This window comes from Lithobates pipiens, unplaced genomic scaffold, assembly GCF_037356315.1.
Source record: "Lithobates pipiens isolate NorthernLeopardFrog02 unplaced genomic scaffold, aLitPip1_a1.2 Scaffold_22, whole genome shotgun sequence".
Taxonomy (NCBI): domain Eukaryota; kingdom Metazoa; phylum Chordata; class Amphibia; order Anura; family Ranidae; genus Lithobates; species Lithobates pipiens.
In genome coordinates this window covers 26193047-26337225 of record NW_027507784.1, presented here as the reverse complement: position 1 = coordinate 26337225, position 144179 = coordinate 26193047, and the positions used below count along the sequence as shown (strand labels likewise).

Genomic DNA, 144179 nt, shown 5'->3' with positions numbered 1-144179 from the left:
AAAGTACAGAATGTATATCCAAAGATCTTAGTTTTGATCGGATTTGTTGTTGTGTTCCTCTGAGGAAATGATCGATTTCTGCTGAGAACTGCAAAACGTTCCCCAGGTTGTGAAATGTGATAACTTGCATCTCTTTCTGTGAAATCACCAATTCTGTTTTTAACAATTCGCAGAACTGTTTCAAAAAACTTGACACAGAGTTTTCCTTCAGGCATCTTTCATTTTTAAGAGCGTTTTTTATTTTCTTCTCAATGGAGGACAGAATATGCCCCTGCAAGGTTTCTAAGGTTGGCCCCCTGCCATATTTGTTGGTGATGTAAGTTAAAATCCATCGCTTTGTAAAGTCCTCATAGGAACTGATGTATTCAACATACCTTTGGAATGACATGTCTTCTAAAAGCTCCGCTAAAATCGTACACTGGAAAAAACTTCGGCTGCTAAATGTGATATTTTCATAATCGCTTAATATCGCGTCCACGATTTTTTGTCCAAGTTGTTTAAAAACATAATCCGTTATTGCTGGTTTCAAGCACAGCTCACAAAACTGTCTAGCTCTGCTTCGGCATTCATCTTTCTTGTGGAAAATACTGAGAAATGTAGACCAGTATTGAGGCTTTAGCTTTTCGAGACAAAGCTTAGGATCGTTTTCATGGAGAAACTTGTCATGTAAATTTTGAAAGGCCTGAGAGGCTTTTCCAAAAATGAAAAGTTTGATATCCAGCTCAAACTGTGCCGTGAAGTTAAGTTTCTTCACATCTTTGCGATTTAGTATTTTATTGATCTTGTGTAGAAGTTCCTTAGCAAAGATTTCATTGTAATCATCAATGGAAGACATCTTCTCTTTTATATACTCATCACCTGTCTGAATTATCGAAGCAGCAAGATCTCTAAGCTTTTTATTGTGTTCTTGCCTAAATATTAAGTTGCTTAAAAAAGATTTAAAGGTGTGTTCAAAATATCTTTCATCCTCTGTACAAAACCTGAAACCTGGTCTTGCATATTGATGTAAAACATTAATCTTAATTAATGCTTCATTTATATGAGGTCCTTTACTGCTCATGTCATTTTTAAGAAGGTGGAGAAGAGAATGATCCACATCACATCTCCTAAGTTCTTCCAACTGCAAATCTGACAACGTCTTCATCCACATCAACTCAAATTCTTGTTGAATCTCTTGTTCACTTGCTTCACGATTATTCGGTCTGTATCTTTGAAGAAGATTTGTTATTCTATCTTCAATCAATGCCTGGGATTTCCTCTGAATGTTCTGGATTTGTATTTTCCCTTTCTGGATAGAAACAGCCTCATGGCACTTGCTAATAGCGTTTCTTTCAAGTTCTTTTCTCAGGCTCTTTATACCCAATTTGAATTCCTCTCTGTGTCGCTCTATGAGATTAGCATTTTCTGAGTTTTCAAAATATTTCTCTAGTGATGCAGTCATTTTATTTTCTTCCTCCAAAAGAATATTCTGCAGCTCATGCGAGATGCCTTCAGATATTTTTCCAGATTGATTTCGAATGTCATTTTCAGTGCTGATCACCCAATTGAAAATTGATTTACAGAAATCCCATTCCCACAAGGAATACTGTACAGACAATTTATTGTAGGCTTTGGCCACCAGGCTGTTTCTAAAATTGAAGATGAATTTCTCATGTTTCACAGACCGCCATAAGCTTTCTATCCAAGTAATAAAGTCAGAGATGCTGGATGGTCTGTTAATAGATTTCTCACATTCCATAAATTCAAATACCGTATATACTCGAGTATAGGCCGACCCGAATATAAGCCGAGGCCCCCAATTTACCCCCCAAAAAACTGGCAAACTTATTGACTCGTGTATAAGCCGAGGGTGAGACCCCTGTGTGTGTGTCCGTCCATCCCTGTGTGTCCGTCCATCCCTGTGTGTCCGTCCATCCCTGTGTGTCCGTCCATCCATCCCTGTGTGTGTGTGTGTCCATCCATCCATCCATCCCTGTGTGTGTGTGTCTCCATCCATCCATCCATCCATCCCTGTGTGTGTGTGTCTCAATCCATCCATCCATCCATCCCTGTGTGTGTGTGTCTCCATCCATCCATCCATCCCTGTGTGTGTGTGTATCCATCCATCCATCCATCCCTGTGTGTGTGTGTGTGTCTCCATCCATCCATCCATCCGTGTGTGTGTGTCTCCATCCGTGTGTGTGTGTGTGTGTGTGTGTGTGTGTGTGTGTGTGTGTGTGTCCAGCCTACCTGTGTCCCGAGCCTTTGTCCCGAGCCTCCGTCCCGTGTCGTGCCTTGCCTTCGTCCCGTCCCGTCCCGTCCTGTCCTGTCCCGTGCCGTGCGTTGCCTTGCCTCCGTCCCGTGCCCTCTTCGTCGGCGGCCATTGTAAAATTCAAAAGCCGCGCCTCCTCCTTCGCCTGTGATAGGCGGAACACTGAATTTCCCAGCAGCCTGTGTTCCGCCTATCACGGACGTCGTATCATCCTCGTCCGTAGTACGAGGATGAGCGGATGCCCGTGATAGGCGGAACACAGGCTGCTGGGAAATTCAGTGTTCCGCCTATCACAGGCGAAGGCGGAGCCGGAGGCGCGGCTTTTGAATCAGAATGGCCGCTGTCTGTCTGCTCGACACGCTGATCGAGCGGGCAGACAGCGATGACTCGAGTATAAGCCGAGGGGGGCACTTTCAGCCTCAAAAAAGAGGCTGAAAATCTCGGCTTATACTCGAGTATATACGGTAAATACATTTTCAACTCAAGTACATTCGAGCTGTAACCAAGATTTACTGGAGCCATTGGTGGGTCTCCTTGCCAAAGGCCAGGAATGTACCAGTTGTCTTTATTTAGATCGTACTTCATCACATCGGTGAAAGCTGAAATCTCATTTTTTTTCTCCATTTTGGCTGCTACCTTTGTCATTTCATCCAGCTGTTCCAGAAGTTTCCTCCTGTCTCTCATGTTCTTATCAGGAGCCGATACATCACTGACATTCTGGTGTACGAACTGGCAGTTGGGCTTCTTCCCAATTTCTTTCATTCTAAGGAAAGCATGGACCACAATCTGTAAAATATCCTTCATTTCTGTTGCATTTTCCATGGCCAAATTGATTATGGTGATATCACTCAGCCCAACTACTAGAGTGGCCAGCTCATTGTCATGTTCATAGCTGTCCTCCAGGGAGGCCAACTCTGGAGCTTTCAGACCCTCAGTGTCAATCACCAGGATGAAGTGACAGCCCAGCTTTTCCTGAAAGTCTTCTTTCACCTTTAGAAGAGTCATGAAGGCTCCTCGTGTGCATCGTCCACTGGCCACCGGGAACTGCAGACCAAACATGGTGTTGAGAAGGGTGGATTTCCCCGTACTCTGAACTCCCAGCACAGTTATCACTCTAATTTTGCATTTTCTTTCTGTTTTGATGTCCAGTTCAGTTAGAACATCTGTTATCCATTGCAGGGGAATGTTGGAAGCATCTCCATCAATAAGCTCCAATGGAAATCCATCCAACAGAAGTTCGGCTGCTATTCTTGGAAGTTTAGAGAACTTTTTTTGATGTCTCTCAATTTGTTTTAGTTTTGTCATAGAACTTTCAGCTTCATAGAACTGTCCCAGTTCACGTAGAAAGTGTTCTATCCCTAAAGAGCTATCTGACAGTTTCTGATCTAAGTCCTGAAGTTCTTTTCTATGTGCGGTGTTGGTACATTTCTCCTTATATGTACTTTGAAGTTCAGTCAGGTTGGCTCTTGCAATGGCATCAAGCTTAAATTTCATCCATTTTAGAAAATGCTGTCTTTCTTTTCGAGACAAATCAGTAAGAGCCTCTGTGAACATCTGTATACCTTTTGGAGTTTGATGTTTATATTGCTCTGAGTGCAGGTTATTGCATTTCTTTAGGAGAGCAGACTGGTATTTTTCTGCATTCTCCTCGCCTTGATTTTTCATTCTGCAAAGTTCTTTTTCTATTTTAGACAACTGTTTCCAGAGATCTCCTTGCAACTTCAAGGTTTGCCTTTTATACTGTGCTACATCTTGGATTTTTATTTTATTGGCAAGATCTCTTGCTTTCTGGCATTCGTTTGTGTATTCATCCACCACAAAATTATGTTTTCCAAAGTATTTTGGAACATCTCCTAGTATTACATTTTTGCAGCATTTTTGAAAAACATTTTGAAGTTTTGGTTGGATTTTTTTAATGAAAGTGGCATCATTCTCCGATTTGCTTTTCAAGATAACATGTTCCTTATCACTTCTTAATACTGTTAATAGATGCAAAAGAATACTTTTTGTTTTTTCCTCTATAGCTTTGCCTGGTGTAACAACAAAGTGAAACATGGCGTCACTCTGACTGCATTTTGATAACAGTTGGAATTCTCGCTCATTGATTGTCTCCATAAATATAAACACAGCCAATGAAATTTCACTCAAAAATTTGAACTGGTCCCAGTTGGTCTCCAGGTCTCCACGTAGGTTGGTCACTGCAAAGGGTACTGGGAAAACATCAGATTTACTGGAGGGGAAATACCAGGACATTTCCACAAGTCCATCAGATATTTTCCTCTCAAAGTTTCCTCCTTCCATATCATCATGGATAAAGAAGTTGTGATGCTGCTGGATAGGATTGAGAACTTGATTCAGGGTTTTAGATTTGGACAGCTTGGTTTTCCCCAATCTTACAAAGGAAACGAGTGGCATAGAAATATTTACCACATTTTCCTCTATAAACCCTTTACTGTCAGCTAGTGACTGAGGTCTCCACTTCTTCACAATGTCCCTCATTGACCACAGCATGAAGGTACATTGCGACCCATAACCAGCAGGGAGCAGCAGAGGGACAGAAAACTGGCACATGGCCATTTTGCTCACAATCTCCTGTTGCAGAATACTGTCTGAACAATGGAGGAGAACACAGAGGACATCAAGTGGGGGGAATGAACTTGCATTTTGTGGATCATCAAATATAAATTCAAATGGATCTTTTCCCACTGCAGTATACAGGTCAGGCTCATCTGTGTCAAATAGAGTGTTCCTTGCAGTACCATCCAGAGCCATGATCTTCCTCAGAGTACACCAGGGTACATCTTCTATCTTCTGGGGTTTATTATCTTTACGGTTCTTGGCAGAGATTTCTAGTATATCCCCCAAAGTCAGCTTATTGGAAATATACTTCTCCATCTTCAACTGCACAAGGAGATTAGTAAAATCCTCCATCTCTGTAAACAGAAATAAGCAACAAAAACCATCAAGAAGTCATATTTTAAGAGAATTTGAGTTACCTTAACTGTTTATGGTTAGGACTAGGGATAAGGTTCAGATTCTCCCCACCATAGATTCACATAATTGAAAAACAGATTGAAGAGATTAGGAGTAAATTAGAATCACATAAGGAATCGCCAGAATTTAATAAAATGGCTACACAACTTAACAAAGACCTTATTGCTAAAGATTTAGAGGTTCAACAACGAAAAATGAAAAAATATCACCGTGATATTTCAGACTATAAAGCCAATAAAATATTTAAATGGCAAAGCAAACTAGAACCAACTATTCCGGAGTCGACACAATCTACTCCAGAAAGAGAAGTAAGAATACAAGATCCCACATCTTCTCATGTTGCCAATGATCTTATATGGGAAAAACATAATAGTAGATTTGAAACAGAGAAACCTCCTACACATTATAACAGGGGTTATCCTGAGACGCCGAGAGGACATGATTCATCGTATAATAACCAATATGCCACCCCAGTCCCATATGATAACCATGCATATGGGGGAAATTATACACAACAGACCTCTAAAAAAGGGTGGAAAAAACCTTTTAAAAAATTTAAGAAACCATATTATAATATCTGGCACCAAAGAAATAACAGAAGGCCTTCATATCAAAATGATTATCAGGGAAGAAGGGATAGAAGCCCCATACCAATGTCCAATCGATATGAACCCATTAGAAATTACCCGGAACAAAACTACTATGAGCACTCTTATCAACAATATCCTCGAGATACACAGGATCATTTTTTAGATCGGGACAGGAGAGACTACTCCCCAAGGAGACCCCAGGAGACACATTGGAGGAGGGATTCGCCTGGAAGAAGACCACCACAGGAACCGTATCACTCCCCCATAAGACGAACGGAAAACGAAAGAATACGAAACAGCCCAGAACGAAGAGAGGCTGCAGAGCGGGAAAGAGAATCCAAACGAAAAAGAGAGTGATTGGAGAAGGAGTTATCAATTTGAGCGATACTCCCATTTCCCCAGAAGAACTAGCCGTTCTGGATAAAGGTCTTAAATTTGCCCCCACAAAAAATTTGAATAAATTTGACACGTATATTGGCATCCAAAAATACATCAGAAAAATTAATATCAAAAAGTACATTATGAATAATCCTATTAAATCCAATACTATTACAGTAAATGAACCTAATCCTACACTATTCAGTACTTTACGTAATAACTCAGTGTTTAATCCACAAGTCAGTGGTAATCAACATATCGAAGTTTTTAAAAAACTCCTGTTGGACGATATCTATACCATGAAAATTAAAAAAGTTTCCGATCCAGGATATATTAAAAAAGGTATTAAAACATTGACACAAAGGAAGGATATTGTTGTTCGGCCGGCTGACAAGGGAGGCGCTGTCGTTATACAATCTAAAAAATCCTACTTAGATGAATTGGATCGACAACTGCAAGACAGCAATACATATACCAAACTTTTGGGTAACCCTACTACGAAATATAAAAAGGAATTGGAACAGTTAATCCATTTAGGAAGTAAGAAAGCTATTTTAAGTAAAAGAGAAAGCAAATATCTTCTTCCTGAATCATGCAGAGTACCTATTATATATACGATTCCTAAGATACATAAAAATAGAGATAATCCACCTGGCAGACCGATTGTGAATAGCATCGACTCTCTCACTTCCAGATTGGGAGAATATCTAGATTTTTTTATTCAACCAGCCATACAGAAGACTAAAGCATATCTTAAAGATACTAAACATACACTTCAATTACTAGAAACTGTAACTGTCTTAGAAGGAAGAACTTTGCTTGCTACCGCAGATGTTTCTTCCTTATATACTATCGTTGCGCATCATGAAGCATGTTCTGCTATCAAATGGCTTTTGAGAACCTTCACTACATTAAGCTGTCAACAAAGGAAGTTCCTGATTAAATGTTTAGATTTTTGCCTAAAACACAATTTTTTCTGGCATAATCAAACTTATTATAGACAGGCTATAGGGATAGCCATGGGCGCTAAATTTGCGCCTAGTGTTGCAAATGCTTTTATGGCCCATTGGGAAGAAGATGCCATATATAAAAACACACCAGCAGAGCTAACCTTTTATCAAAGGTATATCGATGACATCATCATAGTATGGAATGGTAACCATGATGCTCTAGAAAAATATTTAACAAAACTAAATGTGAATGATAAAAACATCCATTTAGAATGGAAAATACACAATAATAGAATTAATTTTCTAGACTTGGATATTTCCCTGGATAAAAATAAGATTATCACGAAAACGCATTTCAAAAACGTTGATGCCAACAGTTATATTTCCATCAATAGCTGCCACTTTAAGCCATGGTTGTTTAATAAACCCAAAGGACAATTGGTTCGAATTAGAAGAAACTGTAGCAAAATTGAGGATTATCTAGAACAAGCTGATTTAATTGCTACTAGAATCAAAGAAAAAGGATATGATGACGCCTTTATAAGAAAAGAAATTGAACATGTTAAAAGTATGGATAGGTTCAAGATGCTTGAAAACAACAGTAAGGACAAAAATAAATTCAATCCAGAAGTCCCTTCGATTATATTGGATTATAATGTACAACACAAAGAAATTTCCAGGTTGCTGAGTCGACATTGGCACATATTGAAGAAAGATAAAGATTTGGGCAATCTCTTACCGCAAAAACCTAATATTATTTTCAAAAGGGCTCCCACGTTGAGAGATATTATAGCTAAATCCGTGGTTGATCCACCCCCTAAAAGAGATTTCACTTTTTTTACTGGAAAAAGCTTTTACCCTTGCAAGAATTGCTTCACATGTCGACATGCCAAGAAATTTCAAAATAAAAGATCCGATTTTACCAGTACTATTACCGGAGAAACACATATGATACGTGATTTTATTGGATGCCATACAGAAGGCGTGGTAAATTGTTTACAATGTAGTTGTAAATTACAATACATTGGAAGAACAAAAAGAGCACTTAAAGTAAGACTAAAAGAACACATACAAAATATTATAAAGGGTTTTCCACAACACAGTGTCTCCAGACATATTGATCAAGTTCACAATAGGGACCCTTCCCATTTAGAATTTTGGGGTATTGAAAGATTTAATCCTTCATGGAGGGGTAGCCATAAAATTAGAACCATCAGTCAGAAGGAATCTAGGTGGATTTTTACTATGAGATCTTTTTATCCTGATGGTTTAAATGTTGACTTTGATCTTAATTGTTTTTTAAATAATTTTTAATTTTATGCATTATACTGTATACATTTTATCCTCTTGTACTATTACTATGATGGGTTATTTTATGTAAAGTCTTGCTCTATTTCCGGTATGCCATCATCATCATTTTTTTGGCATTTTATTTGGTGAACAGTTTGAGTTATATTTCAATACATCCAATATTTTAATATTTTTTATATATTTTTTATATATTTTATCTATTGTCGCTATGTTTATTTTATATATTTTTTATATAGTGACGTAATATTTTAAATCGCTAGGATATTCTATTCTTTATTCACATTGTTTATATATTCTTATTTGTATATTATGATATTTATACATTCATGTCTATTGCGGTTTTTACTTATATATTTTTTGACATTTTCCAATATAAACTGATAGATATATGCTATTTTTCAATTTTTAGGCTTTATGTGTTTATCTTCAGTATTTATATTTCGTTCGGATTCTATATTTCGTTCGGATCTATTTTGCTCTTTGAAGGGAGAATGTATAATTTTCTGTACATCATATTGTATTAAAATGGCCGAAGTACCATTTTCGGTCTAAAATGGTGGTGTACTTACACTTCCCTTTTTGGAGGAGCAAGATGGCGGAGTTACTATATCCGGCCAACATTATTGTTTCTACCTCTTTCAAAATGGTCGTTCGGACGTTTTTACCTCTTTCAAAATGGTCGTTCGGACGTTTTTACCTCTTTCAAAATGGTCGTTCGGACATTTCCGGTCTGATCGTTTCCGGTTTTCTCGTATATAAGCATATTACGAACGGTCTAGCGTCATCCCCATGAAGAAGTCACGTGGTGACGTAACGTGTAGGGAGTGGCCATAGGAATACGGGAACAAGCGTAAGACTGGCTGTACACGCCAGATCTCTTTCTGTTTGATACTTTCTTTTTAAATGTGAGAGTCCATTGCTTTCTCTTAAATAAATTTATTCAGTTTTGGAAACCACTACACTATTGGAGTCCCCTTTCTCTCTCCCTTCCCCCCTCCCCTCTGTGTTTTCTTTAAGTTTCATACCACGAGGATACATATGCTGCAGTATTACTCATAAGAGGTTGAATCGGCCCTCTAGTGGTAGAAGTTTATACCATTTGGTGATTGTGCACAGAGAAGTGAAGGAGAAGTCCATTGGAATCATTTTCTTTTGCCTTATTATTCCATCTCTGAGGTGAGAGTTCTGGGAGCCTGATTTTTTTGGAACATTTGGTCCTGTTCTTTCTCCAGTGTTTTCACTATTTACTCTGGTTTCCTCCCACACTCTAAAAACATGCTGGTAGGTAAATCGGATCCTGTCTAAATTGGACCTAATATGTGTTAGGTACCCACACAAACATCACCCCAGGTTAGAAAAAAATAAAATAATTTTATTAATTTTCAAATAAGGATCATCTCTTCAGAGAACAGTGAGCAGGGCATGGTGGTCGGAAGAAACCCAGCAGCAGTACAACCAACTTCCTTTAGGGGCGTGATGTCACATCTGTGAACCATTTCGGGAACCAGATATGCACCATGGGTGCATACCTCTGCGCACACATCAAACTGCAGGAACCCAATTTTTATGGAAATTAATAGTAAAGCAGATACATATTTCTAGGACTGGACTAACAAATGTTTCTAGTGAAAGGCAACTGGTGTTTTCTATTAAACAAGGTCTAAATGGGCCATTGACATGGATCACAGTTGAACTTAAGAATGTGTCTTTGCAAAGTTAAACTAAATGAAATCCTTTATTTTTGCTTGGGGATAGAGTGCAGAGGGATTAGAAGTCTTGTCAGTTTTTTAGGGATGTCTGCACCCCTGATAGGGTGAAGACACCTCCCAAATTTTGCAACTTTCTTCTTAAAATTTTTTCACTTCCTGTCACATAGCCAAACAGGAAGTGAGGCTAAAACCCTACCAATGTCTTTCCTTTAACTCTAGCATTTTGCTCTGTACACCCCAAATTATTAGGTATCTTGAACTTGGAAGTGCAGCTGCTGGAGATCTGAGGGGGACATGAAAGGAAAAAATAAAAAAAAACAGCATCTTTGCTTCTACGTGATTGGATGATAAATTCACCAGTGCTTTCCCTCAAATTTACAGCAAGTACACTTGTATTGCAGAGTGGATTTGCCTTTAATAAACCCCAAAATACCTAATTTGGGGTGTACACAACAAATTGCTAGAGTGCAATTTGCCTAATGGGGACACTAGTTAGATTGACCTGTGTGCCCCCAAGGAAAGGCATTGGTAGTGTATTACCCTCACTTCCTGTTTGGCTATGTGACAGGAAGTGCAGCCAATTTTCAGAAAAAGGGACACAAAGCCCAACTTAATAAAAAAGACAAGCAGGGGTTCTATCACTCACCTGGTTTCCCTCAAACACCCATAATTAGAATATGATTGTCTGGAGCTAGATTTTATCTCAGTGCTCTAAATCAGTGGTTCTCAAACCTATCCTCAAGTACCCCCAACAGGCCATGTTTGCAAGTTTTCCCTTCATCTTGCACCCGTGCTTTAAATCACAGTCAATGGCTTGGTATTTTGGACAGCTATTTTAGCTAAGATAAATTCCCAAAACATGTCCTGTCGGGAGTACTTGAGGACCACTGCGCTAAAATGGAAAATTGAATACTTACCTCTCTGTGATTTTCTTTTCCTGGTGACTATTCATGGCAGCGTATGCACAATCCATGCATATGCTACCATGAAAGTAGCTTTTAGACAAATCACACTTTTTTGTTTTGCGATGCCAATCAGCCTAGTTAAGCTGCAGCTGGGAAATACACAAAAATTTACAAAAAACACATAAAACATAAAAATGTGCTACAAATTTTATTGGTCAACAAAACAGGACTTGGAAAAAAGCAAGGAAAGCAAAAAACACATGTTAATTTGAGATACTAACAGAATATAGTTTTGAGGTCTGACCATTTTGCAGAGGAAATTAACAGGAGTTAAAAGGAGTGTGCCCACAAACAGACATCTATTAAGGATTTAAACATTAGTCACAACATCTTGAGTACGATTTTGCAAAATAACGCAACACAGACAATTAAATCAAACTGGAACAACCTACAAATGACACACATTGATATCAAAAATATTTCAGGGGAAAATACCCTCCCCCACACCCAAAAATAATAATAAACCAAAGTAAAAAAAAAAACTTGCTCTAAAATACATATGTTTTGCAAAGACATAAAAAACAAAATACAAAAAGAAAATACATGTTACAAACTCTATAAAGACAACCAAATGTACTCTCTTGCCAGTCCTACACACACAATCTTGCCTCTTTTCTGGGCAAGGAAAAGAAAGCTATCTGCAAGCTTTATATAACAAGTTTGTGTGCTAATGAGGCAATTGAAAACACACGCACAGTCCATGAAACACACAAAATGCAAGTTCACCCATTGTAGAGACAAAACTTCAAAGTGGGTTACACCTGTTAAGGATGTCCTTAAATGACTAACCTCAAAAACACACTCTCTGAGCATGCCCAGAAACATCCAAGTGCTGTTCACACACAAAAAGCACAAAAAAAACAATCAAAGTCCCTGAGCATGCCCAGGCCAACCTAAATGCATTTCACACACAAAAAGGCACAGGAAAAAATCAAAGTCCCTGAGCATGCACAGACCAACCCAAATGCAGCTAGCTCAAAATAAGTGCAAAATTAAGCACATCATCCGACATTCTACAAAATTACAGATGGGACAAACACTCCCCAGTCCAGGGGGGTAAACAAAGAGCCTAACATGGGCAAAAGTTATACAACAAATACCATTGCAGTCTATAGGAACTGACGTGTTAATTGTGCTTATCCCCACTTGGCTGGCTTATATTATAATAATTGGCCTTAAAATGGGTATGGGGGCCCAGGTCCCACCGTGAGGGACAAATATCAATGTCACCAATTTGGACAACACCAAAAACGAAACAAGGAGAAGTGCCTTTAAAAAAGAAAAATTGCTTAAAAGCTAGTAACTTGAGGGGGGGGGGGGCTTAATCTGCCCATAAAGTGCTGAATCTGTAGCATGTATCCACAATGCTGCTTCCAAGATGCACGGCTTTAGAGAAAACTTACAAATCTACATTACCGCTGCAAAATTTTAACCCCCCCCCCCAAAAAAGGCCTGCCCCCCAATACATACAAGGCCATTTAGGTCTGTTACGGCTTAAAATGAGAATCCCCACATGAAAAATACCACTCCAAACTAAAAAAAAATATTGTGCCCCTCCCACACACTAACAAACCCCTAGCCAAACACGCAGCTAGCCAGCCAGAAAGGGGGGTGTATGCTTGAGGGCAGGTGGGGCTCAGGCATCCCAAAAGTTAACCACTTTGTTGGGTTGGGGTTGTGGGGGGCTGCAGACAGGGGTATTTACTGAATATGGAAAGCCCCTTTAAACTAGTGGGTACAAGGTGCTTTTCATGTGGCCTTGTATGGTTCAGGAGGGGGTTGGGCACTCGCTGTCCTGGCCCCTTTCCTAGCTGGCCCTGTTGTATGCTCTGAAAAAGGATGTGGTTTGGATTGGTGAAGGCAGCTCACATCCTTTTGAGAATGGAGTGGAGTGTAGAGTTCCCCTTTAAAAGCAAAAGTTAGCCCAAGGATATTATATGAGGAGGAAGGTTAAATGCCCTTTTAGGGGGAGCTAGAGTAGCAAGAGTCTTTTTACATAATTTTAACAAGGTGCATGTCGCATGTTGACAATGTAACACGCCAACATGACCCGTGTGCAAATCTCCTTAAAAAAATGGCAGCATAAAATTTTTTTGTCAAGATTAGAGGTGCACCCATTCAACCCACGCTAATGCATGTTCGTTGCTTAATTTTTTCTAAGATTTTGTATGCGCAATGAACAAACTCATGTTAACTACTTGCACATGCGCACTGCTTACATTGATCTTGCACAGCTCTAAATGAACTTTCAGGCACAGCAAGCTTTCTCTAAAATATTTACTTTCTCATTCTATTCTGGGCATATTTATATTTTACTTGGGCAGTTGTTACTAAACTTCCTCATATCACCCCATAGTATTGGCGCTTCCATCTTCTGCTAATATTGATTTGGAGATGCTGTGTGACATATCCATAGTGGCGCACAGATTGCATTCAGTATAGTAAATGGGGAATTTAAGCTCTGTTACCGGTGCACCGTGTCGTAAATATGGAAATATGCGTTGCGCCTCGCCGTGCGCCTCTACTGATGGCGCACGGCTTTAATAAATCACCCCCACTGTGTGCACAATTATTAGGCAAGTGAGTATTTTGGCCAAATCATAATTTTTATGTATATTGTCCAAGCTGTATAAACTTGAATGCTTATTGGATTTAAGCATATCAGGTGATGTGTGTTTGTTTAATGAGGGAGGTTGTGGCTTAAGGAGATCAACACCCTATATCAAGGTGTGCATAATTATTAGGCAGTTTTTCTTTCAAAATATTTTTATTGTTTTGCAATAGAATACAGTGTACAATGAACATTGTACATCATACAGCGACGTTAATGTTTACATTAAATTTCAAATGAAGAGTTAAACATGTGTTCACTAACTTATTGCGAATATCGTGACTTTTTAGCATTAAATGAATAAAACAGCTAACATTGAGGAGCATTTAACTGTAAGGCAATCCAGTCCTCTCCAGCGGCACCCCGAATGGGATATGTAGTGCCACAGGAGTGGACAGGACCACCAGGAATACAAAAATGGTAAAACTATTGGATAAGGTAACTTGACAGTACAGGTGATACATGGCATTTGGGAGTCAACAATGTTGCTCGGTCAAGAGGGGAGGGGTCAGTCTGTGGTTTGAAGTTGTCGATTGCTAGTTGCAGAAGAAGTCCAATTGATCCAGGGTTTCCAGTGGGTGAATGTTTGGGAGGATTGGCCACTGCTGTAGTGTAAGGCTACTAGGTCTATGACTTTAGATAGTGTCAGCATAGCTTCAGATTTCCAGTGCCTAGTTATGTTGAGTCTGGCAGCAAGAAGTATGTGGGTTGTCATGTATCTGAATGGGCAAGGGAGGTCTTCAATGGTCAGGTTTAAGATAATGAGTGTGGGTATTGGAGGGGTTGAGCATCTGGTGATGCTCGTGATGAGCTGGAATACACTAGACATGTGCAGAGTAAAATATTTCGTTTCGGAATTTCGTTTTCGTCCGAAAACTTAATTTATTTAGTTACTCCCGAAATTCGTTTTTATTTATTTCGTTTTTCGTTCAAAAATTGCATTCGTCCGAAAATCCACATGAATTACGGTTGAATCTGTCTTTGAAGGCTTATGGTGTCTGTCGAATGTATAAAGAAGATTCGACGGAGCTAGTATATAGCATACTTTAGAACCCTATTAAAGTCTATGGGACTCCAACGTTCAAAATCTAAAGTGCTAATTTTAAAGGCTAATTTGCAAGTTACTGTCCTAAAAAGTGTTTGGGGACCCGGGTCCTGCCCCAGGGGACATGTATCAATGCAAAAAAAAGTTTTAAAAACGGCCGTTTTTTCGGGAGCAGTTATTTTAATAATGATTAAAGTGAAACAATAAAAGTGTAATATTCCTTTAAATTTCGTAGGGGGGGTTGTCTATAGTATGCCTGTGAAGGGGCACATGTTTCTGGTGCTTAGAATTGTCCCTGCACAAAGTGTCATTTATGCAGGAAAAAAAGTCCTTTAAAATCACTTGCAGCTATTATGAATTGTCGGCTCCCGTAATACAGAGAACACTCATTGAAAGTCATTGATAAAAAAATAAATAAATAAATTAAAAAAAAAGCATGGGGGTCCCCCAAATTCAATTACCAGGCCCTTCAGGTCTGGTATGGATATTAAGGGGAACCCTGCCTCAAATTTAAGAAAAAAATTGACGTGGGGTTCCCCCTAAATATCCATAACCAGACCCTTCAGGTCTGGTATGGATATTAAGGGGAACCCCGCGTCAAATTTAAAAAAAAAATGACGTGGGGTTCCCCTTAAAAATCCATACCAGACCCTTTATCCGAGCACGCAACCTGGCAGGCCGCAGGAAAAGAGGGGGGGACGAGAGAGCGCCCCCCCCTCCCTCCTGAACCGTACCAGGCCACATGCCCTCAACATTGGGAGGATGCTTTGGGGGTTTGTGACCCCTCAAAGCACCTTGTCCCCATGTTGATGAGGACAAGGGCCTCATCCCCACAACCCTGGCCGGTGGTTGTGGAGGTCTGCGGGCGAGGGGCTTATCAGAATCTGGAAGCCCCCTTTAACAAGGGGACCCCCAGATCCCGCCCCCCCCTGTTTGAAATGGTAAGGGGGTACAAAAGTACCCCTACCATTTCACAAAGAAAGTGTAAAAAATGGTTAAATAAAACAAACACACTTTTGAAAAATTCCTTTATTAAAAATAAAAAAATAAAAAAAAAGATTCCAGCGGTGGTAATCCACTCTTGCTATCCAGCGACGGACGGTCATCTCTCCAGCGATGGCTCATCTCATCCAGCGCAGCGAATCCATCCTTCTTCTGTCTCCGTGGAGGAGACACTGCAGGCATTCCGGCGGCTGACGTTTCTTATATACGGAGGGCGGGGCCACCCGTCACCTGACCCCGCCCCCCTCTGACGCAAGGGGAAACCCGGGGTTCCCTGTGACGTATGGGTGATTCCGCACCCCTCTGATGTAACACAGGCAGGTTTCCGTTACATCAGAGGGGGGCGGGGTCACCCATACGTCACGGGGAACCCCGGGTTTCCCCTTGCGTCAGAGGGGGGCGGGGTCAGGTGACGGGTGGCCCCGCCCTCTGTATATAAGAAACGTCAGCCGCCGGAATCCTTGCAGTGTCTCCTCCGCGGAGACAGAAGAAGGATGGAGGATTCGCTGCGCTGGATGAGATGAGCCATCCCTGGAGAAATGACCGTCCGTCGCTGGATAGCAAGAGTGGATTACCGCCGCTGGAATCTTTTTTTTATTTTTTTATTTTTAATAAAGGAATTTTTCAAAAGTGTGTTTGTTTTATTTAACCATTTTTAACACTTTTTTTGTGAAATGGTAGGGGTACTTTTGTACCCTCTTACCATTTCAAACAGGGGGGGGGCCGGGATCTGGGGGTCCCCTTGTTAAAGGGGTCTTCCAGATTCTGATAAGCCCCCCGCCCGCAGACCTCCACAACCACCGGCCAGGGTTGTGGGGATGAGGCCCTTGTCCTCATCAACATGGGGACAAGGTGCTTTGAGGGGTTACAGACCCCCAAAGCATCCTCCCAATGTTGAGGGCATGTTGCCTGGTACGGTTCAGGAGGGAGGGGGGGCCGCTCTCTCATCCCCCCTCTTTTCCTGCGGCCTGCCAGGTTGCGTGCTCGGATAAAGGGTCTGGTATGGATTTTTAGGGGGAACCCCACGTCAATTTTTTTAAAAATTTGACGCGGGGTTCCCCTTAATATCCGTACCAGACCAGAAGGGTCTGGTTATGGATATCTAGGGGGAACCCCAAGTCAAATTTTTTCTTACATTTGAGGCAGGGTTCCCCTTAATATCCATACCAGACCTGAAGGGCCTGGTAATTGAATTTGGGGGACCCCCACGCTTTTTTTTTTATTTATTTATTTATTTTTTTATCAATGACTTTCAATGAGTGTTCTCTGTATTACGGAGCCGACAATTCATAATAGCTGCGAGTGATTTTAAAGGACTTTTTTTCCTGCATAAATGACACTTTGTGCAGGGACAGTTCTAAGCACGGGAAACATGCGCCCCTTCACAGGCATACTATAGACAACCCCCCCCCCCCCCCTACGAAATTTAAAGGAATATTACACTTTTATTGTTTCACTTTAATCATTATTAAAATCACTGCTCCCGAAAAAACGGCCGTTTTTAAAACTTTTTTTTGCATTGATACATGTCCCCTGGGGCAGGACCCGGGTCCCCAAACACTTTTTAGGACAGTAACTTGCAGAATCTTTTCTCTCTGTCAAATCTTTTTGCTCTGTCGAATATTTTCTCTATATAATCTTGGACTAATAGAGGTAAGGTTAGGCACATTCGACCACAGGTTCTATAGACACAGATTGTTGTCAGAGTCATGTCGAATCTCCTATTCTATATCGAACTGTTGTAACAATGAAAACGAAAATAAAGCATTTATTTATGTCGGATATTTCGTTTTTCGGATTTTGTGCTTTCGTTATCGTTTGTCAAAACGAAAACGAAAATAGCTGAAATTCGGACGAAAATGCATTCGGACGAAAACGAATGCACATGTCTAGAATACACTTGTCCAGTAGGTATGTAGATTGGGACAGGACAAAAGGATGTGGAATATGTCCCCGAAGTTTGATTTGCATCTCCAACACGTGGCAGGGCATTGGGGGTTAAAGGAGGATATTCTGGATGGTGTGAGGTACAACCGTAATGAGATTTTTTTGTGTAAGCTCCCAAAGGGAGACCACTTTGTGGTCTTATAGATGGATCTGAGAGCATATTGCCATTGAGTGTCGGAAAATGTATGTGCAAGATCTGCTTCCCACCTAAGGTGTGGATCCATTTTGGTGAAGTTGGTTTTATGGTGGAACAGATTATAAAAATGTGATATGCCTCAGGTTTTGGAGGTAGGGTTGGTGAGGTAGTCCCAGGTCTTGGGGTCTACTGTGTAAAGAGGGAGTGATAGATTACACAGGCAGTTGTGAATTCATAGGTAATTGAAATGTTCGGAGGTAGGAAGGCCATATTCACCCTGAAGGTTGGGAAGGATTTGAAACGGTTTATTTGTACAAGATCCTGTAGGGATTAGATCCCTTAAAGGGACCAGTTTGTGATTGGTAGGTCTGGTGTCAAAAACGTAAGAGTTTTTAGCGGGATATTGAAGTGGGGGGAGGCTGGGAGTTGGGTCTGATGAGTAGTCTTTTTTCCCCAGGCTAAGTCAGAGGCTTTCCCAGGTGCGAAGATGGAGGCAGGAATTGGGGCCCCTAGAGATGTGCTCATTAGCCAGTCTTTTAGGTTAGATTGGGTGAGCATGGAGCTTTCTATTTATGCCTAGGGGGAGCTCGGGGAGGGTTGGAACCAGCTAGTTAGTTGGGCTAGGATGGCAGCCATGTGATAAACTTCAAAATGTATAGAACCCACTTCTGCAAGTTTATGCTTGATTAATTTTAGATGGGCACATCTGGGTCCCTTACAATTCCACAAATATTGATTGTAGATGGTTCAAAGGGATCTGAAGAAGGAGGAGGGGATTGGGATAGGCAGAGTCCTGAATAAGTATAAGATTTGGGGGAGACAAGTCATTTTGAAGGCTGCTAGCCTACCAGACCAAGAAAGTTCATGTTTCGCTATCTTTTGTGAGGTCGATTGGATGGTACCTAGGAGTGGTAGGAAATTGCATGAGTACAATTTCGGAGCCTCCTCGGTAGTTTGACACCTAGGTAGGAAATGTCTATGTTTGCCCAAGCAAATGGGTATTGCATTTGTAAAAGATTCCTTGTGGTAGCGTCAATGTGGATGTCAAGTATGGATGACTTAGTGGTATTTACCTTATAGTACGATATTGAGCTGAACCAGGTTAACAATGTTTGTATTTCTGCCAGGGAGGAACCGGGTCAGTAAGAATTAGAATGATGTTGTCAGGGAATAGACTGATTTTATGGGAAACTGGGCCAACTTGTATCCCAGAGATTGCAGGATTAGAGTGGATATGTTCAGCCAAGGGTTCCATTAGCAAGTTGAATATGAGGGGGGATAAATGGCAGCCTTAGCGAGTGCCATTCGTAATGGGCGAGAGAGCATGCCTTCAGTAAAGACTTGGGCTTCAGGGCTAGAGTATAATGCCATAATGGCACTTAGAATATGGCCTTCAAAGCCAAATTTTTGGAGGACAGCTTTGAGGTATGACCAGTGCACTCTGTCAAATGCCTTCTGTGCATCCAAAGATAGAAGCAGAGAAGGCGTTCCTGTGGATTCAGCATGATGGATGAGGTTTAACATCCTTCTAGTGGCATCAGAGGCCTGTCTGCCCTTCGTGAATCCTGTCTGGTCGCTATGTATAAGAGTGGGCATGATCTAGAGTAATCTTGTGGCAATAGTTTTTGCATAAATTTTGAGGTCCAGCTTGAGTAGTGATATTGGGTGGAAATTTTGGGGAACATTGGACTCCCTCTCTGGCTTCAGTATTGTTATTACACGAGCTTTTAAGTATTCTGTAGAAAAGCCAGAAGAGGAGGCAGCGTTGTTAAAGAGTTCAGTCAGGTGTTGGAGCAGTTATGGGGAATATTGTTCATAATATTCTCCGGAAAGCCCATCTGGGCCTGGAGCTTTACCTTTTGGTAGGGAGTCTATAGTAGCCTTAATTTCCTGTTCTGTGAGCAGGGTATTAAGGGCTTGTAGTTGTTCATTTGTCAACATGGGTAGGTTTAGGGTTTGGAGGAACTTTTCAATGTCATGTTGTGTGGGCTGTGGGGATCCCTATTCAGATTATAGAGGTCCCCATAGTAGGCGCTAAAAGCAATGTCTTGTGGATTGTTTAGGGGTATTTTCGTGTGGGGGTGGAGGAGGTGGGTAATCTTGGTTTTAGCCCTTCTGCCTTTAAGGCGTTGTGCAAGATATTTCCCTGCTTTGTTGGAGGTGGAGTAAGTAGTTGCCTTCAGTTTCTTATGGAGGAATTCATAGGAATGGAGTAGAAGGGTTCTAAGTTCTTGTCTTAAAGTCAGTAACTGGTCAGTCAGTGTGTCTGTGGAAGTCTGTTTGTGTTTGAGTTCCAAGGCTCCTATTTGAGCTGTCAGTTCGTCTAGACACTGCGTCCTCTTCTTTTTATCAACATCCCTCTCATGAAGGCTTTGTGAGCACTCCACACCATGCCAGGGTCAAACACCGTCCCTTTGAGTAAAAAGAAGTCAGCGATGTGGTTTAATATCTCTGGTGTGTACTGTAGTTGTAATGTTGGATTATGTAGTTGTTTACTCGCCAGAGAAAAGTGTTGTGTTGTAGGTTGGAGTCATCTATGGAGATTGTGATTGGGGCGTGGTCTGACCATGCCATGGTGTGGATCTCTGAGCCAGAGATCCTCTGCAAGGTCCATTTATCAGATAAGAATAGATCTATTCTGGAATATGTGCGGTGTCTGGAGGAAAAGAATGCGTAATCGCATTCGGATCCATGGTGGCACCGCCAGACGTCATAGAGAGCTTGAGAAGAGATAAAACTTTTCAGAGGTGAGGTTTGTCTTTTTACAGGAGATGTGGAGTCCAGGTCAAAATCAGGAGCTAGGTTAAAGTCTCTGCATATGATTAGATGGCCCTTCTGGATAGGGTGGGCAGTAGAAACTGCATTTAGTGTGAATTAGGGGCATAGACGGTGATGATGGTGTAAGTCGCTCAGTTTATGTTACAAATGAGAATTAGAAAATGGCCTTCAGAGTCTGATACGGCTTGTAGCATTTGGAAATCAACCGTGTCTTTGATTGCGACCATAACGCCTCTGGTCTTAGTGGAGTGGGAAGCATGGAAAATGTGTGGGAACTGGCGGTTTGTACAAAGGTGGGTGTTTTCTGACAGCTGGTGGGTTTCCTGGATGCAAATGACATCACTGTGGAGCGCTTTGACAGTCCTCCACAGTGAGTGGTGTTTGGTGGAATGATTCAGCCCATTGGCGTTTAAGGAAAGAATATTGAGTGGCATCTTGAGTGCGCAGGTTTGGTAGGGTTGTAAAGGAACACTTACAGTTAGTTGATAAGGTGGTTCCGGGGTCTTCCACTGGCAGGATGCAGAGGTGCGGCAATCCAAGGATTGGAGTTCTGGTGGAGTAAAAGCTGCGGATAGAGCAACACTATAATTGCAGGGTAATTGCGTAGAAAAAGGGGGTAAAAAAAAAGGGATTGTCAAAAAAAGGGATTTCCAAAAAAAAAAAAAAAGAGCAGGGAAGGAAAATAAGGATGGGATAAGAGAGTCTGTCAAGCAGGCTGTTGTTGGGAAGATTTGATGTATCCCTGCGGAGTGACATATTCACAACAAAAAAGTAAAAAATAGAAATCAAAAAGACAAAAGCTTAAAAGTTCGCAGAGGGGGTGCAGAGAACCACAATAGCCTCTCAGGGGAGGGTATAGAGAGTCAGTAATACCGGAGAGTGTAAGCAAGGGTATCGGGACGTCAGAGCTCGGGGGAACTCGTGGTTGTGCTTCGGCCAGTTTGGTTCATTAGTTCATTTAGGTGTTGGTGTTGTCCAGGCTTCTGCGGGGTGTATGTGGACCCTTTTGGTGGAGTGGAGGTTTGGGGGGTTCTAGCAGAATTTCCCAGGTGTGGAGTAGCCTCAGGCCTTTCTCGAGGTCTCCGATGGTGTGGGTTTGCCCATTCTTAGTAATGAGAAGAGTGGCTGGGTATCTCCATTTATATTGCAGTTTGTGGTTTTGCAGGCCTTTTGTTCTTGGATTCAGTAAGCATCTCAGTTGAAGGGTATATTTGGAGAGGTCTAGGAGGAGTTGAAGCCCAGTATAAGGAGCTGGTAAGGGTGTTTTGGCTTTTATCCCCATCAGGAGCTTTTCCTTGATGTGGTAGAAGTGGACCCTCATTAAAACATCTCTGGGGACTGAGGTTGCTAGGTGAGGTGGTTTAGCAATCCTATGGATTCTGTCAATGATAACATCTCGTGGAGACGTTTCAGGGATAATTAAGTGCATCAGGTATGTCGCCTAACGCGGTAGGTCCGCGGGGGGTATGTTCTCAGGGACTCCTCTTAGCTTGATATTGTTCCTGCGGGACCTGTCCTCTAAAACGGCCAGCTTGGCGCGCATCCATAGCTGTTCCTCTTTGATATCATCACAGGTGTCAATAATATCGTTCACTGTATAGGTATAATCTGACAGGCTTTTCTCAGTATGGGTCACTCTGTCATCTAGTGTGCGGATGTCAGAGGTGATTTTTGCGAATAGTGAGGAGAGATCTGTCATGAGGGAGGTCTGGAGTGAGAGCAGCATGTCGTTCAGGGTCGTGTCCTTAACTGGTTGACCTGAGGTGGGGAAAGAGGAAATGGAAGATTGTAAGGCCTGGTTGGAGAGGAAGAGATTTGGAGCCTGGGCCTCAATTTGGGAGTGCAGCGCCCGCTGCGGTGGCTCGTCAAGCCACATTTTGGCTTTGGCTGGTCTTCCGAGCAGGGGGTCGTCCCCCTGGGAACTGGGAGGTCCTGCTGAAGTACCTGTATTAGGCAGGGGCTCCGAATCGTCGTCCGGAAGGTCCGTGTATGCCTCCTGTGGTGCGGACGGGCCGGCACCATCTTGAGGTCCTGTGTCTCTCCTGTTGGCTTGTAAGCGAACTCCGTCAGTTTTTTAGGCGATCGTACCATGAAGCGCTTCCTAGACGGGTTCATGATGGTCTCCAGCGTGACTGGAGCTAGGATGGCGGTGGTTGGTGTTGTAGCTTCGGCCTGAGTCACTGGAATCTATCCGCTGTCTGACGAGCTGAGATGTTAAGAGTCCATCTCTGTCTCCGGTTGGCCACGCCCGCCCAGATGAGAGTGTCTTTTGATGGACCAGATGGATGAGCCTGTGGCTGGATCAGTAATGGGCATAGATCTCCACTTATACTCAGATGCCAGCAAAGTGGAGGTGATGTACTGGTATGGGCTGGTATTATTAATGAGCTAGTTGGGCCTTTTTGGGTTAAAATCAACTCCCAAACCTACTGCCAATGTATATAAAACACTTTCTAAAAAACTGGTACAGGAAAAAGTCTGCATCATTCAAGAAGACCAAAATATTTATGCAGGGCAATGTTCCATATCATGCATGAAAGTACTCTACCTCATGGCTAGCCAGTAGAGGCCTTAAAGAGGAAAGAATAATGACATGGCCCTTCCTCACCTGATCTAAACCATGTTAAGAACTCATGGGCCCTTCTTAAATGGGAGATGTACAGTGAAGAAAAACAGTACACTTCTCTGAACAGTGTCGGGGAGGCTGTGGTTGCTGCTGCACAAAAAGTTGATTGTCAACAGATTAAGAAACTGACACTCCATACATGGAAGGCTTATGAATCTTATTGAAAACAAGGGTTAAGCTATTGGTCACTGATTTTTATTTTGAAATGTCAGAAATGTTTTTTTTGTAAATTTTGAGTTGTTTCTTTATTATTCTCACTTTAACAGATGAAAATAAACAAGCAATGCCCTGTACACACGACCAGACTTTCTGGCAGATTAGGTCTGACGGAATCAGTCCGTTGGACATTCCGATCGTGTGTGGGCCAATCCGATCATTTTTCATTAAAAAAATCAGACGGACCTAGAAATAGAACATGTTTCAAATCTGTTGGATGGACTCAATTCCTATCGGGAAAACCGTTCGTTTGTATGCTGGTCCGACGGACAAAATACAACGCAAGGGCAGCTATTGGCTACTGGCTATTGAACGGCCTTTTTTAGTCCCGTCTTATGTCATCACGTTTAAAACAAATGGACTTTCAAACAGACTTAGTCTGTTCATGTGTGGCCAAGTCAGTTTGTTTGGAAGTCCGTCGTACCTCCGCCGAAAGTCCGTCGGGAAGACCGCCGGAAAGTCTGGTCGTGTGTACGCGGCATTAGATGGGAACATTTTCCTTTTTCCTCCTCCACAGCAAACGCATTGAACCATGTCTTCATGGAGCTGACTTTGTACACAGGGGTACAGCAAATTGCAAGAGCAATAATTGTTTACAATGTCTTTGTATGCTGTGGGATTAAAGAGTAACTCCACTTTTGTCAGAAAAAAAGACAAACTCCCCGTGTGATCTCATTACATTGCAGGAATTTTAATAACCTTCGCAGATTCCTACCTTTTATTGCTCTGCATAAATATCTGTTTTATTAACCATGTGCTGTAAAGACTGACGTGTCATTACGATCACAAAAAAGAAAAAATAATAATTATATGCACACCCAAGGGTTATATCCTCATAACTAGTTTATTGAAATATAGAACAGCATCACATGATATAGCTCCAGAAATAGCTCCTTCCTCCCCATCCCCCATGTATCTCCCAATGACCAGTGCCCTCCCTCCCCCCAACCATGTAGTGGGTATCCCACACCTATCCCTCCCTCCTATGTATAATGATAGGGCGTGGCAGACCTCCCCCTCAGAGCTGAAACAAGGAGACTGTATAAGATACCCCCCAAGATGGTACCCCTGATGAATGCACCTGCAGCCAAAGAACCACCGCAAATGATGATAATAGGGGGGTTGTCCTGTTGTCCTGTTCTGTATGCCAACTGTGTACAGCAGGCCTCCAGGTCGCCAGGTTGGTGAAAATGACAGCAGCTGAAGTTTGAAAAGGATGAATCATTTTTAATAACATACAATTACAATTGTGTAGCAATTGCATATACTATATTATTTTTTATTTACTATATTTGTCCATGAAAGTGGAATTACCCTTAAACACTGCCCCTCACTGGAAATGCCTGAATTCAGTAATTTGGAGGGGGGTTCACATACACTTGGTCATATAGTGTACCTGATGAAAGTGTTGTATTGTACACTAGTTACACCAATGCACACTGAATATTCATGTAATAATTCTGAGCAAGAAAGTGAATACATCTGTAAAATGCTACAGCATGAATCTGAAACATCTGAAAAATAAAAAAATACTGTGAAATTTCACAGAATTAAAGAGGCTCAGCATTAATTTATATATATAAATATTAGACAAGTCTCTTTTGTGTGACAGAGCTGTGCAAATGTCAGGGCTAGATGAATAAATATACAAATTGTTTGGTGAATGCCTATATATATATATATATATATATATATAACTTAGCTGTTTGCCTGGAGGCCATGTTTAAGAATTTGTTTTGGGGTGTGATTTTAATTATGCCTATGCTGTGTGTGAGAATTATATTGTAAACTGAAAACTTTTTGTGAAAAAAAAAAAATATATATATATTTTTCTTTCAAAATTGTGATCATCTTGTTTTTTGTCCTGGTGCTTCAGGGACTCAACAAATATGATATAGGTAGTCAAGAAATTAGATGAATAATTTATGCTCCTTGAAAGCCCAAAGGTGCTCCTTGGATTTTGGGCCCCTTTATAAATCTAGGCCAGTGATGGGGAACCGTGGCACTCCAGATGTTTTGCAACTACATTTCCCATGATGCTCAACTACACGGCAGAGTGCATGAGCATCATGAGAAATGTAGTTCCAAAACATCTGGTGTGACAAGGTTCGCCATCCCTGATGGCTGCGAAAAAGTCTCACACATGGTATCCCCATACTTGGGAGGAGTAGTGGAATGTGTTTTGGGGTGTAACTGTATGTCTATGCTGTATGTGAGAAATAACCTGGTATTAGACAACTTTGTGCAAAAGAAATTATTTAATTTCTTAATTTTCCAACAAATTGGAGTTGAGTATCTCAACCTGCTAGATGAATGGTACCAATTCTTCAATTCATGTGAAAAAAAGCTAATGCAGCTTATGGTAAAAAGGAGACAAACCAAAAATCAACTGCTAGAAGCAAAAATCACTGAATTGAGAGAAACTATGGCCCCATTCAAAGACAACATTGAATATCAGGAAAAGACTCAAATATTACAGATTTATCTGTCAAAACATGATGGAGAAATTAAACAGAAAAAAATGAAAAAAATTTCATTTTTTTTATGAATACCATTCTGGCAGAGCCTTATTTGGGAGATCCATTGGATACTAGTATAGACCATAAATCGCGGTCTTACAAAATCCCCCCTGACTTATCTTTTTGATTAAAGAGGTCATGGTGGTCTGGTTAGCAGGTCATTTACCTACATTCACCAGGTGTCGTTTATTTCCAACATCGTTAACTACTAATGGTGATGGTGTAAAAGAGCAGATTTCTTCATCTAATCACATGAATGCTAATTCAGCAATTTCTCTGCTTGCTCATTGATGCACATTGCACTTTTGAACTGTCGTTGTTCATTTATGTTCAAATATGATGCAGATGATGGTTTAGCAGTCTAGACAATTCCACATAATCTGTGATACTCGGTTGTATTTGCAGACAAGTGCGTGCATTGCCTGCTATGATAAATATCCACTGGCTGTTTACTGACACACATTATATTCATGATAATTTGCATTTTTTTTCCTTTATGAATTTATACGTTTAATTTTGTATGTTTGTGTATATATTTAGTGAGCACAAGTACTTTATTGTACACATTTGTATGTCATTGTGCATATAGATTTAGTACTAGTGAACGCAAATATCTATATCAATATTTAAATATTACTAAGCACCCCCTTATTTTTCATACACCCCCCAAGGATGAAGAAGTGTACAGGTGTCTTGACCATTGCAATCACCAACAAAGTCCTCCACCTTGTGATTACCACCACAAAACAATGGATGTGCTCTTACCAGAGAGCATTAGCTGCCCATTACGGGGGGTCAAAGAAGGCTCTTGTATCTCAGAAACGCCATCACCATACGATATTCAGCATATGGCATACAAAGGAGACCAATTCAAATAGCCAATGGGTAAATTGAAAATGCTCTTGTCTCAAACCATGATACCAGATGGTGTACCCCAACAAAGAGATAAATGTCTAATAGTGTAAAATCTTAGCGGTTTGGGCTTTATTGAAAGTATTGCACTAACATGCCAGTGGAATAAAATGAACATGTGTATGAAGAGGCACAGTAGAATTTGTGTGCTTGCATCCAAACGTGATGACAGGAAACTACACCAAGCCCGACCAGTTTCGTCACCACAAGGACTTTTTCCAGGGTGGGGTAGTGTTTGTATCATTTAAATCTGTGACATGACATTGAAATTCTGTATTTAACGAGTATGTAAATCAAACACTTACACTCTACCATCTACTTGTATTAGAAAGTATCCTGTTCTCTTTGTATTGCTTCCTTTGTGTGAAATCCCTGGTGTTCCTGCCAGCCCCTCTGCTTATTAAAAACTGACCAAACTAAGCAGTAGAACATGCTATGATCAATTCTTTAGCTGTGTTTTGCCTTTTATTTCTATTTTTAATTGGATGAGTTGTTTTACAAGGCGGTCATTTACAATCACTTTAACAATTTTTCTCATGAGTATTTAAAGCTATCTTGAGGCTTTTTAGCGCTTGATCCTCGGTTATCCTGTACCAGTCTTTGGGGGGATTAGCTGGGTTGGCTCTGTACATTTCTGCAAAAGATTGATTGAACTTTGCAAAAACAAACTTCCAATAATCTGACCTATCAGCAGTTGTGTCCGAGTAAATAGCCCAGTTTGGGTAGATTGTCTGGTAATCCTTGTAAGGATGGGGCTTCCAATTGGTGTCAGCATTGCTAAAACTCCTATTGGAGATGACATTTGTAGAACATATTGTATGGTCCAGAGCTCCTGTCTGTTCATCATTGTGTTGTGCTAATCCCATTGGTCGATGTATTGAAGAAAAATGTTCTTTATGGTCAGCTCCTCCAGCTTCACAGGGGGCTTTACAGAATGGACACTTCTTGCCACATCCGATCACCTTCTTGGCCAGTTCCTCCTGAGGCTTCAAATTCAGCTGTGAAAGTACAGAACTAACGCTTACTGAGGTTATACCCATTTGTAGTACCTGCTGTAAGTCTGGAAGGAATGCCTCAATGTCATTAATGAACTTCCCTACATCAACATAACTTTGGAAAGCGACAACTTTCAAATTATTCTGAGAAATAACCAGGTCTTTTTTCAAAATATTGCAAAATTTGGCTAAAAATGCTGACACACTACTGACTTGTGCAGTACTTAAATTCTTTAGAGCTTGGATTATTTTCTTAGTCAGTGATTGTAAGATGCCGAATTGCAAAGCTTGGATATCGCTTTGGCCATTATAATATTTAAGAATGTACTGGGAAATCCATTTTTCAACAAAATCTTCATAAACGTTGATGTAATTAATGTATTCTTCACATGATTTATTTTTCAGTAATTCTTCAAGCAACACGCTCTGAAACACAGTATGGCTCTTGAATTCCCATGGCCCTCCTTTCTGCAAAATCTCCTCCACTATCTCCTTTCCAAGATGTCTGTTGATGTGATCGATGATTGCCGGTTTCAAACACAGTTCACAAAATTGTTCGGCTCGCCGTTGGCATTCATTTCTTTTCTCAAACATACTTTGGAAAATAGAAAAATATTCTGGTTTCAGCATCTCCAGACAGCTTCTGGGGTCATTTCTTTGGACAAAGTCATTGTGCATCTTCTGAAATTTGGGAGCAGCATTTCCTAAAATGTGAAGCTTTAGATCCATATTGAATGCTATGGTCATACTGAAATGCCTAACTTCTTGGTTATTCAAACTTCTATTGATGATTTTTAGCAGTTCTTGGGACAATATTTCATTGAAGTTTTCCCTGGTATTAGCACACTTAGAAACATAATGAGTGCATTCATGGAGTAAAGAGCAAGCCAGATTTTGCATGAGGGTTAGCTCTTCACTAGATTGGCTTAAATGGTGCTCTTTATCGATTTTAAACTCCTTTTCATATGCAGCAAAGCTTGTAATGTTGTCCAACTTTTTGAGGGCCTGTTCATCATTTCTCATGTCTTGTTTCAGCTGCTGAATGATGATTTGTTCAATATTCAGTCTCTCCAGTTCACTTAGCTGTAATGTATCTAAAGTACTTTTCCACATCATGTCAAATTCTCTCTCTAGTTGTTCAGGACTGATATAATTTTTGTTCCTTCGCTTTTCTTCCATTATTTCTGCCACTTTTACCTCAATTATATTGATGTATTTCTCCTGCATGGCTTGTATTTCACATTTTTCTCTTTGTATTTGCATTGCTTTCTCACACTTGTCAATCAGAGTATTTTCCAGCTCTTTCCTGAGGTAGTTCACACTTCTGAAAAAGTCTCCTCTGAACATATCCAAGAGATGAGAATTGTTATAGTCATGTTCAAAGTAATTCTCAAGTGATTGTAACATGTTTCTCTCCTCCGTATCCAACAATTGCTTAATTTCATATAGAATGGTGTTCCAGGTCTCCTCCCCTAGTTTATCAGATGGCAGATTATAGATTGAAGTCTCAGTTTTTATCATCCAATGATGAACATGTTTTTGGAATCTCCATTCCCAGTCTGAGTACTCCATGCAGAGCTCGTTGTAGGCTTCGGTCACCAACCGATTTCTGAAACTAAAGATGAATTTCTCATGTTTCACAGCATTCCACAAGCTTTTTAACCATTCAGTGAACTCCAAGATTGTTTGGGGTTTTCCAGGCATGGACTGCAGAGTCTCAATTATGGATTTTTTTAATTCTTGAACAGTCTCACTATAACCTATGTTTATTGAAGCCATGGGGGGTATGCCATACCACAGGCCTGGGATGTAGCAAGAGTGCGCTTCAAGGTCACAGTTGATAATGTCAGAAAAACAAGTTACATCACTTCTTTTCTCTGTTTTTGCTGCAACTCTTGTCAGTTCATTCAGCTGTTCAAGAAATTTCTGTCTGGCTCTTTGGTTTTTCGCATGAGCGGAAACATCACTCACATTCTGGTGTACAAACTGGCAGCTCGGTTTCTTCCCTACTTCTTTCATTCGAAGAAAAGCATAAACTACAATTTGTAAAATGTCCTTAATCTCTTCCGTGTTTTCCATGGCCATATTGACAATGGTAATATCACTCAACCCCACCACCACTGTTGCAATCTCATTATCATGTTCATAGCTGCCATCAAGGGAGGCCAGTTCCAATGATTTTAACCCCTCGGTGTCAATTAGCAGAAGGAACTGACAGCCCAGGTCCTTCTGAAAGGTTTCATCTACAGTGAGAAGTGTCATGAAGGCTCCTCTTGTACATCTTCCGCTGGCCACTGGCAGCTGCAAACCGAACATGGTGTTCAGAAGAGTGGATTTCCCTGTACTCTGAACTCCCAGCACAGTTATTACTCGTATTCTACATTTCCCTCCTGTTTTTATGTCTGTTTCTTTTAGGACATCTGTTATCCATTGCAGGGGGATGTTGGAAGTATCTCCATCTATCAGTTCTAATGGATACCCATCAAGTAGAATACCTGAAGCTATTTTGGGAAGTTTACTGTGTATTTCATCTGTATCTTGATCTTTCTTTTTCATGTACTGTGCTGCTTCATAAAATTGCCCCAACTCACGTAGAAAGTGCTCAACACCTAAACTACTATCAGCTATCCTTTGGTCTATGTTTTTTAGCTCACTTGCATCACCAGACAAGTCATTGTGTTTTTCTCTGTACTCTGCCTGTAACATTGAAAGATTATTTCTTCCAGCTTCATCAAGATAAATTTTTAACCATTTTAGAAAAAGTTGCCTCTCTGGGGAAGGGCTCACTGCCATTGTTTGTACAAATTTTTGAATGCTATCAGCCAGAGTTTGGTATCTTTGTTGCGTCCGAAGGTGATGTATTTCAGATTGGAGCTGTGATTTATATTCTTCCGGATCTCTATCACCAAGTTCTTTCAGTCTGCACACTTCCTTTTCTACTTTTGTCAGTTGTCTCCAGAGGTCTCCTTGTAGTTTCATTTCCTCCTTTTTAAATTGTGTTATGTCTTTTATATGATCTGTAATTTCCTTTGCTTTTCTTTTTGCTGATTCACAAAAGTCTTCATCTACTGCAATATTTGATTTGTTCCAGATCTCCATGTGTGCAATTTTCTGCAAACTTAGCTTCTTTGCATCATTTGTAATTAAATATTTTATTGCTGTCTGCAATTGTGATGCAATCTGTGAGTCATTCCCATTCTTTTTTTTAATTATTATATTCGTTTTCTTCAGTTTTAGCTTGTCTGATACATTTTTCAGGTATTTTAGTGTATCATCTCCTGGCTTTTTATCGCTTCCATTGACAACTAAAAAATAATGTGTGTCTTTATTTTCTGACAAACCAGAAAGAATTTGATATTGTTCTTCATTTATGCTCTCAACAAATATGAACATGGCTGTTGAAATGGATAATAAGAATTGAAGCTGTTGGTTGTGAGATTCCAGGTCCCCTCGAAGATTGGTCACAGCTATGGGTTCACTAAAGACATCTATACCTTTCTGGCCAGAAGGGAAATACCAGCTTATCTCCACCAGTCCATCTGAACTTCTCTTCATAATGTTCCCACCATCCATATCCCGATGTACAAAAAAATGATGGGTCTGCAGGGCAGAACTGAGAACATGATTGAGGAGATTAGACTTTGATAAGTTGCATGATCCTAGTCTGACAAATGAACAGATAGGCATACAAATGTTTACGAGATTGTCTTCTTTGAATCCTTTTAAATTTGCTAATGACTGTGGTCTCCATCGTTTTACAATGTCTCTCATTGCCCACAACATGAAGGTACAATGTGAATTGTCACCAGATGGGGGGAGCAGCAGGGGGATGGCAAACTGACACATGGACATTTTTGTTACAATTTCTTGCTGGCTAATGTAGTTTTTGCATATATTGTGTACATCACACAGAACATCAAGAGGATTAGCAGCACTAGATGACTCGACTATGTCAGTGTCAAAATCCATATCTTCTTCTGACTTCTGAATCATCTCGGGAATTATATAGTTCCTGGCAGTTCTTTCCAAGGCCATCAATTTGCTCAGAAAATAAAACGCTTGGTTGTTTTCAGCATAATTTGCATAAGTAGGTCTTCTAATTTTTCGAACAAGAAATAACAGATCTGTAGAATAGAATCAAGAGAAGGTTGAAAAAATGCATCAGAAGCTTATGTCAAAAGGTATAACAACATTTCTGTAAGAGAAATCTGGTAAAATAATCTTATACAACTTAGTTTATACAATTTTTGAAGATAATGTGTTGGTACTGTGCTTTTTGATTTCCTACCCAAATTCCAAGTAACTTGCTTTTCTAAATTTCAAACCCCAGTATGTTTACAAGTACATAACAGCCTGTACAATGATGAATTTTATTTCTCAGTGTCAAATTTCACAAGCTTGTGCTCATGCAGTTTATAAAAACAAGTCTAAAGAAAAAAAATGTCATTAAGCCCAGGATCACACTGGGCTGCGGGAATGAAGCCTTGGGAGTCCAGCTGAACTCGTACGATTTCACTCCCGCTTGTCAGTCCCGATTTTGGCCGCGATTACAGAGACATCTGTGCAGGTTTCTGCCCAGATGCCAATGTAAATCTCAGGCCCAAATCACAAAAAGTAGTACGGAAACTAGTTTTTGAAATCGGTGCAGCCCCGCAGATGCGGTGTCGCACTGATTAAGACAGTGCCATTGCCGTAAATTGCCGCCGATTTGACATGTCAAATCGCACCAGGGCTTAATGAAATTAAATGGGGCATTGCAAATGTCATTCTGAATATGCTAGCAACTTGGCTTTTCAATCGCCTTAACACCTTTTGAGTCGCTCACCATGAAAAAGTTTGCACATCAGAAGTTTTGTCACTTTGATCATCATTCATTTCATCCACATTCTAGATCATTACCCTGGTCAAACGATATCATGGCAACTAGTATGTTCAGAAGGTCAGCAATGGTGATGTGATGACATGATTACTTTATTACCATTCGATATGATTTTTACCAACAGATATTTCTCCTGGCCTTTGAATAAAAATGATAGAAACTGTCCCCCCAAAAAATGGATTAAGGACTACATCCTTGTGTCAGGAAATCCTCAGCTCCACTTATATCGATTGCTTTCCCTTGAATTTATAGATCCCAATTTGTTTTGTATTGTGAAAGATAATGGTACGCTAAGTAAATTGATACCAAACATGCCACGCTTCAAAATTGTGCCGCTCGCAAAATTCTCCATAGGCAACTTTTAAAAATTCCTACAAGTTACCAGTTTTGAGTAACAGAGGTCTAGGGCTAGAATTATTGCTCTCGCTCTAACAATCGTGGTGATACCTCACATGTGTGGCTTGAACATCGTTTTCATATGCGGGCGCTACTCATGTGTACATTCATTTCTGCACGCAAGCTCGGCAGGACGGACACTTTATAGTTAAAGCGGGGCTCCACCCTAAAGTGGAACTTCCGTTCATCGGAACCCTCCCCCCTCCGGCGCCAAAATTGCCACCTTACAGGGGGGAGGGGGTGCAGATACCTGTACAGTACAGGTATTTGCACCCACTTCCGGCATAGATATCCACAGAATCTGCAGATATTTACGCCACTTCCTGCGGGTCACCCATTGTCCGCTAGGAAACACACGGATCCCAGAGACAGCGGGGACCATCCTTATTGCGCAGAGCGACTTGCGCATGCTCAGTAGGGAACCGGAAAGTGAAGCCGCAAGGCTCCACTTCCTGATTCCCATACCCAAGATGGCGGCGGCAGCACCCGAGAGACGATCGAGAGATCGGCTTCAGGTGCCGACATCGCGGGCGCGCTGGGCGGGTAAGTGTCATTATTTTAAAAGTTAGCAGCTGCAGTATTTGTAGCCACTGACTTTAAAAAAAAAAAACTGGCCGAACTCCCGCTTTAAATTTTTTTTTTTGAATCTTATTTATTTTGACACTGTCCTTTAAAAAAAAAATGTTTGGGTCACTTTTATTCCTATTACAACAAATGTAAACATCCCTTGTAATAGAAAAAAAGCATGACAGGACCTCTTAAATATGAGATCTGGGATGAAAAAGACCTCACATCTCATATTTATACTAAAATGCAATAAAAAAAAAAAGAAAGTAATTTGAAAGAAAAAAATAATAGTTTTTCTCCTTTAAGAGCATTGGGCAGAAGTGGCGTATGGCGTCACTTCCACCAGTCAATGCTATGGAGCCGAGTGGGGACCATCTTCCCCTCACTCAGCAGCCAGCCAAGCATGGAAGCAGACGCGGACGGAGACACCTGGAGTACAGCAGGAGGGGGCGCCCCCTTCCCACCCCCGATAAAAGTGATCTTGTGGTGAATCTGCTGCAGAGATCACTATTATCTGAAAGAAGACCTCCCGCTAAAGAAGAGGATGCTGGGGTTATGGCATCTAGCTGCTGCCATAACAACGGTATTCATCTTCAAAGAGCCAACGTATAACTGCGCAGGGCAGTCCGTAAGTAGTTAAAACATTTTTATATCTAAAAAAACACATTTTTTTTACCTTCTTTAATGTCCGGTTCTTCGTCAAGTTTTAGTTGTTTAGAACTTTTAAACTCATTTGTTTCATTTTCCTTCTCGTCCTCAGTTTTGACAAATGAATCTGTCAAAAAGTGTGATAAATCAGTTATGCTTTTGTCAATAAATATATCACTGAGGTCTAAAGTGAATTTATGTAAAAATGTATATCTCCCGTCCCATGAACACATTGACCTAGTAAACATTGCAGAGTTGAAAAAATATCTCTGCTCTGGTCTTCATTTGTCTTGAGCCTAATGACTGGTACACACCATTAGAAAATTGGAAGAAAAATTCCATTTGACATACGATTGTTCGATTTTCATATGTACACAACGTTTGACATCCGATTCCACATCCACAAACGAAAAATTCCAAAGCAACAAACTCTTTTTCTTGTGTGTGAACAGAACGAACAATTCGTTGAATGTGTACCATTTTCACACAGATTTCCTAGGAGAAATATCAGATACGAAAAACTGCGCATGATCAGAAACAACAAAGGAAAAAACAAAAGCCTTTGTCATCTGAGAAATTTTGTACATAATTTCTATCCTTCATTCCGCCCTATTTTCTTATAGTGTGTGCCCCTCTTTAGGCGATCTGAATTTAGACAGAGCAACTGATTGACCAGATATGAGTGCCCTTAATCCCATGAGCTAAAACATATGTGCAAATGTTTAAATTTTTTACCTAAATTTACTTAAAGCGGAGTTCCACCCATTTTACGAACTTTGTCTGTGCTGCATGCCCTTAGCTTATACTTTTTAGAATGGCAATTTTTTTTTTTTTTATGCTTGTTAATACCTTATTATTGATTTATTCTCCACGACTTCCGCCTCTAATCGCCTAGGCTATTACATCACTAGGCGATTCCGATTCGCAAGGGTTCTTGGGATAGCGTCGTCATGTATCCCAGGAGTTCTTGCAAATAGACTATTGCTGAAATCTCATGTTATTTCCAGACTGTTGGTATGGCAACATGTCAGGAGTGATGGAGCGCCACACAGTGACATTATTGTGCAAGCGCGAGATCAGGAGGTGCATGCTGGGAATCCAGCTGCACCGGGTCCCGGAAATAGATACCAGAGGCCTTCAGATGCCCACAGTGGACATGGCCCCTGCTAGCTTCCGAGATCAAGGTAGTCTCTTTATTTTGAACTGAGATCAAACTGAATACACTATAGGCACTAGCTAAATGTGCCAGATAAAATGACAAATGACAGCGGCATTTAAAAAAAAATGTGACTTGGGGGACTGGAACTCCACTTTAAGTTTCAGTACAGGAAAGGATTTACTTTAATTGGGCTAAACAATTGGGTGTAGAGGAGACAGTCATTTGATTATAGGTTCACATTTTTTTAAGTATTTACCTTCTGAATCTCTTTGTCTTTTCAAAAGGTTGTGGGAGAAACATTCTTCTAAAACAAATGAAAGATTACTTGAAAAATGACACAATTTAAAGCACAGGGAAGTTTCAATGAACAATATCTATCCCTAAAAAGTTTACCATATTAAATATTCTAAACAATCTACTTGCTTTGTATACCTTATGGAAGCTATTTCCTTATATCATTGACATATTACATAAAAAAAACATTTGCATCAGCACCTGTTCCCTGAAAAGCTTACAGTCTAATGATACCCTTACGCTCACACATAGTGACCAGTATGAGAGAGTGAGAGCGAAAACACCAAATTTAACACACCTGCTCCCCATTCACACCTGAGACCTTGTAGCACTAATGAGTCACATGACGCCGGGGGAGGGAAAATGACTAATTGGGCCCAATGTGAACATTTTCACTTAGGGGTGTACTCATTTTTGTTGCCAGCGGTTTAGACATTAATGTCTGTGTGTTGAGTTATTTTGAGGGGACGGCAAATTTACACTGTTATACAAGCTGTACACTCACTACTTTACATTGTAGCAAAGTGTCATTTCTTCAAGTGTTGTCACATGAAAAGATAGGATAAAATATATACATAATACAAATCTGATACAATTCTTGCACTCTAAAATACAATATATACCAGGTAAAATTGAAACTAACAAACTCGGGGGCGTGGTGTGGACATGAGACGCGCTGTGTGAGCATGCAGTGAACCTCTGGGCTCTGGGGAGGCTGAGCCGATCGGTGCAGAGCTGGAGTGAGACGTGAGATGTGAGACGGCCCTCCAACTCCCTGAATCCAGGCTCCTTCCGCCCACAAGATTGAAGCTGGACATGGTGACACGCCGGCATACTGCTCCGCAATCTGGCGGTAAGGGGAAACCTCAGACGGGACAGCAGACAGGTGGTCTGAGAGCATACCTGTCCCCACAGAGTGCGGAGCAAGGAAAAGTAGCCCGGAAAGGACTAGAGCCAGATGTGAAAGGCACTGGATCTCCAGAATGCAAGGTCATCCAAGGAAGGCTCAGGTATGAAAAAGAAATGCAAATGAAGGGTCAGGGCCTGCCGGGATTTGAAAGGAGAAGCTTAACAAGTCTAACACTGGCTGGAGATAGACTGATTGGAGTGCTGGGGATGGAGGAGCAAGATGACTTGGCTGGGAGGGAGAAGCACACGAATGCAGCCAGGGTCTGTAAAGTAGCCTGTCAAGGTATAGAGACTGAGTCTATTAAGGAAGCCCAGGGACAGTATGGGACACAGGATATCCCGGGAGAAGAGACTAAAGTGGTGAGAAAGGTAGACCCTTTAAAAGAAAATAAACGAGGGGTGGACTGTGAAGGGAGGACCCCCGAGGGGGGAGCAAGTGGTTTGAGCCCCGATAAGTCCCCAGAAGGATCCCCAGGAAGGGATATAAGAAAACAAACATCACAACCTATATTACAACCCACATTACTGGCACAGAGTCCCTCATTAGAGCAAATAGTGTCCTAATCAGAGGTAATAGGGGTGACAATGGATAAAGAACTAAGGGAACTATTGAGAGCTCTCCCTACAAAAACGGATATACAATCATTAATTGCAGCAGTAGAGCTATCATGTAAACAAATGATGGATGGCCTGAGAGAGGATATAGTAGCCCTGGGACATAGAGTGGAAGAGGTGGAGACAGACCAAGATGGCATTAAACTGGCAGTGGCGGACACACAGGAGATGGTAAAGCACCATGAAGGAGTAATAAATTCACTATTAGACCAATTGGACGATCAAGAAAATAGGGATCGAAGGCAAAACATCCATGTAAGAGGCCTGGCCAAGGCCAAAGGGGGTGTGAATTTATTACAGACAGTGACAGAATTGTTCAACCAGATGCTGGGGCCTTTTACAACAGAAAAGGTGGAAATAGACAGGATACATCGGTCTCTGTCTCAACCCTCCAAGAGTACGGATAGACCCTGAGACATTATATGCAAACTGCATAAGTACACTATGAAAGAAGCAATTATGAAAGTAGCCCGTAACAATTCTAACATAGAGTTTGAAGTTTGTCAGATATCCCTATTTCCAGACCTAATCATACCGCACACTAATGCAACGTAGGACTGTCCGGCCTCTATTGGAGGTGATGCGAACCTTCTCTCTCTCTCCTTTCTTTCCCCTGCCCTCGGTACCTCTATGCCTTGTTGATGTCAGATATAACCAGAAGAAGTCAACGGGGCGGGGGGGCAGGAGGAGGAAGGTAAAAGGAAATGGAAGAGGTTAGGATAATATCTTACAATGTAAGGGGACTGGGCTCCCCATGTAAAAGGGGTCAACTCTGGTGCGAACTGTGCACTCTGGGAACAGAGATTGTGTTCCTTCAGGAGACGCACTTCGCGACAGGGGCAACCCCACGATTGCCATGTTCATTGTTTAGTCAGTGGCACCATGCGACTTCCCCTATTAAGGGAGCAAGAGGAGTCTCAATAGCGTTCCATAAGCAATGCCCCTTTTCCTGTATGGAAGTAGAAGCAGATCCAGAGGGACGTTATCTGTTTGTGAAGGGGAAAATTCATGGGCAGTGCTGCACATTTACGACAATTTACGCCCCTAATAATCGTACAGTGGACTTTATATCAAAAATATTGAAAAAATTAGGGAGGTTTAGGGAGGGAATATTAATATTAGGAGGAGATTTTAACCTCACATTAGATCCTGAGATAGACACATCATCTGGCAAAACACCATTATCACTTAGAGCACAGAGACACTTAAAAAAGAGCTTAAGAATGTTACATTTGGTAGATAGTTGGCAGACACTACATACACGAGAGAAAGACTTTAGTTATTATTCTAAGACACATAATATATAATCATGGATAGACCTATTTTTGATAGATCAGTTTGATCTACATAGGGTTCAATCCTCTAAAATTAGATTAATCACAATCTCAGATCACGCTCCAATAGAGTTAAATATGAGGATGGGAATGGTAGGGAGAAAAGGGAAAACGTGGCATTTAAATGAAAATATACTGGATGATAAAAGAGTTTTTGAAAAAGTTTTTTAATAATAGGTTAGTTGATTATTTTGAAGACAATGTTCCAGGTGATGTGTCCGACCAGGTGGTGTGGGAGGCTGATAAGGCAGTAATGAGGGGGGAATTGATTGCGCAGGGTTCACATATCAAAAAGGAACGGTAAAAGCAAATAGAGGAGCTCTTAGAAGAAATACACAAACTAGAAATTAAACATAGAAATAATCTACAACTTGTAGAGTCGAATAGACTGGAGGAATTACGATTGAAATTAGTCCAATGTCTAGATCTAAAGTGAAAAATAAGCAAAGGTACTACGCACACCGGTTCTACGAGCAAGGCAGTAAAGGAGGAAAGCTACTAGCCAGACAGTTAAAGAGACAACAAGAATTAAAGCATGTCCATAATTTAGTAGTGAATAAGAAACAAATAATAGATACCCAGAAAATTACAGCAGAATTCCAAAAGTATTATAAGTCATTGTATAATATAGAACTGAGCCCAGTGAGGAACGGGGAGGGGGGATTAGAGGAAAGGAAAAAAAAAAATTGAGAATATTTAAGAGCAGCGGAACTGCTGACTATCCGAAACAAGCACTTGAGGAAATGGAACAAATAATTACGGAAGCTTCACAAATGTATATTATAAAAGATTCCTGCCAATTCTAAGCCGCCCCCTATGTAATTACTTTAATTCTATTAAAATATCTAACCCCTTACCACCTGAGGCGCTATTGGCATATATAACAGTATTGCCAAAGGGGGGGAAGGACCCCCAACACTGTGCGAACTACAGGCCCATCTCCCTGTTGAACTCGGACACGAAGATCCTATCTAAAATACTGGCCCTTCGAATGCAAGAACAGGTAGCAAAAATAGTCCACCTGGACCAGACAGGATTTATAAAAGATCGGGAAACCAGAGACAATACCATCAGAGCCTTACACATTTTGCACTGGGCGCAAAATGGACCGGATAAAATACTGAGGGTGGGGTGTCTGGCTTCGAGGAGTGGCCGGATGTGGAAGGTGCGGAGGGTGTGTCTGAGATGGTGAGGGGATGTGAGTGAGCTGCCGGCGGGCTCTTTCCCTGTGCTTCCGATGTCTAACGTGCCCTGGCTGGGAAGGTGGAGTGGTTGAGTGGTGACCTGTGGGACGTATGTAGACTGCGGAGATTCCGGAAATTGCCGAAGGGAGCCGAGGCTTTCCGAAAATCACCGGAAGCTGCCGAGGTCCACCGAAGTTCGCAGAGACTAGCCGAGAACAGCCGGAAGACAGTGTAAGCCGTGAGACACTTGAGAGACACCCGCGGGACGTGCTACGGCCGGGGACTGCTTTGAGGGACACGCCGGGAGTTGTGTACGGCTTTGGAGCGGTGTGGAGGAGACTTAAAAGCCCAGAGGTATGTGGTGAGGGGAACTGGACAGAGGCAGAGGAGTCAGAACAGTTGATACCAACGAAGTAAGTGATACCTATGCCTCCCACCCCAGACACGGGCGCTTTGTGGTGAGAAGATTCATGTAGCCTAAGTGGAATCAAAGCCATGTATCAAGGAAAATTTTAAAAGGATATACTAGGCGGGCTGATATTTGATCACTTCCAAGCACCTCAGGCTGGTTAACATCTGATAAACCTGATAGGAAAGCACAGGGTCTGTGTGAATACTCAGACTTTTTTTTATTCTGGAATAACAGTCGCTTAAAAGTTGTTATTACCCATAAAAACGGTGTAAGTGCTGTATAACCTGTTTATAATAAGACACTGGCATTGAACCACGATATCAGTGAAGGAAAAGTGACTGATCTCAGCAGGACTTATATTTATTTAGTCAACCCAGCACACGGGCTTTTCTTTTTTTCCCCCTCCTCCTCTACGGCCGCCCCTCCCCCCCCCCCCGCCTTTGTTGCTTTAGCTGCCCCAAAGAAGTATCTATTCCATTATTCTAGGGTATCCTGGGCTACTATATTTTTTATTCCCCGCTGTGGCTGTACTACTTTATTGATCAGGTCTCCATTTTAGCAATAATCCTGAACAAAGATGATATCAAGGCGGCGAGGAGAAGAGCAGGCATTACTGAAGAGTGAAGGGACACAACATCTCCGTTCCTCAAAAGAAAAGAACTCCCAGGTAGCACAAGCAGCTGCAGCAAAACTAGAACGGTACACTCGTACATCGGGCCAGTCTTCAATAAAAGGAGAGCAGCCGGTATTACCGTCCCAACCTACACAAGTGAAACCGCAGCAGGGGGGCTCAGTGGATAGAAAAAGCCAGGGCCATACAGGCTCAAATACTGTAGGAGTACCAGGTTCAAAGAACGCAAGTAAACGCCAAGGGGTAACCCATGGTGAGACTGAAATTATTGTTAAGGGTAACCCCCCTGTTGAGGAGGATCCAACATTAAGAGAGGTCCTTCAAGCTGTTAACGCATGTAAAACTTCGCTGGGAGAGTTATGTGGTCAGTTTAAAAGTATGAAGGAGGAGTTACTACTGATCAGACAGGACATGCAGAAAGCAGCAGTAAGAACAGCAGTGCTAGAAACAATAATAAGTCAAATGGAAGATGATCTACACCCAGTGCATCAAGAAGTTAATAGTATGAGAAAACGACTAGCTAACCAAACCGCCAGAATGGATGAAATGGAAAATAGACTTTGAAGAGACAACATAAGGATGCTGGGACTACCCGAGAGAAGTGAAGGCCTTGACCCTATAAAATTCTTAGAGTCATGGGTTATAGAACTGTTCAGCAGAGAAAAATTTTCATCTTTTTTCTCAATAGAAAGGGCCCATCGAGTCCCTTTTAAAGCCCCACCTCCTGGGGGCCGCCCTAGACCAATGATCTTGAAATTTTTCAATTACAATGATAAAGTGACGTTGATGCGTAAGGCAAGGGATTTGGGAAATGTTATGTATGACGGTGTGAAGATTCCTTTCTATCCAGAGTATTCACCGGAACTGCAGAGGCGTAGGGCCGAATTTTTAGAAGTTAAACGTACTTTACGGTCCCATAAGATCACATATGCCCTCTTATACCCAGCACGCTTGCAAATAGCGACACTGGGGGGAACACAGTTGTTTGACTCCCCGGGCGATGTAATCTCATGGTTGGAGGCTAATAAGGAGTCATTACAGATGCATTAAGGGAGTGGAGGAGGAGATGGGTGGGGGGTGAGGGGGGAGCGGGGTTTTTTCTATTTTTGAATATTTTTCGGAACACGGGGAGAGAGTTGAGGGAGATTTAAATGAAGTATGAAATAATGATAGTAGGGGAGATAGGGGTAAAGGTTTTTTTTTTTTTTTCTTATTTGTTTCTTATCACTTTTGGTTTATGTCCCTTCCCTGGCGGAGGAAGAGTGTTATGAGAGTGGGGAAGTGAAGGAAGGGAAGGATGGAAGGGAGGAGTGTGAGAAGGCCACGCGTACCCCCTCAGTGGAATGCCTAGATAGGTGGTGGGTTGGGGGGGTAGGGAGGGAGGGGGGTGTCGGGAGCGGGTGGGAAGGGAGAGAGGGTGGAAGGGGTCAAGAAATTTTGAATATACAGTGGTGTGAAAAAGTGTTTGCCCCCTTCCTCATTTCCTGTTCCTTTGCATGTTTGTCACACTTAAGTGTTTCGGAACATCAAACCAATTTAAACAATAGTCAAGGACAACACAAGTAAACACAAAATGCAATTTGTAAATGAAGGTGTTTATTATTAAAGGTGAAAAAAAATCCAAACCATCATGGCCCTGTGTGAAAAAGGGATTGCCCCCTAAACCTAATAACTGGTTGGGCCACCCTTAGCAGCAACAACTGCAACCAAGCGTTTGCGATAACGTGCAATGAGGCTTTTACAGCGTCCTGGAGGAATTTTGGCCCACTCATCTTTGCAGAATTGTCCTAATTCAGTTACATTAGAGGGTTTTCGAGCATGAACGGCCCTTTTAAGGTCATACCACAACATCTCAATAGGATTCAGGTCAGGACTTTGGCTAGGCCACTCCAAAGTCTTCATTTTGTTTTTCTTCAGCCATTCGGTGGTGGACTTGCTGGTGTGTTTAGGATCATTGTCCTGCTGCAGAACCCAAGTTCGTTTCAGCTTGAGTACACAAACAGATGGTCGGACATTCTCCTTCAGGATCTCTTGGTAGACAGCAGAATTCATAGTTCCTTTTATCACGGCAAGTCTTCCAGGTCCTGAAGCAGCAAAACAGCCCCAGACCATCACACTACCACCACCATATTTTACTGTTGGTATAATGTTCTTTTTATGAAATGCAGTGTTCCTTCTACGCCAGATATACTTGGACACACACCTTCCAAAGAGTTCCACTTTTGTCTCATCGGTCCACAGAATGTTGTCCCAAAAGTCTTGGGGATCATCAAGATGTGTTGTGGAGAAATTGAGACGAGCTTTGATGTTCTTTTTGCTCAGCAGTGGTTTTCTCCTTGGAACTCTGCCATGCAGGCCATTTTTGCCCAGTCTTTTCCTGATGGTGGAGGCATGAACGCTGACCTTAACTGAGGCAAGTGAGGCCTGCAGTTCCTTGGACGTTGTTGTGGGGTCTTTTGTGACCTCTTGGATGAGTCGTCGCTGCGCTCTTGGGGTAATTTTGGGCGGCCGGCCACTCCTGGGAAGGTTCACCACTGTTCCATGTCTTCGCCATTTGTGGATAATGGCTCTCACTGTGGTTCGCTGGATTTCCAAAGCTTTGGAAATGGCTTTATAACCCTTTCCAGACTGATAGATCTCAATTACTTTCTTTCTCAATTGTTCCTGAATTTCTTTGGGTCTCGGCATGATGTGTAGCTTTTAAGGATCTTCTGGTGGACCTTACTGTGTCAAGCAGCTCCTATTTAAGTGATGCCTTGATTGTGAACAGGTGTGGCAATAATCAGGCCTGGGTGTGGCTAGAGAAATTGAACTCAGGTGTGGACAACCACAGTTATAGTATGTTTTAACAAGGGGGGCAATCAGTTTTTCACACAGGGCCATGATGGTTTGGATTTTTTTTCACCTTTAATAATAAACACCTTTATTTACAAATTGCATTTTGTGTTTACTTGTGTTGTCCTTGACTATTGTTTAAATTGGTTTGATGTTCCGAAACACTTAAGTGTGACAAACATGCAAAGGAACAGGAAATGAGGAAGGGGGCAAACACTTTTTCACACCACTGTAGGTGATTATAGGAGGTTGAATGTTGAACATTGTACAGTTGGCACACAAATAGTAGTTCAATTGGAAGTTATTATTATAAAGATGATACACTTGTGGGGATTTTGTAATTTAGGAGGAAGTGAATGGAGCACGGGTAGAATGAGATATTACAGGATATTCTTCACAAAACTTGTATTTTCACCCCCTTCTCTGCTCCATTGTTACCCTATGTTGAATAATGCAGGATAAAATACTTAATGTCGCCTCTTGGAATATAAGAGGCTTGGGGAGCCCGATTAAACGAGCAACAGTTTTCTCTATGCTGGAGAGGCATTGGATTGGACTGGCCTGTCTGCAGGAGACACATTTAACAAAATTAACCATACCTCAACTCAAAAACAGGAGGTACCAAAATCAGTACCACTCCACTCACACATTCTATTCGAGAGGAGTGAGTGTGATGATAGGAACAGGGGTGAGGTTCGTCTGCAGACAGGCCAGTATTGATGAACTGGGTCATTATGTCTTTCTATATTGTGTTCTGGAGGATAAACCCTATGTTCTGGCGTGCGTCTATGTACCGCCCCCGTTTAAGATGGTGGTGTATAGACTCATGGATTTCTTGGCAGATAAGGAGGATGTACCGGTTATAATACTGGGGGATTTTAATGAAGTGCTTGATAGATGGGTTGATAGATTCCCCATTAAACTCCAATTGGGAGAGACAGGGTCAACAAGACTAAGTCACTTCCTGAAGGAAGTAGGATTGTTGGATATGTGGAGAGTGAAGAATGTGAATGTTAAGCAATACTCTTGTTTCTCAAGCTCACATTCAACACTCTCCAGAATAGATCTGGCCCTGGGTAATGAGGAAGCGTTGCAAGATGTAAGGAATATAGAGTATCTGCCTAGAGGGATATCGGACCAGTCATTTAGGTATAGGGGAAAAAAAAAACACTGAGGGATGGAGAATAAGTCCATTTTGGCTCGAATTAATGAAGGATGTAGAAGAAATCCCAAAAAGACTAAAAGAGTTTCTAGTATTTAATACAGACACCGCCCCAACTGATACAACATGGGATACATTAAAAGCGTACATCAGAGGCATTCTGATCCACCAGGTGGCTAAAATTAAACAGAAATCTAGGAGCTGGGAGGAAAAAATTAGGAAGGAAGTAATAGAGGCAGAGGAGAATTATGTTAAGGATCAAACCTATGAAAAACAAGGGATATGGTTAAATAAACAGCAGGGGTATAGATCGTAATTATTAAAAGGGAAGAAAATAAGTGGCTATTTCAGAAGCAATGCCATTTTGGGGAAGGAGAGAGTGTGGGGAGAATGTTGGCCCAGTTAGTAAAAACTAACTCCCCCTCATCTATAATTACAATGATCAAGTCTATGAATGGGGCAGTTCTCACAAGCGGGAAGGAGATTCTAGAAACCTTTAGAGCTTTCTATGAGGAACTATATAGAGCTCGAGGTCAGAGAAACGAATAAGATATGGGCGCATTCTTGGAGAAAGTGAAACTCCCAACCCTCACTCAAGAGGAGAGGGAGGATTTGGAAGCCCCCATAACTTTGAGTGAGTTACAGCAGGCGGTGACCGGTATGGCCAACCAAAAGTCCCCTGGGCCAGATGGCCTTCCGGTGGAGATATATAAGGAATATAGTGAAATTTTACTCCCAGAACTACTCAGGACCTTAAAAGGGGCAAAGTCAGAGGGGAGATTGCCCACATCTATGATGGAGGTGACCATTATTGTGATACCTAAAGAAGGAAAAGACCCTCAAGAGGTAGCCTCGTATAGGCCGATAACACTCTTATGTTCTGATGCTAAAATACTAGCTAAGGTACTGTCAAATAGGTTAAATAAGGTTATTAATAGGCTTATACATATAGACCAGACAGGTTTTATTGCAGGACGATCAACCAGTATGAATATAAGAAGGGCATTTCTAAACATTCAGACCCCTCCAATGAATGTGGGCTCAAGGGCCATCCTATCTTTGGACATGACAAAGGCTTTTGATAGTCTAGAGTGGGAGTTTTTATGGCGTGTCCTGGAGGGGTGTGGGGTCGGTCCCACGTTCATAGGATGGTTTAAAATGATGTATAGCGCCCCCAGCTCAAAAGTAAGAATAAACAAAGAACAATCTGAAAGAATAGAAATGAGCAGAGGGACAAGGCAGGGGTGCCCACTTTCCCCGTTGCTCTTTGCAATTGCAATGGAGCCGTTGGCGATCGCCATTAGGTCAGAACCTGAGATATCTGGGTTTCAAAGGGAAGAGGGCAGGGAGGAAAGAATTGCATTATATGCGGATGATGTTCTCCTCTTCTTAGGGGACACTGGTCAATCCCTGGTGAAGGCAATTAAATTAGTAGAAGACTTTGGAGGATTTACGGGTTTGACAATAAACTGGGGGAAGTCAGAGCTGCTCCAAGTAGACACCCCAGGCGCAGTGATTGCGATGGGGATACCGCAATTAGAAGTGGCAGATGCAATGAAATACCTCGGCATATACTTAACAGCAGATTTAGAGCAGTATGTTGATAAAAATATGGTTCCGCTACTGGGTAAATTTAAGCGAAGCTGTGACGCTTGGAGTCGGCTTCCCTTGTCGGTAGCAGGCCTATGTAGCCTGATAAAGATTATATGGTTGCCACAATTGTTATATGTTCTGCATAATGCCCCGGTTTGGATAGGGAAAAAATGGTTTAAAAAGTTTGAAACTCTCTTTCGGGAGCTAATCTGGAAAAGGGGACAGGCGAGAATCCGACTCCAGGCACTACAACAGCCAACAGACAGGGGGGGATTAGCTGTGACCAGCCCTAGGAATTACTATCTAGCAGCGCAGCTGCAACACCTGGTGGGTTGTGACCAGGAGGGGGAGGGTAACCCAAATGGTAGAGCAATGCTGATAGAAGCCCCACATAAAACCTTGGTGGATGCACTGGAGAAGAACGTATGATGGGATGGGTGATGGCATTATATAATAGCCCCAAAGCAAGGATTAAGTGAATGGGGGGTTGTCAGAGTATGTTAACATAAAGAATGGGACCAGACAAGGGTGTCCCTTTTCCCCTATGTTGTTTGTTCTAGTTCTGGAACCCTTCTTATGTATGATTAGGAGGAATGGGGGAGTCACAGGGATTCGGATTGGGGCAGTGGAGCACAAGGTCTCCGCATTTGCGGATGACCTTCTGTTCTATCTCTCCAATCCTAAGGACTCACTAAGAGAGTTGATGCAGGAGGTGGACAGATTTGGTGAGCTGTCTAACTTCAAAATATATTTTGGGAAATCACTCATGATGCCAATCCATGTTCCTAGTAAGATGAGATCCCACATACAATTAAACTTCCCCTTTATCTGGAGTCCAGAATCATTGGTATACTTGGGGATACATATAACGCCTAATTTAAAAAAGCTATATGAATTAAATTATGACCCCCTATTAAAAAAGTAATAAAAGACTTACAAAGCTGGAAGGGCCTTTCTCTGACGTGGTTTGGAAGAGTGAATGTTATCAAAATGAATGTGCTGCCAAAAGTTATTTATGTATTATCAACAGTACCTGTGACACTCCCACAGTCCTTTTTTAGGCAAGTGAGAAAGGCCCTTTTAAATTTTTTGTGGGGGGATAAACACCCTAAGGTGTCATATGACACACTAAGGAGATCAAAACTGGAGGGGGGCTTGGATTACCAGATATAAATATTTATTATAAAGCGGTAGCTCTAGTAAGAATAATGAATTGGCGTCATGACTCCTCAAATAGACTATGGGTGAATTTGGAAAAAACGATAGCAGGTAGGAAGTTAGAGGGGGCCCCGTGGATACCAACTGCGAATAGAGGGTTATCGGACTGGATATCACCGTTACCTAAGTCAACATTATCAATATGGGATAAGTTGAATATTCAGGGCAAATTTGCCCCTATGATATCCCCTCTAACACCAATAGAAGGATACCCTTGGTTTTGTCCAGGGGAGGAACTTAGGGAGTTGGAATAGAGAGGGAGGGGCTACATGTGCTAGAATTGCCCCAAAGGGGGTGGTGGTACCCATAACAGAATTGGTATCGATATGGGGGGAAATTCCAATGGCCACTTGGAGATATTTCCAAATAACAGATTTTTTTAATAAAAGGAAAAATATGATGAGATCACTGAACGGGATTACCACGTTTGAATCATGGTGTATAAATAATCCTGAGGCTAAACATGTACTATCTAGGATGTATAAATTGATATTTAAGATGATGAACGTGGCAATACCTTATTATATAAGAGAATGGGAGAGAGAAATTGAGCAGAAGTTTACGACTGCACAAATACAAAGGATGATAAAAGTAACACATGGCTCCTCTATTAGCTCCCAAATTCAGGAGATGGCATACAAATTTTTAATTAGATGTTATCGTACCCCAGCACGTTTAATACAGATGTTCCCGAAAGTGGATGCAAGATGTTGGAGGGGATGTGTGCAGAAAGGCACATATCTCCATATTTGGTGGACGTGCCCAAAAGATTAAAACACTTTGGGAGGCAGTGGCCCCATGGATCAGGAGGTTGACTTTGAAGCCTATAGAATTCTCGATTGCTCACTTTCTGTTCCACAGGATGCCATTAGCAAGTAAAGAATATAAAAGAAGCATTACTCCACATCTATTGAACGCAGCGAAGATACTGATACCTAGGTATTGGAAGCAGACCAAATGCCCCACAGTATAAGAATGGAAAAAGGAAGTAGATGGAATAATGGAAGCCGAAAAATTGTTACATATGATCAGAAATAAACAAAATTAATTTAATGATATTTGGGAAGGTTGGAAATGTTACTCAATAGAGATAAAATAGGGAGTGTGGGGGGGGGGAACTATTACAATTAAAATGTAAATTTATTTATTTTTTCTTCTGGGATGTACATGGGTAAAGGGATAAAGAAAAAAGAAAATGGAAAGAATGTATTTTGTATTAATGGGTATGATTAAAGAAAACAAATAAAAAGTAATTAAAAAAAGAAACCAACAAGCTCAGGCAAATAAGAGTATTTCATCACAGTTATAATAGCACTATAAATTATTTACAATTTCAACCCTAAAAGGCGCTCTGCAAAGGCACCAATCTGGGAAGATCCCAGGTTCTATAAATGTAAAGTGTATGTGAACCCTCACCTTCTAAAGCAGGGGTACTGAATTAAAATTCACGGGGGTCCGGTCAGTAAAATTTTCTTCCCGCGGAGGTCCGAATGTCATATTGGTACAGATCCCCCTCCATCACAGATCCCCCATTAACGGCCCCACTCCATCACAGGCCCCCCGTTACAGACCCCATTCCATCACAGATCCCCCTGCATCACAGACCTCACTCCATCACAGACCCCTCTAATACAGACCCCATCCCATCACAGATCCCCCCCCCAATGCAGACCCCACTCCATAACAGACCCCCGTAATACAGACCCCCCATTACAGATCCCACTCCATCACAGTCCTCCCTCAACATTACAGCGTCAGACTGTCCCTTTCATCATCGCAGCATTCCCGCAGCATTCCCCCTTCCTCCCCCTCCCCACACTGCCCTACCTTATTCACACAAGCCGGGAAGCACGCATGGCAGGTCCGGACAAAGGACGGGACTTTTCAAGTTAAAAGGGTGTGATTGGTTGCTGGGACCGCCCCACTGCCTAGCAACCAATCACCCACTTCGTAACTTGAAGTCCCGCCCTTTGTCCGGACCTGCAGCGCTTCCAGGCTTGTCTGAATAAGGAAGGGGAGTGATGCAATGATGCCAAGCCTCACCAAGGATTTTAGCGGCAGCGGCGGGCTGGCAATCCGGCAGTGGATAAAAAACACACAGGCAACTATTTGCGAGTCTGCGGGCCGGATATGGCTGCTACTGGGTCCGGATTCGGCCCGCGGTCCGCCATTTAGTGATGCCTGTTCTAAAGCAACTCATTCAGTTTGAAATAAAAATGAAAGGTAAAACATTTGTGTATACTGTAGATATAAAAAAAACATTATAATTTTTTTTTTTTTATAATTGTTCATATAGGAGGCCTACCCCTGGCATGGGTTCTTCCCCTTGCATGGGTTCTTCTTGGCTACACCAGGCAATGACCAGGCTCACTCACTCTAGCACAGACATGCTCACCAATGTCTGGGACCAGATGAGGGCCATGGTCACCTGCAAGTCAAACATTAAGATAGTCCCCCAAACTCAATGATTAGTTTTTCTGAGTATACTATCCCTTGTTCTACACACTTGCACAGGTGCATGTGTAGCATTTGGATGGATATTTGGACCCTATGCCCACTCCAGTCAGTGTACGTCTGTTACCTCATTCCCAGTAACAGAATGGGGTCCTGCCTAGCACATAGGCCTCATACATACTCAACTTAACTCTTGCTTCTCCATACCCAGTGATCAGGCCTTAGATCTCTGTGATGCTAATCTGCTCCTAGTCACTGACAGAGACAGACCGCTAGGGAGCGACATGTAACAACGGACCTAAAATGTATTAAAGTGATACTAAAGTCTCATTTCTTTTCCCTGCAAAAATAACAAACATGTTTTACTTACCTGCTCTGTTGCAGTGGATTTGCACAGAGCAGCCCAGATCCTCCTTTTCATGGGTCCCTCTTCTGTGATCATGGCTCCTCCTGTTCAGTGCCCCAACAGCAAGCAGCTTACTATGGGGGCACCCGAGCCGAGTCACAGCTCCCTGTGTCCATTCAGACAAAGGAGCCCCGGCCCCACCCCCTCTCCCCTGATTGGCTAGCTGACTGATCGACAGCAGCAGCAGCCAATGGAGCCACTGATGTGTCTCAGCCAATCAGGAGGGAGAATCTTGTATGGCTGAGGGGATCGTGGACATCGTTGGACAGAGAGGGACCTCAGATAAGTAATTAGAGGGTGCTGCGGAGGCTGCTACACACAGAAGGCTTTTTATCTTAACCACTTCACATTCCGCAAATTGTCATATGACGTGTGCAGGAGGGATCTCGTTCATATGATGGGCGTCATATTATGTCCTGGGCTTCCCTGCTTTCTAGGGGGGCGTACATGCACCACCGGTGACACACGCGCGTGCTCGCCGCCTCGCTCGGGACCCGCTGCATGTGCCTGGTGGCCACAATGTCCTCCGGGCACCCGTGATTGCCAGTAACACAGCCAAGGATGTGGATCTGTGTGTGTAAACAGACAGATCCACGTCCTGTCAGGGGAATGGAAACCAATGCTGTGTTCCCAGTACAGAGGAAGACCGATCAGTCGCCTCCCCTTGTGAGTCCCCACCCCCCACAGTTAGAACCACTCCCTGGGATACACATTTAACCTCTTGATCGCACCTTAGTGTTAACCCCTTCCCTACCAGTCACATTTATATAGTAATCAGTGCATTTTTATAGCACGGATCGTTGTATAAATGTGAATGGTCCTAAAATAGTGTCAAAAGTGTCCGATCTGTCCGATCGCAGACCGCCACCATTTGTAGTAAACAAATTAAAATGATAAAAATATCAAAAATCTATCCCCTATTTTGTAGACGCTATAACTTTTGTGCAAACCAATCAATAAACGCTTATTGCGATTTTTTACCAAAAATATGTAGAAGAATACATATCGGCCTAAAATGAGGAAAAAAATTGTTTTTGTTTAATGTTATATTTATTATAACAAAAAGTACAAAATATTGTGATTTTTTAAAACTTGTCACTCTTCTTTTGTTTATAGCGCAAAAACTAAAAAACGCAGAGGAGATCAAATACCACCAAAAGAAAGCTCTATTTGTGGCGGAAGAAAATCATCAAAATTTAATTTGGGTTCAGTGCTACATGACTGCGCAATTGTCATTCAAAATGCGACAGCGCTGAAAACTAAACATTGACCTGGGCAGGAAGGGTGTGTAAATGCCCCGTATTGAATTGGTTAATGCATAGAATACATTAAGATAAAAAAAAACCTTTTGCCTTTACAACTCCTTTAAAGCTAAACTCAGACCAGTACAAGGTAGATTTTGTTTGGTTGATATTTAGACTGCAGATTATTCTTGGCACCTTGGACCTTTCTTTTTTACTGAATATCTGATTGTTTTCTTGAGGGCTTGTTTACACTTGCGTTGACTTCTGAAAAGTGATCCTCATTAGGAAAGAGCATTTGGCAGGCAGTGAGAAGACATTGTATCACCTCCTTACTGCCTGTTTTAACCCCCTGTGCCCCATTGTCTTGCTTTGGGGCCGTGGCAGGAATCACAACCCCTGAAAAGCTTGGTTGGCAGTACTGTCCGCCAAGCATGACCCATTCAAGTGAAAGGGGCTGTACGGCTACATTCACGCATCTGTTCACAACCATAGTTATACACAGTTGCACGGATGTAGCTGTACAACCCCTTTCACTTGAATGAGTCACGCTTGGTGGGCAGTAGTGCCCACCAAGCTTGACAGGGGGTGTGATTCCTGCCACAGTCACAAAGCAAGACATCGGGGCACAGCAGGTGTACATCCTTGGCCGTTGTCTCTGCAGCTAAAGTGGGCAATAAAAGGGGTGGTTATAACGTGAATCAACCATGGGGTTTTTACTACCTTCCCCCCACCCTACCACCACCACCATGATTGTTAAATGGAAAGGATATGAGCTAATATTTTTTTGTGTTAGAAATACATTATAAATAAAGAAGCAGTAGACTGTAGAACAAGGGAAAGAGTTCATTACAACCTTTGTTAGAAACTGTTACAAGATTGTCGCCACAGGAGACAGCGGTCCTATTCATGCAGATGTGGCATCTAGCTGGATGTCTTTCCCTGCATGGCTGTTCTTTCCCTGCGTGGCTGTCTGCCTATAGAAGTCTCAGAGTCTGCTAATTAACATTGCAACTACTAGTTACCCTACCAAGGGTGTCCTGGCCCCAAGGCTCTCTCCCACAGTTCTGTTTAAGAGACAATAAATCTCTTTGCATTCAAGAAGTGTCTGGCACCCATCAATATACCTTGCGTCACACCCACCATGCCTTGTAACCCACTCTACACAGAAGGATGTCATCTGTCCCCAACTCTAGAGGTCATCATTAGACCTCTGGGGGTCTGGGATCTCGCTACAAAAGTATAAAGTGATGCAGCCATTCCCCATTCATATGTTGGAAATTCCGTGGAGCTATGCAAGTATCAAAATGCCTTAATGGATGGATGTCAGCCTGGAGGAGTGGGCATTCTAAAGCACACCGTTTCAAAGGATGCAGCCACCCCCCCCCCCCCCCCCTCATATTCCAGAATGACAGTTTACTGAATCACATTTGCTTTTTATTTACAAAGTACATAAAATGGTGCTTGAAGTTGAAGTTTAATCTGCCTATAGTTTGCCCTCCTCTGGGCTTTCATGCTAATTATATTTTTAATTAAAAAATTTGTCAGAAAACGAATATGTGAAACAGCTCCCTGTCTGAATGGACACAAGGAGCTGTGACTTGGCTCGGTGCTCCAATAGGAAGCTGCTTGCTGTGGGGGCATTTAACAGAACGGAGGGTCCAGGAGTAGGGATGAGCCAAACACCCCCCAGTTCGGTTCGCACCAGAACTTTCGAATGGACCTAAAATTCGTGCAAACTTTAGAACCCCATTGAAGTCTATGGGACTCGAACGTTCAAAATAAAAAGTGCTAATTTTAATGGCTAATATGCAAGATATTGTCCTAAAAAAGGGTTTGGGGACCTGGCTCCTGCCAGAGGGGACATGGGTCAATGCCTAAAATGTTTTTAAAAACTGCAGTTTTTCCGCGAGCACTGATTTTAATGACGATTAAAGTGAAAAAAAGGTGAAATATTCCTTTAAATATCATGCCTGGGAGGTGTCTATAGTATGCCTGTGAAGTGGCACATGTTTCCTGTGTTTAGAACTGTCCCTGCACAAAATGACATTTAACAGAAAAAAAGTCATTTAAAACTGCTTGCGGTTTTAATGTAATATCTGGTTCCGGCAATATGGATGAAAGTCATTGAGAAAAATGGCATAGGTAGCCCCCCTGCCCATTACCAGCCCCTTTGGGTCTTGTGCGGATATTAAGGGGAACCTTGTACCCATATTAAAAAAAAGGAAAGGCGTGGGGTCCCCAGACCCTATATACTCAGAACAGCAGTATACAGGCGGTGAAAACAAGACAGGGACTGTGTAGGTTTGTTGTGTTAAGTAGAATCTGTTTGTAATTGTGAACTGGTACATTTTTAAAGTGTAGCTCCAGTCAAAAAAATCTATTTTTAAGCTTTTTGGAAAACATAGGGAAGGGTTAACGCCCCTGTATAATTTGTTTTGCCGTCCGTCTTTTTTCATCTCACTTCCTGTTATCTCCTTCCATTTGCAAGTAGGAGACGTTTGTAAGTTGGATGTTTGGATGTTTGAAAGTAGGGGCCTGCCCTATATGCTCTGCAGAAATGGCAGAACAAGGTGTTGGTGTTGCCACAACACTGTAAGCCCTCAAAGTGACTCTTGGTGGGCGCTGGAGCGCCCTGCTGTGAACTATTATATCAAGAATTTGAATTACATGCCATTGTTGAACAGTGGTAGAAAAATTGGGCCTTTGGTGGTTGTGGTGGTGGTGCTGGTGCCACAACACTATAAGTCTTCACAGTTACTCTCGGTGGGCAGAGGAACGGGCCCTGCTGTGAAATATTATATCAAGAATTGTAATTACACGCCCCTGTTAAACAGGGGCAGAAAAATTGGGCCTTAGGCACTGCTTGCTGGTGCCATGACACTGCAACCTCTCCCATATACTCTAGTTGGAGTGCAGGAATGAGCCCTGCTGCAAAGCATTGCATCAAAAATTGTAATTACACGCCCCTGTTAAACAGGGGCTGAAAAATTGGGCCTTAGGCACTGGTGCTAGTGCCACGACACTGCAACCTCTCCCATATACTCTAGTTGGAGTGCAGGAATGAGCCCTGCTGCAAAGCATTGCATCAAAAATTGTAATTACACGCCCCTGTTAAACAGGGGCTGAAAAATTGGGCTGATGGCATCACCCAGAACCAAAAATGTTCTTCCAAGATATCAGCGGAGGAGGAAGACTACAGACAGTCAACATAACAGGACAGTCACTCAGCATCAGCATAGGCAGTCTTGAAAGAATGTGATATTTCAAAAAAAAATATTCGGTTACATCAGCTTCAGGTGCTTGGTAGCTGGTGGTGATCCAAGACTGATTCATCTTTATGAAGGTCAGTCGATCAACCGAGTCGGTGGACAGGTGCACCCTATGATCGGTTACAAAGCCACCAGCAGCACTGAAGGTGCGTTCCGAAAGAACGCTGGATGCAGGACAGGCCAGTAGCTCAATTGCATACTGTGCAAGCTTTGGCCAGTGATCCATCCTCAAGACCCAGTATGCCAGAGGATTTTCGGTCAGAAAGATGTCCAAGTCTGACCTTGCCCCTAGATATTCCTGCACCATGTAAATCAGACGCTGGCGATGGTTGCTGGAACCGATCATACCTTGGGGCTGCGGACTAAAAAATTATCTGAACGCATCGGTCAGACGCCCACCTTCTCCACCGCTCCTTCTGACTGATGCCTCAGCAACACGTTGTCCAGGACCAGGAGTTTGTAACCTCCCAGTCTCTGGGAACGCATTGCACAGACCTTTCTGCAAGGCCTCCCAGAGATGTCTCATCCTCTGTTCCCTCTACGACGGCAAGATAAGGTCCGCAACCTTACCCTTGTACCGTGGATCAAGGAGAGTGGCCAGCCAGTAATGGTCCCTCTCCTTGATCCGAAGAATATGAGGATCCTTCTGCAGGCTTTGCAGGATCAGGGAGGCCATGAAGCGTAGGTTAGCTGAGTCATTCGGTCCAGAGTCCTCTGGGTCACTAAGGACAACATGATCCGCAGCTACCTCCTCCCAGCCACTGCTAGATTGCTGTCCTTCTTGAGCATCCCCTCTCTCTGCGCTCATGCTACTGCCTTCCTCTAGCTGGGTATCATCATCAGAGCCTTCAAAACACTGGGTATCCTCCTGGAGCATGTGCTCAACACTGTGCTCAAACAGTTCGGGGGACTCCTCAGGAGAACGTGGTGGGTCTAGGGAAGAAGTCACTGATGATGACATTGAGACGAGGGAAGAGGATGCGTTGGCAGCTGCTTTGCTAGTACCCCGAGCCTGGGTTAGAGAGGATGAGGAGGATGAAGAGGGCTTAGTCATCCACTCTACCAAGTCTTCGGCATGATGTGGCTCAACACTAGGGATGAGCCGAACACCCCCCGGTTCGGTTCGCACCAGAACTTGCGAACGACCCCCGCGTTCGGTACGAACGTTAGAACCCCATTGAAGTCTATGGGACTCGAACGTTCGAATTGGAAAGTGCTAATTTTAACGGCTAATATGCAAGATAGTGTCCTAAAAAGGGTTTGGCGACCTGCCTCCTGCCTCAGGGGACATGGGTCACTGCAAAAAAAAGTTTTAAAAACTACCGTTTTGGCGGGAGCACTGATTTTAATGATGATTAAAGTGAAAAAAAAAAAGTGAAATATTCCTTTAAATATGGTGCCTGGGGGGTGTCTGTAGTATGCCTGTGAAGTGCCACGTGTTTCCCGTGTTTAGAACAGTCCCTGCACAAAATGACATTAAACGGAAATAACACCATTTAAAACTGCTTGCGGTTTTAATGTTATATCTGGTTCCTGCAATATGGTTGAAAATCATTCAGAAAAATGGCATGGGTAGCCCTCCCTGCTCATTACCAGCCCCTTTGGGTTTTGTACGCATATTAAGGGGAACCCCGTACCCATATTAAAAAAAAAGGAAATGCGTGTGGCCCCCAGGCCCTATATACTCAGAACAGCAGTATACAGGCGGTGCAAACAAGACAGGGACTGTGTAGGTTTGTTGTGTTAAGTTGAATCTGTTTGTAATTTTCAACTGGTACATTTTTAAAGTGTAGCTCCAGTCAAAAAAACTATTTTTAAGCTTTTTGGAAAACATAGGGAAGGGTTATCACCCCTGTATAATTTGTTTTGTCGTCCATCTTTTTTCATCTCACTTGCTGTTGTCTCCTTCCGTTTGCAAGTAGGAGATGTTTGTAAATTGGATGTTTGAAAGTAGGGGCCTGTCCTATATGCTCTGCAGAAATGGCGGAACAAGGTGTTGGTTTTGCAACAACATTGTAAGCCCTCAAAGTGACTCTTGGTGGGCGCTGGAGCGCCCTGCTGTGAACGATTATATCAAGAATTGTAATTACATGCCATTGTTGAACAGTGGTAGAAAAATTGACCTTTGGTGGTTGTGGTGCTGGTGCCACAACACTATAAGTCCTCACCGTTACTCTGGGTGGGCACAGGAAGGGGCCCTCCTGTGAAATATTATATCAAGAATTGTAATTACATGTCCCTGTTAAACAGGGGCAGAAAAATTGGGCCTTAGGCACTGGTGCCATCACACTGCAACCTCTGCCATACACTCTAGTTTTATTGCAGGAATTAGCCCTGCTGCAAAGCATTGCATCAAAAATTGTACTTAAACGCCCCTGTTAAACAGGGGCAGAAAAATTGGGCCTTAGGCACTGGTGTCATCACACTGCAACCTCTGCCATACACTCTAGTTTTATTGCAGGAATTAGCCCTGCTGCAAAGCATTGCATCAAAAATTGTACTTAAACGCCCCTGTTAAACAGGGGCAGAAAAATTGGGCCTTAGGCACTGGTGCCATCACACTGCAACCTCTGCCATACACTCTAGTTTTATTGCAGGAATTAGCCCTGCTGCAAAGCATTGCATCAAAAATTGTACTTAAACTCCCCTGTTAAACAGGGGCAGAAAAATTGGGCCTTAGGCACTGGTGCCATCACACTGCAACCTCTGCCATACACTCTAGTTTTATTGCAGGAATTAGCCCTGCTGCAAAGCATTGCATCAAAAATTGTACTTAAACGCCCCTGTTAAACAGGGGCAGAAAAATTGGGCCTTAGGCACTGGTGTCATCACACTGCAACCTCTGCGATACACTCTAGTTTTATTGCAGGAATTAGCCCTGCTGCAAAGCATTGCATCAAAAATTGTACTTAAACGCCCCTGTTAAACAGGGGCAGAAAAATTGGGCCTTAGGCACTGGTGCCATCACACTGCAACCTCTGCCATACACTCTAGTTTTATTGCAGGAATTAGCCCTGCTGCAAAGCATTGCATCAAAAATTGTACTTAAACGCCCCTGTTAAACAGGGGCAGAAAAATTGGGCCTTAGGCACTGGTGCCATCACACTGCAACCTCTGCCATACACTCTAGTTTTATTGCAGGAATTAGCCCTGCTGCAAAGCATTGCATCAAAAATTGTACTTAAACGCCCCTGTTAAACAGGGGCAGAAAAATTGGGCTGCTGGCATCACCCAGAACCAAAAATGTTCTTCCAACATATCAGCGGAGGAGGAAGAGGATAGACAATCAACATAACAGGACAGTCACTCAGCATCAGCATAGGCAGTCTTGAAGGGATGTGGTATTTCAAAAAAAATTATTCGGTTACATCAGCTTCAGGTGCTTGGTAGCTGTGGGTGATCCAAGACTGATTCATCTTGATGAAGGTCAGTCGATCAACTGATTCGGTGGACAGGCGCACCCTGTGATCGGTAACGAAGCCACCAGCAGCACTGAAGGTGCGTTCCGAAAGAACGCTGGATGCAGGACAGGCCAGTAGCTCAATTGCATACTGTGCAAGCTCTGGCCAGTGATCCATCCTCAAGACCCAGTAAGCCAGAGGATTTTCGGTGGGAAAGGTGTCCAAGTCTGACCTTGCCCCTAGGTATTCCTGCACCATGTAAATTAGACGCTGGCGATGGGTGCTGGAACCAATCATACCTTGGGGCTGCGGACTAAAAAATTGTCTGAAAGCATCAGTCAGACGGCCACCTTCTCCACCGCTCCTTCTGACTGATGCCTCAGCAACACGTTGTCCAGGACCAAGAGTTTGTGACCTCCCAGTCTCTGGGAACGCGTTGCACAGACCTTTCTGCAAGGCCTCCCGGAGATGTCTCATCCTCTGCTCCCTCTGCGATGGCAAGATAAGGTCGGCAACCTTACCCTTGTACCGTGGATCAAGGAGAGTGGCCAGCCAGTAATGGTCCCTCTCCTTGATCCGAAGAATACGAGGATCCTTCCGCAGGCTTTGCAGGATCAGGGAGGCCATGCAGCGTAGGTTAGCTGAGGCATTCGGTCCGGAGTCCTCTGGGTCACTAAGGACAACATGATCCGCAGCTACCTCCTCCCAGCCAAGTACAAGTCCACGTGTTTCTTGGGACTGTAAATCATCCCTATAAGACTGCTGCTGCTGATGCTGAGTGCCAGCCTCCACCTCCATGCTGACACAATCATCCTCCTCCTCCTCTTCCTCCTCCTCACCCTCTTCCTGTGTGATGGGTGGCACAGCAGGAACACTGTCTGGATAAAGGGGGCCTTGAGAGGCAAGGAAGTCCTCCTCTTCCTGCCTCTGTTCTGCCTCAAGTGCCCTGTCCATTATTCCACGCAGCGTATGCTCCAAGAGGTGGACAAGAGGTATAGTGTCATTGATGCATGCACTGTCACTGCTCACCATCCTTGTGGCCTCCTCAACCGGTGACAGGACAGTGCATGCATCCCTGATCATGCCCCACTGGCGTGGTGAGAAAAAAAGAAGCTCCCCTGACCCTGTCCTGGTGCCGTAGTCGCACAGGTACTCATTGATGGCCCTCTGCTGCGTGTGCAGCCGCTGCAGCATGGCCAATGTTGAGTTCCATCTGGTGGGCATGTCACATATAAGGCGGTTCTTGGGCAGGTTCAACTCCTTTTGGAGCTCAGCCAGCCGAGCACAGGCATTAAATGATCGTCGGAAATGCACACAGACTCTCCTGGCCTGTTTCAGGACATCCTGTAAGCCGGGGTACCTGCCCAAGAACCGCTGCACCACCAGGTTAAGGACGTGAGCTACACAGGGCACATGGGTCAGTTGTCCCTGTCGGAGGGCGGAGAGGAGGTTGGTGCCATTGTCGCAAACCACCATTCCTGGCTTACGCTGGCGTGGCGTCAACCACCTCTCGGCCTGCCCCTGCAGAGCTAACAAAACATCCGCCCCAGTGTGGCTCCTGTCCCCCAAACAAACCAGCGCAAGCACGGCATGGCATCGTTTTGCCTGTGTACTTGCGTAGCCCCTGCAACGCCTACGGAGCACCGCTGGTTCTGAGGACAGAGCACTGGAAGAGGCCATGGAGGAAGAAGAAGAGGAGGGGGTGGAGGAGAGAGGTGTGTCACAACCAATAGTAGCATTTTGGAGGCGTGGTGGCGGAACAACCTCCAACACTACTGCACCTTGTCCTGCATCCTTCCCAGCAGCCAGAAGAGTGACCCAATGGGCCGTGAAAGACAGGTAACGTCCCTGTCCATGCCTGCTGGACCATGAGTCAGCGGTAATATGCACCTTACCGCTGACCGCCCTGTCCAGCGAGGCAAGGACATTGCCTTCCACATGCCGGTAGAGAGCCGGAATCGCCTTCCGTGAGAAAAAGTGGCGTTTGGGGACCTGCCACTGAGGAACCGCACATTGTACAAACTCACGGAAGGGGGCCGAGTCTACCAACTGAAAAGGCAGCAGTTGAAGTGCTAGCAATTTAGCCAAGCTAGCATTCAACCGCTGGGCATGTGGATGGCTGGGAGTAAATTTCTTCCGCCGGTCCAGCAGCTGGGGCAGGGACATTTGCCTGCTATAATCGGACGTGGATGTACCACTAGCAGAGTTCCCGGAAGCATTTGGCTGTGACACACCTAATTCTACACCTTCATTCCTCTCAGAGCAGGTTTCAGAGAGGACTGAAGGTCTAGTGGGGTTGGAGATGCCAGCTGATGAGGAGCAAGGAGAGGTCCGCTTTGTTCTTTGGTGTGGGTCTTTGAGGTATGCTTGCCAACGAGCTGCATGGCAGGTCAACATATGTCTGGTCAAGCATGTGGTGCCCAAGCGGCTGATGTTTTGGCCACGTGAGATACGCTTGAGACATATGTTGCAAATAGCAGCGGTGCGATCTGATGCACTCGTCTCAAAAAAGGCCCACACCAAAGAACTTTTAGAATAACGCGCAGAGGAAGCGCTCTGCGCAGGCGGAGCTCTGCGGTGTGATTCAGTCAGTGTGCTGCCCCTAAGCTGGCCCCCGGAGGGCATCCTGCCTCGTTGGACATGTGCTTCCTCCTCCTCCTCCTCCTCCTCCCTCCTTCCAGGCACCCACGTGGAGTCAGTGCCCTCATCATCCCCTCCCTCTTCATCGCTGTAGCAAACCTGGCAGTATGCTGCAGCTTGTGGAACATGACTGCCAGATTGCTGTGCTTCTTGAGCATCCTCTCTCTCTGCGCTCACGCTACTGCCTTCCTCTAGCTGAGTGTCATCATCAGAGCCCACCAAACACTGGGCATCCTCCTGGAACATGTACCCAACACTGTGCTCAAAGAGTTCAGGAGACTCCTCAGGAGGACGTGGTGGGTCTAGGGAAGGAGTCACTGATGATGACATTGAGAGGAGGGACGACGATGTGTTGGCAGCTGCTTTTCTACTACCCTGAGACTGGGTGAGAGAGGATGAGGAGGATGAAGAGGGCTTGGTCATCCACTCTACCAAGTCGTTGGCATGTTGCGGTTCAACATGTCCAGCTGCAGAAAAGAAGGACAAGCATGTCCCATGGCCACGTGCTGATGACAATGCACCGCGTCCACGACCAGCACTGTTGTCTCTAGACACAGAGCCTGCTTGCCCTCTTTTATCGGCTCGCGCCTGTCTGCCTCTCCTTGCTGGCCTTCCAGACATGGTAATAGCCTGAAGGGAGTTGGGTAAAACAGTAGTTGGGTAGTTTATATTGTGCTGGAGGCACACAACACCCACTAACTCCTGCAGATGCCTTTTTTATAGAACAGCAGAGTTAAAGGGGTATATACAGATGTATACTGTGCTGTGCTGGAAGCACACACAACTTCCAATAACTCCCGCAGATGACAATCGGGCCCAAATAGAGAACAGCTATGTAGGTGGATAATAGCAGTATGTACTGGGTACAGACTGCACGCACACAGCACGCACTATCTCCTGAGTGACACTACTGACTGCAAGCTCTATTGTTAAAGATGGACCACTAGCTATATAGGTGAGGTGAATATCACGGTGTATACTGCGGTCAGGGCACGCAGACAATAACCAGAAAACAGCAGAGTTAAAGGGGTATATACAGATGTATACTGTGCTGTGCTGGAGGCACACACAACTTCCAATAACTCCTGCAGATGACAATCGGGCCCAAATAGAGAACAGCTATGTAGGTGGATAATAGCGGTATGTACTGGGTACAGACTGCACGCACACAGCACGCACTATCTCCTGAGTGACACTACTGACTGCAAGCTCTATTGTTAAAGATGGACCACTAGCTATATAGGTGAGGTGAATATCACGGTGTATACTGCGGTCAGGGCACGCAGACAATAACCAGAAAACAGCAGAGTTAAAGGGGTATATACAGATGTATACTGTGCTGTGCTGGAGGCACACACAACTTCCAATAACTCCCGCAGATGACAATCGGGCCCAAATAGAGAACAGCTATGTAGGTGGATAATAGCGGTATGTACTGGGTACAGACTGCACGCACACAGCACGCACTATCTCCTGAGTGACACTACTGACTGCAAGCTCTATTGTTAAAGATGGACCACTAGCTATATAGGTGAGGTGAATATCACGGTGTATACTGCAGTCAGGGCACGCAGACAATAACCAGAAAACAGCAGAGTTAAAGGGGTATATACAGATGTATACTGTGCTGTGCTGGAGGCACACACAACTTACAATAACTCCTGCAGATGACAATCGGGCCCAAATAGAGAACAGCTATGTAGGTGGATAATAGCGGTATGTACTGGGTACAGAGCACGCAGACAGCACGCACTAACACTACTGACTGCAAGCTCTATTATTAAAGCTAGATCACTAGCTATATAGGTGAGGTGAATATAGTGGTGTATACTGCGGTCAGGGCACAGACAGTAACCACTACACAAGAGCAAAATAGTAAATCAGCCAAAAACGATTGGTGTGTAACTGTGTTGAAGGTACACAGAACACCCACTGCTTCAGATGCTAACAAACACTACACGAGGCCACCTGAAAGGCAGCTTTATATAGTGTGGGGCGTGCACTACACAGCCTGAGCTATGATTGGCCACAGGCAGGATGCCTGTGGCCAACCATTGCTCTCCTCGCTACTGGCGCTGCGATTGGCCAAGCATGCGGGGTCACAGTGCATGCTTGGCCAATCGTGAGACAACAATGCATTGCGCCATCGCAGTGCATTGTGGGCCACACGAATTTTGCCGCGAACGGCCCAAACGTTCGGAATTCGGCGAACGCACGAACGACCGATGTTCGAGTCGAACATGCGTTCGACTCGAACACAAAGCTCATCCCTACTCAACACGTCCAGCTGCCGTAAATAAGGACAAGCGTGTTCCATGGCCACGTGCTGATGACGATGCACCGCGTCCATGACCAGCACTGTTGTCTCTAGACACAGAGCCTGCTTACCCTCTTTTATTGGCTCCTGCCTGTCTGCCTCTCCTTGTTGGCCTTCCAGACATGGTAATGGCCTGAAGGGAGATGGGAAAACCAGCAATTGGGTAGTGTATATTGTGCTGGTGGCACAAAACACCCACTAACTCCTCCAGATGCCTTTATTGTAGAACACCAGCAATAAAGGGCAGATACAGGTGTATATTGTGCTGTGCTGGAGGCACACAATACCCACTAACTCCTGCAGATGCCTTTATTATAGAAGACCAGCAATAAAGGGTAGATATAGGTGTATACTGTTCTGTGCTGGAGGCACACAACACCAACTAACTCCTGCAGATGGCTCAATTAGAGAACAGCAATGAAGGGTAGATACAGGTGTATTCTGTGGTGCAGCCACACAGACAACACCCAGTCATCCACTAACTCCTGCAGATGGCTCAATTAGAGAACAGCAACAATGGGTAGATACAGGTGTATTCTGCGGTGCAGCCACACAGACAACACTCAGTCACCCACTAACTCCTGCAGATGGCTCAATTAGAGAACAGCAACAAAGGGTAGATATCGGTGTATTCTGCGGTGCAGATGCACAGACAACACCCAGTCGTCCACTAACTCCTGCAGATGGCAGATGGCTCAATTAGAGAACAGCAACAATGGGTAGATACAGGTGTATTCTGCAGTGCAGGCACACAGACAACACCCAGTTGCCTACTAACTCCTGCAGATGGCTCAATTAGAGAACACTCAGAACAGCAATGAAGGGTAGATACAGATGTACTGTGCGGTGAAGGCACACAGACAACATCCACTAACTCCTGCAGATGCCGGAACAATACACAAGGCTGCCGCACTGGCGGCCTTATATAGTGTGGGGCGTGTACTACACAGCCTGAGCTATAATTGGCCACAGGCATCCTGCCTGTGGCCAATCATGGCTCTCCACGCTGCTGGCGCTGTGATTGGCCAAGCATGCGGGGTCACAGTGCATGCTTGGCTAATCATGAGCCAGCAATGCACTGCGATGGCTCAGTGCATTGTGGGCCATGAGCGCCACACGAATTTGGCCAAGCTCATCCCTAGCCAGGAGCACTAAAGAGGGACCCAAGAAGAGGTGGATCAGGGCTGCTCTGTGCTAAACCATTACATAGAGGAGGTAAGTGTGACATGTTTGTTATTTTTAACAAAAATAAACCCGAGACATTAGTATTACCTTAAGACAGCCAAAATGGGGGTTTTGTCAACCCACTGAACCAGTATGAGAGAACCTATGTCCCATAGAAGCAAGTTACTGGTAGCTCCAAGAGGAAAATGCAAGAAGAAAAATGAAAGTAGATCACAAAGAAATGCAAAAAAGCATATAGAAAAAAGGAGAGAAAAGAAAAAAGAAAAAGAAGGGTCCAGAATGGGAGAACACCTGAGTTGTCAGTACCTTGTACTAGGCACTGTGCCATAATTAGAGGTAGGGTTGAAGTTTGGTTTAAAGCGGTTGTGAATCCTTACATATACCGAGTGAAGTGACGGTCCTCAGGTGACATACAGAGATGAAACACATCCTCCTACATAAGTTATACCTGTTTATTTACATTTCTCTTTCCCCCACAGCCATTCAAAGTGTAGAATTTACACAGGATCTCTCAGCTCTGAAAAGCAGGAGGAGGAGAGATGAAGTCACATCAGTAAGGAGAGTTCTGAGAGAGTGGATTGGATTTCACACAGCACACAGGTACAGAGTTGTAGTCCTGGTAGAAATTCTGGGTTACCAAGAATCAGTGTGAGAGGGCCAACATTGGCACAGATAACATATTTTCTATTTGCAGTAAAAGAGAGGTTGTTAAAGAGGTAAAGAATGGGTAGAAGGTCGATATTGTGGACAAATCCAAGGCACGGACATCAGGGGCAAAGGACCCGTAAATTATTCAATGCTCACCCAAAGCATGGCCTGAGCATGGAAAAACCAGTCAAGGGTCCTGCTATATACCACTGCCATGTGACAGCTTGAGATGGGGCAAGGGTACACCACCCTCAGTTTTTCATTTAACCAAGATATCATGCCACATTTGCACTAGGATTTGAGGCCACAGGTAAGAGAGCAAAGCTATTTTCATAGAGTGAAAGAAAAGCCATGTGGATTGGTATGGTTTGAAAAACTTAAAAAAAAAAGGAGTGTCCATTTTATAAAGGGATTGTTGTCCTAGCCAAGAATCCTGCAAGGATGGCCACTGGTGGGTCCTGTAATGGGTTGAGGCTCAGATCTGAAATAGTTTTGAAAGATTAGGTTTTCTCATATTGTTGTATTTATTAAATATTATATGTTTTATATGAGTAGTGTGCACATGCATTTACCATATTGGATTTTGTTTGGTTGATATTCAGACTGCACAATACTCTTGGCACCTTGGACATTTTTTTCTGTTGAGAATTGAATTGTCTTCTTATTTAAAATGTCCAGGATATGAGCTAATATAATTAGATTTGTATGCTTAGAAATACAGTACATAATACAGTATACAAAGAAACATCAAAGGAATCTGCTGGCAGTATCTGTACCAATTTCCATGACTTTGTCTTGTGCTGTGATGTGATGAGACTGATCTTTGGATTTATTTTCACCATCATTCCCGTCCTGTGTTGGGTGAACAGAAGATTCTACATCTGAAAATAAATGAAACAACATTTTCATATTGCAAACTCAATAAAAGCAAACCCATGCATGAAAAAAAAAAGATGCCACACAATGATGGCATGCCTAGGGCACAGGAGATACACTGAAGCAAACATTCTTTCAGCCCTACATGGACAGGCTGGTTAAACCTACAGAAGCTTGTGCCATGAATGGTGGTGTGTGGCAATAGCACCAACATGCTGTCTGTGCTCTGTCAGGGAAAATTGACACATGTACCTTGCCTGGCACACATGCTCAATCTAGCAGTGCATAGGTTCCTGCATAGGTACCCTGGGTTAAAATATCTTCTGAGACAAGCCAGAAGAGTTTGTATCCACTTCAGGTGGTCCCACCTAGCCAATGTTTGACTGGGTGAAATTTTGCACAAACTGTCTGGCCTATGACATTCCCACCAGGTGGAACTCAACTTTGGCCATTCTGCAACAGCCATCAGTAAGTACCTGTGTGAGTATAGCATGATGACAAGCTCTGGGGAGCTAGGCTTCTCTTTCCCACACCAGTAACTGCTGATACATTACACATGTACTGTTTTGTCACAGTTTGAGGAGGTGACAAGAATGATGAGTCATGACAATGCTTCATCAATGTTCTTGCTAGAGCAGTGGTCATCAACCCTCTCCGCAGGGCCCACTAACAGGCCAGGTTTGCAAGATAACTGAAATACATCACAGGTGATATCACTTGCTGCTCAGTGATTGCAGTATTCTAGTCTGCATCTCCCCCAAGGTAATACATAAAACCTGGCCTGTTAGTGGGCTCTGAGGACAGGGTTGATAACCACTGTGCTAGAGCACACACTACATGGCATCATTAACAGAACACTCACGGTAGAGCAACAGAAGGAAGATGATGACTGCCTTGAATGCTTTGTTCATATTTCGTGCCTGAGGTTTACAACTACTTTAAGTAAAGAAGTTGATCGAGATGTACCACACCTCTAGAAATTTTGGACATCTTTCCTGAACGCTGGCAGATAAATCCTTCTTTGGAAGAAGTAATCACGACAAGAGGTTTAGGACCTCAGGAACAAACTGCCTTTCTGATTAGGGTGGAGGAATATTTGTTTCAGTGTAGAAAAATTTGTAGTCCTGGTAGAAAATTGTGGGTTACCAAGAATCAGTGTGAGAGGGCCAACATTGGTACAGATAACATATTTTCTATTTGCAGTAAAAGAGAGGTTGTTAAAGAGGTAAAGAATGGGTAGAAGGTTTATATTGTGGACAAATCCAAGGCACAGACATCAGGGGCAAAGGACCGGTAGATTATTCAATGCTCACCCAAAGCATGGCCTGAGCATGGAAAAACCAGTCAAGGGTCCTGCTATATACCACTGCCATGTGACAGCTTGAGATGGGGCAAGGGTGCACCACCCTCAGTTTTTCATTTAACCAAGATATTATGCCACAATTGCACTAGGATTTGAGGCCACAGGTAAGAGAGCAAAGCCATTTTCATAGAGTGAAAGAAAAGGCATGTGGATCGGTATGGTTTGAAAAACATAATAAAAAGGAGGAGAATGTCCATTTTATAATGGGATCATTGCCCTAGCCAAGAATGCTGCAAGGATGACCACTGGTGAGGCCTGTAATGGGTTGAGGCTCAGATATGAGATTGTTTTGAGAGGTTAGGTTTTCTCATATTGTTGTATTTATTAAATAATATATGTTTTATATGAGTAGTGTGGCTGATTTTGTTCTGGGGGATAGGTGGGCCTGTGGTGGTTTCACCAAACACAATTTATGCAAGGAAAGTTAGGGGGGCAAACAGGCCTTAGGTCCTAACAACCAATCAACATGCATTTACCAAATTGGATTTTGTTTGGTTGATATTCAGACTGCACAATACTCTTGGCACCTTGGACATTTTTTTCTGTTGAGAATCGAATTGTCTTCTTATTTAAAATGCCCAGGATATGAGCTAATATAATTAGATTTGTATGCTTAGAAATACAGTACATAATACAGTATACAAAGAAACATCAAAGGAATCTGCTGGCAGTACCTGTACCACCTTCCATGACTTTGTCCTGTGTTGTGATGTGATGAGACTGATCTTTGGATTTATTTTCACCATCATTCCCGTCCTGTGTTGGGTGAACAGAAGATTCTACATCTGAAAATAAATGAAACAACATTTTCATATTGCAAACTCAATATAAGCAAACCCATGCATGAAAAAAAAGTATAAAGGGATGCAGCCATTTCTCATTCATATGGTGGGAATTATGTGGAGCTATGCAAGTAATGGAAATTGCCGAAACTTGTTCAACTGCTCAGTATCCTTACAGTTGGTGGTGCTGGTTTCCGGAGCTTTCCCCTCCTTCCCCTCCTCAATGCCTTCTTATGCTGAGCCAACCTTTGATCCTCCAGTTCCCCTTAAGTGTTTAAGAGGCTATGCAAGAGTAAAGGTAAAAAGAGGCCACACAATTCTGGCATGCCTAGGGCACAGGAGATACACTGAGGCAAACATTCTTTCAGCCCTACATGTACAGGCTGGTTAAACCTACAGAAGCTTGTGCCATGAATGGTGGTGTGTGGCAATAGCACCAACTTGCTGTCTGTGCTCTGTCAGGGAAAATTGACACATGTACCTTGCCTGGCACACATGCTCAATCTAGCAGTGCATTAGTTCCTGCATAGGTACTTTGGGTTAAAATATCTTCTGAGACAAGCCAGAAGAGTTTGTATCCACTTCAGGTGGTCCCACCTAGCTTCACCAAACACAATTTATGCAAGGAAAGTTAGGGGGTCAAACAGGCCTTAGGTCCTAACAACCAATCAACATGCATTTACTAGGGATGAGCCGAACACCCCCCGGTTCGGTTCACACCAGAACTTTCGAACGGACCCCACGTTCGTTACGAACTTTAGAACCCCATTGAAGTCTATGGGACTCAAACGTTCGAAATGGAAAGTGCTAATTTTAACGGCTAATATGCAAGATATTGTCCTAAAAAGGGTTTAGGGACCTGACTCCTGCCTCAGGGGACATGGGTCAATGCAAAAAAAAGTTTTAAAAACGGCCGTTTTGGCGGGAGCACTGATTTTAATGACGATTAAAGTGAAAAAAAAGTGAAATATTCCTTTAAACATGGTGCCTGGGGGGTGTCTGTAGTATGCCTGTGAAGTGCCACGTGTTTCCCGTGTTTAGAACAGTCCCTGCACAAAATGACATTAAACGGAAATAACACCATTTAAAACTGCTTGCGGTTTTAATGTTATATCTGGTTCCTGCAATATGGTTGAAAATCATTCAGAAAAATGGCATGGGTAGCCCTCCCTGCCCATTACCAGCCTATTTGGGTCTTGTACGCATATTAAGGGGAACCCTGTACCCATATTAAAAAAAGGAAATGCGTGTGGCCCCCAGGCCCTATATACTCAGAACAGCAGTATACAGGCGGTGCAAACAAGACAGGGACTGTGTAGGTTTGTGGTGTTAAGTTGAATCTGTTTGTAATTTTCAACTGGTACATTTTTAAAGTGTAGCTCCAGTCAAAAAAACTATTTTTAAGCTTTTTGGAAAACATAGGGAAGGGTTATCACCCCTGTATAATTTGTTTTGTCGTCCATCTTTTTTCATCTCACTTGCTGCTGTCTCCTTGCGTTTGCAAGTAGGAGATGTTTGTAAGTTGGATGTTTGAAAGTAAGGGCTATATGCTCTGCAGAAATGGCGGAACAAGGTGTTGGTTTTGCCACAACATTGTAAGCCCTCAAAGTGACTCTTGGTGGGCGCTGGAGCACCCTGCTGTGAACGATTATATCAAGAATTGTAATTACATGCCATTGTTGAACAGGGGCAGAAAAATTGGGCCTTAGGCACTGGTGCCATCACACTGCAACCTCTGCCATACACTCTAGTTTTATTGCAGGAATTAGCCCTGCTGCAAAGCATTGCATCAAAAATTGTATTTAAACGCCCCTGTTAAACAGGGGCAGAAAAATTGGGCCTTAGGCACTGGTGCTGGTGCCACCACACTCCAACCTCTGCCATATACTCTAGTTTTATTGCAGGAATTAGCCCTGCTGCAAAGCATTGCATCAAAAATTGTACTTAAACGCCCCTGTTAAACAGGGGCAGAAAAATTGGGCCTTAGGCACTGGTGCTGGTGCCACCACACTCCAACCTCTGCCATATACTCTAGTTTTATTGCAGGAATTAGCCCTGCTGCAAAGCATTGCATCAAAAATTGTAATTAAACGCCCCTGTTAAACAGGGGCAGAAAAATTGGGCTGCTGGCATCACCCAGAACCAAAAATGTTCTTCCAACATATCAGCGGAGGAGGAAGAGGATAGACAATCAACACAACAGGACAGTCACTCAGCATCAGCATAGGCAGTCTTGAAGGGATGTGGTATTTCAAAAAAAATTATTCGGTTACATCAGCTTCAGGTGCTTGGTAGCTGTGGGTGATCCAAGACTGATTCATCTTGATGAAGGTCAGTCGATCAACTGATTCGGTGGACAGGCGCACCCTGTGATCGGTAACAAAGCCACCAGCAGCACTGAAGGTGCGTTCCGAAAGAACGCTGGATGCAGGACAGGCCAGTAGCTCAATTGCATACTGTGCAAGTTCTGGCCAGTGATCCATCCTCAAGACCCAGTAAGCCAGAGGATTTTTGGTGGGAAAGGTGTCCAAGTCTGACCTTGCCCCTAGGTATTCCTGCACCATGTAAATTAGACGCTGGCGATGGGTGCTGGAACCAATCATACCTTGGGGTTGCGGACTAAAAAATTGTCTGAAAGCATCAGTCAGACGGCCACCTTCTCCACCGCTCCTTCTGACTGATGCCTCAGCAACACGTTGTCCAGGACCAGGAGTTTGTGACCTCCCAGTCTCTGGGAACGCGTTGCACAGAGCTTTCTGCAAGGCCTCCCGGAGATGTCTCATCCTCTGCTCCCTCTGCGATGGCAAGATAAGGTCGGCAACCTTACCCTTGTACCGTGGATCAAGGAGAGTGGCCAGCCAGTAATGGTCCCTCTCCTTGATCCGAAGAATACGAGGATCCTTCCGCAGGCTTTGCAGGATCAGGGAGGCCATGCAGCGTAGGTTAGCTGAGGCATTCGGTCCGGAGTCCTCTGGGTCACTAAGGACAACATGATCCGCAGCTACCTCCTCCCAGCCACGTACAAGTCCACGTGTTTCTTGGGACTGTAAATCATCCCTATAAGACTGCTGCTGCTGCTGCTGATGCTGATGCTGAGTGCCAGCCTCCACCTCCATGCTGACACAATCATCCTCCTCCTCCTCCTCATCCTCTTCCTGTGTGATGGGTGGAACAGCAGGAACACTGTCTGGATAAAAGGGGGCCTTGAGAGGCAAGGAAGTCCTCCTCTTCCTGCCTCTGTTCTGCCTCAAGTGCCCTGTCCATTATTCCACGCAGCGTATGCTCCAAGAGGTGGACAAGAGGTACAGTGTCACTGATGCATGCACTGTCACTGCTCACCATCCTTGTGGCCTCCTCAAACGGTGACAGGACAGTGCATGCATCCCTGATCATGCCCCACTGGCGTGGTGAGAAAAAACCAAGCTCCCCTGACCCTGTCCTGGTGCCGTAGTCGCACAGGTACTCATTGATGGCCCTCTGCTGCGTGTGCAGCCGCTGCAGCATGGCCAATGTTGAGTTCCATCTGGTGGGCATGTCACATATAAGGCGGTTCTTGGGCAGGTTCAACTCCTTTTGGAGCTCAGCCAGCCGAGCACAGGCATTAAATGATCGGCGGAAATGCACTCAGACTTTCCTGGCCTGCTTCAGGACATCATGTAAGCCGGGGTACCTGCCCAAGAACCGCTGCACCACCAGGTTAAGGACGTGAGCTACACAGGGCACATGGGTCAGTTGTCCCTGTTGGAGGGCGGAGAGGAGGTTGGTGCCATTGTCGCAAACCACCATTCCTGGCTTAAGCTGGCGTGGCGTCAACCACCTCTCGGCCTGCCCCTGCAGAGCTGACAAAACATCCGCCCCAGTGTGGCTCCTGTCCCCCAAACATACCAGCGCAAGCACGGCATGGCATCGTTTTTCCTGCGTACTTGCGTAGCCCCTGGAACGCCTACGGAGCACCGCTGGTTCTGAGGACAGAGCACTGGAAGAGGCCGTGGAGGAAGAAGAAGAGGAGGGGGTGGAGGAGAGAGGTGTGTCACAACCAATAGTAGCATTTTGGAGGCGTGGTGGCGGAACAACCTCCAACACTACTGCACCTTGTCCTGCATCCTTCCCAGCAGCCAGAAGAGTGACCCAATGGGCCGTGAAAGACAGGCAACGTCCCTGTTCATGCCTGCTGGACCATGAGTCAGCGGTAATATGCACCTTACCGCTGACCGCCCTGTCCAGCGAGGCAAGGACATTGCCTTCCACATGCCGGTAGAGAGCCGGAATCGCCTTCCGTGAGAAAAAGTGGCGTTTGGGGACCTGCCACTGAGGAACCGCACATTGTACAAACTCACGGAAGGGGGCCGAGTCTACCAACTGAAAAGGCAGCAGTTGAAGTGCTAGCAATTTAGCCAAGCTAGCATTCAACCGCTGGGCATGTGGATGGCTGGGAGTAAACTTCTTCCGCCGGTCCAGCAGCTGGGGCAGGGACATTTGCCTGCTATAATCGGATGTGGATGTACCACTAGCAGAGTTCCCGGAAGCACTTGGCTGTGACACACCTAATTCTACACCTTCATTCCTCTCAGAGCAGGTTTCAGAGAGGACTGAAGGTCTAGTGGGGTTGGAGATGCCAGCTGATGAGGAGCAAGGAGAGGTCCGCTTTGTTCTTTGGTGTGGGTCTTTGAGGTACGCTTGCCAACGAGCTGCATGGCAGGTCAACATATGTCTGGTCAAGCATGTGGTGCCCAAGCGGCTGATGTTTTGGCCACATGAGATACGCTTGAGACATATGTTGCAAATAGCAGCGGTGCGATCTGATGCACTCGTCTCAAAAAAGGCCCACACCAAAGAACTTTTAGAATAACGCGAAGAGGTAGCGCTCTGCACAGGCAGAGCTCTGCGGTGTGATTCAGTCGGTGTGCTGCCCCTAAGCTGGCCCCCGGAGGGCATCCTGCCTCGTTGGACATGTGCTTCCTCCTCCTCCTCCTCCCTCCTTCCAGGCACCCACGTGGAGTCAGTGCCCTCATCATCCCCTCCCTCTTCATCGCTGTAGCAAACCTGGCAGTATGCTGCAGCTTGTGGAACATGACTGCCAGATTGCTGTCCTTCTTGAGCATCCCCTCTCTCTGCGCTCAAGCTACTGCCTTCCTCTAGCTGAATGTCATCATCAGAGCCCACCAAACACTGGGCATCCTCCTGGAGCATGTACCCAACACTGTGCTCAAAGAGTTCAGGAGACTCCTCAGGAGGACGTGGTGGGTCTAGGGAAGGAGTCACTGATGATGACATTGAGAGGAGGGAAGACGATGCGTTGGCAGCTGCTTTGCTACTACCCTGAGACTGGGTGAGAGAGGATGAGGAGGATGAAGAGGGCTTGGTCATCCACTCTACCAAGTCGTTGGCATGTTGCGGTTCAACATGTCCAGCTGCAGAAAAGAAGGACAAGCATGTCCCATGGCCACGTGCTGATGACAATGCACCGCGTCCACGACCAGCACTGTTGTCTCTAGACACAGAGCCTGCTTGCCCACTTTTATCGGCTCGCGCCTGTCTGCCTCTCCTTGCTGGCCTTCCAGACATCGTAATGGCCTGAAGGGAGTTGGGTAAAACAGTAGTTGGGTAGTTTATATTGTGCTGGAGGCACACAACACCCACTAACTCCTGCAGATGCCTTTTTTATAGAACAGCAGAGATAAAGGGGTATATACAAATGTATACTGTGCTGTGCTGGAAGCACACACAACTTCCAATAACTCCTGCAGATGACAATTGGGCCCAAATAGAGAACAGCTATGTAGGTGGATTATAGCGGTATGTACTGGGTACAGAGCACGCAGACAGCACGCACTATCTCCTGACACTACTGACTACAAGCTCTATTATTAAAGATGGACCACTAGCTATATAGGTGAGGTGAATATCACGGTGTATACTGCGGTCAGGGCACGCAGACAATAACCAGAAAACAGCAGAGTTAAAGGGGTATATACAGATGTATACTGTGCTGTGCTGGAAGCACACACAACTTCCAATAACTCCTGCAGATGGCAATTGGGCTCAAATTGAGAACAGCTATGTAGGTGGATTATAGCGGTATGTACTGGGTACAGAGCACGCAGACAGCACGCACTATCTCCTAACACTACTGACTGCAAGCTCTATTATTAAAGCTAGATCACTAGCTATATAGGTGAGGTGAATATAGTGGTGTATACTGCGGTCAGGGCACAGACAATAACCACTACACAAGAGCAAGATAGGAAATCAGCCAAAAATGATTGGTGTGTAACTGTGTTGAAGGTACACAGAACACCCACTGCTTCAGATGCCAACACACTACACGAGGCCGCCTCAAAGGCGGCCTTATATAGTGTGGGGCGTGCACTACATAGCCTGAGCTATGATTGGCCACAGGCAGGATGCCTGTGGCCAATCATGGCTCTCCTCGCTGCTGGCGCTGCGATTGGCCAAGCATGCGGGGTCACAGTGCATGCTTGGCCAATCACGAGCCAGCAATGCACTGCGCCATCGCAGTGCATTGTGGGCCGTGCACGCCACACGAATTTTGACACGAACGGACCAAGAGTTTGGATTTCGCCGAACGTACGTTCGACTCAAACACGAAGCTCATCCATAGCATTTACCAAATTGGATTTTGTTTGGTTGATATTCAGACTGCACAATACTCTTGGCACCTTGGACATTTTTTTCTGTTGAGAATCGAATTGTCTTCTTATTTAAAATGCCCAGGATATGAGCTAATATAATTCGATTTGTATGCTTAGAAATACAGTACATAATACAGTATACAAAGAAACATCAAAGGAATCTGCTGGCAGTATCTATACCAATTTCCATGACTTTGTCCTGTGCTGTGATGTGATGAGACTGATCTTTGGATTTATTTTCACCATCATTCCCGTCCTGTGTTGGGTGAACAGAAGATTCTACATCTGAAAATAAATGAAACAACATTTTCATATTGCAAACTCAATAAAAGCAAACCCATGCATGAAAAAAAAAAGATGCCACACAATGATGGCATGCCTAGGGCACAGGAGATACACTGAGGCAAACATTCTTTCAGCCCTACATGGACAGGCTGGTTAAACCTACAGAAGCTTGTGCCATGAATGGTGGTGTGTGGCAATAGCACCAACTTGCTGTCTGTGCTCTGTCAGGGAAAATTGACACATGTACCTTGCCTGGCACACATGCTCAATCTAGCAGTGCATTAGTTCCTGCATAGGTACTTTGGGTTAAAATATCTTCTGAGACAAGCCAGAAGAGTTTGTATCCACTTCAGGTGGTCCCACCTAGCCAATGTTTGACTGGGTGAAATTTTGCACAAACCGTCTGGCCTATGACATTCCCGCCAGGTGGAACTCAACTTTGGCCATTCTGCAACAGCCATCAGTAAGTACCTGTGTGAGTATAGCATGAGGAAAACCTCGGAGGTGCTAGGCTTCTCTTTCCCACACCAGTAACTGCTGATACATTACACATGTACTGTTTTGTCACAGTTTGAGGAGGTAACAAGAATGATGAGTCATGACAATGCTTCATCATTGTTCTTGCTAGACCAGTGGTCATCAACCCTGTCCGCAGGGCCCACTAACAGGCCAGGTTTGCAAGATAACTGAAAAACATCACAGGTGATATCACTTGCTGCTCAGTGATTGCAGTATTCTAGTCTGCATCTCCCCCCAAGGTAATACATAAAACCTGGCCTGTTAGTGGGCTCTGAGGACAGGGTTGATGACCACTGTGCTAGAGCACACACTACATGGCATCATTAACAGAACACTCACGGTAGAGCAACAGAAGGAAGATGATGACTGCCTTGAATGCTTTGTTCATATTTCGTTTCTGAGATTTACAACTACTTTAAGTAAAGAAGTTGATCGAGATGTACCACACCTCTAGACATTTTGGACATCTTTCCTGAACGCTGGCAGATAAATCCTTCTTTGGAAGAAGTAATCACGACAAGAGGTTTAGGACCTCAGGAACAAACTGCCTTTCCGATTAGGGTGGAGAAATATTTGTTTCAGTGTAGAAAAATTTGTAGTCCTGGTAGAAATTGTGGGTTACCAAGAATCAGTGTGAGAGGGCCAACATTGGTACAGATAACATATTTTCTATTTGCAGTAAAAGAGAGGTTGTTAAAGAGGTAAAGAATGGGTAGAAGGTTTATATTATGGACAAATCCAAGGCACAGACATCAGGGGCAAAGGACCGGTAGATTATTCAATGCTCACCCAAAGCATGGCCTGAGCATGGAAAAACCAGTCAAGGGTCCTGCTATATACCACTGCCATGTGACAGCGTGAGATGGGGCAAGGGTGCACCACCCTCAGTTTTTCATTTAACCAAGATATTATGCCACAATTGCACTAGGATTTGAGGCCACAGGTAAGAGAGCAAAGCCATTTTCATAGAGTGAACGAAAAGACATGTGGATCGGTATGGTTTGAAAAACATAATAAAAAGGAGGAGAATGTCCATTTTATAATGGGATCATTGCCCTAGCCAAGAATGCTGCAAGGATGACCACTGGTGAGGCCTGTAATGGGTTGAGGCTCAGATCTGAGATTGTTTTGAGGGGTTAGGTTTTCTCATATTGTTGTATTTATTAAATAATATATGTTTTATATGAGTAGTGTGGCTGATTTTGTTCTGGGGGATAGGTGGGCCTTTGGTGGTTTCACCAAACACAATTTATGCAAGGAAAGTTAGGGATTCAAACAGGCCTTAGGTCATAACAACCAATCAACATGCATTTACCAAATTGGATTTTGTTTGGTTGATATTCAGACTGCACAATACTCTTGGCACCTTGGACATTTTTTTCTGTTGAGAATTGAATTGTCTTCTTATTTAAAATGCCCAGGATATGAGCTAATATAATTAGATTTGTATGCTTAGAAATACAGTACATAATACAGTATATACAAAGAAACATCAAAGGAATCTGCTGGCAGTATCTATACCAATTTCCATTACTTTGTCCTGTGCTGTGATGTGATGTGACTGATCTTTGGATTTATTTTCACCATCATTCCCGTCCTGTGTTGGGTGAACAGAAGATTCTACATCTGAAAATAAATGAAACAACATTTTCATATTGCAAACTCAATATAAGCAAACCCATGCATGAAAAAAAAGTATAAAGTGATGCAGCCATTCCCCATTCATATGGTGGGAATTATGTGGAGCTATGCAAGTAATGGAAATTGTCGGAACTTGTTCAACTGCTCAGTATCCTTACAGTTGGTGGGGCTGGTTTCCGGAGCTTTCCCCTCCTTCCCCTCCTCAATGCCTTCTTATGCTGAGTCAACCTTTGATCCTCCAGTTCCCCTTAAGTGTTTAAGAGGCTATGCAAGAGGAAAGGTAAAAAGATGCCACACAATGATGGCATGCCTAGGGCACAGGAGATACACTGAGGCAAACATTCTTTCAGCCCTACATGGACAGGCTGGTTAAACCTACAGAAGCTTGTGCCATGAATGGTGGTGTGTGGCAATAGCACCAACATGCTGTCTGTGCTCTGTCAGGGAAAATTGACACATGTACCTTGCCTGGCACACATGCTCAATCTAGCAGTGCATAGGTTCCTGCATAGGTACCCTGGGTTAAAATATCTTCTGAGACAAGCCAGAAGAGTTTGTATCCACTTCAGGTGGTCCCACCTAGCCAATGTTTGACTGGGTGAAATTTTGCACAAACCGTCTGGCCTATGACATTCCCACCAGGTGGAACTCAACTTTGGCCATTCTGCAACAGCCATCAGTAAGTACCTGTGTGAGTATAGCATGAGGACAAGCTCTGGGGAGCTAGGCTTCTCTTTCCCATATCAGTAACTGCTGATACATTACACATGTATTGTTTTGTCACAGTTTGAGGAGGTGACAAGAATGATGAGTCAAGACAATGCTTCATCAATGTTCTTGCTAGAGCAGTGGTCATCAACCCTCTCCGCAGGGCCCACTAACAGGCAGGGTTTGCAAGATAACTGAAATACATCACAGGTGATATCACTTGCTGCTCAGTGATTGCAGTATTCTAGTCTGCATATCCCCCAAGGTAATACATAAAACCTAGCCTGTTAGTGGGCTCTGAGGACAGGGTCGATGACCACTGTGCTAGAGCACAGACTACATGGCATCATTAACAGAACACTCACGGTATAGCAACAGAAGGAAGATGATGACTGCCTTGAATGCTTTGTTCATCTTTCGTGCCTGAGGTTTAACAGTACTTTAAGTAAAGAAGATGATCGAGATGTACCACACCTCTAGAAATTTTGGACATCTTTCCTGAACGCTGGCAGATAAATCCTTCTTTGGAAGAAGTAATCACGACAAGAGGTTTAGGACCTCAGGAACAAACTGCCTTTCTGATTAGGGTGGAGGAATATTTGTTTCAGTGTAGAAAAATTTGTAGTCCTGGTAGAAATTGTGGGTTACCAAGAATCAGTGTGAGAGGGCCAACATTGGCACAGATAACATATTTTCTATTTGCAGTAAAAGAGAGGTTGTTAAAGAGGTAAAGAATGGGTAGAAGGTTTATATTGTGGACAAATCCAAGGCACAGACATCAGGGGCAAAGGACCGGTAGATTATTCAATGCTCACCCAAAGCATGGCCTGAGCATGGAAAAACCAGTCAAGGGTCCCTCTATATACCACTGCCATGTGACAGCTTGAGATGGGGCAAGGGTGCACCACCCTCGGTTTTTCATTTAACCAAGATATTATGCCACAATTGCACTAGGATTTGAGGCCACAGGTAAGAGAGCAAAGCCATTTTCATAGAGTGAAAGAAAAGACATGTGGATCGGTATGGTTTGAAAAACATAATAAAAAGGAGGAGAGTGTCCATTTTATAATGGGATCATTGCCCTAGCCAAGAATGCTGCAAGGATGACCACTGGTGAGGCCTGTAATGGGTTGAGGCTCAGATCTGAGATTGTTTCGAGGGGTTAGGTTTTTTCATATTGTTGTATTTATTAAATAATATATGTTTTATATGAGTAGTGTGGCTGATTTTGTTCTGGGGGATAGGTGGGACTGTTGTGGTTTCACCATACACAATTTATGCAAGGAAAGTTAGGGGGTCAAACAGGCTTTAGGTCCTAACAACCAATCAACATGCATTTACCAAATTTGATTTTGTTTGGTCGATATTCAGACTGCACAATACTCTTGGCACCTTGGACATTTTTTTCTATTGAGAATCGAATTGTCTTCTTATTTAAAATGCCCAGGATATGAGCTAATATAATTAGATTTGTATGCCTAGAAATACAGTACATAATTCAGTATACAAAGAAACATCAAAGGAATCTGCTGGCAGTACCTGTGCCACCTTCCATGACTTTGTCGTGTGTTGTGATGTGATGAGACTGATCTTTGGATTTATTTTCACCATCATTCCCGTCCTGTGTTGGGTGAACAGAAGATTCTACATCTGAAAATAAATGAAACAACATTTTCATATTGCAAACTCAATATAAGCAAACCCATGCATGAAAAAAAAGTATAAAGTGATGCAGCCATTCCCCATTCATATGGTGGGAATTATGTGGAGCTATGCAAGTAATGGAAATTGCCGAAACTTGTTCAACTGCTCAGTATCCTTACAGTTGGTGGGGCTGGTTTCCGGAGCTATCCCCTCCTTCCCCTCCTCAATGCCTTCTTATGCTGAGTCAACCTTTGATCCTCCAGTTCCCCTTAAGTGTTTAAGAGGCTATGCAAGAGTAAAGGTAAAAAGAGGCCACACAATTCTGGCATGCCTAGGGCACAGGAGATACACTGAGGCAAACATTCTTTCAGCCCTACATGTACAGGCTGGTTAAACCTACAGAAGCTTGTGCCATGAATGGTGGTATGTGGCAATAGCACCAACTTGCTGTCTGTGCTCTGTCAGGGAAAATTGACACATGTACCTTGCCTGGCACACATGCTCAATCTAGCAGTGCATTAGTTCCCGCATAGGTACTTTGGGTTAAAATATCTTCTGAGACAAGCCAGAAGAGTTTGTATCCACTTCAGGTGGTCCCACCTAGCCAATGTTTGACTGGGTGAAATTTTGCACAAACCGTCTGGCCTATGACATTCCCGCCAGGTGGAACTCAACTTTGGCCATTCTGCAACAGCCATCAGTAAGTACCTAAGTACCTGTGTGAGTATAGCATGAAGAAAACCTTGGAGGTGCTAGGCTTCTCTTTCCCACACCAGTAACTGCTGATACATTACACATGTACTGTTTTGTCACAGTTTGAGGAGGTGACAAGAATGATGAGTCATGACAATGCTTCATCATTGTTCTTGCTAGAGCAGTGGTCATCAACCCTCTTCGCAGGGCCCACTAACAGGCCAGCTTTGCAAGATAACTGAAATACATCACAGGTGATATCACTTGCTGCTCAGTGATTGCAGTATTCTAGTCTGCATCTCCCCCAAGGTAATACATAAAACTGGCCTGTTAGTGGCCTCTGAGGACAGGGTTGATAACCACTGTGCTAGAGCACACACTACATGGCATCATTAACAGAACACTCACGGTAGAGCAACAGAAGGAAGATGATGACTGCCTTGAATGCTTTGTTCATATTTCGTTTCTGAGGTTTACAACTACTTTAAGTAAAGAAGTTGATCGAGATGTACCACACCTCTAGAAATTTTGGACATCTTTCCTGAACACTGGCAGATAAATCCTTCTTTGGAAGAAGTAATCACGACAAGACGTTTAGGACCTCAGGAACAAACTGCCTTTCTGATTAGGGTGGAGGAATATTTGTTTCAGTGTAGAAAAATTTGTAGTCCTGGTAGAAATTGTGGGTTACCAAGAATCAGGGTGAGAGGGCCAACATTGGTACAGATAACATATTTTCTATTTGCAGTAAAAGAGAGGTTGTTAAAGAGGTAAAGAATGGGTAGAAAGTCGATATTGTGGACAAATCCAAGGCACAGACATCAGGGGCAAAGGACCGGTAGATTATTCAATGCTCACCCAAAGCATGGCCTGAGCATGGAAAAACCAGTCCGGGGGCCTGCTATATACCACTGCCATGTGACAGCTTGAGATGGGGCAAGGGTGCACCACCCTCAGTTTTTCATTTAACCAAGATATTATGCCACAATTGCACTAGGATTTGAGGCCACAGGTAAGAGAGGAAAGCCATTTTCATAGAGTGAAAGAAAAGGCATGTGGATCGGTATGGTTTGAAAAACATAATAAAAAGGAGGATAATGTCCATTTTATAATGGGATCATTGCCCTAGCCAAGAATGCTGCAAGGATGACCACTGGTGAGGCCTGTAATGGGTTGAGGCTCAGATATGAGATTGTTTTGAGGGGTTAGGTTTTCTCATATTGTTGTATTTATTAAATAATATATGTTTTATATGAGTAGTGTGGCTGATTTTGTTCTGGGGGATAGGTGGGCCTGTGGTGGTTTCACCAAACACAATTTATGCAAGGAAAGTTAGGGGGTCAAACAGGCCTTAGGTCATAACAACCAATCAACATGCATTTACCAAATTGGATTTTGTTTGGTTGATATTCAGACTGCACAATACTCTTGGCACCTTGGACATTTTTTTCTGTTGAGAATTGAATTGTCTTCTTATTTAAAATGCCCAGGATATGAGCTAATATAATTAGATTTGTATGCTTAGAAATACAGTACATAATACAGTATACAAAGAAACATCAAAGGAATCTGCTGGCAGTATCTGTACCAACTTCCATGACTTTGTCTTGTGCTGTGATGTGATGAGACTGATCTTTGGATTTGTTGCGTTTTCAAGTAGCAAAATTGAACTTTTAAATGCACAATCTATTACAAACAAATCGTGTTTTATTCATGATCATATTCTGGATAAATGTTTGGATTTTATGTTCGTTACAGAGACTTGGCATCAGCCAAATATTTTTTCTTCTTTAAACGAGAGCTGTCCTAAAGGGTATAGTTATCTTGAAATAGCCCATAGCACAGGGCGAGGTGGGGGCCTGTTAGTTATCTACTGCAGCCATTTGGAGCTATCTTTGCAAATTAGTACCAGATTTAGTGTCATTTGAATGTCTTGCTTTTAAATGTAAAATTCCTTTCCCTGTGTTGTTCATTCTTGTTTATAGGCCACCGAAAATTAGCTCATCATTTACTGCTGAGTTGTCAAATCTTTTAACAACCTTTTGTATATCAAATGTAAATGTTATTATTTTAGGAGATTTAAATATTCATGTTGATACAATAGGATTTGAGGCCACAGGTAAGAGAGCAAAGCCATTTTCATAGATTGAAAGAAAAGGCATGTGGAGCGGTATGGTTTGAAAAACATAATAAAAAGGAGGAGAGTGTCCATTTTATAATGGGATCATTGCCCTAGCCAGGAATACTGCAAGGATGACCACTGGTGAGGCCTGTAATGGGTTGAGGCTCAGATATGAAATAGTTTTGAGGGGTTAGGTTTTCTCATATTGTTGTATTTATTAAATAATATATGTTTTATATGAGTAGTGTAGCTGATTTTGTTCTGGGGGATAGGTGGGCCTGTGGTGGTTTCACCAAACACAATTTATGCAAGGATAGTTAGGGGGGTCAAACAGGCCTTAGGTCCTAACAACCAATCAACATGCATTTACTAGGGATGAGCCGAACACCCCCCGGTTCGGTTTGCACCAGAACTTTCGAACGGACCCCACGTTCGTTACGAACGTTAGAACCCCATTGAAGTCTATGGGACTCAAACGTTCGAAATGGAAAGTGCTAATTTTAACGGCTAATATGCAAGATATTGTCCTAAAAAGGGTTTAGGGACCTGACTCCTGCCTCAGGGGACATGGGTCAATGCAATAAAAGTTTTAAAAAAGGCCGTTTTGGCGGGAGCACTGATTTTAATGACAATTAAAGTGAAAAAAAAAGTGAAATATTCCTTTAAATATGGTGCCTGGGGGGTGTCTGTAGTATGCCTGTGAAGTGCCACGTGTTTCCCGTGTTTAGAACAGTCCCTGCACAAAATGACATTAAACGGAAATAACACCATTTAAAACTGCTTGCGGTTTTAATGTTATATCTGGTTCCTGCAATATGGTTGAAAATCATTCAGAAAAATGGCATGGGTAGCCCTCCCTGTCCATTACCAGCCTATTTGGGTCTTGTACGCATATTAAGGGGAACCCTGTACCCATATTAAAAAAAGGAAATGCGTGTGGCCCCCAGGCCCTATATACTCAGAACAGCAGTATACAGGCGGTGCAAACAAGACAGGGACTGTGTAGGTTTGTTGTGGTAAGTTGAATCTGTTTGTAATTTTCAACTGGTACATTTTTAAAGTGTAGATCCAGTCAAAAAAACGATTTTTAAGCTTTTTGGAAAACATAGGGAAGGGTTATCACCCCTGTATAATTTGTTTTGTCGTCCATCTTTTTTCATCTCACTTGCTGCTGTCTCCTTGCGTTTGCAAGTAGGAGATGTTTGTAAGTTGGATGTTTGAAAGTAAGGGCTATATGCTCTGCAGAAATGGCGGAACAAGGTGTTGGTTTTGCCACAACATTGTAAGCCCTCAAAGTGACTCTTGGTGGGCGCTGGAGCGCCCTGCTGTGAACGATTATATCAAGAATTGTAATTACATGCCATTGTTGAACAGCGGTAGAAAAATTGACCTTTGGTGGTTGTGGTGGTGGTGCCACAACACTATAAGTCCTCACCGTTACTCTGGGTGGGCACAGGAAGGGGCCCTCCTGTGAAATATTATATCAAGAATTGTAATTACATGTCCCTGTTAAACAGTGGCAGAAAAATTGGGCCTTAGGCACTGGTGCCATCACACTGCAACCTCTGCCATACACTCTAGTTTTATTGCAGGAATTAGCCCTGCTGCAAAGCATTGCATCAAAAATTGTACTTAAACGCCCCTGTTAAACAGGGGCAGAAAAATTGGGCCTTAGGCACTGGTGCTGGTGCCATCACACTGCAACCTCTGCCATATACTCTAGTTTTATTGCAGGAATTAGCCCTGCTGCAAAGCATTGCATCAAAAATTGTACTTAAACGCCCCTGTTAAATGGGGCAGAAAAATTGGGCCTTAGGCACTGGTGCTGGTGCCACCACACTCCAACCTCTGCCATATACTCTTGTTTTATTGCAGGAATTAGCCCTGCTGCAAAGCATTGCATCAAAAATTGTAATTAAACGCCCCTGTTAAACAGGGGCAGAAAAATTGGGCTGCTGGCATCACCCAGAACCAAAAATGTTCTTCCAACATATCAGCGGAGGAGGAAGAGGATAGACAATCAACATAACAGGACAGTCACTCAGCATCAGCATAGGCAGTCTTGAAGGGATGTGGTATTTCAAAAAAAAATATTCGGTTACATCAGCTTCAGGTGCTTGGTAGCTGTGGGTGATCCAAGACTGATTCATCTTGATGAAGGTCAGTCGATCAACTGATTCGGTGGACAGGCGCACCCTGTGATCGGTAACAAAGCCACCAGCAGCACTGAAGGTGCGTTCCGAAAGAACGCTGGATGCAGGACAGGCCAGTAGCTCAATTGCATACTGTGCAAGTTCTGGCCAGTGATCCATCCTCAAGACCCAGTAAGCCAGAGGATTTTCGGTGGGAAAGGTGTCCAAGTCTGACCTTGCCCCTAGGTATTCCTGCACCATGTAAATTAGACGCTGGCGATGGGTGCTGGAACCAATCATACCTTGGGGCTGCGGACTAAAAAATTGTCTGAAAGCATCAGTCAGACGGTCACCTTCTCCACCCATCCTTCTGACTGATGCCTCAGCAACACGTTGTCCAGGACCAGGAGTTTGTGACCTCCCAGTCTCTGGGAACGCGTTGCACAGAGCTTTCTGCAAGGCCTCCCGGAGATGTCTCATCCTCTGCTCCCTCTGCGATGGCAAGATAAGGTCAGCAACCTTACCCTTGTACCGTGGATCAAGGAGAGTGGCCAGCCAGTAATGGTCCCTCTCCTTGATCCGAAGAATACGAGGATCCTTCCGCAGGCTTTGCAGGATCAGGGAGGCCATGCAGCGTAGGTTAGCTGAGGCATTCGGTCCGGAGTCCTCTGGGTCACTAAGGACAACATGATCCGCAGCTACCTCCTCCCAGCCACGTACAAGTCCACGTGTTTCTTGGGACTGTAAATCATCCCTATAAGACTGCTGCTGCTGCTGATGCTGATGCTGAGTGCCTGCCTCTACCTCCATGCTGACACAATCATCCTCCTCCTCCTCCTCATCCTCTTCCTGTGTGATGGGTGGCACAGCAGGAACACTGTCTGGATAAAGGGGGCCTTGAGAGGCAAGGAAGTCCTCCTCTTCCTGCCTCTGTTCTGCCTCAAGTGCCCTGTCCATTATTCCACGCAGCGTATGCTCCAAGAGGTGGACAAGAGGTACAGTGTCACTGATGCATGCACTGTCACTGCTCACCATCCTTGTGGCCTCCTCAAACGGTGACAGGACAGTGCATGCATCCCTGATCATGCCCCACTGGCATGGTGAGAAAAAACCGAGCTCCCCTGACCCTGTCCTGGTGCCGTAGTTGCACAGGTACTCATTGATGGCCCTCTGCTGCGTGTGCAGCCGCTGCAGCATGGCCAATGTTGAGTTCCATCTGGTGGGCATGTCACATATAAGGCGGTTCTTGGGCAGGTTCAACTCCTTTTGGAGCTCAGCCAGCCGAGCACAGGCATTAAATGATCGGCGGAAATGCACACAGACTTTCCTGGCCTGCTTCAGGACATCATGTAAGCCGGGGTACCTGCCCAAGAACCGCTGCACCACCAGGTTAAGGACATGAGCTACACAGGGCACATGGGTCAGTTGTCCCTGTCGGAGGGCGGAGAGGAGGTTGGTGCCATTGTCGCAAACCACCATTCCTGGCTTAAGCTGGCATGGCGTCAACCACCTCTCGGCCTGCCCCTGCAGAGCTGACAAAACATCCGCCCCAGTGTGGCTCCTGTCCCCCAAACATACCAGCGCAAGCACGGCATGGTATCGTTTTGCCTGCGTACTTGCGTAGCCCCTGGAACGCCTACGGAGCACCGCTGGTTCTGAGGACAGAGCACTGGAAGAGGCCGTGGAGGAAGAAGAAGAGGAGGGGGTGGAGGAGAGAGGTGTGTCACAACCAATAGTAGCATTTTGGAGGCATGGTGGCGGAACAACCTCCAACACTACTGCACCTTGTCCTGCATCCTTCCCAGCAGCCAGAAGAGTGACCCAATGGGCCGTGAAAGACAGGTAACATCCCTGTTCATGCCTGCTGGACCATGAGTCAGCGGTAATATGCACCTTACCGCTGACCGCCCTGTCCAGCGAGGCAAGGACATTGCCTTCCACATGCCGGTAGAGAGCCGGAATCGCCTTCCGTGAGAAAAAGTGGCGTTTGGGGACCTGCCACTGAGGAACCGCACATTGTACAAACTCACGGAAGGGGGCCGAGTCTACCAACTGAAAAGGCAGCAGTTGAAGTGCTAGCAATTTAGCCAAGCTAGCATTCAACCGCTGGGCATGTGGATGGCTGGGAGTAAACTTCTTCCGCCGGTCCAGCAGCTGGGGCAGGGACATTTGCCTGCTATAATCGGACGTGGATGTACCACTAGCAGAGTTCCCGGAAGCACTTGGCTGTGACACACCTAATTCTACACCTTCATTCCTCTCAGAGCAGGTTTCAGAGAGGACTGAAGGTCTAGTGGGGTTGGAGATGCCAGCTGATGAGGAGCAAGGAGAGGTCCGCTTTGTTCTTTGGTGTGGGTCTTTGAGGTACGCTTGCCAACGAGCTGCATGGCAGGTCAACATATGTCTGGTCAAGCATGTGGTGCCCAAGCGGCTGATGTTTTGGCCACGTGAGATACGCTTGAGACATATGTTGCAAATAGCAGCGGTGCGATCTGATGCACTCGTCTCAAAAAAGGCCCACACCAAAGAACTTTTAGAATAACGCGCAGAGGTAGTGCTCTGCACAGGCGGAGCTCTGCGGTGTGATTCAGTCGGTGTGCTGCCTGTAAGCTGGCCCCCGGAGGGCATCCTGCCTCGTTGGACATGTGCCTCCTCCTCCTCCTCCTCCCTCCTTCCAGGCACCCACGCGGAGTCAGTGCCCTCATCATCCCCTCCCTCTTCATCGCTGTAGAAAACCTGGCAGTATGCTGCAGCTTGTGGAACATGACTGCCAGATTGCTGTCCTTCTTGAGCATCCCCTCTCTCTGCGCTCACGCTACTGCCTTCCTCTAGCTGAGTGTCATCATCAGAGCCCACCAAACACTGGGCATCCTCCTGGAGCATGTACCCAACACTGTGCTCAAAGAGTTCAGGAGACTCCTCAGGAGGACGTGGTGGGTCTAGGGAAGGAGTCACTGATGATGACATTGAGAGGAGGGAAGACGATGCGTTGGCAGCTGCTTTGCTACTACCCTGAGACTGGGTGAGAGAGGATGAGGAGGATGAAGAGGGCTTGGTCATCCACTCTACCAAGTCGTTGGCATGTTGCGGTTCAACATGTCCAGCTGCAGAAAAGAAGGACAAGCATGTCCCATGGCCACGTGCTGATGACAATGCACCGCGTCCACGACCAGCACTGTTGTCTCTAGACACAGAGCCTGCTTGCCCTCTTTTATCGGCTCGCGCCTGTCTGCCTCTCCTTGCTGGCCTTCCAGACATCGTAATGGCCTGAAGGGAGTTGGGTAAAACAGTAGTTGGGTAGTTTATATTGTGCTGGAGGCACACAACACCCACTAACTCCTGCAGATGCCTTTTTTATAGAACAGCAGAGATAAAGGGGTATATACAGATGTATACTGTGCTGTGCTGGAAGCACACACAACTTCCAATAACTCCTGCAGATGACAATTGGGCCCAAATAGAGAACAGCTATGTAGGTGGATTATAGCGGTATGTACTGGGTACAGAGCACGCAGACAGCACGCACTATCTCCTAACACTACTGACTGCAAGCTCTATTATTAAAGCTAGATCACTAGCTATATAGGTGAGGTGAATATCACGGTGTATACTGCGGTCAGGGCACGCAGACAATAACCAGAAAACAGCAGAGTTAAAGGGGTATATACAGATGTATACTGTGCTGTGCTGGAAGCACACACAACTTCCAATAACTCCTGCAGATGGCAATTGGGCTCAAATAGAGAACAGCTATGTAGGTGGATTATAGCGGTATGTACTGGGTACTGAGCACGCAGACAGCACGCACTATCTCCTGACACTACTGACTACAAGCTCTATTATTAAAGATGGACCACTAGCTATATAGGTGAGGTGAATATCACGGTGTATACTGCGGTCAGGGCACGCAGACAATAACCAGAAAACAGCAGAGTTAAAGGGGTATATACAGATGTATACTGTGCTGTGCTGGAAGCACACACAACTTCCAATAACTCCTGCAGATGGCAATTGGGCTCAAATTGAGAACAGCTATGTAGGTGGATTATAGCGGTATGTACTGGGTACAGAGCACGCAGACAGCACGCATCTCCTAACACTACTGACTGCAAGCTCTATTATTAAAGCTAGATCACTAGCTATATAGGTGAGGTGAATATAGTGGTGTATACTGCGGTCAGGGCACAGACAATAACCACTACACAAGAGCAAGATAGGAAATCAGCCAAAAACGATTGGTGTGTAACTGTGTTGAAGGTACACAGAACACCCACTGCTTCAGATGCCAACACACTACACGAGGCCGCCTCAAAGGCGGCCTTATATAGTGTGGGGCGTGCACTACATAGCCTGAGGATGCCTGTGGCCAATCATGGCTCTCCTCGCTGCTGGCGCTGCGATTGGCCAAGCATGCGGGGTCACAGTGCATGCTTGGCCAATCACGAGCCAGTAATGCACTGCGCCATCGCAGTGCATTGTGGGCTGTGCACGCCACACGAATTTTGACGCGAACGGACCAAGAGTTTGGATTTCGCCGAACGGACGAACAGCCAATGTTCGAGTCGAACGTACGTTCGACTCGAACACGAAGCTCATCCCTAGCATTTACCAAATTGGATTTTGTTTGGTTGATATTCAGACTGCACAATACTCTTGGCACCTTGGACATTTTTTTCTGTTGAGAATCGAATTGTCTTCTTATTTAAAATGCCCAGGATATGAGTTAATATAATTAGATTTGTATGCTTAGAAATACAGTACATAATACAGTATACAAAGAAACATCAAAGGAATCTGCTGGCAGTATCTATACCAATTTCCATGACTTTGTCCTGTGCTGTGATGTGATGAGACTGATCTTTGGATTTATTTTCACCATCATTCCCGTCCTGTGTTGGGTGAACAGAAGATTCTACATCTGAAAATAAATGAAACAACATTTTCATACTGCAAACTCAATATAAGCAAACCCATGCATGAAAAAAAAGTATAAAGTGATGTAGCCATTCCCCATTCATGTGGTGGGAATTATGTGGAGCTATGCAAGTAATGGAAATTGTCGGAACTTGTTCAACTGCTCAGTATCCTTACAGTTGGTGGGGCTGGTTTCCGGAGCTATCCCCTCCTTCCCCTCCTCAATGCCTTCTTATGCTGAGTCAACCTTTGATCCTCCAGTTCCCCTTAAGTGTTTAAGAGGCTATGCAAGAGTAAAGGTAAAAAGAGGCCACACAATGATGGCATGCCTAGGACACAGGAGATACACTGAGGCAAACATTCTTTCAGCCCTACATGGACAGGCTGGTTAAACCTACAGAAGCTTGTGCCATGAATGGTGGTGTGTGGCAATAGCACCAACTTGCTGTCTGTGCTCTGTCAGGGAAAATTGACACATGTACCTTGCCTGGCACACATGCTCAATCTAGCAGTGCATTAGTTCCTGCATAGGTACTTTGGGTTAAAATATCTTCTGAGACAAGCCAGAAGAGTTTGTATCCACTTCAGGTGGTCCCACCTAGCCAATGTTTGACTGGGTGAAATTTTGCACAAACCGTCTGGCCTATGACATTCCCGCCAGGTGGAACTCAACTTTGGCCATTCTGCAACAGCCATCAGTAAGTACCTGTGTAAGTATAGCATGAGGAAAACCTCGGATGTGCTAGGCTTCTCTTTCCCACACCAGTAACTGCTGATACATTACACATGTACTGTTTTGTCACAGTTTGAGGAGGTGACAAGAATGATGAGTCATGACAATGCTTCATCATTGTTCTTGCTAGACCAGTGGTCATCAACCCTCTCCGCAGGGCCCACTAGCAGGCCAGGTTTGCAAGATAACTGAAATACATCACAGGTGATATCACTTGTTGCTCAGCGATTGCAGTATTCTAGTCTGCATCTCCCCCCAAGGTAATACATAAAACTGGCCTGTTAGTGGGCTCTGAGGACAGGGTTGATGACCACTGTGCTAGAGCACACACTACATGGCATCATTAACAGAACACTCACGGTAGAGCAACAGAAGGAAGATGATGACTGCCTTGAATGCTTTGTTCATATTTCGTTTCTGAGGTTTACAACTACTTTAAGTAAAGAAGTTGATCGAGATGTGCCACACCTCTAGACATTTTGGACATCTTTCCTGAACGCTGGCAGATAAATCCTTCTTTGGAAGAAGTAATCACGACAAGAGGTTTAGGACCTCAGGAACAAACTGCCTTTCTGATTAGGGTGGAGGAATATTTGTTTCAGTGTAGAAAAATTTGTAGTCCTGGTAGAAATTGTGGGTTACCAAGAATCAGTGTGAGAGGGCCAACATTGGCACAGATAACATATTTTCTATTTGCAGTAAAAGAGAGGTTGTTAAGGACCGGTAGATTATTCAATGCTCACCCAAAGCATGGCCTGAGCATGGAAAAACCAGTCAAGGGTCCTGCTATATACCACTGCCATGTGACAGCTTGAGATGGGGCAAGGGTGCACCACCCTCAGTTTTTCATTTAACCAAGATATTATGCCACAATTGCACTAGGATTTGAGGCCACAGGTAAGAGAGCAAAGCCATTTTCATAGAGTGAAAGAAAAGGCATGTGGATCGGTATGGTTTGAAAAACATAATAAAAAGGAGGAGAATGTCCATTTTATAATGGGATCATTGCACTAGCCAGGAATGCTGCAAGGATGACCACTGGTGAGGCCTGTAATGGGTTGAGGCTCAGATCTAAGATTGTTTTGAGGGGTTAGGTTTTCTCATATTGTTGTATTTATTAAATAATATATGTTTTATATGAGTAGTGTGGCTGATTTTGTTCTGGGGGATAGGTGGGCCTGTGGTGGTTTCACCAAACACAATTTATGCAAGGATAGTTAGGGGGGCAAACAGGCCTTAGGTCATAACAACCAATCAACATGCATTTACCATATTGGATTTTGTTTGGTTGATATTCAGACTGCACAATACTCTTGGCACCTTGGACATTTTTTTCTGTTGAGAATTGAATTGCTTTCTTATTTAAAATGCCCAGGATATGAGCTAATATAATTAGATTTGTATGCTTAGAAATACAGTACATAATACAGTATACAAAGAAACATCAAAGGAATCTGCTGGCAGTATCTATACCAATTTCCATGACTTTGTCCTGTGCTGTGATGTGATGTGACTGATCTTTGGATTTATTTTCACCATCATTCCCGTCCTGTGTTGAGTGAACAGAAGATTCTACATCTGAAAATAAATGAAACAACATTTTCATATTGCAAACTCAATATAAGCAAACCCATGCATGAAAAAAAAGAATAAAGTGATACAGCCATTCCCCATTCATATGGTGGGAATTATGTGGAGCTATGCAAGTAATGGAAATTGTCAGAACTTGTTCAACTGCTCAGTATCCTTACAGTTGGTGGGGCTGGTTTCCGCAGCTATCCCCTCCTTCCCCTCCTCAATGCCTTCTTATGCTGAGTCAACCTTTGATCCTCCAGTTCCCCTTAAGTGTTTAAGAGGCTATGCAAGAGGAAAGGTAAAAAGATGCCACACAATGATGGCATGCCTAGGGCACAGGAGATACGCTGAGGCAAACATTCTTTCAGCCCTACATGGACAGGCTGGTTAAACCTACAGAAGCTTGTGCCATGAATGGTGGTGTGTGGCAATAGCACCAACATGCTGTCTGTGCTCTGTCAGGGAAAATTGACACATGTACCTTGCCTGGCACACATGCTCAATCTAGCAGTGCATTAGTTCCTGCATAGGTACTTTGGGTTAAAATATCTTCTGAGACAAGCCAGAAGAGTTTGTATCCACTTCAGGTGGTCCCACCTAGCCAATGTTTGACTGGGTGAAATTTTGCACAAACCGTCTGGCCTATGACATTCCCACCAGGTGGAACTCAACTTTGGCCATTCTGCAACAGCCATCAGTAAGTACCTGTGTGAGAATAGCATGAGAACAAGCTCTGGGGAGCTAGGCTTCTCTTTCCCATATCAGTAACTGCTGATACATTACACATGTACTGTTTTGTCACAGTTTGAGGAGGTGACAAGAATGATGAGTCATGACAATGCTTCATCAATGTTCTTGCTAGAGCAGTGGTCATCAACCCTCTCCGCAGGGCCCACTAACAGGCCAGGTTTGCAAGATAACTGAAATATATCACAGGTGATATAACTTGCTGCTCAGTGATTGCAGTATTCTAGTCTGCATCTCCCTCAAGGTAATACATAAAACCTGGCCTGTTAGTGGGCTCTGAGGACAGGGTTGATAACCACTGTGCTAGAGCACACACTACATGGCATCATTAACAGAACACTCACAGTAGAGCAACAGAAGGAAGATGATGACTGCCTTGAATGCTTTGTTCATATTTCGTTTCTGAGGTTTACAACTACTTTAAGTAAAGAAGTTGATCGAGATGTACCACACCTCTAGAAATTTTGGACATCTTTCCTGAACGCTGGCAGATAAATCCTTCTTTGGAAGAAGTAATCACGACAAGAGGTTTAAGACCTCAGGAACAAACTGCCTTTCTGATTAGGGTGGAGGAATACTTGTTTCAGTGTAGAAACATTTGTAGCCCTAGTAGAAATTCTGGGTTACCAGGAATCAGTGTGAGAGGGCCAACATTGGTACAGATAACATATTTTCTATTTGCAGTAAAAGAGAGGTTGTTAAAGAGGTAAAGAATGGGTAGAAAGTCGATATTGTGGACAAATCCAAGGCACAGACATCAGGGGCAAAGGACCGGTAGATTATTCAATGCTCACCAAAAGCATGGCCTGAGCATGGAAAAACCGGTCAGGGGGCCTGCTATATACCACTGCCATGTGACAGCTTGAGATGGGGCAAGGGTGCACCACCCTCAGTTTTTCATTTAACCAAGATATTATACCACAATTGCACTAGGATTTGAGGCCACAGGTAAGAGAGCAAAGCCATTTTCATAGAGTGAAAGAAAAGGCATGTGGATCGGTATGGTTTGAAAAACATAATAAAAAGGAGGAGAATGTCCATTTTATAATGGGATCATTGCCCTAGCCAAGAATGCTGCAAGGATGACCACTGGTGAGGCCTGTAATGGGTTGAGGCTCAGATATGAGATTGTTTCGAGGGGTTAGGTTTTCTCATATTGTTGTATTTATTAAATAATATATGTTTTATATGAGTAGTGTGGCTGATTTTGTTCTGGGGGATAGGTGGGCCTGTGGTGGTTTCACCAAACACAATTTATGCAAGGAAAGTTAGGGGGTCAAGCAGGCCTTAGGTCATAACAACCAATCAACATGCATTTACCAAATTGGATTTTGTTTGGTTGATATTCAGACTGCACAATACTCTTGGCACCTTGGACATTTTTTTCTGTTGAGAATTGAATTGTCTTCTTATTTAAAATGCCCAGGATATGAGCTAATATAATTAGATTTGTATGCTTAGAAATACAGTACATAATACAGTATACAAAGAAACATCAAAGGAATCTGCTGGCAGTACCTGTACCAATTTCCATGACTTTGTCCTGTGCTGTGATGTGATGAGACTGATCTTTGGATTTATTTTCACCATCATTCCCGTCCTGTGTTGGGTGAACAGAAGATTCTACATCTGAAAATAAATGAAACAACATTTTCATATTGCAAACTCAATATAAGCAAACCCATGCATGAAAAAAAGTATAAAGTGATGCAGCCATTCCCCATTCATATGGTGGGAATTATGTGGAGCTATGCAAGTTATGGAAATTGTCGGAACTTGTTCAACTGCTCAGTATCCTTACAGTTGGTGGGGCTGGTTTCCGGAGCTTTCCCCTCCTTCCCCCCCTCAATGTCTTCTTATGCTGAGTCAACCTTTGATCCTCCAGTTCCCCTTAAGTGTTTAAGAGACTATGCAAGAGTAAAGGTAAAAAGAGGCCACACAATGCTGGCATGCCTAGGGCACAGGAGATACACTGAGGCAAACATTCTTTCAGCCCTACATGGACAGGCTGGTTAAACCTACAGAAGCTTGTGCCATGAATGGTGGTGTGTGGCAATAGCACCAACTTGCTGTCTGTGCTCTGTCAGGGAAAATTGACACATGTACCTTGCCTGGCACACATGCTCAATCTAGCAGTGCATTAGTTCCTGCATAGGTCCTTTGGGTTAAAATATCTTCTGAGACAAGCCAGAAGAGTTTGTATCCACTTCAGGTGGTCCCACCTAGCCAATGTTTGACTGGGTGAAATTTAGCACAAACCGTCTGGCCTATGACATTCCCGCCAGGTGGAACTCAACTTTGGCCATTCTGCAACAGCCATCAGTAAGTACCTGTGTGAGTATAGCATGAGGACAAGCTCTGGGGATCTAGGCTTCTCTTTCCCACACCAGTAACTGCTGATACATTACACATGTACTGTTTTGTCACAGTTTGAGGAGGTGACAAGAATGATGAGTCATGACAATGCTTCATCAATGTTCTTGCTAGAGCAGTGGTCATCAACCCTCTCCGCAGGGCCCACTAGCAGGCCAGGTTTGCAAGATAACTGAAATACATCACAGGTGATATAACTTGCTGCTCAGTAATTGCAGTATTCTAGTCTGCATCTCCCCCAAGGTAATACACAAAACCTGGCCTGTTAGTGGGCTCTGAGGACAGAGTTGATAACCACTGTGCTAGAGCGTGGCCTAACAATGATACCTTACATTGAAAAAGTCCTCTACACACCTCTGACTTATAAACTGTGGTTTAAATTATGTGCAGATATTTATTCAAAACATTTTCTTCCTTTGTCTGTGGGAAAATTAAATGTTTGGATTTACAAATTGAGCTTGCCTGCTCTCCCTCTCCTAAATTGCCTCTGATGAGAAAAAAAATTGAATTTTCTGCAGAAAATCTGTAGGATTGTATTAGAAAAACAACAGTCTGGTTATTGAGATAGATCCCCCTCGCTCCTAAATTGCCTTCTCTTAAAAATAAGTGGTAATGTACATCAAATCTGTGTAATAGTGTGTCCTAAAAAATACATGTATTTGCTGTCCGTGGTTGTTTATACATGTGAACACTAATGGTATTACTTTCATATACATTTGTGTTAAATTTATGGAACCGGGGTTCTCTGCAGATTGGTGCCTTTGCATAGCAATTTTTGGGGCTCAAATTATAATGTTATTACAGCTGTTATAAAATTCTCTTGTTTGTATGAGTTTGTTTTGTTACATTTCAGAGGACTCCTGCATGAGCTGTATGGGTTTCAATTTGTTTTTCCACTTATATTTTCTTACATTGTTGTTTTTAATAAATAATATACAGTAAGTTTCAAATGAGCAGTGTGGCTGATTTTTTTGAGGGGGCTGTGTTTTTTTTTTATTAAGCGCAAGGAAAATTTTGGGGTACAAAAACAATGCATTAGGTCATAACAACCAATCAACATGCATTTAGCGAAACTCACACCATTACAAGGTGGATTTTGTTTGGTTGATATGCAGACTGCACATTATTCTTGGCACCTTGAACCCTTTCATACTAAAAATCTGATCAACAAAATGGCCAGGATATTGGCTGGTATCATTGGATTTGTTCATTTTAGAAATACATAATAAACAAAGAAACAAAATTGTAATCTGCAGCTGATATCTCTACCTCTGTCCTCTTCTGTGATGAGTTGATACTGATCTTTGGATTTATTTTTACCATCATTCTTGTCTTGTATTGAGGGAAGAAAAGATTCTACATCTGAAAATAAACAAAACATTTTTTTTTTTTTATTGACAACGCAATATAAAAGTGACTTTTTTTTTATAAAGTAAACACATGCATGAACATTTTTTAAAGGGGTGGAGCCATTACCTTTACATAGACTATCCCCCCTTCAGTCCATAATGAATGCCGCTGCCAGACTCATCCACCTTACCAGCCATTCAGTGTCCTCCACCGCTCTCTGCCAATCCCTGCACTGGCTTCCACTCACCCAATGAATAAAATTCAAAGTACTAACAATAATTTACAAAGCCATCCATAACTCTGTCCCCAGCTACATCACTAACCTAGTCCCAAAATACCAACCAAGCCGCTCTCTTCGGTCCTCCCAAGACCTCCTGCTCTCTAGCTCCCTTGTCACCTCCTCCCATGCTTGCCTCCAGGATTTCTCCAGAGCTTCTCCCATCCTTTGGAACTCCCTACCCCAATCTGTCCGACTGTGCCCTAATCTATTCATCTTTAGACGATCTCTGAAAACCCTTCTCTTCAAAGTAGCCTATCCTGTTTCTAACTAACACTGTTTTACTTCCTCCATCAGCTCATCACCCCACAGCTATTACTTTTTGTATCAATTGCCCCTTCCTTTTTAGATTGTAAGCTCTAATACCGCGTACACACAAGCAAATTGTCCGGCGTACTTAGTCTGGCAAACAATCCGGCGGATAGTCCAGCGGACTTTCTACCGAACGGACTTGGCCACACACGGACACACAGAAAGTCCGGCGTTTGCTAGCGCGATGACGTACAGCACGTACGACGGGACTAGAAAAAGGAAGTTCAATAGCCAGTAGCCAATAGCTTCCTTTTTCGTACTTGCTTCTGAGCATGCGTCATTCTTAGTCCGCCGGACTAGCATACTGACGAACGTATTGTCCGCTGAAACCCAAGTCCGACGGGAAGATTGGACTGCAAAAATACTTTCTAAGTCCGCCAGACTTTACGCTGAGAAAGTCCGCTGAAGCCCACACACGATCGAATTGTCCGGTGAAATGCATTTCGGCGGACTAAGTACGCAGGACAATTTGATCGTGTGTATGCGACATAACGAGCAGGGCCCTCTGATTCCTCTTGTTCCAAATTGTAATGTAACTGTAATGTCTGCCCTCATGTTGTAAAGCGCTGAGCAAACTTTTGGCGCTATATAAAACCTGTATAATAATAATAATAATTTCCCATTGCTATGCTAGAATGGTAGTTTCATAACAATAGATAATATTAGCTTTTTATTTACAGAGCAAAATAAATTAGTTTATTTTTCTTATATCTTGCCTTCCCCAGTACCTTTTTCCTTTGTGTCTGACTCTGCTCTTCAGTTTGTTTCCCTCCACCATTCTTTTGCCCCTGTGAATTTCAGCTAGCCTTGTTATCTGCACCTGTGCACACCCGGCTTGTGCTGCTAGTTTGTCTCTCAGTGTAATCCTATGTTCTAAGGCTTTTGCTCCGATGTACCCTGCTGCCAAGTAAGTCCCCAGTGCTGCTAGAGAGATTCACCTGCTCATGGTTTCAGCCTGCTTGGGTGAGGGGAAGGACTGCAACTTGGACATTGCCACTAGGAGCTCTGGTGAAGACCAGGAGGAATCTAAAGCCTCATACACACGATCGGACTTACATCGGACATTTCCATGAATTTTTGTCCAAAGGGGCATTAGTATGCATACACACGGCAGAACTTTTTCAGCCAACATTCAGCAAATCACGTGGTTTTTCAGCTCTTTATCGCCACCCTTTGGGCAGCTTCTGCTATTGTTGTCTAATGTTTTGCTTTGGTTCTGAGTATGCGTGTTTGTACTTTGGACTTTAGTTCTGATGGACTTGTGTATACACGATCAGATGATCCTCCATCAGACAGTTGTTGTCGGAAAGTTTGAGAGCATGCACAGCGAACATTTGTCTCTTGAAAAACTGAAAACAATTGTCCAATGGAGCATACACACGGTCAGATTGTCCAATACAACACGTCCGTCAGACCGCTGTTGTCGAAAAGTCCGATTGTGTGTATGGGCCTTTAGACTCTGCACCTTGAACCTTTTTAGTGCTTTCATGCCTGTCAAGTGAGAAGCCAGTCGAGTCCTCTGTAACCATTCTGTGGATTTGGCCGCCATCTGCTCCCATAGCTGCTACACTAGGTTCTGGCCATCCATTCCACCCCTGGTGGAAGTGATTCCAAAGTCATAACAGTTTGCTCTAACCATCATGTCTGAGGCTCTACAGTTCCACAATGGTCTCTTTCAAAGACTTTCTGCCTATGAGGCCACCCAAAGGCATGTGCTGCCTCACCTCCATTCAGTCACCATACACCTGGATCAAATCTAAGCTTCCCCAGTGGTAGTATCTGAACAGCCAGCTCCATTTCCACAACCCCCTACTCAGCAGCCAGTGCCTTCAATGGTGTCTTCCGGGCACCTGCTGCCACCTTCTCACATTTTCCAGGGATCTGAAGCCTCTGTGAACCAATGCAACATTTATCTTGAACTACAGAAGCAGCATTTTCCCTCTCACCACACCAAATATATGAACTTTTTGATGATATTCTAATTTATTCCTTTCATGACTAAGCCAATTTCTGACATTTGTTGCTTGCAAGTTAAAATCCGTATACTTTGCTAAAAAAATTACTTACAACCCCCAAATATTATGTACACACACACGTCCCTGTTCTGCCTCTCGTGCCCGCGATTGCACATGATCGTTGGTAATCGCGACCGCCGGCCACAAGCATTGGCACCCCCAGAGTGCAGCAGGTGCACGCCCCTGCTATCCCGCTTAAATGAACTGACGTACAGCTACGATAGCACGCAGGATCGTGCCGACCTGCTGCAGTATAATGACAGCTGCTGGTTGGCAAGTGGTTAAGGCTAGATTTACACTGCAGATAGATGCAGCTGAAAGCAGGGGAACCGGTGCATCCCTGTTTTCCATTTCATGGACGAATCAGGTCCAAATTTTTGGCAGAATTCAGCCCTGAAACGAACCAGTAGATACACAGAACTCCTGTGCAAGCCGCTCCGCAGCCACTCTGGAGATATGTGAACCAGCTCCATAGAGAGCCAGTCACAGTCTTCTGTCATGCAAATTGTATGTGGGAAAACCCTCGTTCAATTCGCACTAGTGTGAACACAGCCTAATGGTTTATAGGAATTATAGACTGTATATATAATATTATTCACTTTTTTAACCCAAAAGCTTTGGATTTTTATTCTATACACTATGAATCTCTCTGTATATGGGAAATCTATTATTGTATGTAGCACTGACTCCCAAAGGAGAGGCTGATTTAATTGGGCTTACCGTTACCTTCTTGACATCGTGCATGTCTAAAGCCCCGTACACACGAGCGGACTTTTCGACATCCAAAGTCTGACGGACTGAGTCCGTCAGACTATTCGATCGTGTGTGGGCTGCAACGGACTTTAGCTTTGCTAAAGTCTGACGGACTTTAGAAATGAAACATGCTTCAAATTTTCCCGACGGAACTCCGCCGGACCCGGTCCCTTCGAAAAATTTGCTCGTGTGTGTGCTACTCCGACGGACTAAAACCGACGCTAGGGCAGCTATTGGCTACTGTCTATGAACTTCCTATGTCGAATCCAGTCGTACGTCATCACGTTCGACTCCGTCAGAGTTTGGTGTGATGGTGTGTGTCCAAGTCCGTTCGGTCGAAAAGTCCGCCAGAACTCCGTCGGAACTCCGGCGGAACTCCGGCGGAACTCCGGCGGAGGTCTGTCGGACATAAGTCCTCTCGTGTGTACGGGGCATAAGGGTTTCCCCAAGGTAAATGGCCCAAGAACTGCAGAGACTGACACCAGACCCGCTTAAGGGATTTTTATGTGCAAAAAGGGTAACCAAACACAGTCTCTCAAGGTAGGGTTAGAGGGTTTAGGTAGGAAAGTCCGGGTACTCATGGAACTAAGTCAAATAGAAAAAAGAGAGTCTCTCACATTAGGAAATCCAGAGAATAGCCATTCACAGCTGGATCCTCACCCTTATCGGATAGTCCTTCTCTCACCAGGCCTAGCAGCCAATAGGGTGCTTAAATCAAACAAAGTCTCTGCCACACTTGTCGTAGAACACTTGAATAACTGAAAGATGTAGACAACTCAGAGAACCCTCGTACGGCACCAGTATCTTGCAGCCAGTCCGGCAATACCATATGAGATTAGATTCACTTGGGGTCTTTCAATTTAGCCTCCAGGCTCCTGCTGAGAAGCCAACCTTTGCGTGGCCTTCTCCCAAAGAGTACTCCCTCTAGATGCTTCTACAGTTGCTGGGCCTCTCCACAAACCGAGACGGCACCGGACCACCCTCGAATCCTTCTTTTAGTTACTTTGCCTTGGACCAGCCAGCCCAGAGACTTGGAGTCAGGTGAATCCGCATCCAAAGCCATGAGAACCCTGGGGGCTGGTCAGAAGGACCAGGACCAAACAGTCAGAAAGCATTTCTGGACCGAAACCCCTAAACACGTGATGTTAGCACCTTGAGTACCCCCTCCCAGAATGCACAGCAAGAGTGGCACTGCCACTGGGCTGGTTCTGAGAGAGAACCTGCACTCAATGCACCTAACTGGACTGCGTTCTGGCACTTGCCAGAGATAACAGCACCACCTATGGTCAAGCAGAAAATCAGACATTCCAGCCAGACTAGGACTGAGACCAAAATTTAGAGTAATTAAACCCAAAACCAAACTGCAGTTCCAGGAATATTAACCACTTCAATACAGGGCATTTATACACCTTCCTTACCAGACCAATTTTTAGCTTTCAGTGCTCTCACACTTTGAATGGCAGTTACTCAGTCATGCAACACTGTACCCAAACAAAATTTTTATCATTTTTTCATACAAATAGAGCTTTCTTTTGGTGGTATTTAATCACCATGGGTTTTTTTATTTTTTGTGACATAAGTGAAAAAAGAGCGAAAATTTTGGAAAAAAAAAAACACTTTTTTTAGTTTCTATGATACAATTATGCAAATAAGTAATTTTTGTTCATAAATTTGCGCCAAAATGTATACGGCTACATCTCTTTGGTAAAAATAAACCAAATTAGTGGATATTATTTAGTCTCTTTGAAAGTTATAGAGTCTACAAGCTATGGTGCAAATCATTAAAAATTGATCACATCTGATCACACCTGATGTACTGACGGCCCATCTCATTTCTTTAGGCTCTGAAATGTCAGGAAAGTACAAATACCCCCCAAAGGATCCCTTTTTGAAAAGTAGACAGTCCAAGGTATTTAGTAAGAGGCATTGTGAGCTTTTTGAAGTTGTAATTTTTTCCCACAATTCTTCGGAAAAAGAAGAATGTTTTTCTTTTGTTTTTACAAAATTGTCATAATAACAAGTTATTTCTCATACACAGCATATGCATACTTCCAATTACACCTAAAATAACATTCTGAAACTCTTCCCGAGTATGGCAATACCACATGTGTGGGACTTTTACACAGGCTGGCCACACAGAGAGGTCCAACAGGGGAGCACCGTCAGGTGTTCTAGGAGCATAAATGACACCTCTAATTTCCTAACCACCTATTACATTTGTGAAGGCCCTGGAGCACCAGAACAGTAGAATTACCCACAAAATGACCCCATTTTGGAAAGCAGACACCCCAACATATATTTTATGAGGCACAATGAGTCTTTTGAACAGTTAATTTTTTTCCACAAGTCTTCGGAAAACGTGGAAAGAAAATGAAAACATATTTTTTTTTACACAAAGTGGTCAGTTTATAAGGGTCCTTTCACACGGGGCGGATCAGTTCTGATCCGCCCCGTGGATATCCGTTTGCTCAGCGGGGATCACTCCGCCGATCCCCGCTGAGCAGGGAGATGACAGCTCCGTCTCTGCACACTGCGCAGGGACGGACCTGTCACAGCGCCGCTCTCCCCTATGGGAGATCGGATGACGACGGACCGCAGTGCCCGTCGTCACCCGATCCGATCCGCAAACGGATGGAAAAATAGCTTTTTCCTCCGTTACACTTTTTCGGATCGGAGCGGGTCGGATGTCAGCGGACATGTCACCGCTGACATCCGACGCTCCATAGACCTCTATGGAGCACCCGTTCAGGCCCGCCTGAAAAACTGACAGGCGGGCCTGAACGGAATGTAGTGTGAAAGGGGCCTTAGATATTTCTAACTCAAAGCATGTACATAACAAAAATTACACCCCAAAATACATTCTGCTACTCATCCTGAGTATGGTGATACCACATGTGTGTGAGTTTTACACAGTGTGTCCACATACAGAGGCCCAACATGCAGGGAGAGCCGTCAGGTGTTCTAGGAGCATAAATGACACCTCTAATTTCCTAACGAACTATTACATTTGTGAAGGCCCTGGAGCAAAAGGACAATGGAATTACCCACGAAATGACCCCATTTTGGAAAACAAACACCCCAAAGTATATTCTATGAAGCATTATGAGTCTTTTGAATGGTTCATTTTTTTACACAAGTCTTCAGAATACGTGGAAAGAAAATTTAAATCTTTTTTTTTACACAAAGTTGTCCATTTATAAGATATTTCTAACACATAGCATGTATATAGCAAAAATTACACCCCAAAACACACTCTGCTACTCCTCCTGAGTAAGGCGATACCACATGTGTGAGACTTTTACACAGCTTGGCCATATACAGAGGTCCAACATGGAAGTGGTACCTTCAGGCGTTCTAGGAGCATAAATGACACATCTCATTACGTTCCTACCTATCACAATTTTGAAGGTCCTGGAGCACCAGGACAATGGAATTACCCACAAAATGACCCCATTTTGGAAAGCAAACACCCCAATGTGTATTCTATGAGGCATGAGCTGCAAATAGGTACTCGGGTACTCTGACGGGCTGGTGACAGGTACTCTGTTACTCTGACGGGCTGGTGACAGGTACTCCGTTACTCCGACGGGCTGGTGACAGGTACTCCATTACTCCGACGGGCTGGTGACAGGTACTCGGGTACTCCGATGGGCTGGTGACAGGTACTCGGGTACTCAGATGAACTGTGACAGGTACTCAGATAGACTGTGACAGTTACTCAGGTACTCAGATGAACTGTGACAGGTACTCAGATGGGCTGTGACAGGTACTCAGGAACTCGGGTACTCAGATGGGCTGTGACAGGTACTGTAGGTGCCGCTGATATTGTGTTTCCAGCGCGATAGTATCGCGCTGGTTCCCGGCGACAGACTTCTCTAACCAGCGCGATGCCGTTGTGCTGGCTGCAATAGGAAAATATCATTTTCCTATAGTAGCCAGAGCGAGGCGATAATGTCGCCTCACTCATGAAACCTGCATGCCTTCTCGGGGGCATACCAGGCCTTTAGGTCTGGTAGGGATTTTAAGGGGAATCCCCTTCGCCGAAAAAAGACTTATCTTATCGGAATCCGGGAGCCCCCTTTAATAAGGGGGCCCCCGGAATCCGGCCCCCCACCCTATGTGAATGAGTATGGGGTACAATGTACACCTACCCATTCACATGTGAAAAAAATGTACAAAAAAACACAACACACAAGGGTTAAAATAGTTTATTGCACAGCTCCGGGGGTCTTCCGTATTTGGGGGTCTTCTCGCCGGACTCCTCCGCTATCTTCTGCTAGCTCTTTTGCTAGCGGAGGAGCCCGGCTTTCTTCTTCGTCGCCGCCCTCTTCTTCCGACTTCGGGGGTCTTGTCCCCCTCTTTGGTTCTTCTTGCCGGGCCACCGCTTCTTCTTCCAGCTCTTTTACAAGCGGTGGCCCGGTCTTCTGTCGCCGTCGCCGCCGTCGCCAGGGCCGCCGCCTTCCGTTCTTCTTCTTCTTCTTCTGGAGATGTTGACTCGACACTCTCTCTGGCCGCAATGCCAGGGACGTGGTGCGCGGCGACTTATATAGGGACAAGGGGCGGGGTCACCGGTTGATGTCACATGGTGACCCCGCCCCCTTACGATGTCACAGTCCCGGAGGATTTTTTTCACAGGTGAATGGGTAGGGGTACATTGTACCCCATACTCATTCACATAAGGTGGGGGGCCGGGATCCGGGGGGCCCCCTTATTAAAGGAGGCTCCCAGACTCCGATAAGCCCCCCGCCCGCAGACCCCGACAACCAATGGCCAGGGTTGTCAGGAAGAGGCCCTTGTCCTCATCAACATGGGGACAAGGTGCTTTGGGGTGCGGCCCCCCCCTTCCCCAAGGCACTCCCCATGATGAGGGCACGCAGCCTGGTATGGCTCAGGAGGGGGGGGCGCTCGCTTGTCCCCACCCCCTTTCCTGACCGGCATACTCAGATAGGGGTTCCCCTTAAAAACCCTACCGGACCTAAGGGCCTGGTATGCCTCCCAAGGGGGAACCCATGCCGTTTTTTTTTTACATTTGGCGTGGAGTTCTCCCTTAGGATTCATACCAAACACAGTGCCTGGTATTGGCGGGAATCCAATTCGGATCCCTGCACCAGTGTGAACCCGGCCAGCGATGCTTGTCGCTTATCGGGAAAGGAAAAGAAACATTTTTTCTTTCCCGATGCAAGCCAGCTCGGCGCTGGCTCCCGCGACGGGGCTCGTAGGGTGTCAATCTCGCCAATAGAAGCGGCAAGATTGACACAATATCGCGGTCACCTAATGTACTCAGGTAGTCGGGTACTCAGATGGACTGTGACAGGTACTCAGGTACTCGGGTACTCAGATGGGTTGTGACAGGTACTCGGGTACTCAGATGGGCTGTGACAGGTACTCAGGTACTCAGATGGGCTGTGACAGGTACTCGGGTACTCAGATGTGCCGATGCGAGCCAGCTCGGCGCTGGCTCCCACGACGGGGCTCGTAGGGTGTCAATCTTGCCGATAGAAGCGGCGATATTGACACAATATCGCGGTCACCTACTGTACTCAGGTAGTCGGGTACTCAGATGGACTGTGACAGGTACTCAGGTACTCAGATGGGTTGTGACAGGTACTCGGGTACTCAGATGGGCTGTGACAGGTACTCAGGTACTCAGATGGGCTGTGACAGGTACTCGGGTACTCAGATGCAACGATTCGAGCCAGCTCGGCGCTGGCTCCCGCGACGGGGCTCGTAGGGTGTCAATCTCGCCAATAGAAGTGGCGAGATTGACACAATATCACGGTCACCTACTGTACTCAGGTACTCGGGTACTCAGATGGGCTGGGACAGGTACTCAGGTACTCAGATGGGCTTGGACAGGTACTCGGGTACTCAGATGGGATGAGACAGGTACTCGGGTACTCAGATGGGCTGGGACAGGTACTCGGGTACTCAGATGGGCTGGGACAGGTACTCAGATGGACTGTGACGGGTACTCAGATGGGTTGTGACAGGTACTCAGGTACTCAGATGGGCTGTGACAGGTACTCAGGTACTCAGGTACACAGATGGGCTGACAGGTGCTCAGGTACTCGGGTACTCAGATGGGCTGTGACAGGTACTCGGGTACTTGGATACTCAGATGGGCTGGGACAGGTACTCTGGTACTCAGATGGACTGTGACAGGTACTCAGGTACTCGGGTACTCAGATGGGTTGTGACAGGTACTCGGGTACTCAGATGGGCTGTGACAGGTACTCAGGCACTCAGATGGGCTGTGACAGGTACTCGAGTACTCAGATGCACCGATTCGAGCCAGCTCGGCGCTGGCTCCCGCGACGGGGCTCGTAGGGTGTCAAACTCGCCGATAGAAGCGGCGAGATTGACACAATATCACGGTCACCTACTGTACTCAGGTACTCGGGTACTCAGATGGGCTGGGACAGGTACTCAGGTACTCAGATGGGCTGGGACAGGTACTCGGGTACTCAGATGGACTGTGACAGGTACTCAGGTACTCAGATGGGCTGTGACGGGTACTCAGATGGGTTGTGACAGGTACTCGGGTACTCAGATGGGCTGAGACATTTACTCAGGTACTCGGGTACTCAGATGGGCTGTGACAGGTACTCGGGTACTCAGATGGGATGGGACAGGTACTCGGGTACTCAGATGGGCTGGGACAGGTACTCGGGTACTCAGATGGGCTGGGACAGGTACTCAGATGGACTGTGACGGGTACTCAGATGGGTTGTGACAGGTACTCAGGTACTCAGATGGGCTGTGACAGGTACTCAGGTAGTCAGATGGGCTGTGACAGGTACTCAGGTACTCGGGTACACAGATGGGCTGACAGGTGCTCAGGTACTCGGGTACTCAGATGGGCTGACAGGTGCTCAGGTACTTGGATACTCAGATGGGCTGAGACAGGTACTCTGGTACTCAGATGGACTGTGACAGGTACTCAGGTACTCGGGTACTCAGATGGGTTGTGACAGGTACTCGGGTACTCAGATGGGCTGTGACAGGTACTCAGGTACTCAGGTACTCAGATGGGCTGTGACAGGTACTTGGGTACTCAGATGCGCCGATGCGAGCCAGCTCGGCACTGGCTCCCGCGACGGGGCTCGTAGGGTGTCAATCTCGCCGATAGAAGCAGCGAGATTGACACAATATCGCGGTCACCTACTGTACTCGGGTACTCGCATACTCAGATGTGCTGGGACAGGTACTCAGGTACTCAGATGGGCTGGGACAGTTACTCGGGTACTCAGATGGACTGTAACAGGTACTCAGGTACTCAGATGGGCTGGGACGGGTACTCAGATGGGTTGTGACAGGTACTCGGGTACTCAGATGGGCTGTGACAGGTACTCAGGTACTCAGATGGGCTGTGGCAGGTACTCGGGTACTCAGATGGGATGGGACAGTTAGTCGGGTATTCAGATGGGCTGGGACAGGTACTCGGGTACTCAGATGGGCTGGGACAGGTACTCAGATGGACTGTGACGGGTACTCAGATGGGTTGTGACAGGTACTCAGGTAGTCAGATGGGCTGTGACAGGTACTCAGGTACTCGGGTACACAGATGGGCTGACAGGTGCTCAGGTACTGGGGTACCCAGATGGGCTGACAGGTGCTCAGGTACTCGGATACTCAGATGGACTGTGACAGGTACTCAGATGGACTGTGACAGGTACTCAGGTACTCAGATGGGCTGTGACAGGTACTCAGGTACTCTGGTACTCAGATGGGCTGGGACAGGTACTCAGGTACTCGGGTACTCAGATGGGCTGACAGGTACTCGGGTATTCAGATGGGCTGACAGGTACTCGGGTACTCAGATGGGCTGTGATGGGTAATCACAGGTACTTTGATGGGTGGTGACAGGTCCTCTTTATTGGGGGGGTAAGCAGTGTGTGATTGGTGTACACTAGGCAGTAACAAGATGTTACCGCAATCTCCTCCTCACAAACGATCGGTGTGTGAGGAGGAGAACCCGGTAACATCTCGCTACCGCGGTTTGTTTACATTCTGTGACCGGCTGTGATTGGACACAGCCGGTCACGTGGTAAAGAGTCAATTTCATTGGCTCTTTACTGCGATCGGGGTTGGGCTGTGTCAGGGTGACAAGCCGTATCCCAGATCGGCACTCTGCATGCGCCCTAGGCGCGTGCCTGAGCGCTGTAACGGCACAGTACGTGTGACCGGCTGTGAATGGACACGGCCGGTCACATGTATCGGGGGGTGGATGGGGATGAAAATCCCACAGATCGGGGATGGGCTGTGTCCGAGGGACACACCTCACCCACGCTCGCCATGCTGCGGGCCCCCGGGGGCCCGCAGGAGCGGCGAAATACAGAGGCCATCATATGACGTCCACCCAGGATGGGAGATGGCCATCATATGACTATGGCCGGGTATTGAAGTGGTTAAATGCCAAAAACTAATAGCGCATGCTCTTCAGGAGCCGGCGCTACATGTATATAACAGCTTAGAGCCCTTTCACATTGTGATTTGACAAATATAAGTCTTGGATGGAAGATAATGGAATCTGATACCACCCTTCATGCAAAAATCCGGGTCACAATCCTGCGCAATGTCCTTTTGTCTCTTTAGGTCAGTTGACCATGTCAGTTGCACATATGCTTATTAGACATTTGCAGACTGAAATATTTCATTTTGAAATTTCGTTTTCCTCTGGTAAATACATTTATTTAGTTACTCCCAAAATTTTCGTAAAAAAAAAATTGCATTCGTCCAAAAATCCAAATGAATTAAGGTCAAATCAGTCATTGCAGGCTTATGGTGTCTGTCAAATGTTTAACCACTACAGATCCGCGCTATTGCCAAATGACGGCATTAGCGCGGACCTACATTTCCGGGACTACGTCTATTGACGTCGTCCCGGTTACGAGCGGCCTGCGCGCCCCCTGAGGGGCGCGCGCGGCACGCTCTGTGATCGGCGAGTCCGTGAGACTCGCCTGATCACCGATCCGTGTAAGGGGTCGATCCCGACCCCTTATGACGTGATCAGCTGTCAGCCAATGACAGCTGATCATGTGATAGAACGGAGTCGGTAATCGGCTATTATTCCTCCTCGCGCTGACAGCGCGAGGAGAGAAAAAAAAAAGCCGATCACCGGCGGCCGTGATCGGGACATCAGTCCCGATCACGGCCATCAATACAAGGGACCACCTGCCACCTGCCTGTGCCCACCTGCCTCCCGCAGTGCCATCCTGAAGTAAAATAAAAGCAAAAGTAAGTGCCCCCCGTCAGTGCCCCCCGTCAGTGCCCATAGTGCCCACAGTGCCACCCACAGTGCCACCCACAGTGCCACCCCACAGTGCCACCCACAGTGCCACCCACAGTGCCACCCAATCTGCCTCAAAGGTGCTGCACCCCAGTGCCGCCCATCAGTGCCCAGCAGTGCCGCCCATCTGTGCCCAGCAGTGCCGCCCATCAGTGCCCAGCAGTGCCACCTATCAGAGCCACCTATCAGTGCCACCTATCAGTGCCCATCAGTCCCATCTATCTGTGGTACCTATCAGTGCCCATCCGTGCCACCCATCCGTGCCACTTATCCGTGCCACCCATCCGTGCCATCTTATCTGTGCCCATCTTTGCCCATCAGTGCCGCCTTATCTGTGCCCATCGGTGCCGCCTTATCTGTGCCTATTAGTGCCGCCTTAACTATGCCTATCAGTGCCCACCGGTGCAGCCTATCAGTGCCCACCAATGCAGCCCATCAGTTTAAGCAGGGAATGCGCGCGATCGTGCGCGCGCATCCCTGTTTCTTCGGTGGCGGCGTGTCACGGAGACACCGCTCGCCACCGAAGGGGGTGAACAGCCATTCGTTATGGCTGTTTACCACGTGATCGGCCGTGATGAAGTCACGGCCGATCACAGATGGTAACACCCCGAACGTGCACGGCGCATGCACGCGATCGCGAGCGCGCTGCGTGTGCACGTCGGTGGCGGCGTGTTCCCCGGGAACACTGCTCGTCACCGACGCTGGTAAACAGCCATTGGCCGGCTGTTTACCCACGTGATCGGCTGTGAAAGTATCACAGCCGATCACTCAAATGTAAACAAACCGCGGTAACGGGATGTTACCGGGTTCTCCTCCTCACACACCGATCGTGTGTGAGGAGGAGATTGCGGTAACATCTCGTTACCGCCTACAGTGTACACCAAACATACTGATTCCCCCCCCCCCAATAAAGAGGACCTGTCACCACCCCCTCATAGTACCTGTCAATCACAGTCCATCAGAGTACCTGTCACAGCCCATCAGAGTATTTGAGTACCTGTCACAGCCCATCAGAGTACCCGAGTACCTGTCACAGCCCATCAGAGTACCCGAGTACCTGTCACGGCCCATCAGAGTACCCGAGTACCTGTCACGGCCCATCAGAGTACCCGAGTACCTGTCACGGCCCATCAGAGTACCCGAGTACCTGTCACGGCCCATCAGAGTACCCGAGTACCTGTCACGGCACATCAGAGTACCCGAGTACCTGTCACGGCACATCAGAGTACCCGAGTACCTGTCACGGCACATCAGAGTACCCGAGTACCTGTCACGGCACATCAGGGTACACGAGTACCTGTCAGGGCACATCAGGGTACCCGAGTACCTGTCCCGGCCCATCAGGGTACCCGAGTACCTGTCCCGGCCCATCAGAGTACCCGAGTACCTGTCCCGGCCCATCAGAGTACCCGAGTACCTGGCCCGGCCCATCAGAGTACCCGAGTACCTGTCCCGGCCCATCAGAGTACCCGAGTACCTGTCCCGGCCCATCAGAGTACCCGAGTACCTGTCCCGGCCCATCAGAGTACCCGAGTACCCGTCCCGGCCCATCAGAGTACCCGAGTACCCATCACTGCACATCAGAGTACCCGAGTACCCGTCACGGCACATCAGGGTACCCGAGTACCCGTCACGGCACATCAGGGTACCCGAGTACCTGTCACGGCCCATCAGGGTACCCGAGTACCTGTCACAGTCCATTAGAGTACCCGAGTACCTGTCACAGTCCATTAGAGTACCCGAGTACCTGTCACAGTCCATTAGAGTACCGAGTACCTGTCACAGTCCATTAGAGTACCGAGTACCTGTCACAGTCCATTAGAGTCCCGAGTACCTGTCACAGCCCATCTGAGTACCCGAGTACCTGTTCCAGTCCATCTGAGTACCCGAGTACCTGTCACAGTCCATCTGAGTACCCGAGTACCTGTCACAGTCCATCTGAGTACCCAAGTACCTGTCACAGTCCATCTGAGTACCCGAGTACCTGTCACAGTTCATCTGAGTACCCGAGTACCTGTCAGAGTCCATATGAGTACCTGTCACCGCCCTTCAGAGTACCCAAATACCAGTCACCAAACCATCAGAGTACTTGTCACCAGGCCATCAGAGTACCTGAGTACTTGTCACCAGGCCATCAGAGTACCCGAGTACCTGTCACCAGGCCATCAGAGTACCCGAGTACCTGTCACCAGGCCATCAGAGTACCCGAGTACCTGTCACCAGACCATCAGAGTACTCGAGTACCTGTCACCAGGCCATCAGAGTACCCGAGTACCTGTCACCAGGCCATCAGAGTACCCGAGTACCTGTCACCAGGCCATCAGAGTACCCGAGTACCTGTCACCAGGCCATCAGAGTACCCGAGTACCTGTCACCAGGCCATCAGAGTACCCGAGTACCTGTCACCAGGCCATCAGAGTACCCGAGTACCTGTCACCAGGCCATCAGAGTACCCGAGTACCTGTCACCAGGCCATCAGAGTACCCAAGTACCTATCTCCAGCCCATCAGAGTACCCGAGTACCTATTTGCAGCCCATGTCTCATAGAATATACGTTGGGGTGTTTGCTTTCCAAAATGGGGTCATTTTGTGGGTAATTGCACTGTCCTGGTGGTCCAGGACCTTCAAAAGTGTGATGGGTAGGAATGAAATAAGATGTGTCATTTATGCTCCTAGAACGCCTGAACGTACTACTTCAATGTTCGGCCTCTCTATGTGGCCAGGCTGTGTAAAAGTCACACACATGTGGTATTGCCATACTCGGGAGGAGTAGCAGAATCTATTTTGGGGTGTCATTTTTGCTATATACATGCTATGTGTTAGAAATATCTTATAAATTGACAATTTTGTGTAAAAAAAAAATGCGTTTTAATTTTTTTCCACATATTCCAAAAACTTCTGGAAAATAAATAACCATTCAAAAGACTCATTATGCCTCACAGATTATACGATGGGGTGTTTGCTTTCCAAAATAGGGTCATTTTATGGGAAATTCCATTGTCCTGGTACTCCAGGGACTTCAAAAGTATAATAGGTGGTTGAGAAACGAGATGCGTCATTTTTGCTCATAGAACGTCTGAAGGTACTACATCAATGTTGGTGCTCTGTATGTGGCCAGGCTGTGTAAAAGTCTCACACATGTGGTATCGCCGTACTCAGGCTACCTGTTGTTCCAGCCTGACCTCCTGTGCCTGCTGCTGTCCACTGTCTGCCACCTGTTGTTCCAGCCTGACTGCCTGTGCCTGCCGCTGTCTGCTGCTCTGCCGTCTGCTGTTCCAGCCTGGCCGTCAGTACCCGCTTCCATCTGCTGTCTGACCAGTCTGCCGAGTGTCTACATTCCAGCTCTCCTGTGGATCCTCCACTCCTCAAGGTCCAGACCAGTCCTTCACCAGTTCGGCACTTGTGCCCTCTGAACTCTTGAGTCCCTGTTCCCACTTCCAGGGATTCTCGAGCCAGAGGCTTACGAGAGGCCACTCCCTGCATTCTGGGCTCCTATACCAGGTATGTGACAGTACTGGACAGCCATGTTCGAGCCCATGCAGGGAGCCTCTCCAATGGATGAGCTCTGCCGCCCTCTTGCTGGACTTACCCAAGGGGTGAAGAACCTACAGGAAGGCTACAGCCAGTTGGAGGAACGTGTCCAGGCCCTGTCTGCATCCTCACCAGCTGTTCCCGGGACTTCTGCTGCACCTTCGGTGGTGATGTTGCCGCCAGAACCCAGGGTACCCACACCTGAAAGATTCTCAGGCAACCGGGGGAGATTCAGGGCATTCCGCAATTCCTGCAAACTTTTCTTTGCTTTACAACCAAGGACCTTTTCCCTCGAATCCACCAAAGTGGGATTTGTCATTTCCCTGCTGAGAGGCGAACCCCAGACCTGGGCTCATCGTCTTCTGGAAAAGAAAGATCCTTCTCTTGATACCCTGAACGCCTTCTTTCAGGCCATGTCCCAGCTGTATGAGGATCCACAACTAACTGCTACCGCAGAGGCAGCTTTGCATACGCTGCAGCAAGGCCGCAGACCCGTGGAAGACTACGTGTCAGAGTTTAGATGTTGGAGTGCTGACACAAACTGGAATAATGCGGCTTTTCGTTATCAATTCCGTATGGGTCTTTCGGAATCCTTGAAAGATGAACTGGCCCGAGTGGGCACTCCTGAGACTTTGGAAGCCCTCGTGGATCTGTCAATCCAAATAGACAGACGCTTGAGAGAGAGTCGTTTGGAACGTTCCACAGCAACCTCTCGTCCTGTGTGGATGTTACCTCGGGTACCTAATTCCCCCCATCCGGCCTCCTCTAGCTCCGCCACGGCAACCCAGGACCCTCCTGAACCCATGCAGCTGGGTTTACTACGACCTTCTCTGACGCTTGAAGAATGCCAGCGCCGCCAGGAAGGGAATCTTTGTTTGTATTGTGGAGAACCGGGACACTTCATGCGCACTTGACCTGCAAAACTCCGTAAGTGCATTTCCATGTCTCCTGCTCTTACTCCTGACCTGCCGAACAGTATCACCCATCTGACTGTACCCATTCTTTTGCAGCTCCCAGGAGGGAATATCCGAACCAGCGCAATCATTGATTCGGGGGCTTGCAGTGGCTTCATAGACTTGTCCTTTGCCTTGAAATATAACATTCCCCTTCGGTCTAGGGCAAAGGGGCTTTCTGCGCATCTGGCCGATGGTTCAACCCTCAAATCTGGTCCAGTAACACAAGAGACTTTACCTTTGTTTACCACAATTGCCGGGACTCACCAGGAGTTACTGTGTTTGGACGTCATCAAGTCCCCTTTATTTCCCATCATATTAGGCATGCCCTGGCTGAGAGCTCATAATCCCCAAATTGATTGGATCCCAGGGAAGATGGAATTTCTCTCACCCTACTGTCTCCAACATTGTTTATCGGGAATCAATGAAGCCCCTTCCTCCCTGCTCTGCCTGGAAGTAGACGCTGAAACTCGTCAAGCCGTGCCCCAAGCTTACCACAGCTTCCTGGACGTTTTTAGTAAAAAGGGCGCTGAGACTCTACCTCCTCACAGGCCTTACGATTGCCCGATAGAACTGCATCCTGGGGCAGAGATTCCTTTTGGGATAATTTTTCCATTATCGGAAATGGAATTAGGAGCCTTGAAGACTTACCTGGATGACAACTTGAGGAAGGGATTTATCCGTCCCTCTACTTCCCCGGCGGGCGCGGGAATCTTCTTTGTAGAAAAGAAGGACCAGTCCTTACGTCCCTGTGTTGATTATCGGGCACTCAACAAAGTCACCATCAAAAACCGTTATCCCCTGCCGCTTGTGCCTGAACTGTTTCAAAGACTGGGGTCAGCAGCAGTATTTTCCAAGTTGGATCTTCGGGGTGCCTATAATCTTGTTCGCATTCGGAGTGGAGACGAGTGGAAGACTGCCTTCCGCACTCGCTTCGGGCATTTTGAATATTTGGTCATGCCTTTTGGTCTGTGCAATGCCCCTGCCACATTTCAACATTTTGTGAATGACATCTTTAAAGACTATCTTGACCTATTTGTCATTATCTATTTAGATGACATCCTGATCTTCTCCTCCTCCCTGGCCGAACATCGGGAACACGTCAGGAACATTCTATCACGACTCTGCCTTCATGGATTATACGCCAAGCCGGAAAAATGCATCTTTGAGCAATGAAGCATTCAGTTCCTTGGCCTGATCATTTCGGTAGAAGGTATTGAAATGGACCCCCAGAAGGTTTCTGCCATCCGAGATTGGCCTGCTCCTACGGACAGAAGAGGGGTCCAACGGTTTGTGGGCTTCGCAAACTTCTATAGAAAGTTCATTAGGGGATTCTCCACCATCATTTACCCCATCACAGGACTAACCAAACAGGGCCTGAAGTTCCAGTGGACTCCCGAAGCTCAAGCGGCCTTTTCTACTTTGAAGGACTTGTTCATTTCGGCTTCTATCTTAAAGCAACCCGATCCAACTTTGCCATACATTTTGGAGGTCCATGCCTCCGAGATAGTGGTTGGGGCTGTACTCTCTCACAGACAAGGACCAATATCTCTTCTGCATCCAGTCGCGTTCTTTTCTCGCAAACTATCTGAGGCAGAAAGTAATTATGACGTTGGAGATCGGGAACTATTGGCAATCAAGGAGGCTCTCGAAGAATGGCGCTATCTGCTGGAAGGAGCAGCTCACCCGATCCTTATTTACACTGACCATAAGAATCTGGAGTACCTGAAGTCTGCCAAGAGACTGAGACCACGTCAGGCCAGTTGGGCACTCTTTTTCTCCAGATTCTCTTTTCATATAACCTACCGCCCCGGGTCAAAGAATACCAAGCCTGACGCTTTGTCTCGTATGTACAGCGAACCTGAAGCCTCCTCGCATCCAGACACCATTCTGCCCTCAGGAAATTTCCTTTTGCTTCAAGGGGATTTGCTGTCCCAGATCAAGCAAGCGTCCGCTCGTACTGTTCTTCCACCTGATGTCACTCTTCTGGCCAAGGATGAGCTCTTCTGGTACAAGGACAAGATTTATGTTCCTCAGGAAGTGCGAGTTCCGGTTCTCAGCTCTTGTCATGACCACTTGCTGGCTGGCCATTTTGGTGTTCATAAGACCTCCGAGCTACTTTAACGAACATTCTGGTGGCCACAGTTGAAGAAGAACTGTAAGGAATATGTGGAAGCATGTGTTACCTGCATCCAGAACAAGGGCAGTAAGTCCAAGGCTTGGGGTCTGTTAAAACCATTACCCATCCCAGAGAGACCCTGGCGGATGATTTCCATGGACTTCATTGTCGAACTACCCCCTTCAGAGGATTGTTCCATGATCTTTGTGGTAGTGGATAGATTGTCCAAAATGGCCCACTTTTTACCAATGAAGGGCACTCCCTCCGCTGCGGAAATGGGCAGGATGTTCATTAAAGAAATTGTGAGACTCCATGGCATTCCTGCGAATATCACGTCGGATCGGGGAGTACAGTTCACTTCCAAATTCTGTATTGCAGATTTGTAGTGTGTTTCCTTAATGCATGCAAAAACCCTCAATTTCTAGGATCGCACAGGAGTGAATAGGGCCCAAGCAGGGCGCCGGAGCATTAATTGCAACTGGGGGGGGTTTGAAGCACCCGATTAGAGCCAGAGGCATCAAAATAGGGTGGGCTTGGGGCGCAAAGCATTGCGCTAAGAGGCCACCCAGGTGTGTTAAATAGCGAATGCATATTGAAATACTGATCCTCCTCCCGGCCTATCAGGAAGTGGGTCTGAAACCCATTTCCCAATTGGCTGAAAGGAGAAGCGTCCCAAGGAGGAGGGAGGAAGGGGAAGCCGCTGTAAACCTCCGTGACGTCCGCGGGAGCAGGGGAAGCTGCCGGTAAAGCCTGTCACCCAGGTGAATCGCTGCCTGCCATAGATGGGGTAAGTCCTCCGGACCCGACCACTGGGCCTAGGTGAAAACTTATGGCAGGCTGAAAAAGGTATTTTCTGTACTCGGAAAAAGTGTTCTTTGTCTAAAAAAAGAAAACTTATGCAACCACCACATCTAGGGACTAGTAAGATTCAATATTATATTTTGGTAATATTCTTTCAATTTGACTCACATTATGAAAATTTTTACTTTATCCTGCCTATTCATACCAGCTAGTCTTTACTGTTACTCTTGGTTAGGAAGGCAGGAGTAAAGAAGTCACAGTTCAAAATACATTAAGTATATCAATTTAGAGTTGAACAGTTATTGCAATTGTTCAGAAAGCTGCTTTAGGCTACGTAGGTTTTACTTCAACACTAGGCGTCCACATGTACTCCCACAACCACACACATACATTTTTTCTTTTTAGAATTTTTTTTATTCGACTTTCTTACACCTACCATCTTTTTCTCCTCTGCTGCGTTCTGTATGACTGAGGTTCCCCTCATCCTCTTGAGCACCACAACAGCCCCAAAATGTACCCTTTCCAGATGTGGCTTCTGTCTTTTTCTTTTTTTCTTAAAAAACAAAAGCAAACAAATCATGCATTGGTGCAAGGAAAAGTACAGTTCATACTATAAAATTGAAATTTTATTAGATTGTAAGCTCTCATGAGCAGGGCCTTCCTAACGCTCCTGTATTGAATCATATTGTAACTCTATTGTTTCTCTTTATATTTATAAAGTGCTCTGCAAACTGTTGGCATCATATAAGCTCTGTATAGTAATAGTAATAATAATAAATGTACATTTTCAATAATCTGTTGAAGTAGACCTTTTAGTAAGTGTGTAAAATGTAAAATATACATATATATTCCATTACTGGCCTCCTTCTGAAAATGATAGTTTCTAGGCAACATCTTACAGAGTTACAGACCTAGAGCAAACATGCATCAAATGAAATGTTGAATTCCTTATCTGTAATTATATCATGCAATTTATTATCAGAACTCAGAAAATGCTGAAGCTATTGGATTAGGGTGACTGACAATGAGGACAGTTAGTAATAGCAGCCTTTTTGCTGGGACCAGTGATAGTGTGTATAATGCCCATGACAACCAATCAGCTCTTTCATTTCATTCTTTCATCAGCTCTTTGTGATCAGCTCTTTCAATTAACACATATAGTTCAGAATCAAACAAACCAGGAATAGTCTTTGTATATTTCCTGGGAGATATTGTGGATAAATATTACTGTTCCATTTTAAGTAATCCAAGCCACCTTCTTAAAGAGGAGGGCCGGTTTTAAAAAAAAAAATTAAAAGTCAGCAGCTGCAAACCCTGTAGCTGCTGACTTTTAATAAGCAGACTTACCCGTCCAGGGCGCCCATGATGTCGGCCGCCCGAGGCTGACCCGTCCCTCGGTCTCGGGTCCCGGCGCCGCCATTTTGGCTAAGGGAAACAGGCAGTGGAGCCTTGTGGTTCACTGCCCGTTTCCTACTGCGCATGCGCGAGTTGCGCAGTGCTTTGTGAATGGGACGCGCTGTGTTCTGGGACACACAGTTCCCAGAACACAGCGTGACCCATTACCCAGAAGACGCCGCACAGGGGAGAGAAAAAAGAAGATCTCCGCGGAGGAGGAAGAGGCAGATTAGGATGATGTGCCTAGCATCAGGCATTTCTGGTAAGTTAAAAAAAAAGTTTTCATTTTTCTTTTTTATGATTTTTTTCTAATTTTTTATGTATTTTTTTTCAGGGTGGCCCTCCACTTTAATATCCATTATTTTCTTGGTCACCCTATGCCCCTAATAAACACAGGGTTACTTAGACTGAGCAAGGGTTTTCCAACCTCTCCAGGGAATTCTGGGTTCCACCAGCCCCCCACCCAAAGTGACTCCCATCAGAGGGACCATGAGAACTGAGGTGCTAAGTTACTATTGGACAAGGAAGCAGGAGGACCTGAGTTGCTGACTTATTGCTGGGGAGTGACTGAGCTGTTGAGTTACTGCAGGGAGAGAGGAACAGGAGGAGCTAAGCTGCTGGGTCACAAATTGGAAGAAGAGGTATAAAACTAAATCCATGAATAGCTTGGTCACAGGGTTTACTTTAACCCATAGGCACTGACGATACTCAAATGTGTGGCCTCTTGACGGGTGGGCCTTGGTGCTGAGAGGCCACATATTTGCGTACCGATTAGCAGACACAGCTGTGCTGAGAGGACACGCCCTGCATGCTCCTGGTACAGTTACCAAGGGGCTAATGGAAAGCTTTCCGATCATGTGTCCGATGTGACAGCCAATCACGGTGGTCACATGATCATAAACCCCGCCTTCCAGCATCTGAAGCCCCTTAAAGGGTAGGGAGGCCCTGGCACAAAGGGGTTAAAAGCAAAATATACATTTAGATCAATAATATGCAATGTAATCAGAATATTCATTGGTTAATTATATTTTGTCACCTCTCCACCTCATCCATTCCGAATACTCTCAAAGCATTCTCTGAATGGTACCCATGCTGAGTTGCTGACCTGCTATGTTCACAATGCAGCAGAGCAAACACTTGGCACAGGACTCTGAAGCTAGTGGAGGTCACTTGAGTAGTAGTGTCTACTACAGAGATTTCCAGCATCCAGGGCATTGGCCAGTTATGGTTTAAACTGTACCAAGCTGGATCAATGTAATTATATATAACATGTCAACGCCTGGAATTCTTTTTAAATTAGTAGGATATATGACAGACATAAAGCGGTATTGTGTTTCAGAAGAGCCAAAGTGTGAGAATGAGGAATAAAATACTTCGATATTTCACATTGTATTAAATGATGTGCATATGAACGTTGAATCCAGTCAGATATTTTCACTGAGAGACTGACAACAATGTACATTTACAGTGTTACTGGATGAACTAGATTTTCAATCAGACTAAGGCATCATGTACACTTGAAATACTTTGACTGCCGGCGGCGGGAAACTGCAAAATGCAGCAAAATCATGCCACATTTTTACCGCGATTTTGCATATTTTACGTCCGGCGGTCAAAACTTTCCTATCCTGAATGGGATTCTTCTGCATTCAGGAGAGGGAGATTAGGGAAGGTTGAACCTTCTAAAACTTCTAAATGATCCTAAAAACCTATGTGTACATGGTCACATAGGCTTTTTTTAGAGTTGAGTTTAGGAGCTTTGGCAAAAAAAAGCCAAAAGCTCCTAAACTCAAGTTTAGGAGCCTAACTATGTATCTACGGTATGTAGGACATTAATTATTATAACCTTATTTACTGTTTGTTATACACTATAAAATAAACATAACACAAGTGCTTACTGCACAAAAAGAAGCCGACTACACCTATGCAACCGATGGACAGGATACATCCAAGCAGAATACGGGAGTTCATTTTCATATTGTCATTGAGCTGACCTAAAAGAAAGAAATGTGAAGATTGTTTATTTTCCTATTCAGAAAAAAATATATGTTAAAAAAAAGCCTTTTTAGCTCAAGTGTTGTAGGCAGACTTATTATATTAAGAACAAATTGGTATAATTCACTAATTTGCTAAAATAAACCGTTCACAGTAAATTTAATGTTCACTGAGTTCAGTGAATAGGGTAAAATGTTTACTTTAAGAAACCGAAATAAGAAAATGAGTGAAAGTCATTTACAAAAATGAACTTGGCACTATCCCCCATATATTTATAACAACCAAAGCAAGACCAAAACTCCAATTTCTGTATCACAGAATTGGAGTAGGGGGATATAATATGTGCCACACCAAAATGTGTATTACAGAGATTGGAAAATGTCTGCCAATGCCTTGGTGCTTGCCTAAGTACAGACCTTAGTGAAGGGCACCAAGGTACAGAGCAGGCCAGGGTCCCCATAGATCCCCCTTTAGAGCAGGGTCCCCATAGATCCTCCTTTAGAGCAGGCCAGGGCAGGTCCTCATAGAATAGGTCCCCTTTAGTCTTACTTTTACCTTTCCACCTGTACATTCCCCAGGTTTTCCTGCACCACAATCCAGGCTCTCCCCCTGTAAAGAATATATAATATATTGAGCCAACATGTTACTTATGCTGCTGGAGTCAGGCCGGCCGGCACAGAACAGAATCCATTCCAGCTCCAGCACCTTGATCTTGCTTTCTCCTTGGTTGTTCTCCCACGTTGCCTGAAAAAGACGCCGTCCTCTGCATTTGAAAAGCGCCGCACTCTGCATTTTACACTGCGGGGCAGCCTCTGCACTGACACTCCCTCTAACAGATATCACTCCACAGAAGACTCCACTTAATAGAGTGGGTGGCACCGGCTGGATCTATTTTACACTAAGGAGGGAGCTGGTCCCTCATTGGGGGGTGAGGGAGGGTCTGACAGTGACAGACTCCTGGTGCGTATATGGGCAACTTGCCGGTTCCTGGTGTATTATAAACAATATACGATACAGCTTTATTGGTACTATTAAAATATAGAAACATTGAGGCTTGCAAACCTTTACAACAGATTTTGGATTTGAGATCAAAACTCATTCTTTTCTTTAAAAACAAATCTACTGTACTACGAACATGGTAATAAATGTGGTGAATTTGCATGTCATTTGTACAAGAATCCGGTGCCATTTCTGTACAAATGACATGCAATGCGGCAGCTGCATATTGTGAACTCAGTCTTAGTGACCATCAACCAATCCCTGACTCATTCCTCTCAGTCCATATTTCTATAATACCAAAACCAAACAAAGACCCCACTGAATTTTCTAATTATAGGGCAATATTTACCGACTGCCAATATACGTCCTCGTCCTAAATTTGAGGACGGATATCGTTATTATGGTAGCAGCTAGTTGCCATGACCCCGGTATCCCAGTGTTCAGCCGGCGGTCAGCTACAAGATAAATGTGGTCTCTGCGCCGCTTACCGGAGCCGTTTATAGGCCAATATTACTTCTTAAAATAGACTTAAAACTTCTTGCCAAAATATTAGCAAATTGATTATGCCCATTTCTCACTAAAATAATTGGAATAGAACAAGTGGGGTTCATGCACGGACAAGAAGCCAAGGGAAACATTGCAAAAGCACTAAATTTGATTCACAAGGCTACTGAGAATATAAGAGGCCTGCTCCTGTCAACCAACGTGGAGAAGGCCTTTGACAGGGTCACTTGGGACTATGTGGCCTCAACTTACGAACATATTGATTTGCGACAAAAAATGTTAAGCTGGATAGCAACCTTATACAGTAATCCAAAAGCCAACATTAACCACCTTCAGACCGGACCATTTTGCTGGTAAATGACCAGAGGTCTTTTTACAATTTGGCACTGCGTTGCTTTAACTGGTAATTGCGCGGTCATGCAATGTTGTACCCAAACAAAATTTGCGTCCTTTTCTTCCCACAAATAGAGCTTTCTTTTGATGGTATTTGATTGCCTCTGCGATTTTTATTTTTTGCGATATAAACGTAAAAAGACCGCAAATTTTGAAAAAAAATGATATTTTCTACTTTTTGTTATTAGAAAAATCCAATAAACTCAATTTTAGTCATACATTTAGGCCAAAATGTATTCAGCCACATGTCTTTGGTAAAAAAAAGTCAATAATTGTATATTTATTGGTTTGCGCAAAAGTTGTCACATCTACAAACTAAGGTACGTTTTCTGGAATTTACGCAGCTTTTAGTTTACGACTGCCTATCTCATTTCTTGAGGTGCTAAAATGGCAGGGCAGTACAAAACCCCCCCAAATGACCCCATTTTGGAAAGTAGACACCCTGAGGAAATTGATAAGTGGCATGTTGAGCCCATTGAATATTTTATTTTTTTGCCTCAAGCGATTGAATAATGACAAAAAAAATTTTTTTTTTTTTTTTTTTTTACACAAAGTTGTCACTAAATGATATATTGCTCACACATGCTATGGGCATATGTGAAATGACACCCCAAAATAAATTCTGCTGCTTCTCCTGAGTATGGGGATACCACATATGTGGGACTTTTTGGGAGCCTAGCCGCGTACGGGGCCCCGAAACCAAGCACCGCCTTCAGGCTTTCTAAGGGCGTAAATTTTTGATTTCACGCCTCACTACCTATTACAGTTTTGAAGGCCATAAAATGCCAAGATGGCACAAAACCCCCACAAATGACCCCATTTTAGAAAGTAGACACCCCAAGCTATTTGCTGACAGGCATTTTGAGTCCATGGAATATTTTATATTTTGCCACAAGTTGCGGGAAAATTACAAACTTTAATTTTTTTTTATTTTTTTTTCACAAAGTTGTCACTAAATGATATATTGCTCACACATGCTATGGGCATATGTGAAATGACACCCCAAAATAAATTCTGCTGCTTCTCCTGAGTACGGGGATACCACATATGTGGGACTTTTTGGGAGCCTAGCCGCGTACGGGGCCCCGAAAGCCAAGAACCGCCTTCAGGTTTTCTAAGGGCGTAAATATTTGACTTCACTCCTCACTACCTATTACAGTTTTGAAGGCCATAAAATGCCAAGATGGCACAAAACCCCCACAAATGACCCCATTTTAGAAAGTAGACACCCCAAGCTATTTGCTGAGAGGCATGTTGAGTCCATGGAATATTTTATATTTTGCCACAAGTTGCGGGAAAATTACAAACTTTTTTTTTTTTTTTTTTTTCACAAAGTTGTCACTAAATGATATATTGCTCACGCATGCCATGGGCATATGTGAAATGACACCCCAAAATAAATTCTGCTGCTTCTCCTGAGTACGGGGATACCACATATGTGGGACTTTTTGGGAGCCTAGCCGCGTACGGGGCCCCGAAAACCAAGCACCGCCTTCAGGCTTTCTAAGGGCGTTACAGTTTTGAAGGCCATAAAATGCCAAGATGGCACAAACCCCCCCAAATGACCCCATTTTGGAAAGTAGACACCCCTAAATTTAGGGGTACACTAGTGAGACTAGGTAATAAATGGCGGGTGCCCTGAAACTATAAAAAAAATAACTAACCAATCAGCGTCACCTGTAACAGTTATATGGTGATCACTGGTGAAAGGGTTAACTAGGGGGCAATCAGGGGGATTTATGCGGTAGTATATGGGGGTCCCTGGCGCTTTAAAAAGCTGCGGCGAACCTAAATACCTACCTGCCTAACTAGCGTCACCTGTGACACTAATACAGCGATCAGAAAAACGATCGCTTATTAGGCTGGGTTCACACTGGAGCGATGCGGGAACGCCACGAATCCGCGGCGGGTTCCCGCATCGCATGCCTCCCGGCGGCAGTACACACTGCCCTATGCGAACTGCTGGGAGTGTCAGTGAAATGTTAATGACACCCCCAGATCAGTTCGCATATCGCAGTGCGATCTGCAAACTCGGATCGCATGGTGTGAACACCCATGCGATCCGATTCTGCTGCGGACCAAAAAAAGGGTCCCGTGCGAGTTTGCGGCGGGTGCGGCGGGTGCGACACGAATTCAGCCATACTATCTGTATGGCTGAACTCGAATCGCACAGAGATCGGATGTGATTTGCACTGCAGTGCAGTGCGAATCACATCCGTTCTCATAAACCGCTGCAATGTGAACCCAGCCTTAGTGACACTGGCGACGGGGGGGGATCACGGGGTTAAACCTTTATTGGGGGGGTTAGGGGGGTACCTTAGAACTAAAGGGGGCTAACCCCAACTGCCCTAACAGTTATTACAGTCACAAATGACACCCGCCGGGTGATCAGGGGGTTAAACCTTTATTAGGTAATAAATGGCGGGTGCCCTGAAACTATAAAAAAATAACTAACCAACCAGCGTCACCTGTAACAGTTATATAGTGATCACTGGTGAAAGGGTTAACTAGGGGGCAATCAGGGGGCTTTATGCGGTAGTATATGGGGGTCCCTGGCGCTATAAAAAGCTGCGGCGAACCTAAATACCTACCTGCCTAACTAGCGTCACCTGTGACACTAATACGGCGATCAGAAAAATGATCGCTTATTAGGCTTTGTTCACACTGGAGCGATGCGGAAACGCCACGAATCCGCGGCGGGTTCCCGCATCGCATGCCTCCCGGCGGCAGTTCACACTGCCCTATGCGAACTGCTGGGAGTGTCAGTGAAATGTTACTGACACCCCCAGATCAGTTCGCATATCGCAGTGCGATCTGCAAACTCGGATCGCATGGTGTGAACACCCATGCGATCCGATTCTGCTGCGGGCCAAAAAAAGGGTCCCGTGCGAATTTACGGCGGGTGCGGCGGGTGTGGCGGGTGCGGCGAATGGCTGAACTCGAATCGCACAGAGATCGGATGTGATTTGCACTGCAGTGCGGTGCGAATCACATTCGTTCTCATAAACCGCTGCAATGTGAACCTAGCCTTAGTGACACTGGCGACGGGGGGTGATCACGGGGTTAAACCTTTATTGGGGGGGTTAGGGGGGTACATTAGAACTAAAGGGGGCTAACCCTAACTGCCCTAACAATTATTACAGTCACAAATGACACCAATGCAAAAAAAAAAAAAAAAAGCAATTGGTGTCACTGTGACTGGGGGGGCAGGGGTAATTGGGGGGTGATCGGGGGGTAAAAGGGGGGTGTGAGTGTGCCTGGCATGTTCTACTGTGTAGTGTAGTGCTTGTGCAACTCACCGATGCTCTCTCCTCGGTGCCGGAACGAAAACTACCGACACGGAGGAGAGAATACATCACTTCCTCTCCTGTGTTTACATTACAGGAGAGGAAGTGATGTCACCGGACATTTTCATTCGCCGGGAGCGATCGCGAGGGGGTGGCCATGAATGAATGGCCGTCCCCTCGTCCGGGATCGCTCCCGAACGAATACCGACCGCCGCAGGCACCGGGCGGGGGCCCGATCGGGCCCCCGACCGGCGGGCAGGCAAGGACGTACATGTAAGCCCTTATGCCTGCCCGTGCCATTCTGCTGACGTACATCGGCGTGCGGCGGTCGGCAAGTGGTTAAAGTGGTTGTAAACCTCAGTCATGAAATTTGAACTAAGCACATATATCTGTAGTCTCTCTCTCTCCAAAGCTCAAAATGTGTTTTTTCTCTGGTGCTTCATTCCTCTGTGATTGGCATGAGTCACTACACATGAGGTAACATGAGATAAAATTTGTGTCAGGGAGGGAGATAAGCACACAATTTGTCTACTCAGAATACAGCTCTGCCTATATGGAGGGGGGTGTCCCGTTCCTCCAATCAGCTCTCACACAGTGTATAAGAGCTCTAACTGCAGCTTCCCACTCCCCTCTTCTGTACTCCTCACAGATGCATAAGGATTGTATCACAAATTAGTACTTTGAAGGGTTGTAGACAAGAGAAGACTGCATTTAAACACGTAAAACCTACAGTTGAGCGCATATGTTTAGATACCCTGGCAAAAGGTATGATTTCTTGGCCATTTTTCTGAGAATGTGAATGATAACACAAAAACATTTTTTTCACTTGTGGTTAGTTTGGCTGAAGCCATCACTCAACTTTGTTTACTCTTTTTAAATCATAATGACAACAGAAACTTCTCAAATTACCCTGATCAAAAGTTTACATACCCTGGTGATTTTGGCTTGATAACATGCACACAAGTTGACACAAATGGGGTTTGAATGGCTATTAAAGGTAACCATCCTCACCTGTGATCTGTTTGCTTGTAATTTGTGTGTATATAAAAGGCCAATGAGTGTCTGGACTCCTGACAGACCCTTGCATCTTTCATCCAGTGCTGCACTGACGTTTCTGGATTCTGAGTCATGTGGAAAGCAAATGAATTGTCAAAGGGCCTGCGGGAAGAGGTAGTTGAACTGTATAAAACAGGAAAGGGATATAAAAAGATATCCGAGGAATTGAGAATGCCAATCAGCAGTGTTCAAACTCTAATCAAGAAGTGGAAAATGAGGGGTTCTGTTGAAACTAAACCACGGTCAGGTAGACCAACTAAAATGTCAGCCACAACTGCCAGGAAAATTGTTCAGGATGCAAAGAAAACACACAAATAACTTCAGGTGAAATACAGGACACTCTGAAAACATGTGGTGTTTCAAGATGCACAATAAGGAGGCACTTGAAGAAAGATGGGCTGCATGGTCGTGTCACCAGAAGAAAGCCATTACTACGCAAATGCCACAAAGTATCCCGCTTACAATATGCCAAACAGCACAGAGACAAGCCTCAAACTTTCTGGCACAAAGTCATTTGGAGTGATGAGACCAAAATTGAGCTTTTTGGCCACAACCATAAACGCTACATTTGGAGAGGAGTCAACAAGGCCTATGATGAAATGTCCACCATTCCTACTGTGAAACACGGAAGTGGATCGTTGATGTTTTGGGGATGTGTGAGCTACAAAGGCACAGGAAAATTGGTCAAAATTGATGGTCAGCTGAATGCAGTAAGTTATCAAAATATACTGGAGGAACATTTGCATTCATCAGCCAAGAAGCTACGCATGGGACATACGTGGAAATTCCAACATGACAATAAACTAAAACACAAGGCCAAGTCGACCTGTCATTGGCTACAGCAAAATAAAGGGAAGGTTCTGGAGTGGCCATCTCAGTCTCCTGACCTCAATATCATTGAGCCACTCCGGGGAGATCTCAAACGTGCCGTTCATGCAAGACAGCACAAGAATTTACAGGAACTGGAGGCTTTTGCCATCTGAGAAGATAAAGAGCCTCATCCACAAATACCACAAAAGACTTCAAGGTGTCATTGATGTTAAAGGGGGCAATACATGGTATTAAGAACTGGGGTATGTAAATTTTGATCAGGGTAATTTGGGTAATTTCTGTTGTCATTATGATTTAAAAAGAGTAAATACAGTTGATTGATAATAAATGGCTTCAGCCAAACACTAACCATGAGTGAAAGAAACGTTTTTGTGTTATCATTCATATTCTCTAAAAAATGGCCAAGAAATCAAAAATTCTGCCAGGGTATGTAAACTTATGAACACAACTGTATGTAGGAGGATTTTTTTCATCTCTGTGTATCATCAGAGGCTATTCCCTTCACTGGGTATATGTGAGGGTTTACATTCAATTCCGACTATGTACATATTTATAAACGCATAAGAGAGATGTCTGTTATCCCCATTACTTTTTATATTAACTTTAGAAACTCTTTATCAGACTAATCAACTTCCAGGACTCTATTAAAGGTTTTAAAATTGCAAAATGAGAACATGCTGAGGATTTAATATTTTTCATCACTTTGATCCCAAATTTTTATGTACACAAGTCAGTTATTTTTCCAGCTTCAAAATTAATTATAATAAGTTGGAAGCATTGGACATATCTCTAGACCCTAGCACCCTGCCATTGATAAAAAAAGCATACCTTTAAGTGGCAAAAAAAAAACGGCCTTGAAGTATCTAGAAATATGGCTACCTCAAATTTATATGAGCACAAATTCCATGAATTAAAAACATTGAGAAAAACCTAAAAAAAAGGAATTTAAAAAAAAACTTCTCATGGTTTGGAAGAGCCTCAATCCTTAAAATGACAATATCACCCAGAATCCTTTACTGCGTCCATGCCCTACCAATTAAGTTTCCTCAAAATTTCTTTAGTAAATTATACTCTTTCCAATGAAATTTAATCTGGGCTCATAAACGACCCCATATTAAACTAACTTTACTTTCAAAATTAAAAGCACAAAGTGGCACGGGGTTACCAAACTTCAAATATTATTATTATGCTGCCCATCTGACAAGGATCGTTGATTGGCACCGTCATGAACACAATAAAGATTGGGTTACTCTAGAACAGTGATGGTGAACCTTGGCACCCCAGATGTTTTGGAACTACATTTCCCATGATGCTCATGCACTCTGCAGTGTAGTGGAGCATCATGGGAAATGTAGTTCCAAAACATCTGGAGTGCCAAGGTTCGCCATCACTGCTCTAGAACATACATGGCTCTCCTCCCCTATCAAATGTATGCCTTGGATTCCAAATACACTCCAGCCATTACCTATTAAACAACATCCCCTGAAAAGAGTTACCTTGAACATTTACAGACAAAGTATCAATGGATCTGCAAATTTCTTCAACCCCAAACCCTCTAACACCATTTCCAAATTTTACCATTCCCAAAATTACCAAAAATTGCTGCGCAAATAAAAAGTTGCAATGACTGCCATTTTATTCCCTAGGGTCTCTGCTAAAAAAAAAAATATATACTTTTTTCGGGTCCCAAGTAATTTTCTAGCAAAAAAAAAAAAATATGATAAAGAGAGAAAACCACCTCTCCAGGATAGCCCTCCAAGGCAGATGTCCTTCTCCCTAACGAGGAGCCCCAGTCCCAATGGCAAAAAACAATTATGATTTTTAGATGTAGAAGCAAAGTGCCAGAATTGGTCTGGATGGGAAGTGGTTAAAAATGATCTACCCGGGCCTCCATGCCCCTTTAAAATGGGGACTTTTGATTTTTCAAGTTCGGGTCCCATAGACTTCAATGGGAAGTTTATTTACTCCCACCAACCCCTGGCACCAGAAAATACTCCCACTGGCCACATAAATACTGGCCACTGGCCACATAAATAAACAAAAACAATCTAAATGCCAAATCAGTCAAATCTGTTAATGATATGTAACAGACAAAGGGTTATGTAAACATCCATACATATTGTATACATGTACAATCACAGAATACAGGTCAAACTATAGCTAATATCCAGTAGTAGTGTCTCACATTCAACTGAATTGATCTGTAATGTTAAATACATTTTACAGCTTCAAAGCTAATTAATGGAAATAGAATATAGCACTGTAGCATTATTTTTTTAGGATCACATGCGTAGGAGGGTGTGAGGAGGTGTGATAGTGAACTTGGATATTTAGATTGTAGAAGAGGGGGGAGGGGGAGGTAGGATAGGACAGTAGAACAATATGGTAACCAGGGTAATTGGCGCTACCTACAAATAAAACTCATTACATGTATATAAATTATATAATCCCGAATAAATCATATATTCATCCTAAAAAATATATATATAATAAAAAGGGTATAACCCAAAAATCTGCTGCTAATCTGCGATTTTTAAATTACAAGCTACTCAGATGTCCCAAAAAACACAATATTCCTACTGGAGATTAATTCCTGAGATTGACAAATAGATCCAATAAACGAAGGAGAAAGGAAAGAACCAAAGGCCAAACAACAAACAAAAAAGAGATTTGTATCTGTGTATGTAACGCTAAAGGCAATATTCCCTAAAATCGCGTTATCGCCAAGATGTGGTTAAATAAGCAAATTCCCAGTAAGAGGCGTGTTTATAAATGTGCTAGTGAAATTGTAATCCCAAATATACAAGCTAAAGTGCAGAACACTATTATAGACATATATATAAAAAAATTTTTTGCCTAAAATCGCATTATCGCCAAGATATGCAAATTCCCAGTAGGAGGTGTATATAAATGTGCTTAATGAAATTAAAGTTTTAAACCCTAAATATACAAGCTATAAATACAAAATGCAGGTATAAACATATATATAAAAGAAAAAATATTATTTATATATAAAAAATATATATAAAAAAGTGCGAATGAAAAAACAAAAAACACACAAAAAAACACAAAAAACATAAAAAAGCAAAAACGCAAAAAAATATATAAAAAAGCAAAAAAATCAATTAGCCCCCAAATTAGATAAACAATCCATAATAACTAAAAATGAAAAAATAGTGTGTCCAATTTTCCAAAAAAATCTTCAATGGTGCAATTACAAAAAATTCAAAAAAACTCAAATGTGACTTTAGTGCTTCTTGTGCAATCTTCAACGTGACTTCTGTGTTCCCCCACAAGGTACCCCACTCACCAGAAGAATACACCCCTGCAGGAGTAATTCGCCTTGAAATCAAAGTCTGCCGATGCCCAGCTCCTCAATCGCATTCAGAGAGAGTTTTCTCAATCCCTGCTGAAGTCCAGCTCCTCAATCGCATTCAGAGAGAGTTTTCTCAATCCCTGCTGAAGTCCAGCTCCTCAATCGCAACCAAGGGGAGATTTCATATATCCTCATAAGAAAAAAATTTGTAGCCTCCATAGTGTGATTTGTATAAAAAAATCAATTTATTGCCACAAAAATATAAACCAATAAAAACATAAAAGTAAAAATAAAAACGAAAAAAACAAATCTCATATGTTGAGACAAGATATGGAAACACAGTCCACTGAAAAATCACTCAGCCCCCATATATAAATAAATGGTGACGTTCCAGGAAAACAGATAGAAAATCCTAGAACAAAGCTGAGAGAAAGATAATAAACCATACGCTAATGGCACTTTATCCCAAAAACAAGAAAAAGGACTAAGAGTGCAAAAACCACTTCAAAACAATGTCCCAGGATATAACCTGTTGCATATGGTCACTCCAGTGTTTGTAAGTCCCCCAGGGATAGAGCCCTTCTAGCGCAAAAAATATTCCGAACGTGGAAGCCGTTCGGTGGATACGCAGCTACGGCTTGCACTCCAACTGCGCTCCAACGAACGGAACTAACGTAATAAGCGTAACTCCGTCGAACGCGTTTCGTCATTGACGTCTTCAGCGGCGGTGTCACGCTACTACGTCCTACAACTCAAATAGGAAAAAACCCCAGATTAAGCAGCATCTGATTGGCTAACGTTCGTAATTGACACCAAAACAAACAACAATGGGCTGTACCCTGTGTCTGAAGGAGTGACAACCACCGTATCCAATCCGCATGTTATTACCACCCAGTTCCAAGCCAGAAGGCGAGGGGAGGATATCCAAAAAAGGATTTCAAAATTTAACTTAAAATAAATAATCGATAAATTCAAAAACCATCTATCGTCCACCTATTGGGTACACAACACATAAGGGTGATCTATCCCAAAGGGAACTCAAAAAGACTGTATACATAATAACAATAATTTTATGTTAGAAACATTAATAACATTAATGACCCTTTTTATCATAAACAAAAGTATAAAAATTAGTGTTTTAAAAATTTAAAAACTGCCAGAAATCAGTCACTACTAACTGAGATAGCTGAATGCAATCGATTTCACCAACAAAAAAAAAAGAAAAAGAAACATCCTATTTGCTTCATTGCAATCCTATTTGCTTCATTGCAATCCAGCTATTACCTAGTAAAAGTACTCTTATCAATCTAGTAGACGTTTTCATATCTCCACAGTTTATATGGTAGACTATAAAGAAAACAAACAGGGCTAAAAGATGTGGTATATCATATCCAATCAAAAATAAAAATGAATATAAAATATATATATAAATGAATATAAATAAAAGATAATAATTATATCAACTTATATTTAGTGGATTCGCATTTATCTAGATATTTCAAAGAGGGGAGAACCAAATCATGCCCATACGTATCAAAGTTGGCATATGCAATCATCCATCAGCACCACTTAGGATAATGCCAAATAAATAATCCCAAATGAATATAAAGCCTTCAAGACAAGTCGATATATATAAGAGGGAACCTTGTCTTATAATAATACATAATAAATAAGAGATAAGTGTAATAGTACCAATCCCCATTAACTAACTTAGTATAAATGAATATGTAAATCCCAATCTATGGCAGATTGGTAAGTAACTCACATCTCCTATAAAACAACAGTCAAGAAACCATCAGAGAAGAGAGGTTTATGGATTAGCTATGAAACAATTTAGGTCTATATCCAGGTTGAGGCCCCGTGGCGCGAGAGACCCCAACCTGTATATCCATGCAGTTTCATTCTGCGAGATGAGGGTGGTCTTATTCCCTCCCCTCCAATTGCCTTTAATGCAATCAATCCCATAAAAGATTAATCCGGAAGGATCTCTTCTGTGGAACTCGTCAAAATGGCGGGAAAGGTTGTGGTTTGGGAACCCTTTTTTTATATTGTTAATATGTTCCTTAATCCTAACAAATAAAGGACGTGTGGTCCTGCCCACATACTGTAAATTGCACGGGCACTCTATAACGTATGTTACATGCGTGCTCCAGCAAGTGATTAGTTCCTTTATTTTGTACTCTTTATGATCTGTTTTTGCCTTAAACGTTTCTTTTTTCCGTGGCTGTTTCTTGCTAACTTTACATGGGAGGCATTTCTGGCACCTATAAAATCCCTTCATGTCATTAAAGATTTTGATTTGTTTTGGTGGATCAATGGCATTATGTACTAGAAGGGAGCGTAAAGTGGGGGCCTTTCTGTACACAAAACAGGGCTTTTTTGGGAGGACCTTAGATAGCACTTTATCCTCTTGGAGTATGGGCCAATACTTTTTGATAATTTTTTCAAAGTCCCTATATTGAGTGCTGAAACCAGTAATAAAAGCCAGTTCCATCTTTCTGTCTTTTTTACTCTGTTTCTCCAATAACGACTTCCTCTCCAAATTCCCAATATTCTTTTTTAATTGGAGTAGTGGTTCCGGCCTGTATCCTTTTTCTTGAAATCTCTCTAGGATCATTTCTGCTTGGAGATGGTAATCTTCTGCTGAGTGGCAATTTCTCCTCAATCTTAGCAACTGTCCCTTCAGAATATTATTTTTCCACTTGGGGTGGTGACAGCTTGTAATCGGGATATAGCTGTTTCTGTCAGTTGTTTTGAAGAATGTCTTGGTACTAAAAATTCCATCTATTTTTGAGATTTGGAGATCCAGATAGTCAATACTATGTTCGCTGTATTTGCCAGTAAAGGTTAGACCATAGATGTTATTGTTTAGGTTGTTCAAAAATATTTCAAGGTCTGTTGGGGTACCATCCCATAATAAAATGAGGTCATCTATATATCTACCGTAGAACCTCACCTGAGGTATATTGCTACCATAGATATATTCCTCCTCCCACATGTTCATCATGAGATTGGCCACACTAGGGGCATAACGGGCCCCCATGGCTACCCCCTTGGTCTGAACATAGCATTTCTGATCATACCAAAAGTAATTGCAACACATTGCCAACTCTAATCCCTCAATGATGTATTCTATTTGTTCTTTTCGCATATCTGTGTTCTCATATAATGCCTTTTCAACTCCAATTAGGCCGTCACGCTGCACTATACTTGTGTACAGTGAATTTACGTCGATGGTTACCATCAAAAGTTTCTCAACGTCTACTATATCTTGAAGTTCTTTTAAAAGTTGTGTGCTATCCCTCAGATAGGATCTCCCTTTTTGTACCAGGGGTTTCAAGAATTTATCAAGATATTCCCCTAGACGCGAGAAAATGGAATTTATTCCACTAATTATAGGCCTACCTGGGGGCTTGTCAAGCCTCTTGTGGATTTTCGGCAAATAGTACATCACTGGGGTTTTGGTCGAATTTGAAATTAGATATTCTGCTTCACTGTCATTTAGAATTTAGAAATATATTTTTTGCGCTAGAAGGGCTCTATCCCTGGGGGACTTACAAACACTGGAGTGACCATATGCAACAGGTTATATCCTGGGACATTGTTTTGAAGTGGTTTTTGCACTCTTAGTCCTTTTTGTTGTTTTTGGGATAAAGTGCCATTAGCGTATGGTTTATTATCTTTCTCTCAGCTTGGTTCTAGGATTTTCTATCTGTTTTCCTGGAACGTCACCATTTATTTATATATGGGGGCTGAGTGATTTTTCAGTGGACTGTGTTTCCATATCTTGTCTCAACATATGAGATTTGTTTTTTTCGTTTTTATTTTTACTTTTATGTTTTTATTGGTTTATATTTTTGTGGCAATAAATTGATTTTTTATACAAATCACACTATGGAGGCTACAAATTTTTTTCTTATGAGGATATATGAAATCTCCCCTTGGTTGCGATTGAGGAGCTGGACTTCAGCAGGGATTGAGAAAACTCTCTCTGAATGCGATTGAGGAGCTGGACATCGGCAGACTTTGATTTCAAGGCGAATTACTCCTGCAGGGGTGTATTCTTCTGGTGAGTGGGGTACCTTGTGGGGGAACACAGAAGTCACGTTGAAGATTGCACAAGAAGCACTAAAGTCACATTTGAATTTTTTTGAATTTTTTGTAATTGCACCATTGAAGATTTTTTTGGAAAATTGGACACTATTTTTTCATTTTTAGTTATTATGGATTGTTTATCTAATTTGGGGGCTAATTGATTTTTTTGCTTTTTTATATATTTTTTTGCGTTTTTGCTTTTTTATGTTTTTTGTGTTTTTTTGTGTGTTTTTGTTTTTTGTTTTTTCATTCGCACTTTTTTATATATATTTTTTATATATAAATAATATTTTTTCTTTTATATATATGTTTATACCTGCATTTTGTATTTATAGCTTGTATATTTAGGGTTTAAAACTTTAATTTCATTAAGCACATTTATATACACCTCCTACTGGGAATTTGCATATCTTGGCGATAATGCGATTTTAGGCAAAAATTTTTTTTATATATATGTCTATAATAGTGTTCTGCACTTTAGCTTGTATATTTGGGATTACAATTTCACTAGCACATTTATAAACACGCCTCTTACTGGGAATTTGCTTATTTAACCACATCTTGGCGATAATGCGATTTTAGGGAATATTGCCTTTAGCGTTACATACACAGATACAAATCTCTTTTTTGTTTGTTGTTTGGCCTTTGGTTCTTTCCTTTCTCCTTCGTTTATTGGATCTATTTGTCAATCTCAGGAATTAATCTCCAGTAGGAATATTGTGTTTTTTGGGACATCTGAGTAGCTTGTAATTTAAAAATCGCAGATTAGCAGCAGATTTTTGGGTTATACCCTTTTTATTATATATATATTTTTTAGGATGAATATATGATTTATTCGGGATTATATAATTTATATACATGTAATGAGTTTTATTTGTAGGTAGCGCCAATTACTCCGGTTACCATATTGTTCTATTTTTTGGAGGAAACACCTATTGGAGTTTCTTTCCTTGTGGGTGGCAGCAACCTAATGATATAACTAGTATTTGGCTGTAGCCATTGTTACTGCTATCCTTTCTGATTTCCAACCCCCACCGTTGTTGAGCGTGGTTTCCTTCAATTTTATACTTAGGATAGGACAGTAGACCAATGGTGGATAGAATCAATAAGTATGAGATATTAGATAGAGAGGTAGCGAGGCATAAAGGGGTTAAGGATAAGCTGGTAATGGAGAAGAGAGCAGCTGGAAGTAAGCAAAGTTTAACAAAAAGGTAGGGATTATATTAAATAATACATAGAAAATTCAGTACCGTCCGTGATACTTTTTTAATTTGCACTAACATACAATTTTTCAGGACAGGCTTTCGGTTATGTCCCCTTCTTCGAGGTCCAAGCAGTACTGATTCACAAAAGCTTTAGCAGAAAGTTAAAATGTTAAAACAAAAAGAGGGAAAGGGAAAGAAAAAAAAAGAAAAAAACAAACACATACAAAGGAAAGGGAACCAATATCTAAATTTAGGTCATTATTTTTTGTGTCAAAAAGAATTATCTTTCTTAGTTCAAACATTTTCCTTTCCTGGAAAGTTTTGAAATTCCCTTTAAGAACTAAAACATTGAGGTCTTCTATAGTGTGGTCCGGTTGTGGGAAATGATGTCACACAGGTGTGCAGAAACTGTCTTCCTTATGTTCCTTGAGTCTGTGCAGTTGCACTAATACGGCTACAATTACTTCAAGTATTTAATAAGATATAAAGGGTGATTTGGATTTGTACCCCTGTTAGGCCGCGTACACACGCGGGGACTGTTCGCCCAACTTTGTCCGTCAAACAGTTTCGGCAAACAGTCCGCTCAAAATTGCATGGACGGACATGGCCACACACGACGAACGAACAGTTTGCTGAAACCGTGCGCGATGACGTTTCGACACGTACGACGGATCGAAAAATTCGACGTCCAATACACTGCAATGCAACTTTCCGACGTGTAAATCCTTTCTGAGTATGCGCGGAACTTAGTTTGTCGAACAAGCCTACACACGGGCGGACTGTTCGCTCAAACAAAGTTTCAGCGGACAGTTTTTCGGAATTTCCGAAAAACTTTGTTCGTCCAACTGTCCGCTGAAACTGTCCGCTGAAACTGTCCGCTGAAGCCCCACACACGAGCGGACTGTCCGCCGAAACACTGTTCAGCGGACAAAGTTGGGCGAACAGTCCGCCCGTGTGTACGCGGCCTTAGTCTGTTTTTCCTCTATGTGTCACGTGTTATAGGTTTATGTTTCTATGTATAAGGTTTTAGTAGGAGAAGTCCCCGATCCTTTTTCTGTGATGTATATAAAATGTATGAAATGTTTTCAAAGCAGCTTCTTCAGCTTCAATTTGCATTAGGAACATACCCCAATATTTATATCCACACCGATAACCCGGGCACCTTAACCAAGGTACTAAACTGAGCACTGAATTATTTACAACATTAAAAAACAAGTCTAGTTGAAGGCGACTGCAACTACCATCCATATAATTCATAACTTCACACGCTGAATATCATGCATATAATGTACAAACATATAAGAAGGAAACTATCCTTGAGAAAGCTGTGCTCCAACTCACTGAAATGCCAGTTGAAAAGATCACAGTCAGGGTTCCCAACGTATATCCTGCTTGTTCATTTTATACAATTGCCTTGGGGGTCACTCCAGCAATGTTGCTGCAACCTATGGGTGTAGATCAACTCAACATTTTCACTTTTGGTCTCTTCCTTAATTTGCCTCTTTCCCTATTTATATGATTATAGGTTTAATTGCAGAAAATTGCTTACCTTTTGCCACGTCTCAATGCATATAATCATTCGGACACCTTCATTCCTCTCTCATGTGGCTTGCTCCTTGTCTCTTCACAGTTTTCATTGCTATTTTATTGCTTTATGACTATGTCATACCTTTCTATCAAAGGCTTTTTTTTAGATATGTAATATTTTTTATTCATTAAAAATCCCTGTATTATTTCCACAATGGATACGTTCCCTGCTCTCTTTTAGTCGTGTGGTTTCCTTCTAAATTTAACTCAGTACTTTCCTTTTCTTTTTACAATATAGAATGCAATTGTATATCATGGATGGTTAAATCATTAACAGACATCCTTATCATCAAAGTCAACTTTAATAGATCGTGTTTATGCTTTAGAATGGTTGTAAAGCTATGCAAATAAAAAAAAAATACAAATGAACTGGTAAATCCAAGATGCAATAAAAAGCACTCAAAATTGGAAACCAGCTTGCCTAACTTGTGGTCTCCTGCCAAATGAAAGGAAGGTCAGATAACATTTGATCCAAACACCTAACCCAAAGTATGGCCCCCGTCCCCTACAAATAAAAGTAAGGTCAAATCATTTTTGATCCAAGCACCTTGCCCAAAGTATGACCCCCATACCCCACAAATAAAAGGAAGGTCAGATAATTCTTGATCCAAGCACCTTGACCAAAGTATGACCCCCATACCCCACAAATAAAGGAAAGCTCAAATAATGCTTGATCCAAGAACCTCACCCAAAGTATAACTCCTTATCCCCCCCCCCCCCCCCAATAAAAGAAAGGTCAAATAATGTGTGATCCAGCACTGTTCTCAAAGTATGGGCTCTACCCCAATGAAAGGTCAAATAACATACTGATCCACTAAACAAATGTGGTTGGCGATGTCAACATGAAGGTGCAGATTTCCATGTTTTTCCTCCTAAAATCTCTTGCAGCCTCTTTGTGGCCACTTCCTGTCTGCATGTGCTCCAGCAATAGTTGCATGACATTTATCAGTGTGGGTGTCCTTATGGGAAGAACATTGCAACACAGGCGCCCTGTAGAGGTGTGTGTGTGGTGTCATTCAAAATTAGGGGTCAACCACTATCTTTGAGTTTGAGATTCGCAATCCCAGTAAATGTTTGTGCAGATTCACCGAGATCAATTGTATTTAAACCATAGTGCACTGCATGGCCTTTGAACTTTGGCTGGCAGGAATAGAACAGCCAATAGGGCAGCACAGCAGTTTAGTGGTCATCACTCCTGATTTGCAGCACTGGGATCTTTGGCTTGCATCCTTGGAGTCTGCGTATTCTCCCTTGTGTGGGTTTCCGTTCACACTCCAAAGGCAAGCTTTGCATGTATATACAGTGTATACTCTTGGCTCTTCAAGGTGGCTTTAGGCCACCTTCGGCCATTATCTGCGGCTTTCGGCCGCCTTCGGCCATTATCGGCGGCTTTCTGCCATTCTCGGCAGCTTTCTGGCAGCTTTCTGCCACCTTCGGCTCTTCTCTGCGGCTTCCGGCCGCCTTCGGCCGTTCTTGGCGGCCGAAAGCTGCCGAGAATGCCCGAAGGCGGCCAAAAGATGGCAAGAAGAGCCAAAGGTGCCGAAGGCCCGCCGAGAACTACCACGCGCCGCCGAGATACACATCCGGCTCTGTATCTCGGCAGCGGCATTTTTAAAAAATAAAAAACAGGCAAATAAAATAGACAAGGCTGCAATGGGGGACAAGACTGCATAAGGCTGAAATGGGGGACAAGACTGCATAAGGCTGCAATGGGGGACAAGACTGCATAAGGCTGCAATGGGGGACAAGGTTGCATAAGATAGGAATCTGTGTAAGATAGGAACTTTAAATTGTAAGCTCTTGAGGGCAGGGACTGAATGCACAGTATTTACAGTGCTGCATAAATGTTATGTGATCTATAAAAACTTGGAATAAATAAGGCTTTTGGTTATGCCAGCCCCCTCACTTAAAACTGGTTGGGCACAGAGCAGTCATAGGGGTTTATTTACTAAAGACAACTCCACTTTGCACTAAGTGCAGTTGCTGTAGATCCGAAGGGGACATGCAAGGAAAATAAAAAACAGCATTTTAGCTTGCACATGGTTAGATGGTAAAATCAGCAGAGCTTCCCCTCAGTTCAGATATTCCCCTCAGATTTACAGTGCCTGCACTTCCAAGTGCACTTGCAGTGCAAAGTGGATTTGCCTTTCGTAAATAAACCCCATAGTGTGTATTAGAAGCTGCTATAGGAAAATCTGTCAGACTGCATAGGGAGATAGCAGGGTCAACTAGGTAACTGTACCTTAATTCTGATTGCTAGAATTCAATCATTCAACTCTTTTGTTGTGTTTTTTGTTGTTATTATTGGGTGGATGGGTGCAGCAAGGTGCTGTGGCACTAACACACACACAGTCCAAATGCAATTAGTAGAATTTGTACTGTAGTAAAGGCAAAACAGTTCACAACAAACCCGGAGGCCCAACCGGGAACACTCACAGATGCCAACAGTGTGTAGTGAAGCAGGTATAAGCTGAACTGACAGCATCTACCTGGAGATGTCCAAGGAGATTGTGAGCCTTAGGCCGCGTACACACACGCGGACTGTTCGCTCAACTTTGTCCGCTGAACAGTGTTTCAGCGGACAGTCCGCTCGTGTGTGGGCTTCAGCGGACAGTTTCAGCGGACTGTCTGACAAACAAAGTTTTTCGGAATTCCCGTTAGACAGTCCGCTGAAACTTGGTTTGAGCGGACAGTCCGCTCGTGTGTAGGCTTGTTCGACGTACTAAGTTGCGCGCATGCTCAGAAAGGATTTCCACGGCGAAGGTTGCATTGCAGTGTATTGCACGTCGAATTTCTCGACCCGTCGTACGTGCTGTATACGTCATCGCGCAAGGTTTCAGTGGACTGTTCGTTCGTCGTGTGTGGTCAAGTCCACTCATGCTAATTTTGAGCGGACTGTTTCGGAAACTGTTTGAAGAACAAAGTTGAGCGAACAGTCCGCGCGTGTGTACGCGGCCCTATGCTTTCCCTTTTCACCTGGAACCTTTCCCTGCCGCTAATACTGTCCCTGAAAGCCGGGTGAAATGTGCCTACAATACCCACATGCGAATGCGCACCAACTCCAGGGGCCAGGGTCCACACCCAAAATGGCCACCAGAGTCACACAGGTTGACAGCAACCAATCAAATCACAGCCCTGGAGACTCAGGACATAGAGAATCCATGTTCTTCATGACTTCCTCGCCCTTTGCATTGCCACTACAGTTGAGTGCCACCTGAAGTGGAGACAGCTGACTGCACCTACCTACATAATGCTCCAGCAAACTAGAGGATTCAATTTACTTCAAAGTCAATTATACAGGGCCGTTTTTTTTTTTCCAATTAGTTTTTATTGAAGTTTTATAACATGTCAATTACAAAAACAATAAGAAGAAAGGGTACAATAAGATACAACAAAAACAGGGACAAATCAAACAATAAAAATAAAAGGAACACAGGTGCATACATTCAGTGTCATGTATAGTAGGTATACTCCTGACAGTATTCAGTCAGCAATGAATGATAAGGAACAATACAAAGATCTATACATACATTCCTTATCAAATTTGAAGCTAGCATTCCTTCTTGGTCATAATATTCAGTCCGACCGTCCAGGCCAGGGTTCACCCCCAAACCTTTGGCCGGATGATCCTGCATTCGTCCAAGAAGGCTCGGCATCGCCACACTTGTGGCCATGTCGAGCCATGGCCTTTGAGATGAGGAAGAATTTTTCTTGAAACATATTTTTATTAACATGCATCATAACAGTTACACAGCGTGGATCAATAGTTGGTGTGCAGGATTACATAACTTTTTGTGACAATGTATCAAGTATTTTGTATATACAACGGGTGTCAAGACCCAAACAGTAAAGCAGAGTGGGCATGAAATGATACATTCAAAAATGCACAACAAATGTGAGAACTGGAAGAATATAAGGTAATAGACACTCAAGGACGAGGTAATGAACCTTCCTAAATTTATGGGTCAATCCCGGGTAGGGATCGTCAGCTTGCGTGATAGACAATTTTCAGTGGGGGGGACCTAACAGAGGTCGGGGAAGGAAGGAAAGAGGTGTGAAAAAGAGACAAGGAGGGACAGGGATGGGGAAGTGGAGTAAGGCAGGAAGGGTAGGGCCGGTCGGCGCGCCCGGGCACAGGGGCTCATAAAGAAAAAGTTTCAAGTAGTATTGAACAAGCTATATCAGTAGTCTAATGTATCCAAATGGACATCCACAGGCAAAAAGTGATCGGCCCAAGGTTGCCAGACTTTATTGTGTTTGGGGAGATGGTCTAAGAGTTTGGCTTCGGTCCTACTGTGAATCATGGCCTGTGTTACCCTATTTTTCACGGCAGACAGGGGTAAAGTTGGGGATTTCCAGGCGTGCGCTATGGTTTGTTTCGCTGCAGTGGTAAGCTGGAGAAAAAGTTTCAGTTGATTGCGTGTGCAACATTCGGGTGATTTATTAAGTAAAGCGAAGACAGGGTCCGGCTGTAAAGTGAGTTTAAATAAAGTGGACGCCATGTGGAACACCGCTACCCAGAGTTGCTGGGCTACCGGGCACGTCCACCAAATGTGCAGGTGGGTGCCAACAGTGTTACAGCCCCTAAAGCATAATGCCGAGTATCCTGGAACGTATTTGGCGATTCTAGCTGGAACTAGGTACCAACGCATTAATACTTTAAAATTGGCCTCAGAGGCGACAACATTTTGAGATGCGTTCTTGGTATTAGTCCAAATCTCGTTCCAGGTGTCAATGTCTAGGTCTTTAGACAGGTCAGTCGACCATCTTGTTGCGTATGGGGGGAGGGACGGGGGGGGAAGATTGAGGTGGGAGTATAATTGCGAAATGATACCTGGGGCATGTGGGTCTGAGTCGCATATTTTTTCAAAGAATGATATATGGTGTTGGGTCGGACAGGGCTTAGGAAGGGATCGTAAGAAATGTAATACCTGGAGGTAACGGAAGTATTCCGCACGGGGGAGGTGATACTGTTCTTGGAGCTCGTAGAAAGATTTTGGCACTCCGCCCCTCAAGAGGTCTAGGACTCTGGTCATGCCTGCTCCGAACCAGATTGTAAAGAGGCCTGGTTCAGTGAGAGCCGGGGGGAAGAGCGGGTTGCCAAAAAGAGATAATAGTGGGGTGTGCGAAGAAATGAGTGCAGAGGATTTGCGAGTGGCGTCCCAAATTTTCAGGGAGTGCGTAGTAACTGGGTTTGTAAGGGAGCCCCTCTTGGAATGTGGCAACCAGAGTAGGTTAGAAATGGCAATGGGGTGGACATCTACAGCTTCAAGGCTAACCCACAGGGGGATTTCCGACTTAGCATGGTAAAGAGCCAGTTGAGCCACCTGAGCAGCTCTATAATACAGTAAAAAATTGGGCACCCCTAGGCCGCCCTGTGTCTTGTGGCGGAAGAGAACCGATCTAGCAATTCTCGGTCTGGTCGGTTCCCAAATATATTTAAGTGTTTTATTTTGCATGATTCGATGAAAGTATGAGGGAACCGTGATAGGGAGAACTCTATACAGATAGAGTAATTTAGGTAGAAGAGACATCTTGACCGCTGTAATTCTACCCAGCCACGAGACACAAAGCGGCTGCCACGAAGCCATGATGTTCGTAAATCTCTTGAGTAAGGGAAGGTAATTTGTACGGTAGAGGGAAGACGGGTCGTTCGTCAATTGGATGCCTAGGTAAGGGATGGATGATGTGGACCATAAGAAAGGGAAATTACTTTGTAGCCGTTTAAGGTCAGCTGTTGGCAGGGACACATTGAGGGCCTTGGACTTAGTTTGATTGACTTCTAGGCCTGATATAGCAGCAAAGCTATCTAAAAGTTTACAGAGATTTGGTAAAGTGATGTGGGGGGTTGTGACGAAAAGTAGGGCGTCGTCGGCAAACAAGCATAACTTATGTGATGTAGAGGCTAGCTCGAGACCACGTATGTCAGGATGTGCTCTAATAAGAGCTGCCAGAGGTTCTATTGCTAACGCGAATAGAATGGGGGAGAGGGGGCATCCCTGTCTCGTCCCCCTTTGAATGGGAAAGGGAGATGAGCGTGAGCCGGCATATCTGACGTAGGCTTGGGGATAGGCATACAAAGCATTTATCCAACTTAGAAAATGAGGGCCAAAACCCCAACGTTGTAAAATATAGTGAAGGTATTGCCAGGATACTGTGTCGAATGCTTTGCGTATGTCGAGCGAAAGCAAATGCATTGGGATGTTTCTCGATTTTGCTATATGCTGGATGAGAATCACACGACGGATATTGTCACTAGCTTGTCTCTGAGGGATGAATCCCACTTGGTCTTTATGTATCAATCCACCTATAAGCGGGTTCAGGCGTAAAGCCAAGACCTTGGCGAGGATCTTGACGTCCACATTGAGCAAAGAGATGGGCCTAAAGTTGGACCAAATAGAGTGGTCGGAATTGGGTTTGGGGATCATGGTAATGATAGCTGTCAATGAGTCCCTGCCCAGAGACTGACCCCGAAGGATAGAATTAAAGGAATTTGTAAGAATTGGGGCCAATGTGTCAGAGAATTTTTTGTAGTAGGCTGCAGGAAGGCCGTCGGGCCCAGGGCGCTTATGGGGTTTGAGAGACTTGATGGCCGCCAGTACCTCAGTCAAAGTGATGGGGGCTTCCATTATGTCGAGATTCGTAGGGGATAGCTGGGGTAGTTGTAGAGGATGAAACAGGGCATCAGCTTGAGAGGAAGAGAAAGATGTTTTGGCTGTGTATAACTTCGACAATTGAGTGCTAAACTCAGTAAGAATTTTAGCAGGGTTACTAGTGGGACCTCTCTGTGGTAGTCGAAGTCTGATGGGTTTATATGTTTTCTCGGGGTTCCTCAAACGCATCGTTAAAAAGGTATCAGGTTTGTTAGCTTTGATGTAGGCAGTATGAAAGGATCTACGGATCTGTTTGTCGGCCTCTTCAGTTAAAAGTAGGTCCAGCTCTAGTTTTGATTTCTCAAACGCCAACCTATTAGAAATGGTAGGGTCAGATTGGAAAGAGAGATAGTGTCTGTGGAGGGTGG

The 144179-nt window shown here is 44.1% G+C and overlaps 2 protein-coding genes across 7 annotated transcripts in view; both read right to left on the bottom strand.

Annotated features, from left to right (window-relative positions):
- Window positions 1-5182, bottom strand: part of LOC143923459 (up-regulator of cell proliferation-like) — a 5664-nt gene extending 482 nt beyond the window's left edge. The window contains exons 1-2 of the mRNA XM_077447149.1: window positions 2719-5182; window positions 1-1749 (exon numbers count right to left, since the gene is read on the bottom strand). The exon at window positions 1-1749 is cut by the window's left edge and continues 482 nt beyond it. Of these exons, the coding sequence (XP_077303275.1) occupies window positions 1-1749; window positions 2719-5182 (4213 nt within the window). The remainder of the gene's footprint in view (window positions 1750-2718) is intronic.
- A 21808-nt stretch (window positions 5183-26990) lies between these two features.
- Window positions 26991-137339, bottom strand: LOC143923457 (interferon-induced very large GTPase 1-like). Of its 6 annotated transcripts, none has more exons than XM_077447143.1 (15): window positions 137121-137339; window positions 119789-119884; window positions 116932-117048; window positions 96365-96457; window positions 94241-94351; window positions 91874-91978; window positions 89567-89671; window positions 79702-79812; window positions 77335-77439; window positions 75190-75294; window positions 68249-68359; window positions 66108-66216; window positions 35841-35890; window positions 34454-34552; window positions 26991-32059 (listed from the first exon to the last, which is right to left on the bottom strand). In XM_077447143.1, the coding sequence occupies exons 2-15, from the start codon at window positions 119865-119867 to the stop codon at window positions 27462-27464; spliced, it is 5898 nt and encodes a 1965-aa protein (XP_077303269.1). In that variant the 5' UTR covers window positions 119868-119884; window positions 137121-137339; the 3' UTR covers window positions 26991-27461. The 6 variants fall into 6 exon arrangements, with proteins under 6 accessions (XP_077303269.1, XP_077303271.1, XP_077303272.1 ...); XM_077447145.1 differs by having other exon boundaries at window positions 35841-35888; window positions 66112-66216; XM_077447146.1 differs by having other exon boundaries at window positions 35841-35885; window positions 66112-66216.
- Window positions 137340-144179: the final 6840 nt, after the last annotated feature.

Coding starts and splice junctions, on each gene's coding strand:
- LOC143923457 (XM_077447143.1), bottom strand. CDS start 119,867: ATGAAAATGAACTCCCGTATTCTGCTTGGATGTATCCTGTCCATCGGT. Junction 66,217..68,248: donor AGTCATGGAAGGTGGTACAG/GTACTGCCAGCA, acceptor ATTTATTTTCAG/ATGTAGAATCTTCTGTTCAC. Junction 35,891..66,107: donor AAAGTCATGGAAATTGGTAC/AGATACTGCCAG, acceptor TTCATTTGTTTT/AGAAGAATGTTTCTCCCACA.